Raw genomic sequence first — 144,179 nt, 5'->3', positions numbered from 1 at the left:
TGACAAGAGCTGTCAGTGGGGACCTTTTTGGCACCTGAATCATGACAAGAAGAATGGGGTACTTGGTTCCTGTTTTTGTCCTTGATCACTGCAGGATGACAGGCATGGGACCTGGGGACGTTTATCGCTCTATCTATTGATTTACTGGAGAGGTTGGGGGATTAAAGCCTGTTGGCCTTTTCCCTAACCCTTGTGTTTTCATTTTCAACCAATATGCCATTCACTGTTAACAACATAATATCATAGATTAGCAAACCAAAATATTAAGAAACTTTATATATACATATTTTAACACCATTTTGTGAATCAGTAAGCAAAAGACTCCAGACAAGTGATGCAGATACAATCAATTAACTGTCAAAATGATGCCGATTCTGACACAACAGCTGCAAATCTTGTAACCTTTGAACTTTCCCCTGTGACATTATCAGGATGGATCATGCATGGTCATGCAGACAAATCCCATGCCAAGACTTCCTGTCTGATCTCCCGTCCACAGAGAATCAATTTCTTTGTCCAGTGAAAAATGTACCTTATTTCAAATGTCAGTAGTTCGCTGTTGTATTGTGATTGTTCTTCAACTGTACACTAAGTAGCAACACCCTTTCATTCCCTGAAATCTAATCACCAGTACATTTCTGGATTGATGAACAAGAATCATACACGAACTGTTTCTTCAGAACTTTAAATCATGTGCAAGATGGGAGAATTCTGATCATGAAGTTAAATGTGAGAGGAAATCTTAAAGGTAAGTATCTTTTATATACTGACAATTCTGGTGAAGCAGAATAGCAATATCATTGTGCCAACAGACCAGGGCCTAGATTTTCGAAGCTCTCTTAGCGCTAAGATAGTCGTAAGTTAATGTTAATGTATGGCACTTACGACTATCTTAGAGCTAAGAGAGCTTCGAAAATCTAGGCCCAGGCGTCATAATCAAGAATAACCTGGGAATCACACCTATCAGGAATTAATCTGGAGACAAACAGACAGTTGGAACAGGCTGCTTAAACTGAGAAGCATGAATTTTCATGTATGGTCAGACCACGTGCTGTTGACCACATTGGAAACAATCGAATTGGAGTCACTTGAGTTTAGGTGGAGCTTGAGTTCAGGTTTTGCTTGGGTTAAGGTCTGGCTTGAGTTAGGTGACAGCTCGTCAAAGATTTGTTAGTTAGCTCATCCATGTAGATGTAGATTGACTGACAAAAACAATTTAATCATTCATCAAAATAGAAGTTCCACAGCTAGTTAGTGTAGAAAATAGACTTTAAGATGCAATAGAGTTAGATTGTTAGTGTAGATAACAGAATTTAAGGGTCTCACATTAAATTAGTTAATCCATTTGTATTTGTTAAAAGAAATTCATATTCAGTTCCCCATTTTGTTATTGTTTGAATTATTTCATCAGTTTAACAAAGAGAGTCACATTTAGTTCCCCAAATAGCACAATTTGATGCTCCAACTTTAGTTTTCGACTCCACTGCGCAACAGCACTAGACCCTTACACATCCAACAGCTGTAATCTGTACAACAGCACTAGACCCGTACACATCCAACAGCTGTAATCTGTACAACAGCACTAGAACCTTACACATCCAACAGCTGTAAATCTGTACAACAGCACTAGACCCTTACACATCCAACAGCTGTAATCTGTACAACAGCACTAGACCCGTACACATCCAACAGCTGTAATCTGTACAACAGCACTAGAACCTTACACATCCAACAGCTGTAAATCTGTACAACAGCACTAGACCCTTACACATCCAACAGCTGTAATCTGTACAACAGCACTAGACCCTTACACATCCAACAGCTGTAAATCTGTACAACAGCACTAGAACCTTACACATCCAACAGCTGTAAATCTGTACAACAGCACTAGAACCTTACACATCCAACAGCTGTAAATCTGTACAACAGCACTAGACCCTTACACATCCAACAGCTGTAAATCTGTACAACAGCACTAGACCCTTACACATCCAACAGCTGTAAATCTGTACAACAGCACTAGACCCTTACATCCAACAGCTGTAAATCTGTACAACAGCACTAGAACCTTACACATCCAACAGCTGTAAATCTGTACAACAGCACTAGAACCTTACACATCCAACAGCTGTAAATCTGTACAACAGCACTAGACCCTTACACATCCAACAGCTGTAAATCTGTACAACAGCACTAGAACCTTACACATCCAACAGCTGTAAATCTGTACAACAGCACTAGAACCTTACACATCCAACAGCTGTAAGTCTGTACAACAGCACTAGAACCTTACACATCCAACAGCTGTAAATCTGTACAACAGCACTAGACCCTTACACATCCAACAGCTGTAAATCTGTACAACAGCACTAGAACCTTACACATCCAACAGCTGTAAATCTGTACAACAGCACTAGACCCTTACACATCCAACAGCTGTAAATCTGTACAACAGCACTAGAACCTTACACATCCAACAGCTGTAAATCTGTACAACAGCACTAGAACCTTACACATCCAACAGCTGTAAATCTGTACAACAGCACTAGAACCTTACACATCCAACAGCTGTAAATCTGTACAACAGCACTAGAACCTTACACATCCAACAGCTGTAAATCTGTACAACAGCACTAGAACCTTACACATCCAACAGCTGTAATCTGTACAACAGCACTAGAACCTTACACATCCAACAGCTGTAAATCTGTACAACAGCACTAGAACCTTACACATCCAACAGCTGTAAGTCTGTACAACAGCACTAGAACCTTACACACCCAACAGCTGTAAATCTGTACACCAGTACTAGAACCTTACACATCCAACAGCTGTAAATCTGTACAACAAACTGCAGTTTATAGGCCGTTACCTTTGCCGGACAGATGAGAGCAAAGCTAATGAGCATTCGTGTGTTAAACTACACCGAGCTTTTCTCTGGGTCAGATGAGCTAACATTAAAGAGAGTTATCATCAAATCGTGACCATCAGTAAGTCATACAACACAATATGTCCTCTTCCATCCTGCATATACGTGAATACCACTACAAGATTTCATTACAATTTGTATCAAGATATTTCAGAATTAGATTTGTGTATCATGTTCTCCAATCTGTCAAATACAAAACAAATGCTGAAAGGTACTTGAAAGGTTTGAAGCATTGATGACAAAATGATGTCTGACTTGACTTGTACCATGTGTTCCTGTGTTTGTTTAGGTGAACATGTGATTTGCCTTTGCAAGTGTTTGTGATAGAACTCTAGCAACCCCTAGTGTACAGTACACACAAGAACACACGAATCCGTTGGTAAATGACCAGATGGTGGCCACAAGAACATGTACAAATTCCCAGTCCACCCTGCTATGAATGGGTACCTCGTAAGGATGAGAAAGCCACATTAACTTGGTGTGCCTAATGACTGCAACAGTTGTATCATCCCCAGGGAGTTGAGATTTAAAAATATGATGTCAAGTTGAGATTGACCTCCAATGATTGTGGGAAAACAAAGCGCCTGAGCAGCTGAGCTGGATATTGGTGCTATACAAATATTACTATGTATGTATACATGTAGCAACCCATGCTTGCCATAAGAGGCAACTAGATGGATACAGTGGTTTGGAAGATAGCATGTCATCATATCCAAGATGGGAGCATCAATTGCTACTCATGGTGTAATCACTGGATTGCCTTGTCCAGACTCAATTATTTACTAACTAAATCAACCCTGGATTATTTATGGAGCATGATGTTATACAACAATTAAACAAAGGGAAAACATGACATGAACTTGGAATTATATTGATCTTTAAAAATGACAGAACATGCTACAGAAACAATTTGTCAACATCATAAATGTCTCCGTTCTTTAATCGAATCGATGTAAACCATCACATACCAGTCATGTGTTTAAAATTGCAGAATTTATCAACTGTTCAATGAAGATTTAAATCAATGTGTTTATATTTAAACACATGATGTAAGGAAATCATAAAATTCACCTATATCTTTTCAAATGGCAGTTAACTGGATTCTTAAAATATTATTGACCACAATGGTAACTTTTTCAGAACAAAATTGCCATAAAAATGTGTACCAGATTTATTCCGACCAAGTAACCCAGTAGAGGCCCATCATTCTGAAGCACACACTTACAAGACAAAAATGACCCATGATGCATGTGTGCAATTTTCCAAAATGATGCAATGGGGGCATGAGGCACTCTCCTGCCTTGATAAGCCTTTCATGTATAGCACTTAAATGTACTCAATGGAATCTTCAGGAGTGTTTGCCCAATAATGGCCCAGATTCGATATCATAAGTAGACAACTTGGAATCTATTTAATACCAAGAGAGTGTGAGAAAATTGAATAATGGAAACACCATTAATAGAAAAATGTTGAAAAAAACAATGATGATGGCTACAAGTCATGTTTAGAAGTCATATGATCCTGTCCAAAATCCCCTGGTGTTGATTCTCCCTGACCATGTCTCTTTTAGACGCGTCCGAAATTGACAAATGTGTCCGCCTTGCTTTTTCAGCCTTATTAAGTTGATAGGATCTGTCTTTCCTATGATTTGATGTCGAATTATAGATGAATATCTCTGTCTGGCTTTGTTTCATGGTCTCGCTAGATTTGTATTATCTCAGGAAATGTGTGTGGGTCATGAGTGCATGAGGTGAGATACAAGTCTCCTATCTGTTAGGCTTCTGGAGTAAGCTCCTGATAATCCACCCACTCAACTCAGATGATTATGAGGTTCTTGTCCACAGTGTCCTGCTAAGATACATATCCTAATTACATTGTCTCCTGAAATTAGGGCAGTAGATCAAGACATCTTATCTGGGCTGTGTTGAAGTAAGATATTGGTCTAAGTTCAGTGGTTTAAGTTAATATTAGATTTTGACATTGATCATCATTAAACACAACTTTTTACATATTTGATATTTATACATGCATGTCTGCCTTTATGGTACACACTAATGATGTAGTGCACAAATTTTGATGATGTCATGCTCATATTCTGATGAAAATAGCTTCATTTCAGAATGGATGCTCAAAGCACTGAACATCTACATCCGATAGTAGTGATGGAAAAGGTGAATTTTGTGAAAAATATTTGAAAATGTCAATATATGGTGCATGTCTTAAGTGAATTTGTTTTCAGAACATTCTTCTAGGAAAACAGAGTTGACAGTGTGTTGGTGAATGAGAAAACAAGAGAGAAGTTTGAACTCAATACTTACTAAACATCAAATGTTGGAATAAATTAAAACAGCAATTGGAATTTTAATTCAAATCAGTATGATATTTTCAAATGATGTTTGTCCTCATACACTGATGAATCCTGATTTGTCACAACTTCATAAAATATCTGAATCAATCTTTTTGTACCATTTTGTAAAACAATACAAATCAATATGCAATTAATATCATCCTGGATCAACAGAAACACTGCAAGCACACATCCATCACACAGCAAGGACTTTCAGTGAGATTAAGTGTGGCAAGTCTTACTGACAACTGATTTCATTCTGTCAGTCATTAAAGGAGACAGTTGCTTGCACTGAATATAAAATCTTCAGGACTAATCTGACGAGAGATATCACCAAAAAATTAACTTTAAATCAGAAATTAGATGCATTGTTTTGAACAAAAATCCAACAATACAAGTTTCAGCACAAACTGTACATTAAAGGACAAACACTTCAGGATGAAGATCAAGTGGTGGACGCTGTGTGGTCCGGTGCGTAGAGCGCAGGTCACAAATCAGGTGAAGTTAAGCAACGCTGGGCACGGAGAGTCCTTGGATGGGTAACCGTGTGTGACAACTTGACTCCTGAGAGTTTCTAGGACTTCTGTCCTGCCCCACAACGAAGCACATGTGATACATGTGGTCTCACCTTAGGCAAGTGAGTTTGTTGAAAATTGCCTCTGTTCACCCAGCAGAAAATGAGTACCCGGTGGTATAAGTCATGTGACAATCAACCTTCTAGCCTCACAGGGTTATCCGGAGTAATAATGTTCGTCATGTTGTATGTGCTCAGAGCTTTTTCCTGTGGTGTGGAGTTCAGTGCTGTATAAGTGGCAAATTATTATTATCATTAATATGTTGCAGAATTTTCTTGAGAATGACCGCTGGATACTGACCACTTTGATGAAACTCATGACTGAGAGTCTGGGGTCACATTCACTAAACTTCTTAGAATATTAGGAAACTTAAGCATAAAAACTAAGAAAATTCTTAGAAGTTTAGTGAATCCAGCCCCTGATGCTGACTGATGAAGGGGTGGATCTGATACATCTGTGAGACTAGCACTAGGACTAGCTGGTAATTAAATATCAATCAATAGTTGATAAATATCAGAGAGTAACTTTAAGCGAAAAATAAAAAAAGGCTGAGAAAGACCAAAAGAAATCAACATATTTCGTCAAGAGTGATTACCCATTATGCATGGACAATGACAAGCAGGCAGTGTATTGAGCCTGTAGAATGTGCTCATCAGATTCCATACTGTCAGTACAAGCCTGTTTGGTAAGTCAAGCTCTTTTTCATCGCAATAGCTTATGTAAGATGTTATTGATGATATAATTTTCAATCAATAATCATTAATAACTCTTCCCAATTATGGTATTTCCAATCTTTAAGCCAGTACTTAATCAGCACAACCAAGGAACATTCTTCTGTACAATATGACATCACTGTTGACCATTAACACTGTTGACCATTGGCACCTGTTGACCACTGACCATGAGAGTGAGTGAGTGAGTTTGGTTGTACGCCTCTTTGATCAATATTCCAGCAATATCATGGTAGGGAACACCAGAAATGGGCTTAACATATTATACCAATGTGATGAATCGGACCTGGGACTTCGGCGTGACGAGCAAACACTTTAAGCACTAGGCTACCCAATGAGAGCCTGCCTGTGACTCCCCAACACTTTAACCACGAGGCTACCCAATGAGAGCCTGCCTGTGACTCCCCAAGAAGAACAGAGTGGAGAGCACATAAACCATGTAGACACAGGGAAGTAAACGTTGCATTCTACACATTCACATAACTTGGTATAGAAGAAATCTCTGTAATCTAGAAACATTCACATTAAAAATGTATTGATAAATGCAAGTTCAAAAGAATATCCAAATGTTTGAAACACTCATAAAATCAAGAAAGAGTTTGAAAATTCCAATGGCTTGAATCAATTAGGCGTGGGTGTCAAGAACAGCAGGACTCACATCCCGCAGGTTGGAAGTAATTCAGAATGGAATGGAAGAAATGATTCCGTGTTACACCAAGATCCCCCCATTACAAAAGAGCAATGTGAGATAGTTGAATTGAAAAGGAATTAGCAGCCACACATGGTCCTTCTCTCATTATTTCATCTGAAAGATGTTATAATTAGAATGTCAGAAGTATTTTTTAATCGTAGTTACTTTGGTTAGGATTCCTGGTTGACATGATTTATAAAAATAGATTTTAATTTCCTGTTTTATTTATAATTGAGATCAGTGTGTAGGCCTGCAATCAGCTGGATACACATGTAATTGGGGCACTGGTTTATATTTTATGTTTCTAACAGTCTGACCATTTTCTCTTTTTGTGGGTATTTGAATTTACACAGCCATACCCATAAAATTACAATTCGGCAGGTCAGACCTATATATAAGAGCCGAGTCACTTAAAAAAGATTTTGTCGTTTTCTTTCAGAGTCAGATACTGTTTTAAAATTGTTTGATCGGCATTCTAGAAGTTGGTGAGTCAACAAATGAAACATACAACTTTATGGATGACAACTCGTGGTTTATTTGCGTTGAGCGACGTTTCGATGTAGATTCTTACATCGTTATCAAGTTAAAAGCTACATCGAAACGTCGCTCAACGCAAATAAACCAGAAGTTGTCATCCATAAAGTTGTATGTTTCATTTGTTGACTGTTTTAAAAGTCAAAATCTCTTGCTCACATAAAGTGAGTGAGTGACTTCCAATCTAATATATTTCAGCCATATAGTGAAGAGGACAAGTTGTGCAATACAACATTATGTTGTCAATATGTGAGAGTTTTATATAAGAGCAGCCCCAGGGAAATGTTAAAGCTAACTGGCACAATAGGTGGTTTGCTGATTGTGACATGATTGGTGCTCATCAGGCACTAGTATGACAAAACAACATTAAAGCTTCCAATGTCATAAGTCTATGTTAAGGTATGAGGGTTACAATCACCAGCTAAGATCTTACTATGGCAGCTTAATCATGTACAGGTATGGGTTGTGGGAATATTGCACTGTGGCAGTCCATGGTGGTCCATGAACATGCTGATAGCAGATGTGAAAGGAAAGAAACATAATACATTAATGCAGAATAAGAAATTATTACATAAATATGCTAAATTACAGCCATATAACAAAATATCATAGCTGCCAAGAACGTCAATGAAACATTGTCTGTGTCAATATCTAATATCACTGTGGCCCTTCCTCCTTAATCATTGTTTGCTGTAGCTCTCAGACCTTGTTCAAACACAGTTCAAACCCACTCACTCATTCACTGAATACAAAATATTAATTCCAAAAGCAGGTTAAACCTGTCCCTTTATTTACCTGTCAAAAGACGGACGATCCAGAAGAAGGCTTTGGGTAGTCTCATCATGTTCGGTGATAAACTGTAGGCAGCAAGATAATGTCACAAATATCTGATCAAAGTTTCTCTGTGATGTACCAAAGTTTTAATATGTCCCCATTTTCATATAAAAATGGAATTATATGGATTTGGATTGTTACTAGCAAGTAACTTGCTGAGATTACGTGGACTGCTACTCATACTTTCAACCAGTTTTGTGTGCTCTGGGCCTGATTGTTGTGTGCTCTGGGCCTGACTGTTGTGTGCTCTGGGCCTGACCTGATTGTTGTGTGCTCTGGGCCTGATTGTTGTGTGCTCTGGGCCTGACCTGATTGTTGTGTGCTCTGGGCCTGATTGTTGTGTGCTCTGGGCCTGATTGTTGTGAGCTCTGGGCCTGACCTGATTGTTGTGTGCTCTGGGCCTGATTGTTGTGTGCTCTGGGCCTGATTGTTGTGTGCTCTGGGCCTGACCTGATTGTTGTGTGCTCTGGGCCTGATTGTTGTGTGCTCTGGGCCTGATTGTTGTGAGCTCTGGGCCTGACCTGATTGTTGTGTGCTCTGGGCCTGATTGTTGTGTGCTCTGGGCCTGATTGTTGTGAGCTCTGGGCCTGACCTGATTGTTGTGTGCTCTGGGCCTGATTGTTGTGTGCTCTGGGCCTGATTGTTGTGTGCTCTGGGCCTGATTGTTGTGTGCTCTGGGCCTGATTGTCCACACACTCCTGTGATATAGTTGTCATCTTAAGTCTGCAGTCAACATAAAGTTCCTCATGCAACATGCAGTGTGGTTGGCTCAGGAACGGGATAAGGCATACGAGCTTCTGGTCAGTAGTGGTCAAACAACAAACAAACAATATGGCAGCTGTTAATTTCCATTTTAAGATCAAGATTTATAATAATGTGTAGCATAAAACATCACTCACTTGCTGGTAACACAATTGGGGTTTACAAAATGGATATGGGGGTATCAATGTTGGAAACAAAAATCAGAGATCTTGTAAACCAAGTGAATTCTAAAACTAGCACTTCTGTCGGGTCCATCCGTCTAGGTGAGATAAGAAGGCATTCTGATGCAAGCTCCCATGGGTTATCTAACAGGCAAATCAACAGCCTGTGTCTACAGAGGTAAGACTAGACAGTATTCATTGTGACAGTTTAGACTGCTATAACCAGGACTTTTTCAAATACAAACTATTACCTCTACTTTAAAAGTTTTAAAAATGTCCACATCCCCTCCAATCAGTCTACCAACTCATTGTCACCAATGTCCCTGACAACCAGAAGGTAGGACAATGCCGAAATGGCCAAAGATGAAATTGTTTCTTTTATGACAATGAACAACAGTAACTAAACATGGCTGCTTTTTCATTCAGACTTTAAACATAGGTTATGAGCTGTTTCAGTGAGCTGCTTGTAAAATACCGTCCACCTTGATTCACAAGGGAATCTGATCACTAAAGTGAATAAGATGTTTAAAGACAGTTTATGTCTAGGTTAAAAATCTCATCTTTATTCTTTCAATCAAATTTGCGATTATCGTAAACCACATGGGGCAATATGAACGTCTCATTTTTACTTCCAATATAAGTTTAGATCAGTACATCTAGGTCCAATTTCAATGAAATAATAAAGAGAAGATGTTAACCTGAACATCTTCACACTGTTTATCATTTGTTAACATGTATCTTAGTGAGTGAGTTTAGTTTTACACCGCACTCAGCAATTTTCCAGCTATATGGCGGTCTGTAAAAATATTCAAGTCTGGACCAGATAATCCAGTGATCAACATGCATCTTACCATATGGGTGCAGACACATCAATAGAACAGCTTGTCAGTAAGTCCTAAATGAGCATTGTTAATACAGGTCACCCACAACATAGGTTTTTTAATTTATTTTTTTGCTTTAGATAAACTGTCAGTAAGTATTAAATTTGTCTCCTTAGAAAAGAAACACAGTTTGTTCTATACATGGATCCCGGAGGTAGAGAAAAATGTATTTCTTAAATATCTGAACTTAACATGTCTAAAAATATAGAAATACAGTCAACTCTCGTTAATCCGACACTTGTGGTTGCAGAGAAATATGTCGGATTAACGAAAATGTCGGATTAATGAAAATGTCGGATTAATGTAATGCAGCCAGTAAGGCACACGCTAATTACCACTCACGTGTGATTGTTTGTATACGGTCGGATCATCCGACCGGCTGTGTTGATTGTCGGATTAACGAATGTTTTTACAATGTATTTACAATAATCAGTTGCTAGATTGGTGTGTCGGAGTCGGAATGCGAGAATGTCGGATTAACAAGAATAATTATCACTGTTTTAAATGGTTCCCTAATTTTTTGTCGGATTAACGTGATTGTCGGATTAATGAGTGTCGGATTAACGAGAGCTGACTGTAAGTTGTTGACGCTGCGAAAACTTTTTCGTCTTACAGCAACTGGCCAATCAGATAGCTTGATTCTTCAGGAGAAATGAAGGAGTCATCTATGGGAACAATGTTGAAACTGAGGCATAGGTCAGTCAACATGACAGAGGCTGTTCCTAGGAGACCTAGTTGGTGCCAGTTTGCTTTTACACATTCTGAAACCAACTGCAAAACATGTCATCCGGTTTCAAGGTTTCAAGTTTTTGAAGATCTCAAAACACAAAATTGCATTACAGTAATTAAATGCAATGAATTCATTCCAAGTTCATCAGGTTAAAAAATAATTACATGGTCTCTTTAATCAGGGATAAGTTTCTATTTAATAAAATTCTTTGTAAAAAGGCCATTTTACATGTTTCAAAGGTTGCATTCAGACAGAGTGACAGTGGGTGCCATGATGTCGTGGGTTTGTAAGTACAATATTATCAGATCTATTTTTGAAGCATTCTTTTAAAAGTTAATTCCAACTCACGAAGGAAACAAAGCTTAACATGTCTGTATAGTAATATCTCAGGAACCGCAAGTCGCTACTGAAAAACTGGTTCTTGTTAAGAATGGAGTAATTGGACAAAAACTGAATGTGTTACATTTTTGGATCTCAAGCTAAATTACTGCTGATGCAGAGTTGAGAAATTGTTCAAAAAGTCTTTACAAAATAGGCCTATTGGTTTATAAAATGTTGAACTTATTCCTGTCAAGATTCACACTGGGCAAGTAATACAAACATTCTGACATGGTATACTTTGTACAACTTGGCAGTACAGGAGCAAAATATCCTTAAAAAATATCTCATGTAATTTCCTAAATTTCCTAAAGTAATTACTGTTTGATAGGCATATGTGATTGTCAATATTCAGGGCGTCCTGTCAGGTGCCACCTTTGTACTTGTATTTGTACATGTGAAGTTTGTTTTGTTTCCAAGTTTTTTTGGCAGTGATTAAAGTCAGCCCATTTGTAGTCTAGTTCTTTAAAAATGGTTTGGTTTGATTTGGTTGTTGTTTAATGCTGCACTTAGCAATATTACAAGACAGAAGAGAGAATTCAGTGATCAACAGCATGAGCATCGATCTATGCAACTGACATGTGTCAACCAAGTCAGCATATCCCATTAGCTGCCCCTTATGACAAGCATGGGCTGCTGAAGGGCATTACTTCACTAGTTTTCTTTAAACATATGCAAAGAAGAAGTGGCTGCACATCTTGAGTGAGGACGTTGTTGTTTCCAGGGCACGTGAGACCTGCTTGGGGTAAGAATCGCAGAATTCATTGTTGTCATCACAAGCCTTGTTTGGTCAGCACCATGTATAGCTGACAGGGTTTCATAAGGTGCAACATATTTATAACACTTGACACTTGTGGTTTTCCTGCAACAGCATGCTGACACTCAACGAATCTGACAATCTGTCACATCATATCTCACTCCAGAATGGCCAAACTTTCATTCTCATGCTTATGGATATCAGAACAGATTCTCGCATTATTTAGCAACTCAGAACAGTTAATACTTTTTTACACTTGAGACAATTTACAAACATTTTTCTTCAGGTGATTAAGCCTTCACAGCTCAAATCAAACATTAAATGCCAGTTTAACAAAATACATAATCATTTCAATGAGAGCCTAAGAGACGGTGCGTTAATGTGTCTGTGTGTTTTGGTTCATGCATGAAAGAATTTCCCATTGTGACATCACATCTTCCGTAACAGCCAGATTCAGTTTTCAAATCAAAATCACAGAGTTCAGCACAGCAAAGCCAACGACCCAAGCACTGCACAGAATAACTTAGGGTTTTTTTCATTTCTTTATCAAAGGCAAACTACAGAGAAACCATGTGTTTTTCTGATGGATGAGTTATAAAATACTAATTGTCAGCTTGATCAGATTAGAAACCAGAGTTTATAAAAACCTAATGACGATATAAACATGCATCAGTCCATGGATCTCCTACCCAGAGTTCCTTGTGGCCGGCTCAGTACCTCTGTGATATAGTCACATCTTACTCAGTCCATGTACACATGTTTCATCTGTTTCAGTTTGGAGGACTCTTTACACTTAGATAAACAAAACTGTTTTCATTGAGAAAATATCCTACAACCTGAAGAACTATTTGATTTGCATATTTATCCTCGATATACAGTCAACAAGCAAACAGAGAGCAATGCGGAGACAATACAGTCACTCTGATGTGTAAAGGTTGTTATAGGATATTCATATAGCGCACATATCCACGCAACTAGTACATGCTCAAGGTGCCGAAAGGGGCATGCACCTCACTCACTCTAGCATGATGATGATGATTTTACATGTGCCCTCCTACATAATGCATACTTAACACATGGGCCCACCATTTTGTGTTTGGTGGAAAGAGGGGTGACTATGACCGAAAGATAAGGCAACCTGAAGGGTTAGTGTTGCATATATATTTTTTGTATGAATTTGGAATTTGCCTGTCACAGTTGTAGTGGTATATCTATGTAATTATGCAAACAACATAGAAGGCAAACCTGAAGTCCATCTGTTCTGGTTGCAAGGTATGTGTGTTTGTTTACAAACAAGAGAAATGTCCAATCACGTGATAAGCCTACACCTGTGTGGCTACTGGAGCCACTGTCACTGAGTATGGCCCGGAAGCTCATGGGTGATCAGCTATTGTCAACAAACTGTCACTTGAACAGTGTTCAATACTTCATTGTTTAGGACACCACTCTTTAATATGGTCAATATTAGCTGTTATCTCCATGCCAGGATGGTGAGATCTGATAGGTTCGTGTGGTGTTCATGAAAATACAATACATGTATATATCCCACCTGGGATGGAAGTAAATAAATCCCTTATACTCCACTATTAAAAAAAACAGGCTCATGTGGATTTCTCAGCAGGAGAATAAAACAAAGCAAAAAGCCTCATTTATAACATAATTACAGTCAAGTAACAGAGCACAAGTTTACTTCAGCTAAATCAGAGAGGTGTTTTCTATCAATTTTTAATTTGTATCAATTCTTTTACAATGGAAGAATGAAAGATGTTGGTTAGATAAACAGGTTGTAACAGTATCACAAGGGTTGGATGTGATTTTTGCATCCATCTGTAGGTTTTATTCTTCTCACCTCTGACTCATGGTGTCAAACCAAATGCAAGACTTACAAAAAAACTAAACTGTTTCATATCATTGTCTCGTATCTCAAGCAGATAACTAGGAGAGATAATACATTAGCACACAGTGGTGCTCTGTTATGCTGAGGTATAGCAGGATCCAAAGCATGTCAGTTCCAATATTTGTCCTGATTATGATGCTAGGTCTTAGGACACAGCTGTGAGAGGGTTTTACCAAAGTGGTAAATGTTTAAGAAGTGCCTCTCTTCAAACTTACCAACAACATCAAGCTGACACAGTGATATAACTGAAATCATGTTCAAAGCAGCCTTAATCAAACCCACTCAAGCATTAAGAAATATAAAAGCCATAATCGATCAATCAAATATGTGAATTATCATCCAGAATTGCTTTCAAGATTTGCAGTTGGTTCCCAGTATTTGTATTAAGTGACTGAGTTTCTTCAAGCTAATACCTGCGACATGTTTTTAGTTTGGCACATGGTAATCAACACTGGACTCAAGGGAAATATTTCAATGAAAAGTCACGATTCAGTGTGTGGTACTGATGCTTAATATGTCATAAAATCGCCATTTGTTTGTCAAAATATTTAAAATTATTGATTAAATTCTTCAAATCTCATGTGATTGATTTTTTAATGAACTCCTGCCCCATGTGAAATATATTCAGCGACAGTCTTCTCCTCTCCCAATTCTGCCTAAGGACTAAAACAAGGGACCAAGTTAATCTGTCGTTCATGTCCGGAGATAATTTTGATGAATATATTTTCGACTAAGAACAGTGAGTTAGTAAGTGAGTGATCGGGTGAGTGAGTGATCCTGTGTGAGAGTACGCTTGCATGAACAAATGAGTGTGCGATGAAGGGACTAAGATTAAAATGGCAAAACCAAAACTAGGAAATAAGATCTGCTTTATAGATGAAATTATTCCCTGGATTTGACACATATGTACTGACGAATTAGACAACAATACATATATTTGTAACAGTGCCACTTCCGTGTAAACTGGTGTCTACTTGACTGCATAATCACCATGAGTAACCATTATCTGACTCCGCAGGATACCAGCCGTGCATGACAGAGGGTTCGAATCAGGAAATGGACAACCTCAGGCCAGGTCTACTCATGACGTTTGGACAGACATCTCCATGAATATACAGACCAACATGGAAACATACAGGAGATTGATGTCTTTAAAATATGATTGTCCAGTTTGAGAGTTCCTTTGCATACATGAAAATTTTAGCAGCAACAAAGGTAAAGGTTTGACCTGGAGCTACATCTACCTAACAATAGTTCTTCTGGATCATGAGCAGGGCCGTCATGGATCTTTTGTCATGACTGCATGATAACATGGTTAAGATGGTTATGACCATATGATAAGCATCCTTCAATGTAACAGATATATCGAGTCTTTGTCATGACAAATATATGTACCATTCACCATGACAAACATGACATCCTACAACATGACATCTATGTATCCTTCATCATGACAAATATGCAGCCTACATCATGATGGATATGCAGCCTACATCATGACATATATGTATCCTTTATCATGACAGATGTTTCCTTCATCATGACAGATATGTATCCTTCATCATGACAGATATGCAGCCTACATCATGACATAAATGTATCTTCTAATCATGACAGATATGTATCCTTCATCCTGACAGATATGCAGCCTACATCATGACATAAATGTATCTTTTAATCATGACAGATATGCAGCCTACATCATGACAGATATGTATCGTTCATCATGACATGTATGTCTTTCATCATGACAAATATGCAGCCTACATCATGACAGATATGCAGCCTACATCATGACAGATATGTATCCTTCATCATGACAGACGTGCATCCTTGACATTGCAAATATACCAGCATGCATTCTTTATAGGAAGAAAGTCAGAAGAAGAACGGACAGAGCGGAGGGTTTAATAACCATTTCAACATTCACAATTTCTATTTATTCACTGGTTCAGATATCACAGGCTCATTCCACTTGCAATAAAAAGCTCAACCCGACAAAATATTACCCGTGAAAAACTGTGTAATAACATGGGATCAAGCATGTGGAGTTTCCAACTCATGGCGCCCTGCAAGATCATACAGACATTAATTTCTCAGCTTCCACAATGACATACTTCCCATCACTAACAATTCCGACAAACATTCACAGACACTGATCCTGGCAATTCTAATGAAATATGTACATATCTAATCCCACATTTGAAACTAACTGGGATACAACTTATATTTGGGGTTGCTTCAGAACAATAAGTTAGTAATATCCTGGTGCAGTATCCCTGGCGACTAGTTCAATACAAATCTTGGCAATAGATATACCATTTCACCTTACTTGTTGACATATTCCCTACATTATTTACACATATATTCATTGAATGTTTCAGCTCCCATTGATCCACCCTGACTTACGGGTGGCTGTTTTCACTGGTTTTACATATGATGTATTTTGTGTAGACAAAGGCTAAGGTAATTAAACTCAACAAACATAGGGACTCATATCAAGTCACAAGAACACCCATGATGAACACACCATGCCAACTGTTGCTCCTCGGGAGAACTATTTTAGATGCACTCATAGTGTTCAAATAGAGTTGCAAGACTCTGTAGATAACAATATTCCTTTAGTGGAATATTTGCTACATCAGATTATGATGTCAACATAACTGACAGAGTAATAACTGCTTGAGTTGAGGTTCCAAAATCTACATTTTCAACATTATTGCTTAGTAGTCATTGCAAGGACATGGGTCAAAGTTTCAAAAAATTAAATATTCATGACAATTAGCAAATATCTTGTTGAGCACAGCACATATTCATCAAATTCAATATTATGATCACACTGTCGATATTGCGGCCACAGAAGCCATGCACAAACGAAATCAGAATTCTGAAAGCAATGTTTTCAGACAGTTGCAAGGGATCACTGATGATCTGAACAAAGTCCAGCTCCATAGACATAGGGTCTTTTATGCATAACTTGGGACACAAAAACTAGATAAGCATGGGTATGAGAAGCCCTACTGTTATGAAAAATTCAGAAAAGACAAAAGCATACCATAAGTTATTCTACATACTTCATGTATGTAAAACTTTATGATCCCTCATTGATGGTAGGATCCATTGATCAAGTATGATCCAGGTGCCCACTTATATAGTCTCTGGTTAGTTATGGTCAACACTTTCACAGTAATACCCCTGTTCATGGGTCTCACCAGTTGTACCCTTGTTCATGGGTCTCACCAGTTGTACCCTTGTTCATGGTTTCACCAGTTGTACCCTTGTTAACTGGTTTCACCAGTTGTACCCTTGTTCATGGGTTTCACCAGTTGTACCCTTGTTCATGGGTTTCACCAGTTGTGACCTTGTTCATGGGTTTCACCAGTTGTACCCTTGTTCATGGGTTTCATCAGTTGTACCCTTGTTCATGGGTTTCACCAGTTGTACCCTTGTTCATGGGTCTCACCAGTTGTACCCTTGTTCATGGGTTTCACCAGTTGTACCCTTGTCTATCGGTCTCACCAGTTGTACCCTTGTTCATGGGTCTCACCAGTTGTACCCTTGTTCATGGGTTTCACCAGTTGTACCCTTGTCCATCGGTCTCACCAGTTGTACCCTTGTTCATGGGTCTCACCAGTTGTACCCTTGTTCATGGGTTTCACCAGTTGTACCCTTGTCCATGGGTCTCACCAGTTGTACCCTTGTTCATGGGTCTCACCAGTTGTACCCTTGTTCATGGGTTTCACCAGTTGTACCCTTGTTCATGGGTTTCACCAGTTGTACCCTTGTTAATGGGTTTCACCAGTCGTACCCTTGTTCATGGGTCTCACCAGTTGTACCCTTGTTCATGGGTTTCACCAGTTGTACCCTTGTTCATGGGTTTCACCAGTTGTACCCTCATTCATGGGTTTCATCAGTTGTACCCTTGTTCATGGGTCTCACCAGTTGTACCCTTGTCCATGGGTCTCACCAGTTGTACCCTTGTCCATGGGTCTCACCAGTTGTACCCTTGTTCATGGGTTTCACCAGTTGTACCCTTGTCCATGGGTCTCACCAGTTGTACCCTTGTTCATGGTTTCATCAGTTGTACCCTTGTTCATGGGTTTCACCAGTTGTACCCTACAACTGGCCACTGGCTATGCTTCTATGAGGACCATCAAAACTTATCTCAGATACTAATGAGCATAGCATAACCTTTAAAGCAACGTACAAATATGAGTTTAAAAAATGGCCTCCATAAAATATTAAATTTGCTGAATAAAAAATGGTCTAAACACAAAGCTCATTTACATTATCCTTTTGATCATGCTGAAAGATAATTGTTAGGCTTTGTAAATTTATTAGCAATCTGAGAACCTTCTTTTTGACCTTGTGAAGAAGTTATAGTTCACTGTACGATCAGCACAGTATGGCTGCCAGTTTCTGATAGATGCTTTATGATATTGCTTCACTCTGAGACGTTATTGATCTCTAATCAGAACTACACCACCTTTGATCAATGTTGATTATCCTAAAGATTTGTGTTACCAAAGGCAAAACAGATACGCAATCAGAATTTCATGAATAAATCATTAAGATGAACTCCAACATTAATACTGTCGTTTGATGTACTTGATCAGCTATTATGATTTTCACAACATATCTTTTAATAGACTGTGACTTAAAGAAGAAACATTATTTTTGAACACCAATAAAAAACACTGTGCTATCATACTTCAAAGAAACATGTTTCTTTGAAACAACATCATGACATTTGCCACAGTTATTAAATTTATCACATATGTGATGATGTAGTCATGATCAAAACATTTTCTTTCATATTCATTAAATGTCTGATATGTACAGATAGTTTTGGTGATTGAACTTTTCACAATTCTAAAGCATGCACATTTCATGAATACACCTTAAATTACTAATTCAGAAATGGATGCCAGGAAAATGATTTGTTTATTTGTCAGTGTGACTGTTTAGCTGAGTGTAATGTGCAGGTCAATAATTGGAAGGGACGATTGATCCCATTGACTTCTGTAAATTCCAGACTTTATTTTGTTGTCATTTTTTAACAGGTGATGGTAAACTAGCTATCCTACCGCTTGAAATCTGCAGCAGTCTTGAAGCAAAAGACTGGGTTGTGGTGCAAATTTCTACTACCTCGTATGTGTTACATGACATCCTGCTAGTGATGGTTTGTCCTGACAGAAAGGAGATTGATCAATGTAAAGCTATGTAGGACATATCACTACCTGTAAGGTGTTTGCATTACATGCACTGTATGCAAAATCAGGAGCAGCCCAATCATCATCTCTTCCTGAATGTTAAACATGTTTCTTGAAACATTCTAACTAAGCTTCATGTGATTATACCTTTGATGTTGTCTGTGATGTTTTCTGTGATGCTGTCTGTGATGTTGTCTATGATGCTGTCTGTGATGTTGTCTGTGATGTTGTCTGTGATGCTGTCTGTGATGTTGTCTGTTATGTTGCCTGTGATGTTGTCTCTGTCTGTGATGTCTGTGATGTTGTCTGTGATGCTGTCTGTGATACTGTCTGTGATGTTGTCTGTGATGCTGTCTGTGATGTTGTCTGTGATGCTGTCTGTGATGTTGTTTGTGATGCTGTCTGTGATGTTGTCTGTTATGTTGTTTGTGATGTTGTCTCTGTCTGTGATGTTGTCTGTGATGCTGTCTGTGATGCTGTCTGTGATGTTGTCTGTGATGTTGTCTGTGGTGCTGTCTGTGATGTTGTCTGTTATGTTGTCTGTGATGTTGTCTCTGTCTGTGATGTCTGTGATGTTGTCTGTGATGCTGTCTGTGATGCTGTCTGTGATGTTGTCTGTGATGCTGTCTGTGATGTTGTCTGTGATGCTGTCTGTGATGTTGTCTGTGATGCTGTATGTGATGTTGTCTGTGATGTTGTCTGTGATGCTGTCTGTGAAGCTGTCTGTGATGTTGTCTGTGATGTTGTCTGTGATGTTGTTTAGTGTCGTACATCCCATGCCTCCAGCCTCCCTGTCAGCAAAGTTACATTCACTTCTGATCTAATGACTATGACCTTTAATCCAGACCATGATTGAGCTCCCAGAAAATTCCAAATTGAGACCATCTGTGATGTTACAAACGTACAGCTCCTGATGCACACTTTGAACTTACTGTTTGCAAGACTTTCATTAAGTGAATGACCTTGACTTTTGACATGACCTTGACACATGACAACGTCAAGTGTAGAAAATGTTAATGCATTACTAGTAATTGAAAACTGTTTTGTATAATGATGAACTAGATTCAAGAAGTCCAATTTTTTGTAAGGCTTCTATTCACCTTGGCCATCATCATGGGTCACTCCTTTCCAATTAAGACCTATTCCTGGGTCAGTTGTCAGTTATTCTATGTTTCATTGATTGTTCCAATCATAAATAATCAAGACACTTCGTACACATGTTGTTTGGAACATCCACTTCAAACTTATTGACCTTGACCTTCTATGTACACACGTGAGAGCAGTACCAGATGCACCTTTAGATGGTCCTACAGTTAAGTTTCCATACCTTAAACTGATAATACTTAAACAACATGTTTCTATAAACTATTTTCCAATTGAATTACCTTTAAATTAATCCTGAAACATGACACAATTATGACATATGACCAGAGTTGAATTTGTCTTTACTGAATTGATTCTTTTATTAATCAGGCTGACATTCCTGAAATGTTAATGCTGTAGTGACTTTGACTGTTGTAATCATGCACTCATGATATTAGTTACATGTCCATCAGACATGCCTTTCATGGTTCATCTCTATACTGGCTGCTGAACAGTTATCACCACGTAACAGTTATCGCCAATACATCAGTATCACGCGTGCGTTGTTCCAGTCAAATACAATTCCAGTATTTTTTACCATGGTATTTGACAACAATAAAGGACTGCAAAAGGAAAAAATTCACGGTAAGTAAAATAAGAGAAAAATTAAAGATAAAGTTATGAACCCTATCATTTTTTTTAACTTAGTCAGGGGGAAGTCACACAATCTATATAATAGCAAGTTCAAGTTCACAAGTCATTAATTGTTTCATTCCTTATAAATCTACTGTGAAAAAAACACTCAACTAGTCACACAATCAATTATTCGAGGTTACTTGATGACATATTATTTCACGAATGACATGAGAAATTCTGAAATGGCGATAACTGTTACAGTTATTTGTGAGAAAACTCCTATTTGTACTGCCAAGATCCCCTTCCACTGCGTTCTATAAAAACACAATCGGCATCAGTAAACAGGCTGGACACATTGATGAATAGCTAAGTAAGTATCATAATTAATTCTGTTTCATTAATTTAATGAAAGGTGAAGTAATTTTGTAAATACCACTAAAATATGGTGATAACTGTTCGGCAGCCAGTACAGGTCATGACAAATATTACGAACAGACATCCATGTAACTGGTAAAATTGTTTATATGGAAGATGAATAGGTCATCATTATTAGAAATTACGGTAAGATTACCTTACATAACGCACACAAGCAAGACAAAACTGTCCAATAAACAGAGAGCTGGATTACACAATAGGTAATTACACCACTTGTAAACCATTGGTCATCAGTCTGTCAGTGGGATGGAAGTGTTGGGGTATCTGTACACAGAGACCATTCTGCTACCAGATGGATGATCTACTTATGATAGACCCAAAATCCACCAGCTACTTGATAAAATGATATGCATCCATATTCTAAAGTAGTTGAACTTGGACTATACTTGGATTCATAACCTCCATGAGTTGCTGTGATAGGCTTCATTATTTCCATGTGATGGCTTTGAGCATTCAAAGGGAGTACACAGACACTAACTCTTGTACTGTAGTAATGTAGTAATGTCCGCATCATGGTGCCACATGTGAGTGAGTAAGTTGAGTTCAACACCACTTTATGTCAGTTCTTCCAGTCAATACCTCATTGGTATAGAGACCACTCATTTTGTGATCTATTCATTACACACAGGACGGGAAAACAGTGGGATCCATGATGACAAATCCAGCAAACACTGTTTGAATGGAGTTATAATGTTAATTTAAAATATCAAGGTGCATGGCAACAGAAAGTTTGGCATTATGACACCATTATTGTTGAATAACCTACTTTGGTTGCATAACACTCGTTGGATAACTTTCAACTGATTACACAACACCTGTTTCAAATAACCAAAATTATCTCATAAAGATATTCAGAACGTGTGTGGTATGAAATAGTATATTTTCTGGATTCCTGTTATCGGCATCTTAAATTAAAATGACAATGCTAACTCATACATGTCATCAGATTATGTTTACAATGTGTGCAGTGGCACACTGAAGTCACCAAACAGCTATAAGTTCCACCATCTATAGTGTATGTTTGACTGTCCAACTAAAGTCTAGAATGACTGTACAAGTCTAAATGGTCACTGCTGCGTTAACAATGATTTTATTTATTTCTGGCATGTTTCAGTATAAACCTTTAGAAATTAGATAACTTTATTTCAGGTACTGCATGCTCTCTGATGCAGACAGTAGTAGTGTTTGACAGTTAATGGCAGTTCATATTTTAATCAGAAATTCACACACCTGGGGACTATTACATTAGGTATTTTCATGGCATGGACAGTTTATTTATCTGTAAAGACTATGTGTCAATCCCAGTGTGCTTGAACAAACAGTTTGAAGTATGACATTGAAATTTGGGAAAATAACAAATTCCTGAAGCACCCCCAACTATGAGTGTTCAGAATATCTGTACAAGATTGTTCAGCTCAGCCAAGAAAGGCCAACAGTAAAATAGGTTACATCATAAAATATTGATTTTTTTTTGTTGGACATCAGAAACCTGTCTTTCATGTGAATATGATTCACACTCAAAGGTTTGTAATCAGCATGAACAATTCTTATGTGTAATGACATCACAGTGGAAATTATGTGGAATATAGAGCAAGCAGTACTATCTGCACTGCTCTGTCAGTTTCAATGCAAATTGTTGAAACAGTGTCTGATCTTTCTGTAGGCTTCCACAGTGAAGTGTGAATCTGACTGTAGTAATAAACTGTGCCTTGTGCAGCTGAATTCCCACTAGCACCTTCTTCAACAGAAACGTGGATTAAATGCCTCCAAAACACCTGAGTTAGAATAAGTTAAACACACTGCATACAGACTAGTGGGCATATTTCACCTCTCACTGCCTTGATGACAGAAACTAGGTGAAATTGATGGGGAGAGATTATAAAGAAATGTACATGTGTGAATGCACTGTTTATTCTAGCTATTATATACTGTCAGTTGGTCACTGACCTATTAAATCTGTCCTGTCTGATGATGTGCTGGTGTTTTCCATTCCAAGGCATCCCTTTGACTGTGGGAGTAGTGTAGGCGTACAACCATCACCGTAGGCAAGCACACTCCAACGCAGCCTACTGTAGCTCTCAGTCCAAGCTCGTGTTTGTTCACCTGTCTAAGCAGCATGGCTGTGTTCGATTGTGCTTCACTGACATTAGCCATTAAGTCATGTCTCCATGCATCCTCCTGGCATATGCAATACTTGACCTTAAAGCATCTCTCTCAGATGATAGCATGTGCATACTCAATGCACATTTAACCCTTCAAGCATTGCTGTATACATACAGTCAGAAGCATTACTAGACACTTTTTCCTACAATGAATGCAGCAGAGTTAATGACAGGATAGTTTTTAACTGAAACTTCCTTCTTTGGAGAAAAAGCTATTTACTGGCATCCAAGCCTTCAATACACAGTTTGCCCTGGTTGATCTCAGTAAATATTATTCTTACATTCCAACCAAAGCTACCAAGTTGTTGGTTACGTGAGAAACAATCCATACTTTAGGGGATACAAATGACCAAATACCAACAAGTCACATGTTGGAACCACTGATACTTGTTTCAAGTTTCTCTTCATCAACTCTACTTGATACTTAACACTACTAGTACACTAGGTACTTAAATATCACAGACTCCCAACAGACACACACACATTGGTACATCAAATTAACTGCATAGTATACAAGCATTGTGAAGACCTGCTGGGGAGACATACATGCATACTGGAGACACACAGGGAGACATGCATTCCTACTAGAGACCAATATCGAGATAAGCATACATACTGGAGACACACAGGGAGACATGCATTCCTACTAGAGACCAATATCGAGATAAGCATGCATACTGGAGACACACAGGGAGACATGCATTCCTACTAGAGACCAATATCGAGATAAGCATACATACTGGAGACACACAGGGAGACATGCATTCCTACTAGAGACCAATATCGAGATAAGCATGCATACTGGAGACACACAGGGAGACATGCATTCCTACTAGAGACCAATATCGAGATAAGCATGCATACTGGAGACACACAGGGAGACATGCATTCCTACTAGAGACCAATATCGAGATAAGCATGCATACTGGAGACACACAGGGAGACATGCATTCCTACTAGAGACCAATATCGAGATAAGCATGCATACTGGAGACACACAGGGAGACATGCATTCATACTAGAGACCAATATCGAGATAAGCATGCATACTGGAGACACACAGGGAGACATGCATTCATACTAGAGACCAATATCGAGATAAGCATGCATACTGGAGACACACAGGGAGACATGCATTCCTACTAGAGACCAATATCGAGATAAGCATGCATACTGGAGACACACAGGGAGACATGCATTCCTACTAGAGACCAATATCGAGATAAGCATGCATACTGGAGACACACAGGGAGACATGCATTCATACTAGAGACCAATATCGAGATAAGCATGCATACTGGAGACACACACAGGGGAGACATGCATTCATACTAGAGACCAATATCGAGATAAGCATGCATACTGGAGACACACAGGGAGACATGCATTCATACTAGAGACCAATATCGAGATAAGCATGCATACTGGAGACACACAGGGAGACATGCATTCATACTAGAGACCAATATCGAGATAAGCATGCATACTGGAGACACACAGGGAGACATGCATTCATACTAGAGACCAATATCGAGATAAGCATGCATACTGGAGACACACAGGGAGACATGCATTCATACTAGAGACCAATATCGAGATAAGCATGCATACTGGAGACACACAGGGAGACATGCATTCATACTAGAGACCAATATCGAGATAAGCATACATACTGGTGTTCCATGCATGCATGCATGCTGAAAAACTGAAGGATGAGAAGTATGCACACTTGGAACTTACTGGGAGGAAAGCATGCATGTTGGTAATTATTCTACAACAGAATACCCTCATGAAAACAAGCATGCATACAAGAGACCTGTGCTACCTTCTGTACCACTGAGGACTTGACTCAATCTGTCAGTCTAGAGTTAGCAGCTTTGACAAATTGTTAGAAGATGTGTTACATCAGAGAGTCCTCTATTTCTTGTTGATATTGACATATTTGACAATCACTCATGATATTGATTTCTGCCATGTGCTATAAATAATAACCAGTCCTAAACATGATTTACAGCTACATCAAGGGGAAAAACTCAATCCACACCTACACAATTTCATAAAGAAACTGCACTGTAATGACAAGATCATTCTTGTTTCTGGTAACCATGACAAAAATAATGACAGTGATAATGATATAAGACAGAATAACATGTATTTTCATACTCCAAACTGATGTCAGAGGCTCTTGAAGATGTATTTGCATCTATAGCCTTAGTCTAACACGTAGGGAAGCACAGGGATTAAGGATTTATGAATGAAGAGAAAACAACCTTTGGCTGTTTCAGCGAGGTTAATGAGGAAGTGCTTGCCATGAGGAAGTTGTTTCCATTCATAGACAGATATTCTCCCTCCGACCTGGGGCTATCACAACCATCTACAGACGCCAAGGTTACACAGGGCGAACAGTTCATCTGTAGACTTACGTGATATTTCCTCATTGGCCAGACAACTTGCAGTTATTTCTTCATAGATCTGTTTGTTCAAGAGCCAAATTAATGAGTATACATCACAATGTCGTCAAGCATTCTCCAGAAAAGATTCTTGAATCTTTAACAAGAGGACAAAGTCATCAATATCCCCCCGCAATGGCAAAATACTCTTCATGAATATGTCAATTAGTTATGACTATGTCAAATGTTTTGGCATGTATATAGCAGTGAGTGAGTTTAGTTTTATGCCACACTCAGCAATATTCCAGCTGTCTGTAATTTATACACTGAAGACAATCCAGTGATCAACAGCATATGCATCGATATACAAAATTGGGATACAATGATATGTGTCAACCAAGTCAGTGACTATATTGCAAAGTGGAAGGAGTGTATTGAAAGGTTTTAAAGTTCTGCTCCAGAAAAGCACACCAACACCAATTTCAGTCGAAGTCAAACTTGTTGCCATGGAAACACACAAAAATATTTTATTTAGAAATCCAAAGCTATCGAAAGGCACCAGTTTATCACCAGATCTATCTATGTGAGAAGTTTGGTAAAGAAATATTGAACAGTTTTAAAGTTCTGCTCCGGAAAAGAGTGCCAACACCTATTTCAGTCAAAGCCAAACTTGTTGCCATGGAAACACACAAAAATATTATAATCAGAAATCCAAAACTACCAAAAGGCATCAGTTCACCACCAGACCTATCTAGGTATGTGCCAGGTTTGGTGAAGAAATATTGAACGGTGTTAAAGTTCTGCTCCAGAAAAGACAAATGTGCACAGACAGACTGAGTGCATTTTAATACTCTTTATATTATCCTCCGCAACACGTAATATGAAGAATAGAGATGAAATAATTGAACTGTATTTGAGGTATTTAGGATAGTGTCTGCATAACAAAAATACAGTGATCATGAATAGTTTGTAATACAAGAAATCATCATAACTGACCAATAAGCTTCAAAAGATACAAGTTCACATTTACAACCAATCTTGTTCAGTTCACAACTAATTCTTTCCTAAAGTCCATAAACCTATTATCAAGAAAACATGACTTCTTTTAAAATCATCCACAAGCCATTTAAGGTGACTTACAAATCCTTCATCATGTAGAATTCAATCTTATTAAAAAACAAATGCTACCACTAAACAGATTTGGTGAGTCAGTGAGTTTAGTTTTACGCCGCTTTTAGCAATATTTCAGCAATATCACAGCAGGGGACACCAGAAATGGGCTTCACACATTCCCATGTGGGGAATCAAACCCGGGTCTTCCACATGGCGAACAAACGGTTTAACCACTAGGCTACCTCACCACTAAACAGAGGTCAGAGGACCTCCCAAAACAGGTCACAATGGAATGACCTTTCGTGAACGACTGACAAGAAGTTAGTATTAGCCAATCAGATAGCAGCTTTCTTGGGCTATTAAGTGCTAGTTTCACACTGGCAACTTTCTTTGCATACAACACTTTGAAAATTAGTTCTATAAATTCTAAAAATGACCAAAAAACATTAATAGAAAGTAGCACATTGCTAAGACATTGCTTCCCAAAGTTGCCTCCCAAAGTTTCTTTTGTTCCCATGTTTATTCAACTGAAGCAAGTTATAGATGCCTTTCACTGATTCAGCTGTCATTTTCCTCATCTGGCGAGGGATGCCTGATTAGTCTGATGCAAGGTCATTCTGATGTTCTGATAATGGGTAGTACTCAGATCTTTCTTTAGCGGTAGTGAGAACTGAAATCTGTTTTAATGAGATTGTGTAAAATTCAAAGCCTTTTTATATACAAGGATGGTTTGATAGTGGTATATAAACAGCTAAAGTTTGTGATCTGGTAATACCCTCCACAATACAACAAGGGGGGACAAGGACCTGAATTATTGATCATATCACACTACCTACTTATATTAGTGACAATCTAATCAGCCTGATCTGGTTAGACTGGTAATGACTAAGTCTGTCCTCCTGGCCCTGGAGATTACATGTAAAAAGGAGTCCAACTCAAGTCTGAAATGATTGGGATAGTCCTGATATTAAACATTGTACTGGGCCATTTGGATTTTATATTTGCCTATGTAGGTATATACTTTGAGATAAGTTAATTTCTGGTGTGCTTACAGTAAATTACTCTCTCAAGGCTGTAGGCCCCCCAAAATAGGAATGACTGTAGTGCCTGATACGAACGAGTGGGTGGTGCTTGACTGGGAGAAGCTGATTAATGTAAAGCCAGTGCCATTTAGAAAGTGGTCAAATGTAAAATATGCTTTTTTACTATAATACAGGTACTAGTACTGCTTTTGGTCGAACCCACACTCTAAGAGACAGACACCTAATCACCAGGTCACACACTCAGCATTCTACCCACTCCACCATCGTGGTTTGTACAAAACATGAAGTCTGGCAACTGGTAATGTACACTTGTTACAGGGGTACACTCAATGCACACATGTCAGAAGGGTTTCACAGAGTACATGGGGATGTGTCAAAGACATACATTATACAATTTACAACTTCTAATGCAACAAAAGATAATGACAATTACCTAACTGACTGGCTTCAAGGCAGTCTCTGAAGGAAGAACTTGGAAGAGGTGCCTCCAAAGGTGTTTCAATTATCACTGAGTCAACATGTAAGCCAATCCTAAATTTCACAAATGTGGAATAAAGTTCAAATTGCCAGAAGTCTTTTTGCACCACTGAGACCACAGCTAATTACAGTAGTTAGAAGAAGACAAACTCACACATTTGGGGAAAGAGAAGAAAGCCTTGTAGACATAATTAGAATAATTGTCATTCCCCAATTTTTTTCCTGTCACTTAACTTTCTCCTTATTTTGCCAAACCAACAAGACTGTTAAAAATATAGAACAACATTTTTCAGAAAGCTTTTAGGAACCACCAATTCAATAATATGTGAAAACAATTTGTACATGAAACTATATACAAGATGAGGCCAACCAATATAGATGTGAAAGTGAAATTTATACTCTGTAGTTTAATACGACCATTCTTTGTTGAAAGTATTACAACTATAGCAACATACAGAAGAATAATATTGTAATACACCAATGTCAAAGTTTTGAAAATTTTAATCTTGTTCATCATAACATATGGACCATGTGATATTCAAGTGGGATCAGGGATTTATTTAAAAACTGTTCCTGAAAATCCTGAAAAATAAGTTCTCGGTTTTTGTACACAATAGTCCTCTGGGCATTCTGCGTGTTCAGATTTTTAAAATTTTGATTAAAAAAGTATAGTCTGACTGAAAACATATCTCACAGTCTCAAATAAAAACATCCCAGCCTTCAGCCAAGAATATGATTAAATGTTCCCTAAGCACAATGATATGTGAACATGGCTGTTATCAGCAAGTCATACAATAAGACAAATTCTGGGTACATGTGCACTAGAAAGTTTGGAAAGTCATGTCAAGTCTTCCACAAACCTGCAAACAACTCATGGTGAAGCAAAAAATGTACAACTTCAAATCTCAAAAGAATGCCCTAAAACCTGTCCTGCATGTACCAATACTGAATGATGACCGCACTGCTGGAGTAACCAGTGTGAACTGAATCGGTAGTATAATACAGCAAGTGCTGAATTAATGAAACACCAAAACTCTCATATGATAACTGTCATACACCATGTCCATATCTAGCCATGGTTCACTACAACCAGTCTTACACTGTGTCCATATCTAGCCATGGTTCACTACAACCAGTCTTACACTGTGTCCATATCTAGCTATGGTTCACTACAACCAGTCTTACACTGTGTCCATATCTAGCCATGGTTCACTACACCCAGTCTTACATTGTGTCCATATCTAGTCATGGTTCACTACAACCAGTCTTACACTGTCCATATCTAGCCATGGTTCACTACAACCAGTCTTACATAGTGTCCATATCTAGCCATGGTTCAACTACAACCAGTCTTACACTGTGTCCATATCTAGCCATGCTTCACTACAACCAGTCTTACACTGTGTCCATATCTAGTCATGGTTCACTACAACCAGTCTTACATTGTGTCCATATCTAGCCATGCTTCACTACAACCAGCCTTACACTGTGTCCATATCTAGCCATGGTTCACTACACCCAGTCTTACACTGTGTCCATATCTAGCCATGGTTCACTACAACCAGTCTTACACTGTCCATATCTACCATGGTTCACTACAACCAGTCTTACATTGTGTCCATATCTAGCCATGCTTCACTACAACCAGTCTTACACTGTCCATATCTAGCCATGCTTCACTACAACCAGTCTTACACTGTGTCCATATCTAGCTATGGTTCAACTACAACCAGTCTTACACTGTGTCCATATCTAGCCATGGTTCACTACAACCAGTCTTACATTGTGTCCATATCTAGCCATGCTTCACTACATACAGTCTTACACTGTGTCCATATCTAGTCATGGTTCACTACAACCAGTCTTACACTGTCCATATCTAGCCATGCTTCACTACAACCAGTCTTACACTGTGTCCATATCTAGCCATGCTTCACTACAACCAGTCTTACACTGTGTCCATATCTAGCCATGGTTCACTACACCCAGTCTTACATTGTGTCCATATCTAGCCATGGTTCACTACAACCAGTCTTACACTGTCCATATCTACCATGGTTCACTACAACCAGTCTTACATTGTGTCCATATCTAGCCATGCTTCACTACAACCAGTCTTACACTGTCCATATCTAGCCATGCTTCACTACAACCAGTCTTACATAGTGTCCTAATCTAGGTTTGGTTCAACTACAACCAGTCTTACACTGTGTCCATATCTAGCCATGGTTCACTACAACCAGTCTTACACTGTGTCCATATCTAGCCATGCTTCACTACAACCAGTGTTACATGTTGGAACATATTGTCATTCATTTCATGTCCATATTTCATGCTCCACAGTATAAATCATGATGTCATCAATCACGTCCTGAACACAAATCACAGAATAACTCGAGCCCAGTCTGTAGGTCAGTTTGTAACAAATGAATGACCCTAGGAGATAATGGAGAATTTGAAGACTGCTAGATGTGCACAATTGTCAGCTCATGTGTGTTTGAAGTTGTACTATCCTTGTCCTGGCTGTCAGATTTCTGTCTGGACAGAAACAACTACAATGCCGTTGTTCTCAACTTTCTATGGCTGTGAATGGATGGCCTTGGTTGAACAATGAAAGTGATTAGGTTGATGTGATCTGATGGCAGCAGGCATGGCCAAGGTGTTATCTGTGGAGAACTACTTTTTATAACATCCTAACCAGTGCATAATAGTAAGGGTTATAACATCAACGTTATGGTTATAACACCCGCTAGGCATTGTTACATGCTTACCTAGGGAATATTACAGCACAGGTAGTTGTTATAACATGATTACCTGGCATTATATAATCTAAGATAGGGCTTATATCTCCTCTCCTCAGCAATATTCAAGTGACTATGGTGAATGAAATATTTAGCTTTTTTATGAATTTTTAAGGTTAAGTGAGTGAGCGAGTAAATTTAGTTTTACGCTGCACTCAGCAATATTCCAGCTTTATGGCGGCAATCTGTAAATAATGGAGTCTGGACAAGACAATCCAGTGATCAACAGCATGAGCATTGATCTACGCAATTGGGATACGTGTGAATGAATAAAGCATAATGCTGCATCAGCAGTTTTACAGCTATTCATGGCGAATTCGGATACGATGACATGTGTAAACCAAGTCAGCGAGCCTGACCACCTAATCCCGTTAGTTGCCGCTTATGACAAGCATGGGTTGCTGGAGATCAATTCTGACCTGGATCTTCACGGGTTTGTAGGGTTGAAAATAGAATTTTAAGTTTATAAGTTTAAAAGCATAAACCTGACTTGAAAAGACCAACAGGCTAAACTGAATCCCATTCAGCATTTCTGTTCTCCCTATATTGTAGTAAAGTGAATGAAACAAGTCTGACCACCAAATTCACCTCTTACGACTAATATAGTCGACTGTTATGACAAGCTAGGGTTTGTCGATTCTTACTGGGCCTTGAAGGATGTAAATGTACTTGGAGAGTAATAGGCCACCAACAGCAACTGTGGGGGTTGATTTACTTTTTGTCTAAACAAGGTGCACTTAGGGAATCACAGGACACCAACAGCAACTGTGGGGGTTGATTTACTTTCTGTCGAAACAAGGTGCACTTAGGGAATCACAGGACACCAACAGCAACTGCGGGGGTTGATTTACTTTCTGTCGAAACAAGGTGCACTTAGGGAATCACAGGACACCAACAGCAACTGTTGGGGTTGATTTACTTTCTGTCGAAACAAGGTGCACTTAGGGAATCATAGGACACCAACAGCAACTGTGGGGGTTGATTTACTTTCTGTCGAAACAAGGTGCACTTAGGGAATCACAGGACACCAACAGCAACTGTGGGGGTTGATTTACTTTCAGTCGAAACAAGGTGCACTTAGGGAATCACAGGACACCAACAGCAACTGTGGGGGTTGATTTACTTTCTGTCGAAACAAGGTGCACTTAGGGAATCATAGGACATCTAGAGCAAAAGTTGGGGGTTCATTTACTTTCCTAAACTAAGTGCGTTTGGGGAATTATAGGACATCAACAGCAACTTCAGGGGTGTATTTAATTTGGTCTAAGCTAAGTGCACTTAGGGAGACATAGGACATCAACAGCAACTAACATCAGTTTATCTAGGATATTAAACTTGATTTAAACAGTATTTTATTTCCTGAAAGACATGTAATATACATTAAACATTATTAAGTTACAAAAAAGAAAAAGGATCAGCAAACAGGCTGCCTCAGCCTATGTAAATGCTTCTCCTAAACATAATCTTGAAGAGACAAATTTTATAAGTACATTTGTGGAAAAAAGTACTTCAATAATTTCAAACTAAGTATAGCATATGGCACTACACTTTATGGAAAACGGTTGGTATCATTTAAGAAATTATAAACCGATTTTATTATCAATTCGTTTTCATACTGGGACAAAGATTCATCGCTGCTTAGAATAGCATGTAAACTTATATTATTTTGAAGGAAGTGTTTATTCAATCTAAACCTATCATATAGAGGACACTGAAGGAAATAATGGAAAGGATCCTCTCGAGTGTTTCCAAAGGAGCAGGTTCGGCTGTCTGACAAACATCTATCAAACAAGTGAGAATTAAGATCACTGCAGCCCTGGCGCAAACGACAGAGAAGAATTTGACCTCGCCTGGGACCATACGATATATAATTTTTAAATGTTGGGGATAATGTCATGTCAGAAGATATACATTTCTTAAATTTTGATAATGACTCTACATTTCTAATATTGATGTCTAGCGAATTCCATGCCTTAACAGTAGATGGGAGAAAAGAATTATTAAAGTAAGATTCACGCCCTGCTTTAGATTGGAGATTATCAGAGTTTCGCAAATTATAGTGGCTTTGATTAGAAACATTTGGCGGTACCCATATTGAGAGATATTGTGGGGTTAACCCATTTACCATTTTGTAGAACATACATAATTTATGATAGTGGCGTCTTTCGACTAAGGAACTATATCCTGTCTCAGCATAGAGTTTTTCGTGACTTGTGCCTCTCACTGCACCTGAAATAGTCCTAAGGGCATCTAGATGTAGCTTCTCTATCAGATGAGCCTGATCCTTGGTACAATTATCCCAGATGGTATCACAGTAGTCAAAGATAGGCAAAATAAATGATTTATACATAGTTTCAAGTGATATTCTGTTCAGCCTGTATTTCAAACTTCTTAGACAATTTATTAGTGGACTTGCTTTGGCTAGTATATAATCAATAAGATATTAAACTTAGTGCTCTTTGGGACAAGAAAGCTTATCTTGGAACTAAATTAAAGGTCACATGCAACGTAAAACACAACTTTGCAGATTCTGATACCTTTCGGTATGGACTTACCGAAACAAATCATCAAAAATGCAAATTCAACTTATAAAGTTGAAAAATAACGCGATGAAAAAAAACTGTGCGAAATCGGGAGTTCAAATGATTCACTAATTTTCCCCCAGCGATTGGGGGAAAAGTGGTTTCAACAGCTGGGCTGCGCTCATAGCACATGCGCAGTGAAATAGGTTCGCTCAGCTTGGAAGCGGGTTGTCCGGTGAATACTCGGTGAAGGCTTTGGTGTGAGCTATTTTTTTAATGTTTTGTTGATATTTCACAGGCGCGAGCTTTTTATATGTTATGACAGTAGATTACCGATTTAACTGTTTATATAATTTCATTTGTCTATTTCACCACACGTTCTTCTTACCAAGTCACTTTCTCAGTTCGATACTTAAAAGCAATGTCATTATTTAGTGTTGACAGAATTTCATTGTCACAGACAAAACTCAATGTTTGTTTTATTGACACCCATGTGTCTGCCCGCCTGTCTGCTAATAACAATATTCAATACACGACTTCGATCACTGACCACATGCAATTTGAACTTAACACATATCAGGCTATACACCATAAACAAAACACATTGATTTATGGCCCGAGTTCAGTCTCTGTCACATTATGTAATTACACAGACAGGCAGGTGTGATACTTGTACACATGACATGTTATGATTTCTGTTGATTGCAAAATGTTATACACAAAAAATGAGCATGTATTTACAAAACCCAACATCTCTATATATATACACACACAATGTGCCGTGAGGGCATCTGCAAATGAATCAGCCGTTACACTTGAGTGCACACCCATCCGCTCTGACTGGGTTCAGTATCCCGGCTGCTTCGTTTCTAGGGAAGTAAACCCAAGTACAAAATATTGCACTTTTGATTTGCGATTGTACGCTTATAATTTTGTTTATATGGGTTTTTTTAAATTTAGCAATGTATATTATATGTCATGAATAAGTGATGATTGTGTTTTAATTATGTTTGATTTTTTGGTTGCATGTGACCTTTAAGTATTCCTTATTTTTCTAGGCTTATAAACTAAACACCCTTTTCGATTCTTAAAACTACCTGCTCTTGTCAAGTATACTGCAAAGCAGAATATGTAGAACCATGAAACTGGAATTTAATTGCTAATTTTGGAATTGCAGACATGAGCAGATACTGATAAATCATTGATTGTGTTGTAACTAAACATTTAAAATAAATTTAGATAAAAACCTAGTACTTCCTCTGAACCATCTCTGCTGCTGTAACAACCATAAACAATAAAACAAATTCTATCCTCAGTCAAATAAACTTACATTGTGTCATTATCAGAGTCATATACATGTCAGACTCCTTAAAACATTTGGTATTCCTTCACCTGGGTAAAAACAGACCTGAAAATAATGAAAATATAGTAGTAGAGAAATGATCTTACTGAAAAACCAACAGCTCAAAACAAAAGATCAACCATGGAAGTGTGAACGTGATGTAATGCGCCAACCCCTTGAGGGCCTCTTTTTCCTGACACTTGACACAGTATTCTATCCTAAAGTAGTTTATGCCCTAGTTAAGTTTAATTCCATCTTTAATTGAAATTCTAGAAAAAAAGGTTCTGAAGAGGTCTCCTGAGGGCCTCTTTTAAGTCAAATTCCTCTAATTCAATTTGGAGCCTTATTAAGTAAGCAAACAATAGTGAGAAAAGAAACCATCTAGAAACTAGACTTGCTGCGTGATTGATGACTGTAGTGGGATGAAGGGACTGATGACAGACAAGGTATGATGAGTGTAGTGGGATGAAGGGACTGATGACAGACAAGGTATGATGACTAGTGGGATGAAGGGACTGATGACAGACAAGGTATGATGAGTGTAGTTGGATGAAGGGACTGATGACAGACAAGGTATGATGAGTGTAGTGGGATGAAGGGACTGATGACAGACAAGGTATGATGACTGTAGTGGGATGAAGGGACTGATGACAGACAAGGTATGATGAGTGTAGTGGGATGAAGGGACTGATGACAGACAAGGTATGATGACTGTAGTTGGATGAAGGGACTGATGACAGACAAGGTATGATGAGTGTAGTGGGATGAAGGGACTGATGACAGACAAGGTATGATGAGTGTAGTGGGATGAAGGGACTGATGACAGACAAGGTATGATGACTGTAGTGGGATGAAGGGACTGATGACAGACAAGGTATGATGACTGTAGTTGGATGAAGGGACTGATGACAGACAAGGTATGATGACTGTAGTGGGATGAAGGGACTGATGACAGACAAGGTATGATGACTGTAGTGGGATGAAGGGACTGATGACAGACAAGGTATGATGACTGTAGTGGGATGAAGGGACTGATGACAGACAAGGTATGATGAGTGATTGGAAATCTAAAGTACTCACGGAAATAGAAATAAAATGGTTTTGGGCGTTTATTTCATAGTTTTGAACACAACTAAATTTTGATTGTTAAATATTCTATGACTATCATTTTTCCCAACTTTTGTTTTTAACACTTTTGTAAAATCATCTGAAATAGATGAGTTTACAGGAGAGCAAATCGTGTCATTTTTACCCCTTGAAATTTCATCAGAATCAATTCTGATGCAAGCTATAGCATGCAAATGAGATGTAATCTCCAAAGGTTCGCATACATAATACATTTTATGAAAAACGCCACATACCATTCATCCTTTATTTCTTTTATCCTAATTGATAGACAAAATAATTGACTTAGGGATTTTCTCAGGTCATTTTTCATGCCTGTACTCTTGTTGAAAGTTTATTATTTTTACGAGTTCATTCCTAACTTTGACTGTCATTTGCATAATCGCTGCGGCAATTACATCGCACATGCAAATGCATCTTCCCATCTAAACAGTGCTGCACGTAGTTGTTATTATCCATTGTTGATTGTGACACAAGTTATAACATGTTTCTAAATTTGTTGATAATATGCAAATTTTTGTTATTTTTACCTGTAAAATGGTACTGTGGATGATGATTAGATGACCAAATTAAAATGCCTAGTTGGGTAAAACATAGTTATTTAATACTTGTTGAAAAACTAATGTTACAATGTTACATCTAACTCTTTAGTCATCAATATTACAGTAGCATCACTGTTTCAGTGGAATGTAATGATGGTGATGGTGATGAGGACTATTATTGTGGTGGTTGTGCTGCTGCTGATGACAAAATTATGAATAATAATAACACATCAATATTTTCAAAAAGCATACACGATCCACCAATTGATCATTGAGGCATTCATACAGTAGCTCCATGGGAAATATACTCCAGCTGCCGGACATGGCACCAACTCTCAGAGAACCCAGCATTTCTGAACTACAAACTCATTCCCAAGTATGGTTATCTGTTAATAGTAGAGGACACCCATTAATTCTGGAACTTTTCTGAGCAAAAGTTAAAAGGTATTACTCATTAGAAAATCCCTCCATTCCATGTATAAGCCTTATTTCCTTTAATCAATAAAACATTTAGATTTGATCGATAGGTTCATGTGAGGTTATTTTAGATCCTTCTTCATTTTTATCAAGCATTTTGACTGTTTTTACTTTACATTGATATTTTATACCATGTGTGCCAAACTCAATCAATGACTGCTTCCCTCCGGCAAGGAGATCTGGAATCGGCGACCCTAGCTGACAATTACCCTTCATTTGCATCTAATCAATTTCACACCCCATTGACCAACACCTTGGTGGGAGCGTAACTTTTTCAACTTGGAATTTAAATCCATTTTATCTTCACTTTCAAACTCATTGAGAGCCACTGCTGAGATCTCTTGCTAGCTACTTGATTAAGCATTTTCTTCCAGAATTGGAATTCACACAATTCACTTTTAACACCCAAATGCCATCTGAGTTCTTTTTGCTGTTATGCCACAGAGCGCGCTTTATCAACGACTCACAGCTGACGAGGTATATCTGCTCAAGCTTGTTACCAAAGGTCTGTAATGATGATTTGCAATGCTTCAAGTCTTATGTAGAATCTGTTATATCAAATGCCAGAAGCAAGGTTTGTTCTCGATCAATTAGTTACATGTCCCTTGTCAATATCATATTTATTGGAGGTCAGCCTAATAGGCAGAAAGATCCTCTTGGTTTATTTGTATAGACAATATGGTGGGTCATAGAGAAATAATTATGTATTCTGGCAAAATAGCAAACACTGCTCTTAGGCATAGAAGCATGTGTTTGTCAAATATCTGTCATAGGCGCCAAGGGTTCGGCAGACAGTTTTTGTCAATTTCCTCTGTAGCTGTCTATTTCAACATTAATCAAAAGCGTTGACAAGGGTTGTAAAACACAACAAGCACTGTAGCTAACCTTCATGTCCAAGAACTGAGATAAAATCAGAACTTTTGCTGTGATTCAATACCTCTCACAATGTAGATCTAACAGCCAACACACCACAGAGGTGGGATCTCGATGGAAACTTGATGAACCTTGATCACGCACTGACACTGTACGATGCTACAGTTAGATATCTGCTTTCTCAAATCATTTGATGTAACTGATAAAACTGGTGGCTTGTAAAGGTCTTCACAGACAGGTTTAATACATTTTACTATTTCTAACAAAAGGGCAAATGAAATCACAACTGAAAGAAATTGACACTTAATTTCTATTCAAATGATTTTTATTTCACCTTTGGGACTTTTTTGTTTACATTGATTCTTGCGATACAAAAGTCAGATATTATACTCTAAGTGCTTTGCTCACGAAGTGTTTAAAAGCCTGCACTGTGATTGGTTAATGGGAAAGTTCATCTGACATGACCTCCTATGGATGGTACATGAGATACTGACAGAAAGAGAATGGAACCTGACTTGGACTGCACAGGAGACGTATAAAGCTTCATATAAAGATAACTACTGTTACCTGCAATAGTAATGGTTCTTCTCCAAAAAACAAAAATAATTCTATTAACACACTTTAGGGGTGTTGGAGTGTTGGGGTGTTAGAGGGTAGTTGAGCGATATTCAGTTTTTTCTATTTAAATTTATGACTCCCATAATTCCAAATGATCAAAGAATGTGTCTACACATTTGTCTTGTCTGTCAATGAAACTGAGGACCTCTTCCTTTGACACTAAAGTCAAACTTTTCAGGAAAAAATTTAGCCCTTTCAAAACACACAAAATTGTATATTATACAGCTCACAGTATATTATAATTTTAGTGACTAGTGAAAAATAAGAAACTTATTTTGCAACTGTTTCAACCTTAACAGAACTTTTGACAAAAACATGGGGTGATGGGGTAGCCAAATAGTTAAAGTGTCCACTCATCACAATGAAGACCCAGGTTTGATTCCCCACATGTGAAGCCCATTTCTGGTGTCCCCCGGCGTGATGCTGCTGGAATATTGATAAAAGTGGCATAAACCCATACTCACTCACTTTGACAAAACTTTGAAATATTATTTATTTGCATTGTCCAATGCTATAAAATATAACTACAATTACCATTGTCTGTACACGCTAGCTAAACCATACAAGAAAGAGTTTATCAGTATTCTAGATAATCTGGTTATCTATAGTTTCTATAATTCTCCTAGAAGCTTCGCCACCAATGATGAAATAGCTGTCAACCATTGGAACGCCTGTCCATGACTTTTATATGAACACGTTGTTGTGATATAATTAGAATTATCAGAAAACAACATTTACTCACAGCTATCCTAAAGTTACCACTTTGTGGCTTTACCATCAATATATTGTAACGGGCACTGTAATCATGTCCATCTCCAACAACGGTATCTATCGAATCACTGGAATTCCTACACAACTGGGGCAAGTTAAATTCAACATTCATTTGTATTACTTACTTCCAAAGGTTATTTTCTAAATTTGGATGTCAGTATCAACAAGAATAAATTGAACTTTTAAGTAAAAACACATTTTCGAGCACAAATTGTTTTGCAATCACCTTTTTCATTATCCTATCAGTAATTGACTTGAAAATTCTTGTTTCAATTTCCTTAGTGTTTTAGTGAAAACAGAAATGATTTGAAGCCTTGAAGGTTTCGCCTGTTACTGTATCTTCATCAAAGTTTGTTTGAAGTCAAACTTTTTACACTTCAAGTATACAAATGTTCCAAGTCCTGTTGAAGAAGAATCTGCAGATGAAGTTCTTGCAAAATAAAACTCTTTTCTGCAAGATCACAAAAAGAACAGTAAAATATAATTATTACTTAAATTGACTCCATTTGCAGACCAAGCCCTAGGCTATCAATTACTCAGAAAAGTTCAAACATATTTCAAGCCATTTACCAGCACAATCATGGAACTGTGTGTGTGATCTGTGTTTTAATCTGACTGTACCAGACTGCAAGTCTACCTCCAACAAATGTCAATACTTCTTCCATAACAGTATGTTTAAAAGTAGAAAATGTTTTACTACAAAAGGTGCATGAATTCCAAATCCAAATCTAAAATGTCAATACTGATAGATGACACCCCTTATGCATGCAGTCCAGGAGTGCTTTCAAACATAGTCTGTAGAAGGTTTTATTTCTTCAAATCTAAATATTGCATTATTATGTTATTACAAAATATTTTTTAGAATACTGCAATAAAAAATAGCTGCATTTTATTCATAGATATTTGCTAAACAAACTAAGTGTCAAACATATCTGGCATGAAAAGTTGCCATGCAGTGTTAAAAAGGCCATATACTATGGCTATTCATATTTGCATTTTTGTCATAAGAAAAAGATAATGGAAACAGCAAGTTTCTATATAGATATTCTTCCTGTGAGTGCCATTGTATCAGTGTGACAGATTTTATTTTATAAAATTTGGTACTTGAAAAACTAAAGAACTTCATATAGGGACAACTGAAATTCAAACCTATGATGAATATGTTTTGACAGCCAAGGGACATAGCTCCTAACTTTGATTTCTCATCAACCACCGATGAACAACCTCCTCCCTCAAGATTAGTGGTCAGTGCAATACTTAGAATAAATGGAAGTTTGAGCCCTAAGCTAAGTATTTGGTCCATTGCATTTCTGTAAACTCTCCTACCTCAATCTTTTAAAGTTCAACCACCCCCTCATTTGCATTACTGGTGAGAAAGTGGGATGAGATGAGGGGGTGTTCAACATCTGTACCGTGGTGATAGGATAAATAGGATGAGTGTGTGTGAGCATTTGACAGATTACACACCTAACTAACCACTCTCCCATACAGTTTTCTAAATCATGCTGAAGCTCGGCTTTATTGAGGAAAATATATATCTTGACCAAGAAAGTTATTAGGCTTTGATTACTTAATGTGATTTATGCTAACAGATAAAGAAAACGGGTAATGAGTCGATAAACTAGTGTCTTGATATGATGTCTTTCCTCGACATTAACGCCAAAACGAATAGATGAGCATGATGTACTGATCTGGATATATGTTGACCTCCGACCCACCTCCTGCCCTTCATCATCGATCACTTTCACCAGTTCTGTCAAAGAAGCTGTTGTGTTGACCAATTATTTGTGATGTATATGTAGCCAACTTTGTCAGCAGTGTGGCTCATCTCTCTGTGCTTCTTTCTCGCATCAGCTGAAATTATTCAGCAGCTGAATATCATGAAATCGACATGTGGAGTTGATTTTCAAATTGGAATATTTTAAGAGAAATTACACATAGATTTATCACTTTTTGTGAAAACCATTGGTGCCTTAGTGTCTTATGGGGACAAGAATTTATGACATTTCTTCAAATCGATATATTCAAAGGCCATCTTGCCTTGAGTATAAAATCAAGTTTGACTTACCCGGTATCATATTTTAAACTGATCACTGTGATTTTACAAGCAATCTTGCTTTTAAGTGCTGTGACACTGGGGTTTTTTTTGTTTTGTTTGGGGAACAGAATACAAATCTAGAGTCTGGATGGTTCTCACACGTAAAAAAATGTCGTAAAGCACAGTGATATGCCGGAGTCAGTGGTACAAGTCACAGCTCATACAGCATGGTACAACCCTTACTATACTGTTAGTGTCTTCTCACTAATCAGGTTGAACACCCCACTAAACATGATCTAACACCCTACCCTACAAGAGATCTGACTGTATGATATCTCACTGTACATGATACAACACTGTACAAGATGCCTTTGTTTGTTTGTTGACACGGCCAACAATACCCCAACTACAGGATGGCAACCTGAGACTGCGACACAGACTGAGAATTACTTCTCGATCCATTTGGCCCATGACTAGTATATGACAACTAGTACTAACCTTGGCCAGTTTGCAATGAATTTACCAGAATTATTTTCAATCCTTATCATGATTTTAGACTGTGGCTACGATTGCCATCCACTTGCACAAAGCGATTTTAGGCTGTGGCTACAATTGCCATCCACTTGCACAAAGCAATTTTAGGCTGTGGCTACAATTGCCATGCACTTGCACAAAGCGATTTTAGGCTAAGATCATTGTAAGCTACAATCAAAACTTCATATTGTTCCTGACCAATCTGAAGTAGATAAGATCATTGTAGTCCATGAATATACTTGAAAAGATGGCTTTCAAAACAATGTTTAACACAAGTTGTCAACTTTATGTTCAAAGATTGCCTATCTGTATTGTTAAAGCTGTATAATTCACGTATACATTTCAACACTTCACATTAAAAACATCGTTATTTGCAGTAGTGAACTTCATAACTATTGAGTCAATACCTAAAAGTACTATTCTCATGTTGGAAGAAGTGAGAAACAACATGGATTCTACCTTTAGATAATCAAGGGAAGGATGAAACATCTGCAAGTGATTAGCAATGGCCCTGACCTTTTCGATAACACATTACACAAGGGCAACTAATCTTAGTTTGTATGCAAGATGAGAGTGGTTTCCCTTTGCATATTATGCTTATGCCCATTCAATCTGCCATGTCCAATTTCAGGTTGTAATATCACAGAGGTCCACCTATATTTCTTTTCGGTTACATTCATGTCAATATCAAAATAATATACAGTCATCCCTCTTCATAACGCGGGTCTTGGGGTCCATGGATGAACCCCCGCGTTATAGTAACTATTACATAACGTGGAACAAAGGCCAAGTAAAATCGTATTTTCCATGGACATAACAGAACTGCTATTTCGTGTATTGTGCCCAGTCAAAACCATATCGTATGGTTGGAGGTGAAAAAAATAACTTTGTAAATGAAAATAGATATATGCACAGGAAACTTCAAACATCACTAACATGATAATTCAATTGTTGTTTCTGTTATGCTACCTGTTATTCAACTAAGCCGGAAATAGCAATCAGCTGTGCACAGATGTTTTGGTCCCATGTACTGGTGATTCAGTTAAAAATGATCCGAAAATATAACATCAAAGAATTTCTATTCCATTATCAGAATAAACTTATATCTTAAGCAGTTATATTAACAGAGATATTATATATTGCTATCGTATTAGTATAATGCATGTTTTCTACGAACATTTTTACATAATAATTAACATAGGCTAAGCACTTTGGGTTACGTGGCTGTACACATTTTACGTAGGAGACAGTTAACATGCAAACATGTACAAGTTTCCTACACATTCTAAAATAAACAATTATGTCAGACAAAAGATGAGGCACCTTCATATATGTATTTTAAATATGATGCATGAATACACAAGATGTTTGGAATGTATGTAAAATAAATTTACCTTAGAATAAGGAAAAGAATTTCAGATTTAACAAAAATATTTATCAACATAATAGTGTTAAATGATTAATACACAGTGAATATGTATTATATAACTGCTCTATCAAAATAATATTTATTACTCATATTTCCCTGTAAAGCATTCTTCCAAACACTCCCGCAGTGATAGCACATTTTCTTACAGCAAAAACAACTTGTGGGATATATTTCTGATTTTACAAAAATCTCCCCTAAATTGATGCATATAAACAATGACTCACTAACAACCACTGGCACATCATACATTATTGTGCTATGCCATAATTGAATATTATTGAAGAAAATTTCTTTATATTCTAATTTTCATAATTAATATGTCACTAAAACCAAATAATTGTGTTCTTTCTCGACAACTGTGCAAGATGCGATGGAGGCACATATGTGTTGTCTGCCGTGAACGGTCCCAATTTTGGTATGCACTGCTGACAACTGTAGACAGTTGAGTATCAAAAATGTGTATATTGAATTCATAAGTTGAAAGTTGTCTTACATTTGCACTAAGATCAGTTTGTGCAAGTAGAGTAGGACAATTGTACGGTGATTGTAAAGTTGATTGTAAGGAGCTAAGAATGATTGTAACTAAGATTGTTACGTGCAAGTTCCCATAGGGTTAATAAACAAGACAGTGTATGATACCATTCTAAAACACATCATTTCATCACACCTCACTATGTTAGACCTCATTTAATCACAAATCACTATATTAGACCTCATTTCATCACACTTCACTATATTAGACCTCATTTCATTACACCTCACTAGGTTAGACCTCATTTCATCCCACATCACTAGGTTAGACATCATTTCATCACACATCACTATGTTAGACATCATTTCATCACATCTCACTATATTAGACCTCATTTCATCACACCTCACTATATTAGACCTCATTTCATCATACCTCACTATGTTAGACCTCATTTCATCACATCTCACTATGTTAGACCTCATTTCATCACATCTCACTATATTAGACCTCATTTCATCACACTTCACTATGTTAGACCACATTTCATCACACCTCACTATGTTAGACCTCATTTCATCACACTTCACTTTATTAGACCTCATTTCATCACACCTCACTATATTAGACATCATTTCATCACATTTCACTATATTAGACCTCATTTCATTACACCTCACTATATTAGACATCATTTCATCACACCTCACTATATTAGACCTCATTTCATCACACTTCACTATATTAGACCTCATTTCATTACACCTCACTATATTAGACCTCATTTCATCACACCTCACTATGTTAGACCTCATTTAATTACACCTCACTATATTAGACATCATTTCATTACACTTCACTATATAAGACCTCATTTCATTACACTTCACTATATTAGACCTCATTTCATCACACTTCACTATATTAGACCTCATTTCATCACACCTCACTATATTAGACATTATTTCAGCACACATCACTATATTAGACATCATTTCATCACACCTCACTATGTTAGACCTCATTTCATCACATCTCACTATATTAGACCTCATTTCATCACACCTCACTATATTAGACCTCATTTCATCACACATCACTATATTAGACCTCATTTCATCACACTTCACTATATTAGACCTCATTTCATCACACCTCACTATGTTAGACCTCATTTCATCACATCACACTACATTATTTCATCACACCTCACTATATTAGACATAATTTCATCACACCTCACTATGTTAGACCTCATTTCATCACACCTCACTATGTTAGACCTCATTTCATCACACCTCACTATATTAGACCTCATTTCATTACACTTCACTATATTAGACCTCATTTCATCACACTTCACTATATTAGACCTCATTTCATCACACCTCACTATATTAGACATTATTCCATCACTACTCACTATATTAGACATCATTTCATCACACCTCACTATATTAGACCTCATTTCATCATACCTCACTATATTAGACCTCATTTCATCACATCTCACTATATTAGACCTCATTTCATCACACCTCACTTTATTAGACCTCATTTCATCACACCTCACTATATTAGACCTCATCACACCTCACTATATTAGACCTCATTTCATCACACCTCACTATATTAGACCTCATTTCATCACACCTCACTATATTAGACCTCATCATACTTCACTATGTTAGACCTCATTTAATCACACCTCACTATATTAGACCTCATTTCATCACACTTCACTATGTTAGACCTCATTTCATCACACCTCACTCTATTAGACCTCATTTCATCACACCTCACTATATTAGACCTCATTTCATCACACCTCACTCTATTAGACCTCATTTCATGACACACTATATACAATATATTAGACCTCTCTATACTGGGTTTCAGTGTATGACACTTCTCTATACTGGATTTCAGTGTATGACACCTCTATACAATACCTCAGTGTATGACACCTCTCTATACAGGATATAAGTGTATGACACATCTCTATACAATACCTCAGTATATGACACCTCTCTATACAGGATCTAAGTTTATGACACCTCTATATACAGGATCTAAGTGTATGACACATCTCTATACAATACCTCAGTGTATGACACCTCTCTATACAGGATATAAGTGTATGACACATATACAATTCCTCAGTGTGACACCTCTCTATACAGGATCTAAGTGTATGACACCTCTCTATACAGGATCTAAGTGTATGACACCTCTCTATACAGGATTTAAGTGTATGACACCCTTCTATACAGGATCTAAGTGTATGACACCTCTCTATACAATAGCCCTTTTTATCGCACCTCCCTGTACAACATGTCAGTGTATGGAACCTTTCTATGTAAGACAATAGTTTAGAAAGTACCAATGCATTTTACTACTGCAGTAGTAGATCGCTGGAAGGCATCCAGTACATTTGAATCTATCACAGGACATAATTGCAATGAGGTCACAGCAAACTGAATTATACTGAGTGTCTGACATTAATCATTGTTAAAGGTGACCTTGAACAACCTCATTGTATCATGCAAGAGAAGAACAGTGACTTCCACCTCCCACTTTGAAACTCAATTTGAATCATTCATCCAGTAAATGTTTCTTTTTCTGTAGTTTAGGTTCTGTTTTACATCAGTAGTAACATTACCTTGTCCAATAACAATTATCTGTGGGAATTCTCAACATTAGGGACAATGCAAACTTTATTTTGTGTGTCAGACCTAACAGAAATCAGGAGCATGCACAGGAAGATGGTCAACTGAATCCTGCTCTTCAGACATTGTGTTCACAGGATCCGCTGTAGTCATCTTTACTGACAAGTGTAGGGTTGTGCATCAAGATAAATGCTTGTGATTATCACAATACATAGTTTTATTCAAAATAAAACATTGTATGTACTCTCTGAAGCCGAAACTTTGAGTTGCATGCCTGGAAGACTGAAGGTGCCAGAGAACATAGTGCATGGTGAGACATCAATGTGTAATCTTACAGCATATTATTTGTTTGGAGAAGAAAATCATGGAGCTTGGGATTGATGGGAAAAGAAAATGTACAGTTTGTGAAAAACACAGAATATCCCAACAGAATTATTGGAAGCACATATTAATTATGACAAGTTCTGACCTGCAGGGCATTAACAGATCATGATTCTATAAACAATTGTAAGATGTATGAAGCCAACATTCCCTCAAAACAATCTGTTTTATTAAACTGCAACATGCACATTTAAAAAAATATCACATTTGGTTCCTTTTTTAATTTCTTCAAACAAACTTTTGAAATACAGGAAGTTCAAAATATGACAACATTAGAAACCTTAACTGCCAGTGTTGTTTTATAAGCATTTGACTTTTGTACATCCTGCAAAAAAATACAATTTCATAAACTATAATAATAATAATCATCATCATAAATATTTTTCATCACAATATATCAGATATCATTACACAAAGTACACTCATTTAGTTACAAAATGTGCACAGGTAAAAACATCAAAGGTATACAGATCATGTTTGAAGTCAAATTTCTCATTGATGTTTTCAATTCTTCTGTTCATTATGTAAAAACTGACCTTTACAAAACAGTATCAAAAGTAAAATGAAATGAACTTATCGGATATCAAAGTGATACTAAGAGATAAAACTTGAACAAGAACTATCTTTGTGTACAGAAAGAAAGAAGAAACAGTTGTTGAAATCTACATCTGAGTGGACATAATGATAGCTAACACAAAAAACACCTTTAACAATACAGATTTACAAGTTCCCTCTAGAAAGTCAAACTGTCACACAATTAATGGTTTTCAACAACCCTCTTTCATGCTTAAAACATCCAAAGAAACTACAACTGACTGACTGACTGAGTTTGGTTTTACGCCGCTTTTAGCAATATTCCAGCAACATCACGGCAGGGGACACCAGAATGGGCTTCACATATTGTACCCATGTGGGGATTCGAACCCGGGTCTTCGTCGTGACGAGCCAACGCTAAGAAACTACAAACTGATTACAGGTATTGAATATTCATGTGTGTAGGGGTGGATAGGTTTTTGTTGTTGATAATTTTCACATATTGCTACTGATTACAGCTCAACTTTATTCCTTTATGCAGAGAAGCGAAACCATTCCAGCAACAAATTCCATCCACAAACATATTCTCACACAAAGCACGCCAAGTTCAACCTAATTTACTGAATATCTGACCACTATGTCAGACAATATAATGTAATATAGTAAAATATGATTGGTTGTCATTGACTTTGGGTTAACCAGAAAGAAGAAGCAATGTGTGTAAAGTTGGTAAAGACAATAAACTATTGACTTTTTACTTCACTTCAGATTTTCTGTTTAACTAAGGTTTTGGGCTTTCATGAAAGAATGAATAATTACCAATATAAGAAGTCTTGTGCACTGAGATATTATATCAAAGGCCTAATCTCTGTCACAATCTTGAAATATATTTCTACTTTCCTAAATGAATCACGGCTTTCTTTAAGGTAAAATTACCTATTTTTTATGAACATCTGAGCAGAAATTAGAAACCATTTCCTTTAGCTTCTCCCTTTAGATGTAAGAGTTTAGAAAAAAAGTGCATTTTATAATTTAGGTTATTGGTAGATCTTGAGAGAGATTGCATATCCAAACAAAGGTTAAAGATACAAACACTACTTGGCATTTGAAAAGAATCTTTTGCACATATTTTGCAAAGAATTTTCTGACTTAAATACATCATCAGTTATGTGTATTTGAAACATAATATGTTTGTTTTGACAATAGCACAAAGACAACTCATTTGAACATAAATTTGAAAACATTTGAAAATACATAAAAGAGCTAAGCATATGTTTTATGTGATATTCTACATAACACATTCGCTGAAAATTTGTCATAATCACAAATGTAGAAATGGCAAAGTAATTTGTCAAAATGACAAGGCGACCATGTTTCAAGGCAAATCTAAATGTTGTAGGTCATTTTGAAGAGACTGAGCTGATTCATCTAAAGATTCAGCTTCCTAGGCTATGTAGTTTCAGGGGAAGTGTCAAAATGTAAAAGACAACCAAGAAGACATGGAGACAGAGCAGACATCTACCACACTCCACAACCTAAGCTCACTTAATGATAGACCGCCTCTGTGGTGTAGTGGTCAGAGCGTCCGCCCGGAGAGCGGAAGGTCGCGGGTTCGATCCCCGACCGCGTCCTACCAAAAGACGTTAAAATATGGTACTTGTTGGTCCCTGCCTGGTGCTCGGCATTAATGGGTACAACAAGGACTGATCGTCTCGGAGTCAGTATAATGTGTCTGAGTGGGGTATTCATGCTTAACTGCGACATGGTATCTCAGTGAGCTAGCACTATAAAACCAGCTTCAGTCTGGGCTAGTACAAGCAGCCGCACATACACATACACACGCATGCACGTCGTCAATTGAGCGAAATATTCTCAAGCACGACGTTAAACCCAATTTCACCTCACCTCACCTCACTTAAAGGTCACATGCAACGTAAAACACGACTTTGCAGATTCTGATACCTTTCCGTATGGACTTACCGAAACAAATCATCAAAAATGCAAATTCAACTTATAAAGTTGAAAAATAATGTGATGAAAAAAAACACGCGAAATCGTAGTTCAAACGATTCACTAATTTTCCCCCAGCGTTTGTGGGGAATTCAAGTGGTTTCAACAGCTGGGCTGCGCTCATAGCACGTGCGCAGTGAAATAGGTTCACGCAACTTGGAAGCAGGTTGTCCGGTGAATACTCGGTGAAGGGTTTGGTGTGAGCTATTTTTCTAATGTTTTGTTGATATCTCACAGGCGCAAGCTTTTCATATGTTATGACAGTAAATTAACTGTTTATATAATTTCATTTGTCTATTTCACCACACATTCTTCTTACCGAGTCACTTTCTCAGTTCGATACTTAAAAGCAATGTCATTATTTAGCGTTGACAGAATTTCTAACTGTGATATAGATATGTCATTGTCACAGACAAAACTCAATGTCTTGTTTTATTGACACCTGTGTGTCTGCCTGCCTGTCTGCTAATGACAATATTCAATACACAATTGCGATCACTGACCACATGCAATTTGAACTTAACACCAATCAGGCTATACACCATAAACAAAATGCATTGATTTATGGCTCGAGTTCGGTCTCTGTCACATTATGTAATTATACAGACAGGCAGGTGTGATACTTGAACACATGACATGTTATGATGTCTGTTGATTGCAAAATGTTATACACAAAAAATGAGCATGTATTTACAAAACCCAACATTTCTATATATACACACACAATGAGCCGTGAGGGCATCTGCAAATGAACCAGCCGTTACACTTGAGTGCACACCCACCCGCTCTGACTGGGTTCGGTATCCCGGCTGCTTCGTTTCTTGGGAAGTAAACCCAAGTACACAATATTGCACTTTTGATTTGCGATTGTACGCTTATAATTTTGTTTATATGTTTTTTCATAACCAGCAATGTATATTATATGTCATGAATAAGTGATAATTGTGTTTTAATTATGTTTGACTTTTTGGTTGCATGTGACCTTTAATGATAAGTCCCATAAGCTAAAAACTGGGCTGGCTGAAAAGTGAAAATATTGTTGATGAGAAGAAGTATTAACGATCATTGATTTGAAAATTGTGTCATAAAAAATATCTTACATACACTATTGTGATGAAATAAAGTTTTAATCTTTTACACAATACACAAAGTTAGTTATGTCTTTATTCACGGCTGCTTCTAACTTATGTTCAGAAAGTTGTTTTTGTTTGTGCTCATGCATTAGTGTGTGCCCACTAAACAGTAATGTGAAACATGTTGACTTTCTTTCTTCATTTTTCCTCAAATATTTATAGCTGATCGATTGTTATTTAGTTAATGGTTATTGATTTTGATGATCTGTATCGATAACCAGCACTAATATACAAATCTATACCACATCATTCTAAACACAATCCACAGCACCATGTGATGGCCAGCTTATCATAATTTTGTCTTCCAATGCTGAATCTATATGTAACAGACAGTGTTCAGTTTCATGTGACACATTCATTTAGTGGACTTACCCTACTACTTCATGTCATATTTGCTGGTATTCTGTGCATGACCAGTGTGGCGAATCGGACAGGCATTTAGGAAGATACACTGCTTTAGTGACCATGTCACACAAATTATGACAAGTATGAGCTGTGTATTGATTCCAAATATTATCATGGATGCTTGTATTTCAAGGCTCACTTCACAACTATTCGAAGTCAGAAGAAACTGAGACATACTGGAATTGATACATTTTGAGCTGCTAGTTACTTGACTGCATTTAGTTTAGGACAGTCAATTGATGTTGGTACTGACACAGCTGTTACTAATAATTGAACCATTCATACACTGCAGTTCAACATTACAGCCAGGAAAAACATAATTTAATTCACCTGTTATAAGTAATTAACTATTTGCATGCAAAAAAAATTATGTTTGAAGATACATTTATAACCTCTATCAAACAATAATGGAAGCAAGAATACTTCATCTTCCAACAATATTCAAATTAATTTCAGAAACTCTGAACTTGATGAGAATTACATTTAAGTGATCACTGATTGGAAGACAGATGTAATAATAAGATGGCATCACAAGCACTCATTTGGTGAACTGATTCTGTAACATTACATATATATCATCATCATCATCATCATCATCATCATCATCATCATCATCATCATCATCATCATCATCATCATCATTATCTCATCATCTCATCATAAGATATTGCAATAATATCAAAATAGTTGTTTTGAATATTGCCATAGTTCAAATGGTGCCAATAGTCCCCTCTGGTTAGTATTTTGACATGCTTGTGTGGCATTTTGTGGACCAAATTCCTCTCATTAGGGATATATTTATGCCGGGGGATCCACATCCTATAACTTGTGTCACCAAAGCATGAGATGCACATGCCAAGGGCATAGGAAACATATTTCATCCGGGTCACTTAGAGGTGAGTCACACAGTCTTCTTACAGTCATAGAAATAATTATTAAATATCATCTTTAAAGTTGTTTAAACACAAGGCTGTAGGTTATTCCACTCTGACCATGGTTTCCAACGACTGATATGGTCAGTTAGAGTCATTGGTGCTTATGTGAAGGCAAGTTGACCAGAAGAAACATTGGAACAGAGGTAAGTAGTCAAAATAGGGAACTGCAACATGATATTATTGTAGCCAAATTTAGAAAAGTCTTCCACATGTCTGAAAAATACAATGTCAAAAGTTCTTGCTAAGTTAAGTCATGGTTCACTTTGGGGCAGACTTGTACCTCTAGCCTTGCTAAGTTAAGTAAGGTGGTGGTAGCCTGGTGGTTAAAGTGTTGGCTCGTCACACCGAAGACCCAGGTTTGATTCCCCACATGGGTACAATGTGTGAAGCCCATTTCTGGTGTCTCCCGCAGTGATATCGCTGGACTATTGCTAAAAGTGGCGTAAAATCATACTCACTCACTCACTGCTAAATTAAGTCATGGTTCACTTATGCAGACTTGTAAATCTAGCCAAAGATCTCAAACAACACTGAACAGATAATAATCTTTGGATGTCACTTCAGTCAAACTGAACCAAAAAGAAATCTTGTGGACATGTCAACAATAGGTTGCACTGAAAAAAGTACAAAAATGAAACCAAATAGAAGACGATGATATGACCAAACAAAAATCAATGCTGTCATGTAACGAGTTGGCTGTTTATTTCAGTAATTGATGAATGTTGCCATATAACTGCTTGGAATATTTTACAGTAATGTATGAATCTTCTAGACTTGTTACAGTTAACGCAGACTTGTGTCTTCTGACTGGAGGCCTAAGTCCTCACTTGTTACCTACAAACAGATAATGCTCAAGAAAATGCCAGATGTCATTCACTGATGAACATATCATTTGTGGCCGCCTCCGTGGTGTAGTGGTTAGAGCGTCCGCCCGGGAGAGCGGAAGGTCACGGGTTCGATCCCCGACCACGTCCTACCAAAAGACGTTAAAATATGGTACTTGTTGGTCCCTGCCTGGAGCTCGGCATTAATGGGTACAACAAGGACTGGTCGGCTCGGATTCAGTATACTGTGTCTGAGTGGGGTATTCATGCTTCACTGCGGCATGGTATCTCAGTGAGCTAGCACTATAAAACCAGCTTCAGTCTGGGCTAGTACAAGCAGCCGCACATACACATACACACGCATGAACGTCGTCATATGAGCGAAATATTCTCAAGTACGACGTTAAACCCAATTTCACCTCACCTCACATATCATTTGTTCAATATGCAGTCAAAAAACGAACATGCTGTAACAAACATATAGCTATTATTTTGCTTCTGACTTATCTGTAGTTTGTCTGTAGTGTTACATACATTAGGCTTCCTACAATGTCTTATCCTTCGAAACCCAACAGGAATCCCAAACATCTGCCAAACATCCTGTTTCTAGTCATGCCTCCGACCTGCCCAATGGTCAGTGGAAGTCTGTATGTATCATGGAAATCAATGACAATTACTTCATCTTAACATCGTATACTGGTTGTCAGCTCATTATGGCTGCTACGTACAAGATGAGACGAAGATAAGTAAATACTCCATAATGAAAGTGTTATGGAAAGCCAAGCTTGTCAATATGTCTGCATATTCCTCATTTATATGTCTTGCCAGTCAACTTAGTTTGGGCGACTACAAATACAAACTAATAGATCTGGGAGACTGACTAATATTAATGATTGGGGGAATTATAAAGGAAGCTTGTGGCCTTGTTAATCTCCATATACCTCTCACAAAGACAATATAACATTTGTATGATAAAGATTTATTTAGATCAAGCATTTAATAATTGAGTTTGTGTTCCAATATGAGCTGATGCAGCAGTCTTGTTAGAGGGGGAAACAGGCTTGGTATCAGCTAAATAATTTACACATGTTGAATCACACTCAACAACTCCTTCACAGACTTGGACATCGTATAGGCTGAGAAATTGTTGCTTAATTCAAAAGGGTAGCAAAATAAACGTTTGAAACATTAACTTCTCAAACTGACAACCATGGAGGTACAAGAGGAACCTTCTACAAGAGTGGGTGGGTACATTTTCACATTAATACCAATATATTTCTCTATACTTTGAGCTTTTCTGTTTTGGACCCATTTGTGGATTTGAACCTGTTTTTTTGGTGTGATCAGTGAATACTTGGACTAGTGGACTACCACACCATACATTTTTTAAGTAAGTAAAGGAAACAACTGATTTATGTAACTTCATCTCAGACTTTCATCAATTCAAGAACTGTTAGTTCCCCATGTCTTCTGTGGTCATGCAATCCCCTGTTTGGCATAACCTGTATTGAGTAAGTATGGTTTCATGGCATTTTTAGCAATAATTCATCAATATCATGGCAGGTGGCACCAGAATTCCACATCACACACTGTTCCCCATGCTGGAAAGCCAGCCTGGGCCTTTGGTGTGATGAGTGAATGCTTTAACCACTTGGGCTTAGTAACCCTTTAAGTAGAGTACATGGGGCTTCAGTCTAACTGTATGCTCTCTGATGGAAAATAGTGTTTCTTCGTACACTTTAGGCAGTCTCAGGATGTAGCTCATATATTCCTTTTAACAATCCAGGCTTTTATTTCTTTTGAACCATCAGTTTTAACATTCAAGAAAGCTATTTCCTCAGGACACAAAGTTTTCAAGGATTTATTTCAATACATGAAACCTATTCTTCATGTTTATAGCAACAATGCGGCAAAGATGTACGACCAAAACCCTACTCAATGTATCACGTTTATGTGCTCAATGTCACATAAAGGTCTATTTCGTTGTGGTTCCTCCTTGAAGCATATTTGTTTGGTATTCCAGTATCCCATCAGGCAAATGAATCTGCAAATATGTTCGGCACTTATACTGAAAAGGGGGATATTCTTGAGGAAAGATGTTTAGAATTGTTCCTGGAAAAGAGCGACCATTAATCACAATGTTCTTGTACTTTGCTATAGTTACCCAAATCTCACAGACATCTCACTTAAATTTAACATTAATGCATTTCGTTCACAGCACTTTGGATGATCTATTTTGATTACAATGAAATGTACACTGGTCAATATTAGGTCTTCAGTGACCAACCCAGCTAATGGTCAGTTTCAGAGATATTGCAAAGAACTAATTAATCAGTATTTAGATGTGAATTAACAGATCCTCTGGGAGATAGGAATTAAAAGATTCGTGGAGATAATTCTCAAGATGAAGGAATGAGAAATCGATGGTCAATTTGACAGACAGATGGGAGACTCACCCAATAATTTGGTCACCATGGGTCAAGATGCGATAAATGTCCAGTTTTGTTTCCTAATGAGATATGGCCACTCCTGCTAAGCCCTCAATTGAGGCTGATGATAGACCTAACTCCTTCTTTGAAACTGATCACAACACAAATATTCTGCCATTTTACTCATTTTGGATACTGGGAAAGAGGTCTTAAGAAAACATGTTTTTGCATGCATAATTTTCGTCAATGAAAGCAATCATCATTAGTTCCTTGTAGGTAACTATAGACAAAGAGGTTTATTCAGGCAAGGGGCTATCATCCTGCTGCAAATCAGAGTCTTGGTGATATACTGCATGCATTATAACAGAATGGACCAAGGTTAATAGCACAATTACTACATTAATTATCATGGAATAAATGTGAATGATAGCTGTCAATAAAGGGGCGAAGACTGTTGTTATCATACTAAGTGATGGTAGAGTCATCAAGTGCAGCAGTGAGTGCCCTTTGAAGAACTTAGGAACAAGAACTGGAAACAATCTGAAGGGGTGGCCATTTTATAACTGGGGTTTGGGTCTGGGTAAGAAGAGCTGATATGCTTGTAAATACAATTTTACACCCAAAAATAATTAATCGTAGGGTATCATGGTTGTCATAAAAGAAAATGTGTAGCTTGCAGATACCAAGTTTCACCTCTTCCTTTCAGACTGAACAATTGTACATACTGACAGTAAAAATATTTCGTCTCTCACAAAACAAATCAGTCCTGACCACCATCAGAACATTAATTAGTCAGTTCATTAAAAATTCTATTCCACTACTGTCACCGAAGAACATCCCAGAAGGACCACTAGCATACAATTTCACAGTAGTGAAATAGTTTTGTGGCACGTAGGAACGGTTTCAATAAAAAGGCCATCTGCATGTCTTGTTGACAATTGCAAAACATTCGGGACATGAGAGTGAAATAAAAAAATCATCAGAGGCTAAGAGACTAAGTCCCTCAGTGTGAAAGTGGCTCAACCTCTTACCTCAAGCCTGCAGCTTCACAACAAAATTTTCAGAAATATGGAATGACAGGTCATATTTTTGTGGCACAATAAGCCAGACAGATCGTCTCCATCATGGCCATGGGGGACGTGCCGTAACTATAATAACCCCCAAAAGAAACTGTGCATCGCAAAAAATACTCATAGATAAATGACATAACACATACATCCAAAGGCAATGGTATTGCATAACACAAAATGCATTTGTCTTCACACATGAATGATGTGAAATGTTTTTATTGTACCGTGGGACGTAAAGTGGTCCACAAGTTGAAAGGTATATGCCGCCGTTGGCCTGAACCACAGCTGTACAACGACCCCTCATGGATGAGATTAGTCGAGCGTGAAAGACCTGGATAATGTTATTCCATATGTGGAAAAGTGCTACTTGGAGATCATGAAGGTTACGGGGGGATTTGGCAGATGTCGAAGGCGGCGTTCAATTTCGTCCCAAACATGCTCAATTGGCGAAAGATCCGGTGATACTGCAGGCCAGGGCAACACATCAAGTTGTTGCTGTTGAAGAAATTGTTGCACAACACGGGCTGTATGTGGACGAGCGTTGTCTTGCTGAAATACGATCCCAGGACCATGACGTTGAATAAAGGGAATGACAACGGGTGCGACAATCTCATCACGGTACCGCACAGCATTCAAATTGCCGTTCACAATCACCAACTGTGTCCTGTTACGAGCAGTGATGCCCCCCATACCATAACAGATCCGCCACCACAGCGATTTCTCTCCATTACACATGCCTCTGCGTAGCGTTCATTTGCACGTCGACACACCCGTTGGCACCCATCTGATGAGGACAGGTGGAAACGAGACTCATCCGTAAACATCACACGTCTCCACCAAAACGGGATGTCTGAGGTGTCGTCTGCACCATTGTAACCATGCCCGGCGGTGATGTAACGTCATAAGGGGACGAATTGATGGTCTCCTTGCACGTAGGCCGTAACTTCGTAGGCAGTTGATGACGGTTTGAGGATGAATCCGTCTGCAGTTGGAGATGCTACAGGCTGTTGCTGTTGCTTGTTGACACCGATTACATAGATGAACCAGTCGAATTCATCAATCTTGCGCAGGGGTGGTAACTCTTGGTCTCCCTGAACATGGGCGATCTCTGACGTCATTTTGTTGACTATATCGACGGACTAATGCTGATATGGTGTTACGGTGACAATTAAAATGTTGAGCAACCTCCCGCTTGGTAGAACTAGACCGTAGCATACCCAGGGCCATGTGTTGTTCACCTGTTGTTAATCTTGGCATTACTTTGTGGCGGGCCGCTTTGCGATATTCAGTTGACAATGTGTACGTTTGGATTGGCCATGTGTGGGCTTTAAGTAGGCATATCATTTGCACTTTTGCATGCATTTCAAACTTCTTACAGGCAACAGCATGCCTTCTTCTTCACGTGCATCATGTGATCCAGTGTCTCATGCAGTTTCGTTAACACGTGTACCTCTCTGTTCCATAGCACTCAGGTATCTCTGGGTTTGAATTTCGTGCTCCTCTGATGTTTACTTTTTGAAATATAATAATATTTTCAATGCACACTTTCTTTTTTGGGCAAGTATACATCATCTGCATGCATACATAGATCTGTACTGGACCATGTTACCTGCATGTAGAATATTATATGGGTCTGTGCTGGTTTATATCACCTGCATGTAGACTTATACATAGATATGTACTGGTCTATATCACCTGCATGTAGACTTATACATAGATCTGTACAGGTCTGTATCACCTGCATGAAGACTTATATATAGATCTGTACTGGTCCATATCACCTGCATGTAGACTTATACATAGATCTGTACTGGTCTATATCACCTGCATGTAGACTTATACATAGATCTGTACTGTTTTGTATCACCTTCATATCATAGATCTGTACTGGTCTGTATCACCTGCATCTCATAGATCTGTAGTGGTCTATATCACCTGCATGTAGACTTATACATAGATCTCTACTGGTCTGTATCACCTGCATATCATAGATCTGTACTGGTCTGTATCATCTTCATATCATAGATCTGTAGTGGTCTATATCACCTGCATGTAGACTTATACATAGATCTGTACTGGTCTGTATCACCTGCATATCATAGATCTGTACTGGTCTGTATCACCTGCATATCATAGATCTGTACTGGTCTGTATCACCTGCATATCATTGATCTATACTGGTCTGTATCACCTGCATATCATAGATCTGTACTGGTCTGTATCACCTGCATATCATAGATCTGTACTGGTCTGTACTTGTCTGTATCGCCTGCATATCATAGATCTGTACTGGTCTGTATCGCCTGTATATCATAGATCTGTTCTGGTCTGTATCGCCTTATACATAGATCTGTACTGGTCTGTATCACCTGCATATCATAGATCTGTACTGGTCTGTATCACCTGCATCACTTATCATAGATCTGTACTGGTCTGTATCACCTTCCTTCATACATAGATCTGTACTGGTCTATATCACCTGCATGTAGACTTATACATAGATCTGTACTGGTCTGTATCACCTGCATATCATAGATCTGTACTGGTCTGTATCACCTTCATATCATAGATCTGTACTGGTCTATATCACCTGCATGTAGACTTATACATAGATCTGTACTGGTCTGTATCACCTGCATATCATAGATCTGTACTGGTCTGTATCACCTGCATATCATAGATCTGTACTGGTCTGTATCACCTGCATATCATTGATCTGTACTGGTCTGTATCACCTGCATATCATAGATCTGTACTGGTCTGTATCACCTGCATATCATAGATCTGTACTGGTCTGTATCACCTGCATATCATAGATCTGTACTGGTCTGTATCGCCTGCATATCATAGATCTGTTCTGGTCTGTATCTCCTGCATATCATAGATCTGTACTGGTCTGTATCACCTTCATATCATAGATCTGTACTGGTCTATATCACCTGCATGTAGACTTATACATAGATCTGTACTGGTCTGTATCACCTGCATATCATAGATCTGTACTGGTCTGTATCACCTGCATATCATAGATCTGTACTGGTCTGTATCACCTGCATATCATAGATCTGTACTGGTCTGTATCGCCTGCATATCATAGATCTGTACTGGTCTGTATCACCTGCATATCATAGATCTGTACTGGTCTGTATCACCTGCATATCATAGATCTGTACTGGTCTGTATCGCCTGCATATCATAGATCTGTTCTGGTCTGTATCGCCTGTATATCATAGATCTGTACTGGTCTATATCACCTGTATATCATAGATCTGTACTGGTCTGTATCGCCTGTATATCATAGATCTGTACTGGTATGTATCACCTTCATATCATAGATCTGTACTGGTCTGTATCACCTGCATATCATAGATCTGTACTGGTCTATATCACCTGCATGTAGACTTATACATAGATCTGTACTGGTCTGTATCACCTGCATATCATAGATCTGTACTGGTCTGTATCGCCTGTATATCATAGATCTGTACTGAAGACTCCATTGTGTGATGCTACAAAAGTTTTGAACCAGTTTTACAAATGACCTCAGTGATTTCTAAATGATTTCTAAAGCCAGTGATTCCCACGTTCAGCTGCAGTCTGAAATGTCTAAAACCATAGAAACTGGCATCCAAGTGGACCTAAACAATTCACACTGGAACTTTCATAACATGAAGCTGTCAGGTGTTGAGAAACAAATGTCTGACAGTTTATGAGTGCTTCCTTCAATACTTCTCACATTCATCTGAACAGGGTATTCATAGGGAACCACGTCTTCCGTATGTCATACAGATTGTGTACCTGAATAAAGTCATCTGACCCAAAGTAGAAATGATTCTCATTACCATGTAAAAGAGTTAGTAAGGTTCTTTAGGTAATCTTGTTGAGAGAATACAGAAGTGTCCAGGGGTTGGCAGGTTTACTGACATCTGTTGAATGAGCCTCTGTAGCGTACACTTGTTATGCAGCAGTATCACTACATGTGGTTTTATGTGTACCTCGTTAGGTTTTATAATTCTCACCAATCTTATGAACATTTTTCAGTCTGCCATTGTAAAAGAATTATAACATATTGAAATACATACTCGTTTATTCACAAAATATCCCAGCTTTTTTATTGAAATGAATTTAACTTATGGCGTCATGTGAAAAATGTGCAGTTTTTGCCTCTTTAGCTAAATAGTGGGGTGCAAGAGATTTACTGTTATACTGAAATATTTTTTCCTGTAAGGCAGCATATGTGGTATATAATCAAGATGATGTGAACCAATCAGAACTCCCCATTCAGACATACAGGTAAGACAATATTGCATATTGTTTGGGGAATAAAAGATTCTCCCAGGTTTGCATACAACATGCTAACATACAAGATATGATTTTTGTCTTCAATGACATTACAATGTTAACACACAACATTCTCGTCATCACAGTGTACAATACCTTCGTTAGCTACCTGAACTGTGTGTGTTATGTCTACTGCTATATTTGGCTAACAATTTGTTCTCACAACATTTTCTGTGTTCGTACATCGTTTTGTAAATACTGAGGTGAATGTTCATTGAAGATGAAGTTGTAAGATCAACTGGTTTTTACTTTCAACATTAAACATCATTAACTGCAGGGTAGCAGGTCCTACTGTACATCAGAGGCATCATGATCCACATGGTCCAGGGTAACAGGTCCTACTGTACATCAGAGGCAGCATGATCCACATGGTCCAGGGTAACAGGTCCTACTGTACATCAGAGGCAGCATGATCCACATGGTCCAGGGTAACAGGTCCTACTGTACATCAGAGGCAGCATGATCCACATGGTCCAGGGTAACAGGTCCTACTGTACATCAGAGGCATCATGATCCACATGGTCCAGGGTAACAGGTCCTACTGTACATCAGAGGCATCATGGCCTACATGGTCCAGGGTAACAGGTCCTACTGTACATCAGAGGCATCATGATCCACATGGTCCAGGGTAACAGGTCCTACTGTACATCAGAGGCATCATGACCCACATGGTCCAGGGTAACAGGTCCTACTGTACATCAGAGGCATCATGGCCTACATGGTGTAGGGTAGCAGGTCCTACTGTACATCAGAGACATCATGACCCACATGGTCCAGGGTAACAGGTCCTACTGTACATCAGAGGCATCATGATCCACATGGTCCAGGGAAACAGCTCCTACTGTACATCAGAGGCATCATGATCCTACTGTACATCAGAGGTCATGATCCACATGGTCCACATGGATCCACATGGTGTACGGTAACAGGTCCTACTGTACATCAGAGGCATCATGGCCTACATGGTCCAGGGTAACAGCTCCTACTGTACATCAGATGTATCATGGCCTACATGGTCCAGGGTAACAGGTCCTACTGTACATCAGAGGCATCATGATCCACATGGTCCAGGGTAACAGGTCCTACTGTACATCAGAGGCATCATGATCCACATGGTGTAGGGTAGCAGCTCCTACTGTACATCAGAGGCATCATGACCCACATGGTCCAGGGTAACAGGTCCTACTGTACATCAGAGGCATCATGGCCTACATGGTCCAGGGTAACAGGTCCTACTGTACATCAGAGGCATCGGGATCTACATGGTCCAGGGTAACAGGTCCTACTGTACATCAGAGGCATCATGGCTCACATGGTCCAGGGTAACAGGTCCTACTGTACATCAGAGGCATCATGGCCCACATGGTCCAGGGTAACAGGTCCTACTGTACATCAGAGGCATCGGGATCTACATGGTCCAGGGTAACAGGTCCTACTGTACATCAGAGGCATCATGATCCACATGGTCCAAGGTAACAGCTCCTACTGTACATAAGAGGCATCATAGCAGGGTACATCAGAGGCATCACATGGTCCAGGGTAGCAGGTCTTCAGAGGCATCGTGATACATGGTCAGGGTAGCAGGGCATCATGGCCCAAATGGTACCAGGGTCCAACAGGTCCTACTGTACTGTCCACATGGTCAGGGTAACAGGTCCTACTCTACATGGTCCAGGGTAGCAGGTCCTACTGTACATCGGAGACATCATGATCCACATGGTCCAGGGTAACAGGTCCTACTGTACATCAGAGACATCATGGCCCACATGGTCCAGGGTAACAGGTCCTACTGTACATCAGAGGCATCGTGATCTACATGGTCCAGGGTAGCAGGTCCTACTGTACATCGGAGACATCATGATCCACATGGTCCAGGGTAACAGGTCCTACTGTACATCAGAGGCATCATGGCCCACATGGTCCAGGGTAACAGGTCCTACTGTACATCAGAGGCATCGGGATCTACATGGTCCAGGGTAACAGGTTCTACTGTACATCATAGGCTTCATGGTGTCTATAAAAATGGGAACAAGCTAAACTGCTAGTGGTCTGTCTGTCACAAACATTCTTGAAACTTAATTCTGTTTTTGAGGTTATCTCAAGTGCTACAAGACAAATAACTTGCTAATGCATTAAACACCCATTGCCAATAATGACTCACTGAAAGTACTTCTTATTTATTAAATAAATTTAAAAATAGTACGTTAAATGATGGATGAACTTCCAACAAAGTCAAGTGTTAGTTTTTCAAAGTATAAAATATCACCCACTTAACAACATACTTAAATTTCTGCACAACCTGTAAAATCAGTCAGTTGTCTAAAACTTAAGTCTGACAAAACCTCTTCCTATTCCATTAAGCTCAGCCAAAAATAGTCTAAATCCACCAAAAACATTGCTAAGAGATGTTCAGTCAGCACACTGAGAGGTTTCTGGCAAAGATTGTGAGCTTGAAACATGAAGTTATCCTAAACTGACAGTCATAGACTGGAAACCATTGTTGTAAACCAAGTATCATGATCAGGTCTAACATCCACAACAACAACAATAACTATAACTATACGTCACTTATAAAGATGAATACTCACGTCAACAGATATTGCATTCCCAGCTCAATGGCAATATTCAACCATAGCTGCTCTCAAGGTGTACTAAAGTTTGTATTCCCACAACTGTGGCATTCACGGTCATGGCACATTTTGGACAAACCTCTTGCCTAAAAAGAGTGTTTCAATTTTTGTCAGTGAGTCTGACCACTCAATTCATAAGTCGCCTCTTAGGAAAAGCATGGGTTTGCAGAAGACAAATTTGAATGTTTGTAATAACTTCTTTTCTCCCTTTTGATATAAGAGCAATGGTGGGGAAGAAGTAGCCTAGCTAATCCAGAATCTCCCCCTTTTGATATAAGAGCAATGGTGGGGAAGAAGTAGCCTAGTTAATCCAGAATCTCCCCCTTTTGATATAAGAGCAATGGTGGGGAAGAAGTAGCCTAGTAGAATCTCCCCTTTTGATATAAGAACAAGGGTGGGGAAGAAGTAGCTAGCTAATCCAGAATCTTCCCTTTTGATATAAGAGCAATGGTGGGGAAGAAGTAGCCTAGTTAATCCAGAATCTCTCCCTTTTGATATAAGAACAAGGGTGGGGAAGAAGTAGCCTAGCTAATCCAGAATCTTCCCCTTTTGATATAAGAGCAATGGTGGGGAAGAAGTAGCCTAGCTAATCCAGAATCTCCCCCTTTTGATATAAGAACAAGGGTGGGGAAGATGTAGCCTAGCTAGGCCAGAATCTGCCCTTTTTGTAGAAAACAGAACCAAATGACCTCGTTTAAACAAAGGGGAAACTATGGCCTAGGTGGGAGGGGGAAAGAAGACTTTAGCCTAGCCCAAACTAAGAATATCCTAGGACAAAACTTCCCCAGGGAAAGTTTGGCTGGCCAGATTTTCCCCGGGGAAAGTTTAGACTGGGGAAGAAATGGCCTGCTACACCGGGTCTTCATGGGTCAGTGTTTCAGTGTGGGCCAAGATCTACGCCCAAGAAACTCTCAGTAACCAAGCTAACCTATTTTAGCTGCACTTAATCCTGCATCATCCGTATAGCTATGTACACAACAAATCATGTGAACTCATGTGTTTCCTGAGATAACTAAGGGACATCACTCTGCACAGTGAATCTGGGAATCCATAATCATGTTGGATTACTGAGAAAGCTTGCATGATTTGATAGCTCCAGCCTGTGTCTGGGGTGGTTGCTTTTTGTCGTAGAACTATACAATGCAATTGAAGACATGCATTATCAACTGACAACAGCTGATACACGATGCTTCACTTTCACCAATAAATCTACATACAGATATCCGCCTCACAGCTTATTTTCAAGTTCTGCATATAAATCCTGAGATATTTACTTTTCACTGGAGCAAGGCTTCACAGGGTTTTGTAAAATAACTGCTCTACTGCAAACATGATCTAACTGACAATGACAATGGTTTCCTGAAAAAATACTCAGCTAGATCAAGGCCCTTTGACACAAATGGAAGTCTGCATGTTGTATCAATTACAATGGGGATACACCCACGTTACCACCAAAAACCTCCAGAAAAAAGTTAAACATAGGGATCCAACTTGCTAAACACTTTCCATTTAAACTACTAGTGTTTTTCATAAAGGAAAGTTGGACTGAAAAACGGTAATTGAACACACTGGGGTGAATTCGGTCACTGTAGGTTATATTACTCAATAGAGTCTCCTCAAAATGCCTGCTACTCTTTTGAAATACAGTCTATAAAACACAGGGATTGGTTCAGTAAGGTCATGCATTTCTATTGGTTCCCAGTATCACTTGAACTTCGACGTTGCAGACAATTTTTCAGAGTCAACAAACTTAGCAACAACTTGTTCTATATTTCTCTCATGGACGTCATACTGAAGTTAATAAAATCAGTAAGAAAAGATTTATGCATATCAGTTTACGATCAATTTATGAATACAAAAAGACACACATTATTAAATACCAGGTATTCCAAGTAATATTTTCTAATAACTCAAAAGCACTTTTTTTCTATGCCTAAGGAATTTGAATTCAGGGTAGTGATGATAATGAAATGCATCGCTGTCCTACAGGTAAGGTAAAGCTGGATACCAGTATACTAGTAGAGGCCACTGACCAGGTCATACAGATAAGTTAAAGCCGGATACTAGTATACTAGTAGAGGCCACTGACCAGGTCATACAGGTAAGGTAAAGCTGGATACCAGTATACTAGTAGAGGCCACCGACCAGGTCCTACAGTTAAGCTAAAGCTGGATACCAGTATACTAGTAGAGGCCACTGACCAGGTCCAGTATACTAGTAGAGGCCACTGACCAGGTCCTACAGGTAAGGTAAAGCTGGATACCAGTATACTAGTAGAGGCCACTGACCAGGTCCTACAGATAAGCTAAAGCTGGATACCAGTATACTAGTAGAGGCCACTGACCAGGTCCTACAGGTAAGGTAAAGCTGGATACCAGTATACTAGTAGAGGCCACTGACCAGGTCGTACAGGTACAGGTAAAAGGTAAAGCTGGAGAGGCCAGTATACTAGTAGAGGCCAGCTGATACCAGGTCATACAGGTAAGGTGTAAAGCTGGATACCAGTATACTAGTAGAGGCCACTGACCAGGTCCTACAGGTAAGCTAAAGCTGGATACCAGTATACTAGTAGAGGCCACTGACCAGGTCCTACAGGTAAGGTAAAGCTGGATACCAGTATACTAGTAGAGGCCACTGACCAGGTCATACAGATAAGCTAAAGCTGGATACTAGTATACTAGTAGAGGCCACTGACCAGGTCCTACAGGTAAGGTAAAGCTGGATACCAGTATACTAGTACAGGCCACTGACCAGGTCCTACAGATAAGCTAAAGCTGGATACCAGTATACTAGTAGAGGCCACTGACCAGGTCCTACAGGTAAGGTAAAGCTGGATACCAGTATACTAGTAGAGGCCCTGACCAGGTCCTACAGATAAGCTAAAGCTGGATACCAGTATACTAGTAGAGGCCACTGACCAGGTCCTACAGATAAGGTAAAGCTGGATACCAGTATACTAGTAGAGGCCACTGACCAGGTCCTACAGATAAGCTAAAGCTGGATACCAGTATACTAGTAGAGGCCACTGACCAGGTCCTACAGGTAAGGTAAAGCTGGATACCAGTATACTAGTAGAGGCCACTGGCCAGGTCCTACAGGTAAGGTAAAGCTGGATACCAGTATACTAGTAGAGGCCACTGACCAGGTCATACAGGTAAGGTAAAGCTGGATACCAGTATACTAGTAGAGGCCACTGACCAGGTCCTACAGATAAGCTAAAGCTGGATACCAGTATACTAGTAGAGGCCACTGACCAGGTCCTACAGATAAGGTAAATCTGAATACCAGTATACTAGTAGAGGCCACTGACCAGGTCATACAGATAAGGTCAAGCTGAATACCAGTATACTAGTAGAGGCCACTGACCAGGTCATACAGATAAGCTAAAGCTGAACTTAGCTATATTCCATACCGGCCAGCTGTCCAGTCTGTACAGATAAACCAAAGAGTCACATATCAGCTATATTCCATCAGCGAAATGTCCATCAACCAAAGAGTCAAATTAGCGGAAATTCCATCAATCCAAATTAGCCTTTCTAATTAGCCCCACATGATCCTAATTTGATAATGGTCCAAATATATTACACATATTTACACAGTCCATATACCCCTAAATGTGATTACTCTGTAAGCATTTCCTATTTCTTGTCAACATCTTCCATGGTCAGTGGTGACAGAAAGGCATGACTTGACCATCATGGTGACCTGAGATCCCACATGGACGTAGGAGGAACCATAAAGGAGGGTTTATAATAGCCCCCAACCCCTGGGACTGCCTGTACATCAATGTCTATTTTTTCTGATGTGATAAGCTCTCTTATGCTGTCTGATCCTTGCATTACAGGATAATGGGCTTAAATATTCGTCATAAGACACAGGACCTTCACCTTTAAGATGCTGATAATGCTGAAATGTGCCCTTTCTGATTTGACAAGATTATATCCAGTAAGATGGGTGTTCATAAACACTGAAATTAGCAACTAAAACTAATCACTTCAAATGCATTTCCTGAAAGATGTGGTTTTGAAGCTAATAAATGTCAATGAAAATATAAACTGTACTTCTCACAGAAAATATTGTATTATCATTCAATACCTGGCACTGGCTCTACAAGAACTGTCAATTATTGAACACATTATATTGCCCTGGTTAAACAGGAATCAAACTGGCAAACTGTCTTAAAAGGGAAATCCTTTACCATGTTAGCATTTTCAACACTGTTCACCAAGTTCAATGTCTGCACTTTGACATCCTTCACCATGTTAGACCCTGAACACTTATTTCAGTGTCTGCCCTTTGACATCCTTCACCATGTTAGACCCTGAACACTCATTTTAATGTTTGCCCTTTAACATCCTTCACCATGTTAGACCCTGAACACTTATTTCAGTGTCTGCCCTTTGACATCCTTCACCATGTTAGACCCTAAACACTTATTTCAGTGTCTGCCCTTTGACATCATTCACCATGTTAGACCCTGAACACTTATTTCAGTGTCTGCCCTTTGACATCCTTCACCATGTTAGACCCTGAACACTTATTTCAGTGTCTGCCCTTTGACATCCTTCACCATGTTAGACCCTGAACACTTATTTCAGTGTCTGCCCTTTGACATCCTTCACCATGTTAGACCCTGAACACTCATTTCAGTGTCTGCCCTTTGACATCCTTCACCATGTTAGACCCTGAACACTCATTTCAATGTTTGCACTTTGACATCCTTCACCATGTTAGACCCTGAACACTCATTTCAGTGTCTGCCCTTTGACATCCTTCACCATGTTAGAACCTGAACACTCATTTCAATGTTTGCACTTTGACATCCTTCACTATGCTTAGATCCCGAACTCTCATTTTAATGTTTGCCCTTTGACATCCTTCACCATGTTAGACTTTTTCAACACTGTCCACCTGAAGTTCAATGTTTGCCTTTTGACATCCTTCAGCACGTTAGACCCTGAACACTCAATTTAATGTTTGCACTTTGATATCCTTCAGCACGTTAGACCCTGAACACTCATTTTAATGTTTGCCCTTTAACATCCTTCACCATGTTAGACTTTTTCAACACTGTCCACCTGAAGTTCAATGTTTGCCTTTTGACATCCTTCAGCACGTTAGACCCTGAACACTCAATTTAATGTTTGCACTTTGATATCCTTCACCATGTTAGACTCGAAACACTCATTTTAATGTTTGCCCTTTGACATCCTTCACCATGTTAGTCCTTGGGACACCATTTATTGTATTAGCTCTTGTACTTTTTATTGTGTTTTCACTTTCATGGAACCCCTAAACATGGTTGCTATTGGACAGCCTTTATTATGTTAAGCCTTAGACACCCTGGGGCAGTGGGGTAGCCTAGTGGTTAAAGCATTCGCTCTTCATGCCAAAGACCCAGGTTCAATTCCCCACATGGGCACAATGTGTGAAGCCCATTTCTGGTGTCCCCTACCGTGATATTGCTAAAATAATGCTAAAAGCGGCGTAAAACCATACCCACTCTTTGACCTTGGACACCCTAATATGTTTGCATTTCAACATTGTGTACTGTTACTCCTTGGATACCATTTACCACACTAGCCTATAAACACCTTTCTGCTATGTTTGCTCATGGACACCTGTCAGTATCTTAGTCCTTGGACACTCCTTGCTATCTTATTCTATCTTCTAACAGTTTAAAAATTTAGAATACAGCAGAAAAACCAATCAGCTGTGGATAAATTTATTCTCAAGAATTACCATTTGTTTCAACTGTTTTTTTCATGCAATGATTAGAAGATAACACATTTGAGTGAGAGAGTGAGTGAGTGAGTGACGTATGGTTTTACCATTAGTCCACCCCACTTTTCCATAACATATCTGAAGTATTACTAACCCAGAGATATATATGTGGTTTTACACACCTGGTGAATATACACAAGCACTATGACAGTGGGGAACACCAGAACAGGCCTTGTACCCACATGCTTTAACCCCAGGGCCTAACCACCGCTGATAAACAAGAAGTATTCTTTCCAATACTCCAAGTTTTAAGATACAAATCATACACAACAATAAAATATCTGAAACGAGTTAATACAGTCATCACTCACAATAAAACTGGCCTCAGGCTCCAGTGACAACCATTTATATTATTAGACTGCATCTTTCTAACAGGTTAATGTCCACCCCCATTCTTGGCTTTCAAGTTTCGTATTAAATTGCTATTCCATGTATTGTGAACTGTCAGGAGTGGCCTTGTTTTGCTTCTGGTGACCACTCAGGAGATATCAAACTTGGTCAATGACAACGTTAAATTTGAGATACTGGTGATTTACAATTTCATTTGTATTTATTGCAAGCCAGGTATTGTTTTATATGCAGAGATTAAGATTACTTTGTGTAACTGTCTCATAAAATAAGCTGGAGATAGCAATCAGCTGTACACACATTTTCTCCTGGTGATTCAGTTGAAATTTGCTCAATATTACATTGTTTCTGTTCAGTTATAAATTTACCAGATCACAAGATCAGCATTCAATATTGTTGTGACCCTATCAATGCCCAGCGATAACAGCCTCGTGGTGATTAGCACTGCATGTCATGATGCTCTTTAACTGCTGATTCTGGCAGGTTTAAACATTCCTTCCACAAACCATTCATTGTCCTGCAGCCTCACAATTCTGCAGAACAAAATATCAACCCTATGTCATTTCCCAACTTGCATTCTCTCTTATATGTCACAGTCAGTGGCTTTTATACATCAAGGCACTTTGGAACTCCTGTTCTTCTAAGTTTTAGCCTTGCCAGACATTGAACTCTCAGTTGATATTTTATCATCACTAATTGTGACTTTTCCACCAACATTTCGTGACTGCTCCTTTCCTTTTACCCATCAAAAGAATTTAAACAGATTCATACAACTTTCTGCCATCTACCGAGACTGATCGAGTGACACAGATATTTGACTTCGATGTAATTTCTTGATTAATATCATCTGTAGTACCGCATTTATTAAATCATTAACAGTATTTTTCAAAACCACCACACAAAACTGCCACAGAATACAAATTGGCCAAAACATGATACTCAAAACTCATGGGAATACACTGATAAATAGCAGGTTTGTGGAGGACAGTGGCATGAGAGAAGACTGACTGACTGAGTTTAGTTTTACGCCGCTTTTAGCAATATTCCAGCAATATCACGGCGGGGGACACCAGAAATGGGCTTAACACATTGTGCCCATGTGGGGAATCGAACCCGGGTCTTCGGCGTGAAGAGCCAACGCTTTAACCACTAGGCTACCCCACCGCCCCCATGAGAGAAGACTGTACAATTAACATACATAATTCAAATATACTACTCAGTTTGGAACAACACTGAAAGTATCCCTATGAAAACTTGATCAGTATTAGTTTCCATTGGCCTAACTGCAGATGTACTAAATTGTCTTTTAAACAATTTACACATGAAATCCTATATCTTCTTGTAAGAGACATTTTATGCTGACAGACTACACAAATAGTTCAGTTCCGAAAGGCTTTCGCTGGTATTCCGACTGGTCAGTCAGTTTGGTATGAAAATCATATGATTCTAAATGTTCCTCCATCAGTGTCCTCAAAATACAATCCAGCTTCATTAGGGTTCATTTCTGTTTCCTCAAGTTCAAAAAGGTTTTCCAAGGAAGCTTGAAATTCCCCTACAATGATTGTGTGTGAATAAACAATGCCATTTAGAAAGTGGTCAAATGTAACATATTTGGGATTACACTTTCTTAGTAAAGCACAGATTCTAGTACTCTTGTTGGGTTCGAATCCTGGATGGGACTCTACCCAACAAAAGTACTAGAATCTGTACCTTAATAAGAAAGTGTAATAACATAACATATGTTATAAATGATTGTGTGGACATAGATTCAGTTTAAAGACTTCCATCAGGACAGGATCTGCTTCCCTCCCATGGTAGGGTTGTTTGTTTGTTTGTTTGTTTGTTTGTTTGCAGTGGATACAAGAATGTCATGTGTATCTGCACAAGAACAAGAATGTTTGACATGTTTATAGATATAGAGGACAACTGACTGATTAACTTCTGATCCACAGTCAAGACATGTATGTTACCCTGGTCTCATGGGGCGTTAACTTGGTCAAACATATGATTCAGAAACTTAGTCATAGGAAAAGTAATAAATCTTCAGTTGTTATTTAGGATAGTTTTCATATCACGGCCAGTATGAATCCCACAAACCCATATCAGACCCTAATATGTAGAGATATATATATTCAATATTCAAATGAAAGAAAGGGTTTTAACAATTTTGTTAACCAAAAATCAGAGTGTCGGGCAATATGGCTCTATATGTATGTGTGAATTTGATATAAAAGTACTATTAAATGCTCAATTTATATACATGGACGGTTAAATTAGATAGGAAAGATTCTAAAAAAAAATGAGCAAAGAATTAATTATCTGCATAGGGAGAAAGCCTCTGCTCCTCTGAAACTAAAATCTGTTTTTACCAAAATAACCATAATGTATTGTTCCAGTATTAGCACCAACCTGCACCTGGCGGTATCCATAATCAATTTTCTTCATTCTGAGTAAAGAATTAATTATTATGCATATGGAGACATCCTCAGCTCCTTTGAATCTAAAATGACCATGATGTATTGTTTCAGTATAAGCACCAACCTGCACCTGCAAGCCTCCATCTTCATTGTCATGATTCTATTACAGAAAAAATATGAGACAATTTATCAAGTAGTTTTAGATGTGCTAGATGTGTAACCTTTTGGATCATATTTCCCCCCATAATGTCAACTGATTGCAGCACCAAATCCTCATACTCTCTTGACTAGACAGTGCATTAGGCTAAAAGCATTGTTAAAAAACATGGCACACCTAATTAATTTACCTGAATAACGTTGAATGCCATACATGTGGAAATGTAGCACACATTACCTATATACTTAAGTGTATAATAAGAAATAAGCAATGGCCAGAAACCAGGAAACAGGGATCAATCTTTCATCATGAAGGATGGTACGCATATCCTGCCCTTAATGCCAAAAAGCTTCTTTGGAGATTGCACAGTGAATCTTGGGACAAACATAACTAAGTGAGTAAGAGAGATGGTTTTAATCTTGCTTTAACTGCATTCCAGTATTTCTGAAACTGTGCGTGAATTTACTGAGGGATGAAAGCCAAAACTGAAGTAGGTCCTCTGGGATATGAACAAATGATCTACAGATCCTGTAATGGCAAAGGGAGGCAACCCCTTTCCACAATCAGCATAATCCGTCTCATCACTATTTAAGTCCACACTTTAAAAACCCCATTAAGTGTAGGTTTTGAATTGTGTAGCTATAAGCAATGCAATTGTTTTTGCACATGGTTGAAATAAAAGAAGTAGTTTTCATATTTATCATCTAAAAGGCAACGTTTCTTCCCAGTAACCTTGTGAGAGATTCTCCTTTCAAGTGAGACCTGTGTGGAGGTTTTACATTTGAGTTACAAGACCTGGGTTTTACAGATGAATAGTATAAAATTCTTTCAACATGCATCTTATGTTGACTTGAATTGTTAAAGACTTCATTTGTTTCAAAATAAAGTTTAATCACTTGCATTCTACTTGTGAACTCACAAAAATGTTGAGGATTATAACCTATTGTTCTGTAACTGAACCCCAACTGCAGGTGATGACAGGGTGTTCAGTCTCTCACGTCATCACTTCAGTTGTCTCCATGCTGCACATTCTCTCACTGCAGTCTCTCAACTTACCCATAACTCTTACCACTGTGATATTGCACAACAAAACATCCAAATGTTGTCTTATTCTTTCTGGTATTTCCTTAATTTAGACAGGTTTGAAAATTAGTGAAAAACTCCTCCTCTGGTTTGGTAAAAGAGTAAAACCTCCATTTCAGGAACAGTACATTTTCAATGTGAAACTTGGTTTCATGTGTAACTCTAATGTATAGTGTCCTATTGTATGACAAGGTCATGATCTATCAGCCACCTAGTGAGGGTCTTGAAACATGTCTTTATTTGGATCTGACCTTTAGGCGTCAGGGTCTTGATCCATCTAAGATATGCTACTGGAGGTATTAATTGATGATCTTATAAACCTCTTTAGGTGTCATGGTCTTGTTTCCACTTTAACCTGTCAGTATGTCCTTGCTCTGGACCTCAACTGGGACATTTCACTACAACAGCTATTACTGATGGATCCTTGGAGATAAATCTGTTGTTGAAATGACCAATTGGTATAGTATATAGTGCCATCACATGAGTGAGAGTTTGAGTGAGTTTAGGTTTTAGCAATATCCAGCGCTTATCACGGCGGGGGACACTAGAAATGAGTTTCACACACTGCACCCATGTGGGGATTCAACCCCAGGTTCTCGGCATGACGAGTGATCACTTAACCACTAGGCTACCCCACCACCCTGTCAATACATGAAGGACAGCCATGTTAGACTTTGTTATCATAACAAAATTTGGACACTGTGGTAGAAATGGACAAAGTTTTGACTGACTGACTGACTGAGTTTAGTTTTACGCCGCTTTTAGCAATATTCCAGCAATATCACGGCGGGGGACACCAGAAATGGGCTTAACACATTGTGCCCATGTGGGGAATCGAACCCGGGTCTTCGGCGTGACGAGCCAACGCTTTAACCACTAGGCACAAAGTTTTGAAGTTGCAGGATAACTCAACCCAACTGTATTGTAACATATGTTATATTTGGGATTATACTTTCTTAGTAAAGTACAGATTCTAGTACTTTTTGAGTTGAGTCCCATCCGGGATTTGAACCCACACCCTCAGAGTCAGGCACCTAATCGCCAGCACACAAAGTCAGCCGCCTAACCCGCTCAGCTACCGTGACTACCACAAAAATGGAAGTCGGACAACTGGTAGTCTAGACTGCGGACTTCGTGTAGTGTTAATTGGCACGGCTCCCACGGCCGAAAACTATGAAATACACAGCGCATTAGAAAGTGGTCAAATGTAACATACCATATATGACCGTCTATAAGACAACCCCATGGATAAGACGACCCCCAAACTTGACCCTTAAAATCAGTGTCAAAATGGTATGTTTAGTGCATAAGTCGATCCCCCACGATGGGGTCCTAATGGCGGCAAACACAGACCACAGACAACTGGCAGTTGTTATATTTGGGATTACACTTTCTTAGTAAAGTACAGATTCTAGTACTCTTTCTGTATTGCACAGAAACATTAACTATATTGCAGTTGTTTTTATTAATATTTTACCCAACATAGAATGAAGGTGATATTCATGTCACCATACCAAATACAACATTATTTAAGCATAAAGAATTTATAAAATATGAAGATTTGCTGTCCTTTGATGTCATTTTACTGTATTTCTCAATTACTGTATATTACAGTAGATAAGCCAACCTCATAGATAAGCCAACGCCCTAACATGAACCTTAAAATCAGTATCAAAATGGTATGTTTTGTACATAACCCAACCCCCAGCAATGGGTTCCTAATCGCTGCCAACTCAGACCACAGACAACTGGCAGTTACCAATAATTAGAACTTCAGTCCACATTATTCACAGAATTCACAATCATATTGCATCTACTCACGCCTCAAAATGAAGTGTAGCTGACAGAAAATGAATAATATATTTTGTTCTGCTAAATATCACATCTATTGAAGCTGGACGATCACCGTATGTCAACATACTCAAACTGGTGCACATTCCCATAAATTTTACAAGTTTTGGAAAAAGTGAGTCAGTGAGTAAGTGTGTTTCAGCAAAACATGTCGCATATTCAGCATCAGGGCAACAGAGAACCTGTTACTAGTGAGTTGCTGTTGTTCCAGCAACATCGTGGGAGACAGGTGGGATAAACAGAATTGAATGGTGTCATCAATAGTACCCATATGAGGACTGAAACCAGATCTTCAGTGGCACAGGTGAACAATTCATCCTCTAGACCACCTTGTGCATATTATTCCTCAGTCATCATCATTTGATTTGGGGAAAAGTATCAGTATCAGTTTCAGTATCTGAACCATGCTTGGACCAAGCAAATATACAACACCCATGGATTGTCTTGAGCCGACAAATCATTCATTCTCTACACATCACATCTGTATATGTTCTTTAAGGGCTGTTCACTCTTCCGAAGTATAGTTGAATAACAACAAAAAACACTTTCTTACAAGGAAAAGAGACCATGTTGCTTTTTATAATCACATTTCAAAACCCTGTGGCTACTAGAGCCAAAACGTGGACAAGATGCCTATCCATGTGCAAAGTGATAAATCCAGGCAAAAGATTATTTTAGTAGGAAGAGACATGAATAGCCTTTGTTCTTATCTCAGGAAGGATTTTCACAAAAGCCACCAGGCTTTTGTTTCTGATAATCATATATAGCTTAAATGCTGTTTATTCAGCAAAACACTTCAGTCTTGAGGGATTTCTATTCCCATTATTTCTGGCAAGGAAACTGATTCAGCAGATATATTAGTTATTGTCTGATGCATTTTCCACATATAATGGTGAAGAGATATATCTATATGGTAATATAGGTACACAAGGCCACCATGTATCATCGTTCAGACATCATGGGATGTATCATCAGGTGATTCACTGATCATTTTATCACAGGAGAATGGTTGCTAACAATCATTTATCAGGTAACTTGGCTTCATCTTAAAGTCTGTGTCAGTGAATTATTATTCAAGCAACAGCAGTATTCCAGCTCTACCCCGGAGACCAGTACATATAAGTGTGGGACAGGCAACCAGGTCTGTAACATATGCTTGGGTTAACTGAAGCCAGGTCAAACATTATCTAAACTTATACAGTGACCTCCAACCATAAACAAGAGTCATCAGAAGATGACATATCCCCCCCCAAAAAATTTTTTTTGAAATAACAAATCATCTGACAGTTACTTACAGTCCAGCTTGATCTTTTTTAGACTAAGTCCAAATCATTTCCATTGAAATCATGAGTAATATAAATGCCAAAAATCTGTAAATAACAAAGGCACCATTCAAAATTTGCCTAATATATCTGCCAAGTTCTGTGGAAAGATATTGAACGCTTTTCAAGTTGTGCTCCGGAAATGAAGCCCACCCCTCCCTTTTGGGAATAAGTCCGAATCGTTTCCATGGAAACCTGGAAAAATAAATCTGCCAAAAATCTGCCAAATAGCAAAAAGCACCACTTTGGCATCTGCCAAGTTTTGCTGAAAGATATTAAGAAGTTTTCGAGTTGTGCTCCGGAAATGAAACCCGACCCTCCCTTTTGGGACTAAGTCCGAATCATTTCCATGGAAACCAGGAAAAATAAAATCCCAAAAAATCTGCAAATAACAAAAGGCACCACTTAAGGCTATGTTTGATATATCTACCAAGTTTTGTAGAAACATATTCAACAGTTCTTGAGTTATGCTCCAGAAAGCGAAACAAAATGATTCGAATCGTTTCCATGGACCCGAAAAATAAAAATGACAGAATAACAAAAGGCACCACCTTAGGTTCTGTTTGATATATCTACCAATTTTTTGTTGACTATATCCCTCCGCAAAATGATTACAGACGGATATGCCGATAAAATGGAGTTGTGGAGGCCTTCTGTGTACAGAAATCTCCATTGAACTCAACATGGTTCTCTACTGGATAAAGGATACCTATATAGAAAAAGGTTTCTTTTGGATAAACCATCACCACAGGCTAAAGGTTCTCTGTAGGATAAAGGATATCTACATAGTAAACGTTCTCTATTGGATAACTATATACTAAAGGTACCTTATAAGATTCAGGATCACCCCAGAGTAAAGGTTCCATATAAGATAAAGGATCACCTCAGAGTAAAGGTTCCCTATAAGATAAAGGATCACCACAGAGTAAAGGTTCCCTTTAGGATAAAGGATAACAACATGGTAAAGGTTCCCTTTAGGATAAAGGATCACCTAATGGTAAATGTTCCACATAGGATAAAGGATCACCTAATGGTAAGGACTGGATAAAGGATCACCCAGAGTAAAGGTTCCCTTTATGATAAAGGATCACCTCATGGTAAAGGTTCCATTCAGGATAAAGGATCACCACATGGTAAAGGTTCCATATAGGATAAAGGATCACCACAGAGTAAAAGCTGGATAAAGGATCACTCAGTAAAGGTTCCATATAAGATAAAGGATCATCACAGGATAAAGGTTCCCTTTATGATAAAGGATCACCACAGGGTAAAGGTTCCCTATGGGATAAAGGATCTCCACAGGGTAAAGGTTCCCTATGGGATAAAGGATCTCCACAGAGTAAAGGTTACCTATAGGATAAAGCATCACCCCAGGGTAAAGGATAACTTAACACATTTTAGGCTAGGGGTCAATATTCACATTCATTTGATAATTTCATTACTTACACAACATGGCTATTCAGCCACACATCTACATTGCTAAATTGCAACATCATTGATTACATAATCCTGTTTTTTTCCACTGACACTCAACAGGTACCCAGACCCTAGAAATGAGTAAAATACCAACTCTCAGCAATTATCACACTGCCTTTAATCCTGGTCAACAGATTGCTTTCATAAGGAATTTCATTCACAAAGACGATCTTCTTCTAGCAATGGTATCACTTCAAATCTTGTGGAAACCATCAAAAACAAACACAACTTCATTCCCTATACTTTACCTGGATCAGGGAAAAGTACATGAGGAATGTAGGAGAATATTCCTATATTTTACACAAAACACTGCCTGTCGTCTTTGATGGCAAAAAAAGTTCTCAAAGGAAAACCCACAGCTGTGTGGCGTCAGAAAATTCTCCTTAAAAGCTACAATTATACCTTTCTTACTGGCATCGGTTTTTCTAAACAGTCTGTGCAGAGTATCATTACAAAAGTTTGCAGTTGATTGAGACTGGATGACGGAGGTTTTTAACTCGAGATTTAACCTGGTTATCCAGACCAACAGACAATAATGCAACTGGCTTTGAAAATGTAGAGTTGAATGGAGACACATTAAGCTAACAAAATAAAACCTGGATAAAATACTATCCTTGGGAAAGTAGATATCCTTAATTGTAGGATCACAGCTCAGTGAAAATATTTCCGCTTTTCTCAATTGAAAAATGTTGGATGAAAAGTGTCTTCATGAAGGACTCACCAAGTGTTTAGGCTTTAAATGCTGTTTCTGTAAAACTAGTTAGAAGTTCTGCTGTTTACTTAGGATCAGGAACATGCATTTGATTTAATAAGGCCAGACATACATAATATAGACAATATTCCATATTGGCAGGATATTATTTGGAAACCAAGTTGTAGGATTTTACATGGATTTAGAAAATGACTATTAAATTCAAAACATTCTATTAATTTCATGGAAACACATCTGTTTTGTGCAAATATTTGTAATGATTTGCACCTGAATACGGGTTGGGGAAAATTCAAAATTTTCTTTGAAACATATCAGGGTGTTGCTGTACATTTAAGTGATATGAACCAGGCTGAAAGTTGTTTTGATATTGTTTTAAACTCAATTAAACATTCTTGGACATGCAGAATCAGTAACCTGAGAAACGACTACATGCAACAGCCATGTTAGAAGTGGGAACAAGACAGAGCATAGTGGCATGAGCCCTTGTCATCTCACAGTCAGTTAGTAGCAGATTATAATAACAATATTGGCAGACAAATAATGCTGATGACAAACATCAATCTGGTTAACCAAGGACAACAACTGGCACACAAGACTGTTTCATAAAAACGACTGTTTTAATAAACCATGTTAAAAGTACCTCTCAAATTAGAGATGAGGTTAACAGAGGTACAGATGTTACCCTGAGTAGACAGATGATTCATAATCTGATGGATGATCACATTACTAAAGGACATCAATGGTGTTCAGAGAGTTTCTGTACACATCATGCTTCCAGGATATAGTTGGTAGGTGAGGTTAAGAAACGGCTTGATTTTGATCTGATGGTGTAAACAATCAATAGTGTTCCACAGGCAACCCAGTGGACAACCCAGAAAAACAGTGGGATCAGGAATCAATGCAGTGGAAATTGTGAGAATTCACTGTCCAAGTTCATATCAGATGTGACTGTTTGTTTGTTTGTTTCTTTAAAGCCAAACTCAGCAATATTTCAGCTATATGGCAGTGGTCTGTAAATAATCGAGAAATACAGACAATCCAGTGATCAGCATCAGTATCAATCTACACAATTGGGATACCATGACATGTGTCAACCAAGATAGCGAGTCTAACCAATTGATCCTGTTAGTCACCTCTTACGACAGCATGGGTTGCTGAAGACCATTTGTAACCCAGATCTTCATGGGTCCAGATACAACTGCATCACCATGTATTGTCCATACACCATTGGTCCTTAGACCATCTGACATCATTTATCCAAATACTATACCTCCTAACTGTATCACCCTGTGTTGTTGATACCAAGTACCATATGTACTATGGTCCACATGTCTTCAGTTCTGATGGCAATCAGGACCACATTTGCCTGTGGAATCCTCCTGACATCCATCAGTCTTGCTGCCCATGACAGGGGGAAGTGATCCAGCTGATTGCACCAACCCTGAACTTTCTCCCTGAACTCTCTTCCTGAACAGGGATCCTCAAGGTTATCTACCATAAACAACGGATATCACAGAAATAGCAGTTGAATCTGTATGTTCCCCAGGGAGCTGAGTGCAGAGGATATCAAAGTTGGCCGATCATGGCAAGTACACATGTGGATTGCCTACACACTGAGAAGAGCTGTACTCACACAGCAATACATCAATGGTGACAGATAGTGTTGATTGGATACTCAAGGTGGCATAGTTCATCACTGTGTGGATGCATTACAACACTTGTGCAGATTATACACTATTTCTTTTCTCATAGTAATAAAAAGCTATTACACATTAGAAAAACATAGGTCCTTTATGCAGCTTTTATTTGGCCCCACATATTGCATAAATCCTACCATTTAATCATATTCATCCTGTAGGATACAACATTGTCACTCTACAATCTGGTATAGTCAAACAATAGCAGTAATGTCTTGAAGGAAAAAGTATACAAATTTGGCACAGAAATATCAACATTATTGCAGAAACTGTAGATTTGGAAATGACATTCACACATAAAGAATAAAACAGTTATCATACAAAAATAATTGTTTCCAGGTTTATTTTGTAAAAACAGCAATATTTATCATGCAAAAATATATAAATTATGAAATTACATATGTCGCCGACAGCCTTCTATTTCCCTTTTATTTCAACAGAGGGCTGCTTCTCCACTGGCTATATGTAGAGAGTTGTACGTGCCACCCGTATTTGGCTAACCCGCCAAATCTCGTGCGTTTCATGCCTGTGACGTGTGACACTTTCATGTCACCATCCGACCATGTCGGACGCATACAACATCTTTCTCATGTTGTAATGTTCATATTTCACAGGTAAGCACCCTCTCTACATATATTCTTTCTACATCTATATCATTGCTAGTATATATATTATTGTCATCAACATAGTAATAACATATATCTTAAGTTAGTAATTAATGTAATCGCGCAGAATGTAAACTTTCTCTCGCGTGGATCACTTACTAACTTAAAGCACTAGCATTGCATGTAAGACAGTGTGTGAATGATCAATAATTATGATTTTATATCTACAGTATACTAAATCATCAGTTGTATATAATTTTGACTGATCGCTAATGCGTGGACGTCACATCAATTGTAAATATCCCGGACGAAATGCTTATGCGTGCGACGCGTCATATATATTTTATCAATTATACAATTATAGCATACCTATTATATACCAATCTTATATCTATAATTGTATTGTTTATTGCTGATGTATTCATATAAGATATATACGACTTTCATGTCACCATCCGACCATGTCGGACGCATACAACATCTTTCTCATGTTGTAATGTTCATATTTCACAGGCAATAAACTGGTGCATATCGTAAGCGACGTTCCCCGTCTCATCAATTATTGTCCTTGGGACATCTCAAGACCAGAACCCGCGACACAGGTAAAGGGTTTAACGAATTATTATGATAAACACATTCACTTAATAACGTCTTTATATTTTGCCATCCTAGATGCCGATGAGACTGCAAAATGTGTGCACATGTTAGTTCTATTTCAATATATGCAGAATGCAGAAAACAGAGTACACAGTCCAAACCATTTCAGAAAGAATCCAAACCAAATCATCACAATCTGGACCAATTCTAAAATTATTCAAAACACACCTGCCAAAACCAATGGAGAATTCAGTTGGAAAGGGTCTTCAAATGTTTTAAAATAAAAGATTTAATGGCAGAAATCAGGGTTTTTTAAAGTTAGTTATCCAATATGTAACACTGATAAATCAGATCATCTCGAACTGCCCTCTTATCTAGCTACATCTTGAGCCTTTAAGAAAATGTTACTTCGAAAAAAAATTGCAAATGATTGAGCTTGCTGTTTTGTTTAAAACAATCAGGGGCAGTAACTCTTATCACACTTCCTGTTAAAACTCAACATTTTACCAGTGCTTCAATCATTTGCTGCTACCAATAAACTTACAACAGCCTCCTGTAACCAGTATATGGTCTCTGCCGTAACATAAAGTCCATCAAACTGAAGTCCTTGGTTTTATTTCATACCTTGGTAGGTTGTGTGATTCTGTGAGAATGGAGGAGTTTTGTTTACGTTTCTATTTTGTTTTCAACTTTATCCTATTTTTCCAGGTTTTCTACCACCTAAGTGACAAATGTGTTCGGGTCACTGTGTCCATGACCTATTCATAATCATTACAAGGCATTACAAAATTATAAATTAATGTCATGCAAAACCTCATACCCTGTCAATCCTCAATAGTTGTTTGAATACTTCATCAGTGTTTTGGTTAACCATAGCAGACATACACAATTCACTTGATAAATAAAAACATATTGCTTTATTCTTCTATTTCCCTGGATACAACACAGTAATGTAAAAAAAATCTTTTCAAGAACCTTTCCTCCTTTTACAGTCTTTCATGCTATAATGTTTGGGTAACTCTTGAGTGTGTGTCCTTTCAGATTGTATCATGGGATTTAGTTGAAAAAAATGTCCTTAACAAAAATAAAGGTTACTTAACCTTAAAAAACCCTACATATTGCTCTTGTTAGAAATTTCAATACTGCTTTCTACAAAAATAACATTGCACGACAACACTTAACCTAATTCCTTCCTGAATGAAAAGTTCAAGACTTTTGCAGGATTGAAATTCATTCACACATTTACATTAAGTCTGCTTGACTTGATATTGAAGATCGTCTGACATATAATTGGATCACATCTCCTGACCTGCAGTCAAAGTCAAGGCATCATTTATCAAGTCAGATTACCTGCTGCGCTTTAACACCCAACACTTAACTCTTCAGGCACTACTCATTTCAGCATCGGCCTCGACTAATTCGGGCCTGGAGTCCTGGCATTCCATAATCCTACTTGCTGCCAACATCCCTGTTTGCTGATGATGTCACATCCCACTTGACAGCCTGGCCTTCTGATATATCCTTTACCCTACCCGTATCCTACTGATATATCCCTTTATATTACATATATTTCTTCATCCTATTTATATATCATTTATTCTACCGGTATATCTCCTGATCCTTTTCATCTTCCTGATATATCCCTTCATTCTCCTGATATATCCTTTCAGTCTACCGATGTATCACTCAATCTCACTTATATCCTACATATATACTTTTTGATAATGAGTAACTCTCTTCATTCTACTGACATAACCATTCATTCATGATTCTCGTGTATTACTTCACCATGCTGACACCAGACTGACATCACATCTTTCACACAGCTCATACATCCCTCCTTCCACTGACCTCATCCATTCCTTCATCTTGCAGGTAGCTTCTATACATTATCCTGTAATATTTGCACACATTGTCCCTTTTATTTCAAATACATTTTCAAGTCTAATTGGCCCACCTTCCGGCTTCACAGGTATGATATTGACAATGATAATGACCTGTGATCTTTTGCTGATCCCTAGGATAATCAGTATGAACAACAGCTCAAGGACCATCTGCCAATTTAACACTGAGTTTTACCACACAAAGAAAAAGTAAAATTACATCAGTGAGAACTACTTGCAGTGAGCAATGAATGATGACAGAAAGGATAGACAATGGCCTACAATGATAAAGGTTCATAGGCAGATCAAGAAATTTTCAAAAGGGTGTGTGTGAGTGTGTGTGTTTGTTGTTGTTTCGAACCCCTGAACTCCCCCTCCCCTCTGGATCCACCACTGAGGTTTTGGGAGGGATAATGTCCTACAACAATAAAGTGTAACGGGAAGGACAATGACCTACTATGATAAAGTGTTTAAGGAAAATACCTACAATGGCCTACAATGAATGGTGTCTGATGAGAGGACAAAATAGCAAGCATACATGATGTCTAAAGGGAAGAGTGAGTGAGTTTAGTTTTAAGCTGCACTCAGCAATATTCCAGCTATATGATGGCAGTCTGTACAAAATCAAGTCTGGACCAGACAATCCAGTGATCAACAGCATGAGCACTGATCCAAGCAATTGGGATATGATGACGTGTCAACCAAGTCAGTGAGTCTGACCACCAAATCCCATGGGTTACTGAAGATCAATTCTAACCTGGATCTTCTCAGGTGCTCAAGGGAAGAACAGGTGAATTTGGTAGGATCTGGGTTTTGTCAATATGGTGTAGTCAACAGTAGCATAATAGGTGAATTTGGTAGGGTCAGGGTTTGTCAACATGGTTCGGTCAATTGAAGTGAATTAAATATCTGGATGTGGGGACAGCTGTTATTTTGACAAGTGGCTGGATCTTATAACAAACAAAAGATCTTGATACAGACAGATTTATAAAGGAACAGCAATATTATTGATAAAAGAATCACGGAAATTATGAATCTGCATTCCAAGACTATCCTGACCTTCAGACCACTAATCCTGCACACGCTGCCATTAGTCATAGTCAATTACAACTGTCAAGGCAGTAACATCCAATCAGATTGTATCTCAATCGCTGTGTGATCGCCATGACAATAACCCATGGATAAGACACATCACAGATGTCTGATGGACTTGGATCATAACGAGGGCTTCACCCATTTCATAAAGTCCTGTCACTCAAAACAAGGCATGTCCTGCCAGGACGTCTGCAAGCTTAAGTAAAATGAATAAATGAGTAAAATGAGTACAGTATGTCTTTACTGTATGTACAGATTAAGCTTACAGATTGTTTTTCTCAAAACTTAAAGTTGCACTCTTAAAAAATTCAACATGCATGTATGTGTAAAATTTAGAAATTTCCATGTACCTGGAAGTTATTAAAATATGGTGTCATAGTGACTTTTATACCATTAATCAGAATATGTATGAAAACAGTTATGACATATTTTATTGCCAAATGGGTTTTCAGGCACTGTTGTAACAAACAAACCTCTCGAAAGAGATTTTTTCTTCACCTACTCTCCTATGTTTTACTTCTTTGATTGGCATTCTAGAAGTTGGGAAGATGAAGGATGAGGACTATTTTTTATGGATATACAACTTGATTATTCTGTATAGGCGACGTTTCGACATAGATTCTTGCTTGACGACGTTAGAATCCATGTCAAAATGTCGCCTATACAGAATAAAGAAGTTGTATATCCATAAAAAATAGTCCTCATCCTTCTCCTGTGTTTTGGTCATTGGAACTGCAAATCAATAATAATTGTAATTCTAAGATGCTTCGGTGAAAGATCAAAGGCACCAACAGTACTTTATCAGACGATAATGTGCACTTTTTGCAATATATTACGTCACAACGTATTGGTGTCACTGCACCATTCTAGTCTGCCCCCTCGTAATCGAACACTTTTTTGCATTACGTCACAATGTAAGCGACGTCACGATGCATGTCAGCTGACATCGCCTCATACAGCCTCCTACAGTAAACTACTCCGTTGCATCCTGTTTCTTGATTTGCAGTTGCTTCACGCAACTAACATCACTGGTGGAAACATTACGTTTATGTTTTCCAACAGTTAAAATGTCTCAATTCGACTCACAAGTTTTCACCGACATTAAACGTTCGCAATGTTTACATTCCCAGAATGCAATCGTGGAATGCCACTTGACTACTCAGCTTCATCTGGGTGTACTGATCTTAATTAATGTTGGTAGTAGAAATGTGACGTTCATATAGCCCCATATGGTTTACGTTAGTCACAGATGTAAGTAAAATAATTTAAAGAAGATATTAATCCGAACGTAAACCGTCATCGAACTGTTTAGCATTTGTTTTTTTCTGGTAACGTTCGTCTTAACATAGGGGGGCAGACACATCAATAGAACAGCGCACCAGTTAGCCCTGTGTGGTGATTCTTAATTCAGGTCACCAAAACCGTTGTTTGTTTTCTGCCTTAGATTAATCGTAATTATCCTTAGAAAGCATTAAATTTGGCATCTTAGAAAAGAAATACAGTTCGCTCTACCACCATGTATAGTGTAATAAAGCACACTTTCGCCCTGAACTATTATAACGTTCAAGCACTCAAGCGTCCTCGTGCTTTAACTATAATAGTTCAGGGCGAAAGTGTGCTTTATTACACTATACATGGTGGTAGAGCGAACTGTATTTCTTAAAAAGACGCGTTGATAGGAACATTATGATGCTGGGAGTGAGTCAGTGACATATTGAAAAATATATATCAAAGAAAGTGAAAACAATTAAATTTTGAATTCTAAATTGTTTCAATCACTACATCCATAAATGATGCATGACACTGAAAAGGCTTCAACCCCATCCATTATACTGTTCTTAGACAAATGTTGAAACTGTGTGACTTCGCAATATCATCCACAAAGGCCACAGACATTTGTCTTCAACAAAGATATATCTGTAATACTAATGGCCAGTATTATTTATTAAAATATATTCGACAGTGAAGAATTGGTTTTTAAAAGAGCAAGTACTGATTTAGAAATACATTGTCAAGTTAACAGTGAGCAGAAACTACATCACAATTACATTTTCAGAACTGTTTTGTTAATGCCACACCAAGTCCAATCAAATTAGCAAGGACAATAAATATAAAAAGGTCAATGGAGGTGTAAAACTTAGTTATTTAAATATATAAACTTTTTCCTTATTCCACAATACTGAAAATACTTTTAAGTGATCATTTAAGGAACTTACACCAAATTCTCTATTTTTAGTTTGACCATGGATCATGAGAAATATATTTATAAAATAAGTAATAATGATAAAAGGTGTCCAAAATGCCTCACAGACTAATAGAACTATACGTGAATATTAAATTCTGATGTCTTGGATGAACTGAACCCCTTCATTGTCAGGCAAATGCTTCAGACTACCGTGAAAACATGTCCTTAAAATTTAATTCATATCTTTTCAAAGAAACTTTCCACTGCTGTTTTGTTCATGGAGACTGGAGTTGAACTGGTTTAAACTGTACTTGCCTTTACTGTCAGTAAAAGAAAATAGAATATATCAAGGCCTAAGTTCCACAGTCACAGTAACTACCTGCCTGAAACTGTGGATGAGTTGCCAGTAGTATTGTTTTCTGTATGGCTGCTGTAATGATTGTGCAGGTTAGTTAGAACATCAAGTATATTCAATGCTTTACGAAGCATAAGAGATGTGCTTTCATCAACATGAATGTTAAAAGACATCATTTGGAATAAACTAGGAACAGCTGATATAACCACCTGTTGGTTATGTTCTGTGGATAAAGTTGCCATGGAACAGAAAATTCAATTGTCACCGTCTCATTCAGAAAAAGACTAAAAGAAATCATTATTAACCTTCCCTCATACATTAAATAAGTGCTGATAGGGTTCATTTGGAATTTTTTAAAGTAGTGTTCTAGAAATGAGGTATATTGAGGAGTGTTCTGGAAATGAAGTATTTTAAGTAGTGTTCTGGAAATGAAGTATTTAAGTAGTGTTCTGGAAATGAAGTATTTAAGTAGTGTTCTGGAAATGAAGTACTTAAGTAGTGTTCTGGAAATGAAGTATTTTATGTAGTGTTCTGGAAATGAAGTATTTAAGTAGTGTTCTGGAAATGAAGTATTTAAGTAGTGTTCTGGAAATGAACTATTTTAAGTAGTGTTCTGGAAATGAAGTATTTTAAGTAGTGTTTTGGAAATGAAGTTTGACACATGAACAGGCCGATGCCATCATCAAGATTGTAACTGGTGCCTCTTGTCATGCTTGTGCCTTTGAAAGTTTCTTATCTAGGACATGTTGGGCTGTGTACTTCAAGAATGATGAAATATGAAAAAAGGAAATTAAAATATCTGTGTTGTTTCCTTCAGCAGATACCAATGAAGATCAGGACAAAAAGTTAAAACCAAGTAAAAACATGTCACAATAAATACATTTTCCTTTACTACGAACAAACATACACGCACTCACGAACAAACATACACACACACACACACACACACACACACACACACACACACACACACACACACACTCTCTCTCTCTCTCTCTCTGAAATAATTACACAACACGGATCTTCTCTTTTTGAAGTGAAAGAATCCAGAAACGAAGACAAATTGCCTCCTTACCAAACGAACATGCCAACATTAAGGAAATGAACTCAGTTGGAAATATAAGCGTGGGTGAGGATACTTCAGTTTATCAATAAAGTTTACGCATGTGTGCATTGCATGTGTGACTTCCTGCATATGAGACTGTTACAACCTGAACATTATCGACCTAGAGTTTCAGTGCAAGCAGCTTCAGTCATTAATCCTCAAAGCATCTGCTGTGCAAGCAGAACAATCAACAAGAAACACTACAGAACATCAGACAAACATGTTCCAACCCCTCATAAAAATAAAGTAAATAAACAACACAATACTTAATTCCTATTAAGTTTTCTCTTTTCAACATTTTGATCAAAGGCTTTAGGATTGAATCTTGCAAGCAGTTTGCATGTCAAAAAGCCATTTCTAATCCGACAAATAAATGACTGATTAACATCCTCAGTGGAAAAATCCCCATGTGAATATGGAAGGTATTCTGCTAAAGTGAATGCACTCAAAGATACATTCTATCTATCAAGTAAACATAAATGTACAAAACCATCATACACTTGTGACACATTATCTGTGTAAAAACATGGAAATTCACTTAAAAACCAAAAAATAATGATAATTTCCGCATCAAGGGACAAAATGTTTAACATTGTATTATTACGAAATGGTGTTAACTTGATTTGAATCATAAACGTGATCATGTCAGTTCCTTCTGAAACAGCTGAGTGTAAATGTTTATTGACATTATGATGTTGAAACATCAAACATCACTTCCCACAATTGCCAGTGTGAGTGTTTCACTGTGAAAAAGTTGAACATGTCCAATACAGTTTCAATATTTCCTCCTTGCCGTGTTTCAAATCAAATCTGAAACCCAGTGAACCACAAGATCTTCAAAGTAAACAATGTTACCTGTATCTTGCCCATTGGACAGTAGTTCTTCCACGGTGCAAATAAAAATACTTGTAACAGTTGGAGTCCTATTACCACATAGTGAAACAGGAACCTGTAAAAGTTGCAGCATTTGTACACAGAGTAAAATAGTGAGGTGATGCTCCACAGGCAATGACTAAACCAATTCACTTGCCTGACAAGCATGGCTCTCTACAAGGACGTATGGAAGTTTTATGAAACCAAGATACAGTTTCCTATATCATCCAAACTGTGCAGCTGTATGTTTCTCAGGATGAATCTCTTGGAGAGCAAAACAAATGATAACAGGAGGCATAGAGATAAAAATTGTATGATGTGCTTTAAAAATTGGAAAATATATCAAATTTGATTATTATTCAGCTAGAATATCTCTTTTGACTAGTGTGTTATATAACACATGATTTCTTTTTTCATTTCTTATTTAACAATGGAGAAATCACCAATCTTTTTTCAGTTAATGTAGTTACAACCACTGACAACACTGGTGAAGTTTTATGTGAAATCTGATACACAAGGTTTATTTTCCTGCACAAGACTTCTGGCAGTACAAACTTGGAGTCAGCTTACAGACACTACACAAGAAACTCAACAAGAGACACAACATTTACCATCTGTTTCTGGTCCTACAAACATGATTCCATGTTTTTTGGTTCCAGCTGAAGACGTGTGGCGCTGAAAGCTCCTAAAGTCTACTTTGTTGCTTCTGGAAGAATTAACTTGGTCATGAAAAGCAACTTCCAATGAAAGTTGTGAAAGTGACAGCATGCATGTTTTAGTGAGTGACAGCAAGCATGTAATAGTGAGTGGCAGCATGCATGTAATAGTGAGTGACAGCATGCATGTAATAGTGAGTGGCAGCATGCATGTAATAGTGAGTGACAGCATGCATGTAATAGTGAGTGACAGCATGCATGTAATAGTGAGTGACAGTATGCATGTAATAGTGAGTGACAGCATGCATGTAATAGTGAGTGACAGCATGCATGTAATAGTGAGTGACAGCATGCATGTAATAGTGAGTGACAGCATGCATGTAATAGTGAGTGACAGCATGCATAATAGTGAGAGTGACAGCATGCATGTAATAGAGAGTGACAGCATGCATGTAATAGTGAGTGACAGCATGCATGTAATGACAGCATGCATGTAATAGTGAGTGACAGCATGCATGTAATAGTGAGTGACAGCATGCATGTAATAGTGAGTGACAGCATGCATGTAATAGTGAGTGACAGCATGCATGTAATAGTGAGTGACAGCATGCATGTAATAGTGAGTGACAGCATGCATGTAATAGTGAGTGACAGCATGCATGTAATAGTGAGTGACAGCATGCATGTAATAGTGAGTGACAGCAGCATGCATGTAATAGTGAGTGACAGCATGCATGTAATAGTGAGTGACAGCATGCATATAATAGTGAGTGACAGCATGCATGTAATAGTGAGTGACAGCATGCATGTAATAGTGAATGACAGCATGCATGTAATAGTGAATGACAGCATGCATGTAATAGTGAATGACAGTAGGCATGTAATAGTGAATGACAGTAGGCATGTAATAGTGAATGACAGTAGGCATGTAATAGTGAATGACAGCATGCATGTAATAGTGAGTGACAGCATGTAATGCAATAATGAGTGAATGACAGTATGCATGTAATAGTGAGTGACAGCATGCATGTAATAGTGAGTGACAGCATGCATGTAATAGTGAGTGACAGCATGCATGTAATAGTGAGTGACAGCATGCATGTAATAGTGAGTGACAGCATGCATGTAATAGTGAGTGACAACATGCATGTAATAGTGAATGACAGCATGCATGTAATAGTGAGTGACAGTAGGCATGTAATAGTGAGTGACAGCATGCATGTAATAGTGAGTGACAACATGCATGTAATAGTGAGTGACAGCATGCATGTAATAGTGAGTGACAGCATGCATGTAATAGTGAGTGACAGCATGCATGTAATAGTGAGTGACAGCATGCATGTAATAGTGAGTGACAGCATGCATGTAATAGTGAGTGACAGCATGCATGTAATAGTGAGTGACAGCATGCATGTAATAGTGAGTGACAGCATGCATGTAATAGTGAGTGACAGCATGCATGTAATAGTGAGTGACAGCATGCATGTAATAGTGAGTGACAGCATGCATGTAATAGTGAGTGACAGCATGCATGTAATAGTGAGTGACAGCATGCATGTAATAGTGAGTGACAGCATGCATGTAATAGTGAGTGACAGCATGCATGTAATAGTGAGTGACAGCATGCATATAATAGTGAGTGACAGCATGCATGTAATAGTGAGTGACAGCATGCATGTAATAGTGTACAGTGACAGCATGCATGTAATAGTGAGTGACAGCATGCATGTAATAGTAGTGACAGCATGCATGTAATAGTGAGTGACAGCATGCATGTAATAGTGAGTGACAGCATGCATGTAATAGTACACTCAGAGCATGCATGTAATAGTGAGTGACAGCATGCATGTAATAGTGAGTGACAACATGCATGTAATAGTGTAGTGACAGCATGCATGTAATAGTGAGTGACAGCATGCATGTAATAGTGAGTGACAGCATGCATGTAATAGTGAGTGACAGCATGCATGTAATAGTGAGTGACAGCATGCATGTAATAGTGAGTGACAGCATGCATGTAATAGTGAGTGACAGCATGCATGTAATAGTGAGTGACAGCATGCATGTAATAGTGAGTGACAGCATGCATATAATAGTACACTCACAGCATGCATGTAATAGTGAGTGACAGCATGCATGTAATAGTGAGTGACAGCTACCATATTGCAGAAATATTCCCAGTGCAGAATCAAACAACAAACACACACACTAAAAAAATAATCACCAAATCACAACCCTGAGAGTAATCCAGCTATTTTTATCCCATATATATCATCAACAGACACAACGACCGACATCAAACAAAAAAATATGTCTGCTATATTCTTTACAGCCTCCAATTTCCTATAAACCTCATGGGAATAAATGTTTCTCCATATTGCATCATGACAGCATGAAACAAGTGAGCCAGTGTGTCACTGAAGCTCCAGACACCAGGATGCTGATGTAGCAAGCAGGCAATTACTGTTAGTACAGTTTGGTGCATGTTTCAATGAGATATCATCGGTGATCTCGATATCACAGTCTCCGCATCAGACATTCAAGATTGAGTACCCACAATAACCTTGGGATGTGTATGACGCTGTGAAACTATCCAAATAACTTTGTTCCTCAACTTCAATATTTGATTCTGAACAGTGCGTATTGATTTGCAAGCCATACCATTCACATCCACACAATGGAATCGAATCAAGCATATTATTTACCATCTTCTTCTGCAGTATAAAAGCAAGCATAATATATCATAAACTGGTCATTTCCTGCGAACAGCTTTGTGTCACTTCTTGTTTCACACAACCGGTATCTATTTTCAATAGTTCATTTCCTAAATGGCAGGCAGCCCTAGCGATCTATAACATGGAAAAATATTCCCTTGTTTCCCCTGTCGACATTCTATTCACAATGTAGATGTGTGGCATGAGCTCTCCACCCACTCAAACACTGGAGAAACATCAGGCACATCCTCAATTAGGACATTTGAAAATTGACAATAGGACTTTATTCAGTTATCATCATCATAATAATTGCCCTGCTATAGAGGTACACATAGCCTCGATATCACTGGGGTTCAATGGAGTAATCCGAATAATACACTGCTTGTTTATACCTGCAGGATACAGACATGCTGCTGTAGCCTCTGTATATAATGATATCTTGTCCAGACTATTCAGAGATCGATATTGTGAGCACCAACTCAGGCTATGATGTCACACAATCAATCAAATCACAGTCTGAACAGTCTTGTGCCACACATGTACAGAATCTGTTCTTACCCTGAATTTCCATCAGACAATTGGGAAGCAAGCAAGTTGATAAAAGAATAAGTAAAAAATGTACAATTATCATGTTTATATCGAGATGAAACTCCTATTTAAAACTTTGAACTGCTAATATTAGCGTTACTAGTTCAGCATAAGGATGAACATCCTCACAAAGTGAATGCTTGATGTTTTTATTTTTACAGCACAATGGCAACTCTTTGTTTCAAGGCAGTTTTTGAGATGACCAATGACACACAACTACAAGTGAATCCATGATTCATGGATTCTTGTTTCAAGACATCCGAACACAAAAGTGAAAGTGTGTCCCTGAATACTCGATTAAAGCACTGTTTCCTTTTGATAAAAAACAAAAGCGTGTCTTTGAAAATTCTGATAGCCATTACTAAAATGCTGTAGCATGGTTGAAGAAAGAAATTATGTCATGCTTGAAAAATAAAATTATCTTTCATGTTCTTTGTACTTGAATTGCAGCAGTTTTTTTGACAGATGTGAAATCTTATGTAATTTCCATCATCAGTACACTTGGGTTCTCAAGGTGTGAATGTCAAGATTTGATTTAGGTGATTGCAATACACTGAGACAGTGAGCCATTGGTTGAATAGGTGGGTTAACACATGAGGTTTGGTGGGTAGGATATCAGTAAATTCCTGATGAGGTCAATGGCTAGTGTTGACTTCATCAGCATCTTTATTCTTCAAAAGTTTACTCATGTCCTCAATATTACACAGGATTTTCCCAACAGTTCCACCTAGAAGACGATGCATTATATCAACAACTAGATCAATCTTAACTTGTCGTAAGAGGCAATTAATGGGATCGGGTGGTCAGGCTCGCTGATTTGGTTGACACATGTCATCAGTTCCCAATTGCGCAGATCGCTCATGCTGTTGATCACTCGATTATTTACAGACTTCCGCCACATAGCCTGAATATTGCTGAGTGCGGCGTGAAACTTAACTCACTCACTAAACAATCGTCAATATCATATTGTGAAAAAGGCTGATTTTGCCAATTGACCCTGTAACTCACTAACCTGGCTAATGATTTGGTCCATATTTTATATGGAGATTATTTAAGTATTCCAGCTATATCATTCTTGGGGAAGCCAGCGATGGGCTTCCAAGTGAGAAAATGAATGCCTGTTTGGTACAACAAGTGAACACTTTAACCATCACGATATTCCACCATTGTCACTTCATGAGTTTTATCATTTAGTGATTACAGTTATGGTGAGCATTGTTTTACAGGTAAATATTCTGATTAATGCCTATATTTGTCTTGTGAACTAATTCAAAAATCTGCTGCACAAACATTTTCTTTCAGATCTAAAAAATGTATAAAAAAAATAACTTAACAGACTGAAGATGCAATGATAGGAATACATTATACCTGAAACTATCTTTGATACTAACTATGATACTAACTTTGAAATTAACTTTGAAATTTTGTTAACATATTCTTATATATGGTGTTAGTTTATTTACAGCGGTTACAACATTCAACAAGTTGCAGCATTTAGTGCTGAATGTATGATATATATATTTAACAGTATAACAAATCACTGTTGATGCTGGCCATTTCAGTAAGAGTGAGTGAGTGAAGGATTTTAGGTTTACATCGCTTTTAGCAATATTCCAGCAATATCATGGCAGGGGACACCAGAAATGGGCTTCACACATTGTACCCATGTGGGGAGTCAAACCCGAGTCTTCAGTAAGACAAATACTATGCTGACATATTACAGTCATGCTAACCAATATATGATTTTAACAAAACAAATGATGGTATATTTTACACATATATCAATTCTCTAAGGTTCCTTTCAAGGTATAAACAGTGTTTATCTGATCATTGTTTCTGAGTTGGTGAGATCTGGCAATCAGTTCGTACATGATTTCATCAAAAGTAAGGGAAGCAACAACAAATGAAATATTAAATGAAATTAATAAACATAAGACAGATATACAATGATAACTCTTTAGAACCACATAGTGTAATAACAAGACTATTGTGTTTACTTCTGTATAGATTGGTAGACATGCTGTTTCCAGTTCCACATGTTCTGGGTAAAGTAAGTGTCAGTTGAAAATAGAATCAAAACTCTTTATGTGTATGTCTCATAAAAAAAACCCAAAGAACCAAGGCACACTATGCAAGAGAAAATAAGAGTATATTAGATGTTGGCTAATTGGGGGTGGAAAGATATCAGTGATACAGGTCATTGTACCATTTGGTATGGTGTTGACAGAGAGCTGGAATGAACCTGGGGATCAAATCCTTGAACTGATCCTGGCCACACAAGGGACATAACTCTGATCAGTAAATTACATCTAACATGAAATGGGTCAAGCCAAGTGAGATACCAAAAGAACAGGACTCCTTACACTGAAACAGCTGCAACATCTTAGAAATATGTGAGATAAAATTAACCCAAGAAACATATTGATTACCCAATGTTGCCTGTTACATTGTACTTCCTTTTTCCTCAATAACAAAGCCACACAAATAAAGTGACCAAGCCAAAAGGTATTAACAGAAAGGACATGAAAGGAAGCAGCAGATCATAAAATGACATCAATGGAGGCAATCAAAGAACATTTAGATGCGCGAGCAAATATACTGCACACAAAATTGCTGTCCCAGTCAAATCTGTGCATGAGTGAGCAAATGTCTACTGTACCTTTATCAATGAGTTACAAACTAGGTGACAACTGTCCCACTCATGTACATCTGTTTACACATGGGGTGTTCACACTCACCAGTTTACATGTTGGGTGTTCACACTTACCAGGTTGCACATGGGGTGTTCATATCCACCAGTCTATGTGCAGGATGTTCACCTCCACCAGATTACACATGGGGTGTTCACATTCACCATTTTACATGAAGGGTGTTCACATCCACAAGTTTACACATGGGTGTTCACATTTACCAGTTTACATTAAGGGTGTTCACATTTACCAGTTTACATTGAAGGTGTTCACATCCACAAGTTTACATTTTGGGTGTTCATATTTACCAGTTTACATGAAGGTGTTCACATCCACAAGTTTACACATGGGGTGTTCACATTTCCAAGTTTACATGCAGGATGTTCACATTCACCTGTTTACACATGAGGTGTTCACATGCACTTGTTTACACCAAGGATGTTCAGATGCACTTGTTTACACATGGGGCTTCTAAAACGTTTGTTGCCACAGATTCACCTGGGCGAAAATGGCTCTCGTGGTTACAGAGGAATAGATATTTCCAATCATTTAACTTGGTTCCAGCATAAATGCTAAATATTTAAGGCCAATACACCTGACAAAAAATATACAATTCTGTCTCCTTCAACAGAAGTTAGAGAAATTCTATACAGAGAAATATATTTCCCAGTTTAAACACAAACTTTGCACATTCTGCATAAAAACCTAGCACAAACTCAGCAAATTTTATCTTAAATAAGTACATTTACAAATAAGTACATGTACACATTTGAGTAAAATTTTGTAACATCCAAAGTAATGTAGCATTGTTTCGTGGTGCTGTTTCATGAAAATCCTAAAGGAACCAAAGTTGTTGAATATGGAAACAATAACAAAGCATATCTTGTTGACACTATCGCCAACTTGATCTTTCTCTTTGGAACTGTAGTTTCACTCAGTGAAAACAAAATAACACATCTCAAACAAAAACCTTAGGCATGACATCTACAATAGAAGAAACATAAAAAGTACATTTGAAAGTTTCTATGGCTTGTAATTTGCTGCAGTGACTCGCTCAGGTGTAATCAAGGGCTATTCGGTTCATGAAGGGAATGTAGATGTTTGCCTCAATGGCTGTTTTGGAATTGGAAATTATTAAAGAGCTGCTAATGGATGTCTTGATCCAGAGCCCTTTACACATCACCGCGACCTTGACCTACAAGTACTTCAAAGAATATCCATAATTAGCAGGCGACAGTCTTCTGTCACAAAAATTGGCGATGCATCCATCTACGGATGTTGTAAAAGACCAACCACAGAGTCTTTATATGAAGCATTGTGACCATGAGATGTGTTTCAATTTACTACCATCAAATCATCAACATCTCCTATGCGAAGGACCTCCAAGAGAATTTCTAACACTGTCTAGACATGTACAAGGCTTTGGTGTAAAGTCTTAAAAGATTCCAAAATCTTAAGTAAATCATTGTCCAGTTTTAGACAGTGTTCTTTGAAAACATGGTTTCTGAAAATACACTCATCACCTCTCCTGTTTTATTTTAACTTGACTGGCCTAGTGTACAGAAAGTAGTTCAAACAACAATAGATCTGTTTGTACACATTTGGACAGATGTAGGTGACTAGTTCATAATAGTTACTTCTATTTCAACATCGTCATAGGTTTGTATCAATACATAGTGGATTAGTTCCAGCCTTGTGAAAAGTTTCTGATGACTGATAAACTATAAACGTTTGAAATGTGTGATGTGTGTTGTTTGAAGAATACATGAGTGAGTGAGTGAGTTTAGTTTTACTCCGCTTTTAGCAATATTCCAGCAATATCACAGCGGGGGGACACCAGAAATGTGAAGAATACATGAAACAGACTCATATCAGGTCTTTGAACCAGGAATTGGCTTCAGTGTAATGAATTACACAATAATAGCAAGAATTAACTTTATTGGAATATAAGTGACAATGGAAGCCCAACTGTTTATACAACAGTTGGCACTGCTGTCACTGATGCCGCATTCCATTTTGTCAGTTCTCCTACCCTTTACCAAACACACTGAAAACTTAGCTGGAAGAGGCCATTTTCATTTCAGCACTTCCTGTTCCTTGATCTCTTTACTTCATTTGGTTTCAGATATATTGAGATTATTATGATAGATATAAGGGTTATTCATTTAATCACATTTCCAGAATAATGTCAAGAGACCTTCCCATTGGTGACCTTGACCTACTTTGCTCTCTATCAACCTTGGCCTCTTGAGCATATGAAAATCTATAGCGTTATAAGATTGCATTCCATCAACATCATATGAAAGTTTGAGCCAGAAATGTCAGAGCTTCTCTGTGTGATTATTTTATTAATGATCCACTTTTAGTAACCTTGACCTAAGGGTAAACTAGGACATGTCTACACACGTAATTTAGTCCAAATCTATTGATTTTTCTTCAAGTAATCGTCCAAACATTCATGTAACTCTAGTCTGGCAACTGTTCATTTGACCTTTGATATCATAACATATAAATGGGAGATTTAGCTGCAGGACTATCAAGTTACAAAAAAACTGCATGCCACTCATTGAAAACTGGAAAGACAATTAATTTGATGTAGATCAATCCATAGGTGTCAAAATTATTGACCTGAATGATTTCATCTCATTCACACATTGCACTGGCTTTGTGACCAAGCTGTGACCTAGTTTATAACCCACTTGGCTGGCTCCCAACTTTATATATATGAATGTACTCTTTCACAAAATTGTCCACAAAACAAATAAAGAGATCCAAAACCAACTTCGACCAAAGTAGGACAGATTGTCAGCTGAGTACAAAATGCAGAACCTGTGATTGTGCATCTGGCTCCAGTGTTTTGCATCACTGCTCATGCTTTCAGCCAACGTGCAGTAGCTGAACAGTTTACTCAAGGAACTGAATTCAGCATCATCAGTGATCAAAAGACATTTGACCTTACACCCATGATACACAGGACTTCTGACAAATATCTGTTTGAAAACTTAATTTGGTCCAATATTCATTCCAGCTGACAGAATGCATCCAAACATAATGCAATAGTTGAGGGCACTTGCACCAAAATGATTTCTTTGACAAAACCAATAATATTACAGCAAAGACCTAGATAACTGTATTCCTTTCCAGCTGGGACATCAAACTTCTCAAACAATAATATGTAAAGAAGGACTGGATAACTATAGACACATCTAAACATTCATGTGACAGATTGCCATACTCACTTGTCCACAGATGATCAGCTTATCAACATACATCTCAATATCTCACCAACACTGTTTGCTGATTCCTATTAGCAATGTCAGCTTAAGAGTAAATATGTTGTTAATCCTGTTTATTTGCTTGTAAGATTATCCAGTACTAATCCTTTGTTCGTTTGTCAAAATCTGGATGTAAATATACGATGACTTTACAACATGTCCAAAAAGATCAGTTTGGCTTAAAAAGCTGCAGGTGATATGTGTTGAGTAAGGATTATTTCAGATGAGAATGATGTTATTGCTGTGTGAATTATATCGATTTATGACATGTTACATGGTAAATGTTGAAGGAGACACAGCAAAGATGTTTTCACAAACACCTGTCATCATCACTTTCCATACCCAGCTTAAACCGCCATTACATAATCAACTTACATTTATACTAAACTTTAAAGATGACAAAGCTGAAGGTTTTCACAATCAACTGATGTCATCACCTTCGATCCCAAGCTACAACATCCACTTCAAAAGGAGGAAATAATAATTTTGAACATTTAATCAATTAACTGATCTTTCCTATTTCACCTGCCTTTGGTTTAATGCCACATCAAGCTATATGACACCACAACTCCGTGATTGATATTATGAATAATGATCCAAGTCATCAGGACCAGACAACTCCGTGATTGATATTATGAATAATGATCCAAGTCATCAGGACCAGACAACTCCGTGATTGATATTATGAATAATGATCCAAGTCATCAGGACCAGACAACTCCGTGATCGATATTATGAATAATGATCCAAGTCATCAGGACCAGACAACTCCGTGATTGATATTATGAATGATCCAAGTCATCAGGACCAGACAACTCCGTGATTGATATTATGAATAATGATCCAAGTCATCAGGACCAGACAACTCCGTGATCGATATTATGAATAATGATCCAAGTCATCAGGACCAGACAACTCCGTGATTGATATTATGAATAATGATCCAAGTCATCAGGACCAGACAACTCCGTGATTGATATTATGAATAATGATCCAAGTCATCAGGACCAGACAACTCCGTGATCGATATTATGAACTTTTTTTTAACTACAATAACTTGTGATTAACTGCATGAAATGATTGACAACATCATGTATGTCTCCGACATTGTCTGTGATAGTTGACAGCATCGTGCATAGTCTAAGATATTTTCTGTGGCCTTGCTTCAGCTGTCATCAGTTCAAATGATGGAGGTGTGAACAACATATACACTGTATATTACCAGAACAACTTTTCATTCATTTATCCTTAAATACTCTTTTCTCTACTTGTCCCCTTTAACAAACAGACCATAGACTCGCCCTGCAGTTTTAGCTAAGAAAATATTAAAGCTATAAACAGATGAACAGAACATAACTGAGTACAGGCCAAGAAACAGTGGTCGATAGCATGAGCAACACTCTATGGTAACACACAATCATCCAGATCACACACATCCATATTTTAACCATCTATTACAATAGACACAGGGAAATGAGGACATATCCCAAAATCTCTCCACCAGGAGGAATCCCAGTACAGACACCTAAAGTGGTGTACAACCCAACTGACTCTATAAAGTCTGTACCTCAACATGAAATGACTCCACAGCATGTGCCCCCTTTATGTAGACATGCCACTGAAATGAGCATTGTGACAAATGGAAAATCTCGCTAACAGCAAAAGTGTATCAATATATTTAAAAGAATTCGTCTTGAAGAGATGGATACAAGTCACACCAGATACCGATTTTTGTGTGGCTATTTAGCGAGATTTGTTATTTCAAGATTTTAGGGAATACAATTGGGCCAAATAAGCCCCTATCTAAGTAGATTAATTTGAGGTTGTTTTCACACAGGGTTACACGATTCCAACGAAGTGGTTCAAAAGTCTCATTGATCTGAAGACACTGTACAGACAGTGTCAAAGGCAGAAATTAGCACACTGTCCCTCTAATTGATTCCTAAGGTTAAGGGTATATGGCAGTCTGTCTGAAATTGATGTCCTAATTGGAAGAGTAACGGGCTTTAGAAACATACATCAAACTGAAATAATCGCAGCACAGATGACACACCAGGTGTTTGTCTTCATTTGACAGTGCTTCATTCAGACATTTGTTAATTAGATTTCCTTCTCATTTGCAACACTAACTGCATCATATAATCTAGCATACCTAAAATATTGATGAGATTCTTATGAAAGTCATTAAAGGTGCAAAGACATTTTTATACTTCTATTTGTATATGTATTTTGGAAAGGAAATCAATACAAAAATAAACAGTAATTATCCTTTCTGCAGAGGAGCTGAGAAACCTGTTGGAAAATAAAAGGGAAATATCAACATGGCTTCCAAAAAAGATTCATCAGAACAGAGTGCAAGAAGAATCTATCTGTGGTATCAACACAGGCCAATTGACCTGTTAAAGTCGATTGAAAATGATCCACATTCTAATCCTAGCTGAACAGTTTAGTCAATTTACAAATTGATCGTTCAATTTATTAGAACTGCTGGTCCATCTGTCTGACTGTATTTTATTTGAATTCTAAACATTGATATATCATGCAATCTATTTGAGTTCACTTTAATGCCACTTATAAATAACAATATTTCCGATACCTAATGTATGCAGTCTTTACACTGTGCGTAAATCCACAGTCAAAGGCATGGTGGTGCTGGCTTCATGATCTACGGGACAAGTGCTGGTCGACTGTAATGAGAGCAGGAAAACTCAAAGGGTGGTACTGGGGAGAGATGGGATGGCATGCCAATATCCTTAATTTGACATGCTTACCATTACAAGTTTCCTAATTAAAATTCAAAAACATTCTACGGAACCATTAATTTTTTAAGGGCACTGGTAGAAAATGGGCAATGATAGACTGATATTTTTAGGATGAGGTTTTTGAGCAAGGAGTTTAACATGGTGAATACAGTGCCTGTGAGTGGCATGAATGTTATGCCTTGAAGAAATCATCCAGTTATGCAAAGAAAATTTGATTGCTTCTGAAATCTAAATGTCGTGCCATGGGCTGATCGTGAATGGAGTTGCTGTCGCATCGACCTGAGTCAGTTCAGATGGGAGAAAATATTGCAGTACCAGCTGGTCACTGCATAGGTTACTCCCAGAATATCTGGTACTGTCCAGCCATACAGGAACCATGTTACTCCCAGAATATCTGGTACTGTCCAGCCTTACAGGAACCATGTTACTCCCAGAATATCTGGTACTGTCCAGCCATACAGGAACCATGTTACTCCCAGAATATCTGTCACTGTCCAGCCTTACAGGAACCATGTTACTCCCAGAATATCTGGTACTGTCCAGCCTTACAGGAACCATGTTACTCCCAGAATATCTGGTACTGTCCAGCCTTACAGGAACCATGTTACTCCCAGAATATCTGTCACTGTCCAGCCTTACAGGAACCATGTTACTCCCAGAATATCTGGTACTGTCAGCCATACAGGAACCATGTTACTCCCAGAATATCTAGTACTGTCCCAGCCATACAGGAACCATGTTACTCCCAGAATATCTGTCACTGTCCAGCCATACAGGAACCATGTTACTCCCAGAATATCTGGCACTGTACAGAACCATATTACTCCCCAGCCTCCCAGAATATCTGGTACTGTTCAGCCATACAGGAACCATGTTACTCCCAGGAACCATGTTACTCCCAGAATATCTGGCACTGTCCAGCCATACAGGAACCATGTTACTCCCAGAATATCTGGCAATGTCCAGCCTTACAGGAACCATACTCCCAGAATATCTGGCACTGTCTCAGCCATACAGGAAACCAGTGTTACTCCCAGAATATCTTACATGTTACCCCCAGAATATCTGCACCCACTCCCAGAATAACCATATTACTCCCAGAATATCTGGCACTGTCCAGCCTTACAGGAACCATATTACTCCCAGAATGTCTGGCACTGTCCAGCCTTACAGGAACCATGTTACTCCCAGAATATCTGGCACTGTCCAGCCTTACAGGAACCATGTTACTCCCAGAATATCTGGCACTGTCCAGCCATACAGGAACCATGTTACTCCCAGAATATCTGGTACTGTCCAGCCTTACAGGAACCATATTACTCACAGAATGTCTGGCACTGTCCAGCCATACAGGAACCATGTTACTCCCAGAATATCTGGCACTGTCCAGCCTTACAGGAACCATGTTACTCACAGAATATCTGGCACTGTTCAGCCTTACAGGAACCATATTACTCACAGAATGTCTGGCACTGTCCAGCCTTACAGGAATCATATTACTCACAGAATATCTGGCACTGTCCAGGCTTACATGAACCATGAACTTCTCACACTGTCCAGCCATACAGGAACCATGTTACTCCCAGAATATCTGGGAACTTCTTGCACTCCCCAGGCATAAATGAACCATGAACTTCTCACACTGTCCAAGGTTTACATGGACCATAAACTTCCCACACTGTCCAAGGTTTACATGGACCATAAACTTCTCACACTGTCCAAAGCTTACATGAACCATGAACTTCTTGCACTGCCCAGGCTGACCGGGAATTCAATGGATGATACACACATACACAACTGTTTCGGGTATTTCAAAGACGGCCATTCTATAATAGTATTCAGACTCTTTTACACTGACCACATCTAAAGAATTTTTGCAAATACATCTCTCTGAAAGGTTGCTGACCATATTCTTGGATATGTTTTAAGGTAAAGAATATATGAAATATTAGAAAGTGAAAAATGAAAATACCACAAACCAAAAATGATTACATATCAGAAATTTAATTCCAATAAAAAAGAACTTCAGGGCTTGATTTTATGACAAATTTACTCATCAGTTTAGTACCTGAAGCCAAAGCAAACATAACATCAGTAAATAAGAACAAGAAGCCAGCATCAGACTATATGACCTGTGGCTCACCATTGTAACATCATGCACGCATAAACCTCCTCTCTTGTTTGTGTATATATAGCACATTGTGAGGGCAGTCATCACCTTCAGGACTCAAATAGCCCCTCTAACTAAGGCACTAACTAGATTTAAACCCTGTCTGTATGGTACATCAGTGTTGCAAGGATTCCTGATGTCTGTCTGTGTAGGATGGCTCGGTTGTGCCACACATGGACCCAAGGCAAAAGTAAGTGTCACTAAATAGGTTTACAACTATTATGATATTGACTGCTAAACTGACAGATGTATGAGAATGTCAAGGGAGAAGTGTTGGATTTTGATTATAAAAACACAGACACTTTATAAAGTCAATGCGGTCCATCTTTGTCAAAATATGCAACAACAGTGCATGATTAAATTTAACAAAAAGGAATTTTTAGTTATGTGTTTGTCTTTAGCATATGGTATATATATTATGACCTACCAATGCTGATGGACACTGGGACTCTGAGAAGGCAGAGCTAGGGGAATGTCCCAGTGATGTAAGTTGCTGTTCAGAGTTATTTCCCTTAGAATTGCCAGGATTTCATGGTTATGGGTTCATATTTCAGATCTTGTCATAGTTATGATCCTTAAGTTTGAGAATTGAATCACATATGACTTTCCCCAAACAATTTCACCATATCTTTCAAATTGGGGTTAAGTGAGAAGTTGATGGATCCTCGGGTATAGAGTATTTGTCAGCTTGTTATATTTGTTTGTTGTTTAACACAGCACTCCGAAAATTTCCAGATACATGATTGCAGTCTGTAAATAATCAAGTCTGGACCAGACAAACTAGTGACTGACATCATGAGCATGAGCACAAGGACACACTGACATACATGAACCAAGCCAGCAAGTTTGACCACCTGACTTAGTTAATCGCATGGGTTTCTGAAGACCAATTCTAAACTGAATCTTCAAGGGTGGTCAGTTTGTTACCGAGTTACAAAATCAAAACTACTTTCTACTGGTAGTAAAATCTGTATTTGATTGATGTCAAATAGGATTTTGCATGACATATATCTTATAACATAACAATTTCTCTCGTGGAAGCGAGGTGGGTGTCAATATAATACTACTTACAATATTATTGCCACTTCCACCACAACCTCGCTTCCGAGAAAGAAATCGTTATGCTTCAAGTTGTGTCATGGGAAATCTTTTTGGTCATCAATCATATATTTATTGTACTACAACTAGTAAGTAGTTTTGATTCTTTAACTTCCGCGAAGTTTATCTGAACACATTTAAGATATCGTTACAAGCTTCCACAACGCTCGCTTCGCACTCACAAACATAACCCATTTAGCACGAACTACAGGGTCCGGTTGAAATTAGTGCATGGTGACACCATCACTCGACCCCCCTAAGGAGGGCAACATAACGATTGATGGCAACGCTAACGATTCGTTTTGCCTCGAGTAAGTTTGTTGTTCAGACCATCCTTTAATGTTTGAATATGGGCGAAAAGTAAATATAAAACAACATGAGCGATTCTGCCCTCTGTGTATTGTACTTACCATTGAATCAGAGTACCAAGTCTTTATTGAATGTTCATTTTACTGTGATCTGAGAAACAGCCTGCTACAACAATACTACATAAATAATCCATGTGAAACTAAATTTATCAACTTATTATTGTCTTGCAATTCTACAACTGTTAACAATCTTGCTAAGTTTATATTTTTTGCATTGACAAAAAGAGCAAAGTTGTCGAATATAGAGTATAAGGTTAAATGAGACATTGTACATGTTAGCATACAGCTTAATATTATATATGGCTGGATTGTATTGTTATCTTCAAAATTGTATAACGGGTCGGTGGCCCTTGTAACGAAATTAACTCTCACTCACTAGATATAAGCTTACGATGACACATACCTAAACTAAACGTGACAAAATTCACTTTTCACCCAAAACATTGAACATTTAAAATGTGTTCACCACTGCAATTTCAACTAGTCAAGTCGATAATCCTTTCGTTAACCCCTTAAACAATCATTACTAAAACAACACCAAACATCAAAGACTACCGCCAGTCGCTTTAACGACCCCATGAAACACTCATGCCGCCCCATGCCACTATTGCAATTAGCCCATGCACAACAATAATTTACCATCACCCACCAGTTATCTCCCCTTGCGGATATTTCCAAGATTGGAAATTTTTGGAAACATCATCTTTCCAAAATTGGAAAGTCTTGGAAACATCATCTTTCCAAAATTGGAAATGTCTTGGAAACATCATCTTTCCAAGACATTTCCAAGCTTGGAAAGATGGATTTTTTTTCCAGTGGTAGTAATTACCCTAGTCGTATGTTCCAAAATATTTTGAAAAATCCTAGTGGAAATAGCTTTCAAAAAGAGGAAAATGAAAAAATCACTAATAATTAAAGTAAAGTTGAAACTAGTAAATAATGGAATTCCGTTTTCAAATAGATAACCAGGAAGTAGGAAGTGCATTTCATAAGATGTAAATGCTATAAATATGATTTCTAAATGATGTAGCAGCTGAAAAATGTCAAAATTAATAAGTTATTCAAAGCTGCATGAGATAAAAAAAGCCATATGACTCAATCAACAGAAAGAGTTTATTCAGCTTGAAGGAATGAAGCCTTATCTGACATAACTAAAATTTTAATACTTTTCTGAATCCAAGACACTGGAATGGGCAATACAATCCTGTATAGGTTCACAAACCAAACAATGAGGCATGTTTCTGTTCTTACTAATGGTGACATGTCCAGTTATAGGTGGGTGGCAATCAAACATTCAGTGTGATGAGCCATATGACAAGTTCCTATGAAAGCTATAATGTGGAAACTTGGAGATGTACCGCAGTCAAATAACGGCACGACAGCTCCTGTGAGGAAAACCTGCAATCATGCTGATCTTAAATGTTTGCCACCTTGCTGAAACCCACATGCATACATACTTACCTTGTTATCAGACCATTATCAGAAGGAATCAGGGATGAGAAATAGTGTCTCTCTTGGCTATGTGCTTACTGACAAGAGCCAGCTTATTTTTTTTTTTGCTTTCAAAACTTTGTTTCATCATTTTCTCAACTGACAAAAACATCATTAAAACCATTTGAACAAACATTTGAGTTGTGCTCAATTAGATATCCAGTGGTTTCAGGGGTGAAATTTGCCAGACACAAAATGATGATTGACTGAAACATGCATGGACTAAGTGAGCTAAAGTACAATCATAGTGAGATCTAATTGATAAAGTTCTTCTCTCAACTAACTACAAAATGCCATGGGCATAGATCAGCGACCACCATTTATAAGGGTCAATATGAAGAATCTCTTCAAGTACATACACATGTCATTTCTCACAAGAAGACTAATCTATCCTCCAACTGTCCACCATGAGTGAACAAACTGCAGAATGACCACTGTCTGACAGGTGCTCCCACATACGGAATAGGGGTATGACAAGTGTTCCCCATCACTACAGACAATATATGACAGGTGAGGTCCACACAGAGACTGGCATACCACTACAGACAATGTATGACAGGTGAGGCCCACACAAGACAGACATACCACTACAGACAATGTATGACAGGTGAGGTCCACACAGAGACTGGCATACCACTACAGACAATGTATGATGGGTGAGGCCCACACAGAGACTGGCATACCACTACAGACAATGTATGACAGGTGAGGCCCACACAGAGACTGGCATACCACTACAGACAATGTATGACAGGTGAGGTCCACACAGAGACTGGCATACCACTACAGACAATGTATGACAGGTGAGGCCCACACAAGGACTGGCATACCACTACACACAATATATGACAGGTGAGGCCCACACAAGGACAGACATACCACTACAGACAATGTATGACAGGTGAGGTCCACACAGAGACTGGCATACCACTACAGACAATGTATGACAGGTGAGGTCAACACAGAGACTGGCATACCACTACAGACAATGTATGACAGGTGAGGCCCACACAAGGACTGGCATACCACTACAGACAATATCTGACAGGTGAGGCCCACACAAGGACAGACATACCACTACAGACAATGTATGACAGGTGAACCCCACACAAGGACTGGCATACCACTATAGACAATATATGACAGGTGAGGCCCACACAAGGACAGACATACCACTACAGACAATGTATGACAGGTGAGGTCCACACAGAGACTGGCATACCACTACAGACAATGTATGACAGGTGAGGTCAACACAGAGACTGGCATACCACTACAGACAATATATGACAGGTGAGGCCCACACAAGGACAGACATACCACTACAGACAATGTATGATAGGTGAGGTCCACACACAGAGACTGGCATACCACTACAGACAATGTATGACAGGTGAGGTCAACACAGAGACTGGCATACCACTACAGACAATATATGACAGGTGAGGCCCACACAAGGACAGACATACCACTACAGACAATGTATGATAGGTGAGGTCCACACAGAGACTGACATACCACTATAGACAATGTATGACAGGTGAGGCCCACACAGAGACTTACCCAGCTGAAAAGGCACCATGGTTGACCATGGTCAACCACGGCTTACCACGGTAAACCATGGTATTACCATGGTTCACCATGCTAAACCGTGGTCACTAACATTTCTCCCCATGGTAGACCATGGTAGACCATGGTAGACCATGGTCACCATGGTATACCACAGCAGACCATGGTCACCAGAAACCATGGTAGACCATGGTCACCAACATTTCTCCCCATGGTAGACCATGGTGACCATGGTATACCACAGCAGTCCATGGTCATTATAGACCATGGTCACCAGAAACCAGGGTAGACCATGGTCATCTTAGACAAAACTATGATAGATCATGGTGTTGTTCTCATACAAAGTAATGGTTGACCATGGTCATCACATACAAATCTATGGTAGACCATGGTCATGACAGACCAATTTTACATTTCAAACTGTGATAAATAAAAAAATTAAAATTAAAATCCTGACTGTTTCATGACATTGTGTTTCATTTATGAATAACAAAATAACGGGAGCATTCAATGAAGTGTTACAAAAGCATTATACTAATAGCATTACAAAGGACGTGTGTAAAACATCTAAGTGACAGTTTGCCTTTAATGAATATTCATGACAGATATCTTACAGATCCTTGTTCTTACGTCTGTGTGCATTAAACAACTAAAATTGAACACTTCCGTCGGTGAGAGACATGTTAAAATGGCGCGTGTTTTAATGAAAAATACAAGAACACAATGTCATAAAAAACAATTATCAACGGGAACAGTTCACGCAATTTAACTTTCTCATTGTTGCTACAGAAACACACAAACATTTAAGGTACAAAGGACGTCTTATACACTTGAAAATCAAAACAAAATTAACCCTCCGTACATCTGAAAATAAAATAATTTTGCTCGTCCCCTTTGCTAAAGTTGTCCATCGAACTGTGTAAACCCGTCTCTCGTGGTCTTACTAGTTTTCAGCCTGGTTGCCTTTAGTTGTTGTTTTTTTCCAAAAAAACAGCAACAACAAAACAATGCATGCGACAGAAGGCGAAACAATATTCTGTGCCTAACACGATCCGTCTTAGAAACATAGACAGTTCTGCGTAAAACTTACCTTCTGTCAATAACAGCGTAACCAATTAGTGCTGTGGAAGATTTTTAATTCTCTTTCTTTTTCATCTTTACTCCATAAAATAAAATTTGGAAGTACAATGTCAAAATCGTCTTATTTCATTGAATTTCTCCCGTGAGTGATCACGATCGGCAAACATGCCCATACTTGTCATAAGTCGTCTTTCGCCAATGTTAATGGTGAAGCTCCCGATTTCAGAACACATTTCACTGTCACTTCCTGTTCAGCGTGCAATATGACCGGAAGAGATTACATCAAAGTAGATTAATGAAATTTAAATTATTGCGGGGATATGTGCAAAACTATTCTTCCGCGTTATGATCGACGAAGAAGGCGTATGCGCTGAATATATTTTTAGCGATTCCGTCGTTGACAATATTACTGTTTATGAATTCTAATTTTGATGTGATGCCTAGATATTGTAATTCTTGCCTTTATTTGTTAATAAGATGAGAAATTATCCACTGTTGACTGCGTAGTGTTGTTATGAAGTACTTCGATCGGCGTGATTGCAAAACCATTGCGCCCATCCGTGCTTACGTAATCTTATTGCGACTTCAAGAGCGGATAGCACTAATCACACAGCCTTTTACATACATAATTACAATACATCCCTAGTCGTACTAATTAATTTTTCTTTTCTAAAAAGTATGTTTCAACTTCCAACTCGCGCCATTCGGGACCAGCCGAATGTAAATGATGCGATCTGAGGACACCGCGACCGTTTCCCGAGGCGCGACCGATGCCATAGCTGCTACTTGTCCGTAGACATATGTGGTAGCGCCAAAACCAGTGATAGGCGAAACACAACTTTGTCAACACTGGCAATAGACTACAACGATCAAGCGAAGAATATCCTAATATATTAGCAATGGACGGATTTCGAGGATAATCCCGCGATGGATATGTCAAGAACTCATGATAAAGGAATAGACAAGATTTAGTGCCGATGGATACATCTCAAGTTGAATTCCAGTGGACATAAGCATGGCGGTAAGTAAATAACAGCAAGATTGAAACTGTTTTGAGTGAAGATATATTGAAATTGTTTTGATGTTCGGGAATCGCTTAATACGAACATAGGTGGCGTGGTAAGCAACAGTTTTAAGGAGAATGGCGGAAAGGCGATATAAGATATAGCAGTGTTCATTTTATATACAATGTACATCTCTCAAACGGAAAGTCAGTGTTAATTTGGGTTTTGTGCAATATGTTCTACATATCTATGTTAACACACGACCAATATCTAACGGTACTTTAAAAACAACAACGACCGTTATGACTTTTTTGTAGTTAAGTTATCAGTGATGGAATGGTGTCAAAGTTCACGGGGCTTGTAAAGGTCAGCCTGAAAGATTCAGTTTGTTTGCTTAGATTACACAGACAGCAAAATATATTCAAAGGGTCATAAAAAGGGAGATAATTGCTACAGGCACGTTTATGGATATTTCATTTTCTTTCTATCGTATTTGTATTCAGTTTTGGAATAACTACTGATTGTAAACCAAAAATGACTGTGCCAAAACGTTTAGCTATTCACCTAACGTGGAAATAGCTTCACTTACAGTAAGATACGTTTTTCTATGTTATGATATGTTGATTATTATAAGTAATGGGAAATGTAAACATTTCAGAATATTATATTTGGTTATGAATGGTTATTTAGAAGCCAATTTTGTGTTTTAATTTCTAATACATATTGTGTTACTTGGCATAGACACTTCATATTACAAAAATAATTTAAAGTAATCTGCCATCAGTGTAAAGAAATTATTTTGAATAATATAATTAGAGTCTGGTGAAAAAATATTTGCAATATGTTAAAAATATATAACATTTTGAGCAACTGTAAATATATATTTAAAAAACAACAACAACACTTTTTTGATATTTGCTTAAGACTGTTTGAAATAGAATGATTGTGATTAAATGTTGGTGTGTTTTTCAGATTTCCACTGGACGATTCTGAAGAAATGGTCCTAATGTTGAAACACTGAAGATAAAGTTCTGCAAGATGAGTTTATTCCTGAGCCAGAGCGTTTGCTCTTCACACTGAAGACTTGGGTTCGATTTCTCACATGGGTACAATGTGTGTAGCCCCTTTCTGGTGTCCCTCACCGTGATATTGCTGGAACATTGCTAAAAGTGGTGTAAATCTAAACTCACTCACTCAATATCCCTGAACCAATATAGACATCTTCGGTGATGTCACCACTGCTCTTCCTGAAGGTTCTTCAGACTTGTGTGCATCCTGTTTCTTCTGAGAGAAATTGTGATGCCCCTTGTACAACTTCCAGGTAGATTTTTTTAAGGCCCTGTTGTAATTTCTCTGTTGGTTGTGACTCTCATTTATTATGTCTACTTCTAAACCATATAGACTAAAGTGATTACTCTTTCTGAAATTGTATATTACTGCATGAAATGGTGTTCTGAATTGGTTAATTTTCCTGGATATAGACTGACATCCAAGCTGCCCTAAAGATGTTTTAGACTAAAATAACAGATAAGAATATCCTCTGAAAAATGATGAACATGTCCACATGCCATTTGTCCCTAGCAGCATTACTGGATATGTAATTCTAGTTTGCTTTAGACTTGTACTTGTTGCACAGCATATCCCTCAATCCCTGTGGGTTTCCCAACAACTGTCCTCAAGTTGTCTTTCATTTAAATCTGTCAGTGTCAGCAATAAAATGTGTCTTCATAATTTGAACAGTTTGTTTTCAGTGCGTGAATTTGTTTAATGTTAATTTTTCAATACCCAATATTCTAATTGATCTCTCTGCCATGGTGTATGTGACTACAATGTATATATTGTGGTATGGCGCGGTTGGTTTCTTACCATAGTCTAAATAATGGTATTCTAATGGTAAACTGTTGTGCCATCTACCGAACAGGTATACTGACCATGGTCTCAGTTTTTCAGTAGTAATCCATGGTACACCATGGTTTCTTTTTACCATGGTAGATCATGGCACACCATGGTCTCATTTTTCCATGGTAAACCGTGGTGCCATTTACCGTGTGGTTTATAAATCCATGATTCACCATGGTCTTTTTTTACCATGGTAATCCATGGTAGACCATGGTATACCATGGTCTCTTTTTACCATGGTTGACCATGGTAGACCATGGTCTTATCTTACCATGGTAAACTGTGGTGCCATTTACCGCACGTGGTTAAACCATGATAGACCATGGTCTTTTTTTACCATGGTAATCCATGGTAGACCATGGTATACCATGGTCTCTTTTGACCATGGTACACCATGGTCTTTTTTTCACCATAGTAGACCATGGTCTCTTTTGACCATGGTAAACTGTGGTGCCATTTACCGGACGTGGTAAGCCATGATACACCATGGTCAACCATGGTCTGTGAACCATGGTCTACCATGGTATACCATGGTATACCATGGTCTTTTGCCTGCTCATTTCAGCTGGGCGGCATACCACTACAGACAATGTATGATAGGTGAGGTCCACACAGAGACTGGCATACCACAATAGACAATGTATGACAGGTGAGGCCCACACAAGGACAGACATACCACTACAGACAATGTATGACAGGTGAGGTCCACACAGAGACTGGCATACCACTATAGACAATGTATGACAGGTGAGGCCCACACAGAGACTGGCATACCACTACACACAATGTATGACAGGTGAGGCCCACACAGAGACTGGCATACCACTACAGACAATATATGACAGGTGAGGCCCACACAAGGACAGACATACCACTACAGACAATGTATGACAGGTGAGGTCCACACAGAGACTGGCATACCACTACAGACAATATATGACAGGAGAGGCCCACAAGGACAGACATACTACTACAGACAATGTATGATAGGTGAGGCTCACACAAGGGCTGGCATACCACTACAGACAATATATGATAGGTGAGGCCCACACAAGGACAGACATACTACTACAGACAATGTATGACAGGTGAGGCCCACACAAGGACTGGCATACAACTACAGACAATATATGACAGGTGAGGCCCACACAAGGACAGACATACCACTACAGACAATGTATGACAGGTGAGGCCCACACAAGGACTGGCATACCACTACAGACAATATATGACAGGTGAGGCCCACACAAGGACAGACATACTACTACAGACAATGTATGACAGGTGAGGTCAACACAGAGACTGGCATACCACTACAGACAATGTATGACAGGTGAGGCCCACACATGGACAGACATACCACTATAGACAATATATGATAGGTGAGGCTCACACAAGGGCTGGCATACCACTACAGACAATGTATGACAGGTGAGGTCAACACAAGGGCTGGCATACTACTACAGACAATGTATGATAGGTGAGGCTCACACAAGGACTGGCATACCACTACAGACAATGTATGATAGGTGAGGCTCACACAAGGACTGGCATACCACTACAGACAGGCATACAACTATAGACAATGTATGATGGGTGAGGCCCACACAAGGGCTGGCATACTACTACAGACAATGTATGATAGGTGAGGCTCACACAAGGACTGGCATACCACTACAGACAATGTATGATAGGTGAGGCTCACACAAGGACTGGCATACCACTACAGACAGGCATACAACTATAGACAATGTATGATGGGTGAGGCCCACACAAGGACTGGCATACCACTACAGACAATGTATGACAGGTGAGGTCAACACAGAGGACTGGCATACTACTACAGACAATGTATGATAGGTGAGGCTCACACAAGGACTGGCATACCACTACAGACAATGTATGATAGGTGAGGCTCACACAAGGACTGGCAGGCTCACACAAGGACTGGCATACCACTACAGACAATGTATGACAGGTGAGGTCCACACAAGGGCTGGCATACTACTACAGACAATGTATGATAGGTGAGGCTCACACAAGGACTGGCATACCACTACAGACAATGTATGACAGGTGAGGCCCACACAAGGACTGGCATACCACTACAGACAATGTATGATAGGTGAGGCCCACACAAGGACTGGCATACCCTACAGACAATGTATGACAGGTGAGGCCCACACATGGACAGACATACCACTACAGACAATGTATGACAGGTGAGGCTCCGCATACCACAAGACAATACATGACATACCACTACAGACAATGTATGACAGGTGAGGCCCACACAAGGACAGACATACCACTACAGACAATGTATGACAGGTGAGGCTCACACAAGGGCTGGCATACCACTACAGACAATGTATGACAGGTGAGGCCCACACAAGGACAGACATACCACTACAGACAATGTATGACAGGTGAGGCTCACACAAGGACTGGCATACCCTACAGACAATGTATGACAGGTGAGGCCCACACAGAGACTGGCATACCACTACAGACAATGTATGACAGGTGAGGCCCACACAAGGACTGGCATACCCTACAGACAATGTATGACAGGTGAGGCCCACACAAGGACTGGCATACCACTACAGACAGGCATACAACTATAGACAATGTATGATGGGTGAGGCCCACACAAGGACTGGCATACCACTACAGACAATGTATGACAGGTGAGGCCCACACAAGGACTGGCATACCACTACAGACAGACATACCACTACAGACAATGTATGACAGGTGAACCCCACACAGGGGTTGGCATACCACTAATGACAATGTATGACAGGTGAACCCCACACAGAGACTGGCATACCACTACAGACAATGTATGACAGGTGAGGCCCACACAGAGACTGGCATACCACTACAGACAATGTATGACAGGTGAGGCCCACACAGAGACTGGCATAGCACTACAGACAATGTATGACAGGTGAGGTCAACACAAGGGCTGGCATTGTTTGTTAGCATTTTAAATAGTGATAGTGAAATCGAAGAATGATTTAGAATGTTATCATTACATGCAAGTTTGACCCATCTCACAGAATGTTTTGGACAGCAGTGATATTTATATGACCCAAAATGTTCAGATGGATTGGCATGTTGAAGTCATTATCCCTTACATTTATGGACTAGACCAAAATATAAAGAAACTACTTTTCAATAACTTTTAGAAATCATTCATATCATAAAACACTAGCCCCAGAATGCAAAAATATTCCAGTTAGGCATTTTTATTAGTTGTTATATGGATTGTAAGGATTTTTTAAACATAAACATAAATAAACAAAGCATTTTCAATGTGTTAGTTTTTTCTTTGCTGGAAACATTTGCTGCATTGGAACTGATAATAATATACATTTGGTACCAAACTGACAGGACAGAAACTGGAACTGTCATTTATTGGTGATGAATGCCATTGTGCTTCCCACTGGAAATGCCACACTTGCAGCACATGACATGATAGCATCATCATCCAGTAGGGGAGAAGAGCATCTCCTGTAGTCTCTATGTGTCTTAGAACCATATCAATATATGTGTTCACTTCCCATACTTGAAACAGAAAGTTGTTTTGTGTACAGTGTACACTATTTTCTCCCAAATTAACACTGTGTAGAGGGGAATGACATCAAACATGCCACCATTGAGTTATTTTTAACAATGCAGACATCAGTGTGAGCAGGTAACACTGGAAACAAGAAGACATGGTCATCAATATCCACCGCCACAGTGTTCTGTTCCTATTTTGACAACTATTAATTCTTCCTACACATAGCGATACATAAGCTGTTAAATGGGAAAATCTGGGAATCTTAAATGGGTTAAATGGGAACATGAACTAAGTCAAGAAATGCATAACAAGGGCCATAACTCTGTAACAAATTGTAACATGGTTTCAGATTTCGAACTCCATCAAGGCATTCATTGTCCTGAAAACACCTATCAAAGTTTGTTTCCCTATCTATAATGGTTTCTGAGAAAATCTGTCCCCATCATCTCAGATGGACGGACAGACAGATCTCAAACCTATATCCCCCTCCCATTTCATGGCGGGGGATAATAACATGTTAACAGCTCTGTACTGGAGTCATCTAGTTAAACCTGTTGTTACATTATCTGGCAATAAACAGTGCTCATTGTAACATTTTTAAAATTTCAATACTGTTCACATTGATTTCAGAGAAATCATATGTAAACTGATCTGGAGCTCACCATTGACAGTATTTTCAGCAACAATGATCATTGCCACTACAGATGCCTTGAGAAGAAACTTTGCTGATGTGAAGAATAGATGCATATATCACAAACTCCATACATTTTATCATAAAAGACAGTTGTAGCAGTTTGATTAGCATCTGTCAGCAAGCACTGTCTTTTCAATCCAACAAAGCAAAGCCTCTACTTCAGGTAAAACAATAGTTTCAGACCCCATTTCTTGACATAACTGCAGCAAGATCCTTTAGGTTACATCATTGTCAGGAGATCGGGGAGGAAATGTGTGGAGTGCTGATTTCTATTTCCAGCAAGGTTTATGAGAAATTACAAAAGGTAATCTTAATCTCTGCACATAAAACTATGCCTTGCAGAACAATTTCAATAGTAAATCATCTTGTCCAGATATTGTTCAGCATAAATTTCACATATATCCTCTTCATTGATGTAGTTTATTCCTGCACATGATACGCAAACCAATCTGTATTATTTTTAAATTGCATGTCCAGCTTGGCTTTTCATCACAGTGGAATTTGCTTGCATAAACTCCTCACAGCTGTACATTTTTGGAAATAACTCACACACTGCTAAGAGTCTAAATAGAAATGGTGTGCTGAATAAGACATGTTCTTTTGAAGATAGAAGGTGATGGGGAGTTTATCCTTTGTCATGAAAATACTTTGTGATGTAATTTAATGCTTAATGGGGTTCCAAGACTTAATGGCATTAAACATTTTTTTAACTGATGATAGTCTATTTTGCTTTATTGATTTTTATTTGTGAAAATCAGTAAATGCCTTACAAGCCATGATGTTTTATTCATTCCTACATATTATTCCTCCATGTTTGACTTTAGCTTGGATAAAGATATGAGTACTGAAACCATGGGGTTTTATTCCACAAAGGTTAACACAGGATTACAATATGGATCTATTGATGACACCATTCATGTAACTTTATTTCAAATTGTACACAATAATTCCATTACATGTCACAGTTTTAAATTGAATGTTGCTTTCAATAACTGCTCGTCATATCAGTTATCTGAGCATATGTGACACAACCTCCCTCTGCATCTACTGTTGTTGTTTTTCAGTGTGAGACAATAACTATACGAAGTTCCAGATGAGCTACACACAAAAACAGATCTGAATATCCTCATTGACCCAAAACATTTATTTTCAGCGGAATCATTTTTAATATTGGCTATTGTTAGTTAAAATACCCAATAAATCTGTGGGATGGGAGTAAGAATATGTTGAAAATGAATAGGATCAATAACATTATTAAACACTTAACAGCTAACAAATTCACTAGAGTCAATAATTTTGTTTTGTGTATAAAATCACTTTTTTTGTAGATTGTATGTAAAACAATCAGTTCAAGTAACAAGAATTTGGTTTTATTCATAAACATCTTCCTTGTTATGGCTGAAACCAGACAGCATTATATCCATCTCAATGGCTACGAACCCTGGATGACTAACGGCAATATTAGCTGAATATTTTCCTCTGTTTCCGCCATTATGGCCAATGAGAGTCGTCACTGCTGAAAAACATATAATATGTCAAAATACAGGAAATTAGAGGCCGCCAACAGCCAGAGTGTGACCTTCCTCTACAAAGGTGACCTTTAGTGCTCGCTCGTTGCTCGCAGACACACACTACTCATTAAGTGAAATGTACAATTGTCGATTTCGCAACCACATCCTACAGTCCTCAGAGGCATGGTAAATATGATAAGTAAAGACGCAATATGACCTTAATCATAGACAATCCTTTGAAATATACAATCAGAGCTGGATGTCATCTGACCAGTGCTATTGTGACAAGTATGTCATTTCCTATATCTGGTTGTTAAGTACTGTAGACAAACACCACTTGGGGAGCAGGAGATCGAACATATATTGACTAAACCATGACATTCCAGGGCAATTTGTGTTGACTAATTATGATGAAAAAGGAAATTTCAAGCTGCTGATCTCAAAAGAGAGAATAAATATGATGACCTGACCTGTGAAGGAACGTGGACAGGAAGATTCTTGTTTTCACCAAACTTATTTCATGGTAAGAATTAAGACTCCCACCATACATCTATGTCAAAGATTTGTACATCTATATATATCATGTATCATTGTCAGCCAAAAATATCACTGAAAGTCATTGCTAGATGGAACTTTTTTTCAACCTTCATGAAAAGAAATGTATTTACCTCACTAAAGAGGATTTGGGTTGAAAAGAAAACCATTTGTGTAATATATGTAGTTACTTAGAACGGACCATTGAGACAATGATTGCTTATGTATGATCCTAGTAATAACTAAATGTTGTTGGTGCTTTAAGGGCACATAACATAGTTTTTGCTCTTGTTGAAAAATTACACATTACTGCTTTATTCGTACCAGTGTTGTTTCTATAAAATTGATGCGAAAAACAAAACCTAAATATGATGTGAAAAACCTGTGAGAAGACAATGTGTGTTACCAAAGAGGATTGTCAACATGGGGGGCTGTGGGGTAGCTTAGTGGTTAAAGCGTTGGCTCATCGCGCCGAAGACCCGGGTTCGAATCCCCACTTGGGTACAATGTGTGAAGCCTATTTCTGGTGTCCCCCCGTGATGTTGCTGGAATATTGCTTAAAGCGGCATAAAAAACCAAACTCAGTGAGTCAGTCAACATGGACAGGTTCATTTAAATGAATTGAAGATGAATCAGTCTCTGTACATTCAAAACAGGTGGACATATGACTGATAGGGGTGTGGAGAAGAGTAGGAGAAATTCATTGGGGTAGAAGCAAAGTCATGGAGATGGGGGTAGACACAGTGTTTTGGGAGTAGGGAAATCATTGTGGAAATAAGGTAGAAACAGAATCTGAAGATGAGGGTGGAGGAGAATCAGATTTGTGGAGATGAGGGTGGAGGAGAATCTAGGTTGTGGAGATGTGGATGAAGGAGAATCAGGGTTGTGAGATGTGGGTGGAAGAGAATTGGGGTTGTGGAGATGAAGGTGGAAGAGAATCAGGGTTGTGGAGATGAGGGTGGAGGAAAATCAGGGTTTGGATATGAAGGTGGAGGGGAATCAGAGTTGTTGAGATGAGGGTGGAGGAGAATCAGATTTGTGGAGATGAGGGTGGAGGAGAATCTGGGTTGTGGAGATGAGAGTGGAGGAGAATCAGGGTTGTGGAGATGAGGGTGGAGGAGAATCTAGGTTGTGGAGATGTGGATGAAGGAGAATCAGGGTTGTGAGATGAGGGTGGAGGAGAATCAGGGTTGTGGATATGAAGGTGGAAGGGAATCAGAGTTGTTGAGATGAGGGTGGAGGAGAATCAGAGTTGTGGAGATGAGGGTGAAGGAGATTCAGAGTTGTGGAGATGAGGGTGGAGCAGAATCTGAGTTGTTGAGATGAGGGTGGAGGAGAATCAGGTTGTGGAGATGAGGGTGGATGAGAATCAGAGTTGTGGAAATGAGGGTGGAAGAGAATAGGGGTTGTGGAGATGAGGGTGGAAGAGAATCAGAGTAGTGGAGATGAGGGTGGAGGAGAATCAGGGTTGTGGAGATGAGGGTGGAGGAGAATCAGAGTTGTGGAGATGAGGGTGGAGGAGAATCTGGGTTGTAGAGATGAGAGTGGAGCAGAATCTGAGTTGTTGAGATGAGGGTGGAGGAGAATCTGGGTTGTGGAGATGAGGCTGGAGGAGAATCAGGGTTGTGAAAATGAGGGTGGAGGAGAATCAGAGTTGTGGAGATGAGGGTGAAGGAGAATCTGGGTTGTGGAGATGAGGGTGAAGGAGAATCAGAGTTGTGGAGATGAGGGTGGAGGAGAATTGGGGTTGTGGAGATGAGAGTGGAGGAGAATTGAGGTTGTGGAGATGAGGGTGGAGGAGAATCAGAGTTGTGGAGATGAGGCCGGAGGAGAATCGGGGTTGTGGAGATGAGGGTGGAGGAAAATCAGGGTTGTGGAGATGAGGGTGGAGGAGAATCAGAGTTGTGGAGATGAGGGTGAAGGAGAATCAGAGTTGTGGAGATGAGGGTGGAGGAGAATCTGGGTTGTAGAGATGAGGGTGGAGGAGAATCTAGGTTGTGGAGATGAGAGTGGAGGAGAATCAGGGTTGTGGAGCTGAGGGTGGAGGAGAATCAGGGTTGTGAAAATGAGGGTGGAGGAGAATCAGGGTTGTGAAAATGAGGGTGGAGGAGAATCAGAGTTGTGGAGATGAGGGTGGAGGAGAATTGGGGTTGTGGAGATGACGGTGGAGGAGAAATGGGGTTGTAGAGATGAGGGTGGAGGAGAATCAGGGTTGTGGAGATAAGGGTGGAGGAGAATCAGAGTTGTGGAGATGAGGGTGAAGGAGAATCAGGGTTGTGGAGATGAGGGTGAAGGAGAATCAGAGTAGTGGAGATGAGGGTGGAGGAGAATCTGGGTTGTGGAAATGAGGGTGGGGGAGAATCAGAGTAGTGGAGATGAGGGTGGAGGAGAATCTGGGTTGTGGAAATGAGGGTGGAGGAGAATCAGAGTTGTGGAGATGAGGGTGGAGGAGAATCAGAGTTGTGGAGATGAGGGTGGAAGAGAATAGGGGTTGTGGAGATGAGGGTGGAGGAGAATCAGAGTAGTGGAGATGAGGGTGGAGGAGAATCTGGGTTGTGGAAATGAGGGTGGAAGAGAATAGGGGTTGTGGAGATGAGGGTGGAGGAGAATCAGAGTAGTAGAGATGAGGGTGGAGGAGAATCTGGGTTGTGGAGATGAGGGTGGAGGAGAATCAGAGTTGTGGAGATGAGGGTGGAAGAGAATAGGGGTTGTTGAGATGAGGGTAGAGGAGAATCAGGGTTTTTGAGATGAAGGTGGAGGAGAATCAGAGTTGTGGAGATGAGGGTGGAGGAGAATCAGGGTTGTGGAGATGAGGGTAGAGGAGAATCAGGGTTGTGGAGAAGAGGGTGGAGGAGGAGATGAGGATAGGAATGTTTTTATCTTTAACACACTCACTGACATCAACAAGAAATGTTAATATTTCATCCCAAAACAAACAAATGGACCTTATTAGCTCATTAATAATATCAATGTCTGTTCAAAGTAAAGTTTCATATAAAAAAACTAACATTACTGCATTAGAAGCCTGATGTTACTGAAAAGCTATTTACCTAAGGAACGATTCAGTTCTTTTTTCAGCACTAATCTGTTAAACCTAGCCAGCAAAGACAAAGATGCTGTCAAAATGTTTTCTGTTAATTAGAATACCTCAGAGCAAACATAACCTTTAATGGAATTTATTTAACAAAACAAGAATTAATTAAACCCTCAACTATCAATCCTGCAATTTATTCCTTTAATCCAATGTCAAATAAGAGCATTAAAATCAAATTGTCGGAAATCCTGACAGATTGATCAAGAACAGGCACACAAGAAGACAGGTTCTCCTTCATTACTGCCAGCAATGGAAGCATAAAGCCACCAATATACACTCCCAACTTAGACATACAGTAAATATTATCACAGTCTAATTTTTCACTCCAGTCAAACAGCAAAGCTGATAACACCGACTGTTCAAATAAGCAAGAGTAACCTGGATTGCGTAAAGTACACTATAGATAATAATTACACTCTGTATGCTCTTGGGGGTCCTAGTCAAAAGGGCCGCATGACAAAAGGGCCACAAAACAAAGTCAAAAGAGCCGCAAGAAAGTCAAAAGGGCCACAAACCCCTAGTCAAAAGGGCCACATCAAAAAGTCAAAAGGGCCGCATCAAAAAGTCAAAAGGGCCTCAGACCCCTAGTCAAAAGGGCCCCATAAAAAAAATAATAATTATAACAATTTTTTTATACCCGGTAAGTATTATAGTAAAAGGTTATACATCTATACAATGTATATTTTATGCATACTAATCCTGTTTTTAATAGATATTTTTTTCAATATTAGAAAGAAAATAATGACAAACAATAGATGAATGTAATGGTTATTTATTTCATTTCAGTATAAAAACACTTGTCATTTATGATTATGACAAATACTTTGGCAGAGAAATGCATTTAACAAAAGTACCACATGCCAGTAAGAAACTACAAAATTACACAAAAACACTTATACACAATATATTCCTTTCATGCCATATTTGTGTTTTGACAATCATGTAAGCTGTCGCTAATCCCTTAGATGTCTTGTTTGCTCTGCTCTTCAGTGAATACTGTCAGAATATTTTAGAGTATTGTTTTCTTTGTTATTAAACCTTACAACTGACAGGTTTAACCTCACTGTGCTGACTCTGTGTCAATGTGTGACAATAAAATCATGGACAGACTTGTTTTTGATATCGCTTCCCTCTACTATGGCAGTAAAGTGTGTGAAGTGTTTGAAAACAGTGAGGAAGAACCAGCATGCCATCAAGTGTGATTGTTGCACGAGACGGTCCAACAGGACATGCGACACAGGAGTATCAAGAGACCAGTGCTAGTTTTCACAGCTTGTGGACAGTGGGGATCGTTTTCCTTTTAGCTGTCACATGTGTCAGACCACTCAAGATGCTGCTGTATCTGTCAGTATAGAAAGTCGGTCATTTCTCTCTAATGTTGGAGACTTCAGTGTGCATTTGTCTATTTGTCTATCTATTGTTTGTCATCATTTCTAATATTGAAAAAAATATCTATTAAAAACAGGACTAGTATGCATAAAATATACATTGTATAGATGTATAACCTTTTACTATAATACTTACCGGGTATAAAAAAAATGTTATAATTATTTTTTTTTTATATGGGGCCCTTTTGACTTGGGGTCTGAGGCCCTTTTGACTTTTTGACTTTTTGATGTGGCCCTTTTGACTAGGGGTTTGTGGCCCTTTTGACTTTCTTGCGGCCCTTTTGACCTGCTACCTGCTCTTGGCCCCAGTACTATACTTCAGCAAAATGGCATTCTGGCTTTTGAATAATTTCAAATTGACAGCTCCATGACAATAAATATGCTGTAGCACCAGAAATGTTGCCTAAATCTGATTTCCGGCTCTTTTCGGAGAATCAAACAGAACCAATTGGTAAATGACCAAGATTGGCGACTGAATCAATTTTCCTTTACATCTTAAACAAAGTTTCTGCTTGATGACTGTAGCGATTATTGAAAGTGGACGGAGGTGACTGTGAGTCCAGCAATGTTTGATGTGAAAGCTGCTTGGGTTAATATGCATATATGACTCTAAATTAAGCTTGAATAGGTTGCCATTTTACAAATATACCTTGTCATAGTGTGTGCATTTATTGACCAACTGACCATATGATGTGGTTAAGTGTCTGAATAAAACTAATTATACCTTCTTGGAATCATTGCACTGACGAATGGCTGACCATTTCAGCAACCAAGCTGTTCTTCTGAACACATTAAGGCCACACCAATTCTCTTAGATGTTTTACTGATTCTCAGGATCAGAACGCCAAGAGGTAACAGGCAAAATATAAATATACTTAAGATATAATTATATGTAAAACATAATCTCCAAAATAACCTTCCTCAAAAGAAAATGATTAAAAAAGCAATATATTATATTTTCAGCACATATTCTCTTTTCCCTTACTTTTGCCAAATTGAAAGCAGGCGTTTCTGTAAATCTCAAATAAGATTGGTCAGGCCCTGAATTGATCCACAATTATCAAAGTTAACAAAATAATCCCTAACAAATATAAGCACTTAAAAATATTGGACTGTTTGAACTTGATTTATGTCTTTGATTCCAGAGAGAAACATTAAGCAAAAATCTCTATACCTCAATCTGACCTGATTTCCGAGTTTACGTAGGGTTACAATACGGCCTAAAATACAAAAAGGATTTACACAATGAAGTCCGATAATATGCTGGCCGGGCCCCCTGCATTAGGAGCGCTTACATGAAATGTTACTCAACAGCAAGTGACTCGGGTCAATAGTGGTGCTTCTGTTATTTGGGCAGACAGTTTACAATCTGGACCGATAGGCTGGTGGTGTGTGAGGAGTGGTTAAAAAAGTCATACACCTCTTTATTCTTTTATGCATCAATAACTATTAAAATGATCTGCGCATATGAAATAGTGACATTGAAAAGTACATTTTCAAAAGTTATATTAAGTTGAATATGTGAGCATATAAGGATCTTACGGTCACTTTGAACAGTATTAAAGTTTCATAGTGCATAGCATTTTATCACCCAAAACTGTGTTCCACAGGAGATATTGCTTGTGTGAGATCGAATGATATCTGCTACGAGATATCGTTTTGACAGTAGATTTTGTACAATGCCCTGACAATGCTATGACATCATGAACTTGATGATGTCACAATGCTATGTGTTCTCTGCACTGCAAGTCTAATGGTAGTACCATGTTCAGAGATTTACATTTTTCATTGAAAAGTAATGAAGAGTGATTTGTAATGATAAATAGAATCTCACCCTCATGTCTACTGATATCAATTATATCAATGCTCGATAAAAGTAAAAATATCCTCGGCAAGCCTGGGATATTTGTAACTTTATCAACTTGTGTTGATATAATTGATATCAGTAGACACAAGAGTGAGATTTTCTATATAGCAGCTTGATGTGGGAACAAGACCTGCTGTGGTGAAACTTATGAGCATGTTTGGTGCTGAAAATATTCTGAGTGAGTCCTGGCTAAAATCCCATGATCAGTTTGAGGATTCACCTCTATATCTATATTGTGACTTGCAGGGATTTCACCACTAACACTGCGGAGAGTTTTGATTACTATGTGATGCCAACAAGTTTACATCGACAACTGTCTACGGCAGCATACCATCATTCTGTTGTGAAGAATAGTCAGGGCCCATTTACCAACATAGCTTCTGATTCAAATGACACAATGTTTAAAATAGACATCCCTTTAAGTTACACTGAATTTTTTCAAACTGAAACTTTCCAGCAGTTAATTTCCCTTTATGCTGATCTATATTCCAGAAACTACAGCCTATGGTGTCCATATTTCAAAGCTTTAAGGGCCAATCAAGCAGGCTCTTTTTTTCAAAAGAGTCATACAACGCTTGCTCAAATGTTATCTGATCAGGTAAGAATTTAAAGCCTTAGTATACTTTCAATTCTTTTATTGTAGACATGTGGAGTGCATTTCAAACGTTGATGCATCTGTGCCTAAACAAGATGTCCGATGCAATTCCCTATTTTTTCCTTATGTTGCTGTGTTTGTTCAGAAGAACATTTAACTTGCCATGCTTGTGTTTGTGATATATGGCACTGGTAAGATAGGATATTCTCACCTTTTTGCAAACACCTCATCTCTAAGCCTATTGCATATTGTCACAACAGTACAATGGATTCTGCTTGTAATAGATATTTCTCATGATTATGGAATGTTATTTTTGTTTTAATGTACAACTGAATGAAGCAGTGATATCGGGTTTTCTAGGATGAATGTATCCATGTCAACAAGGACATTTTACCACATAAGCATTCACTTCTCAGAAGGCCAATTCCTATAAGGCTTCCACCCACTCCCCAAGTCTTCTGATTTGATTAAAACATCAAGTAGACCATGATTTTAATTGCTGGTATATGCCAAACATGTATTTAAAGGAAGCATTAGATTGGTTTTATTTAATTTCAAGCTCAAGTGTGAGAGAAAGCATGAGCCAAGTTAGAAATGAACGTGTTAAAGTAACAAGAACGGAGGATTACTTTTTTTAGCATGATACAAGATGAGCCAACTTAACAAGATGTACCAGACAAGATGATAACGAAAAATGGTAAATGTACCACTCACTAACCTTATGTGTATTCGTAAGTAAACAGGGTTAACAGAATAAACAGAACAGGCACAATGCTAAAAATACTTTCCAATGAATTCTTCCTTTTTGGCTGTATGAGAAAGAGATCATGTATGTCAGCAGTTCTATAACCACAATGATTTTTACTTTGAAGAAACTGCATTGATCAAAAAGGTTTATATTTTCCTCCAATTGTTTTAAGTCATGAAGATCATTCAATCATGAAAAGCTTCTTGTAAACAAATTCAGCCGATCATCTAATGATGTCTTGTAAACCATGTTGGTCTGAAGGTGAATAATAACAGTATCAATGAATCAATCACTCATTGTGAAGATGATTATGAATCACAACATAAGACATCAAGCTGTTTGGCTCCCTCCAGTGGTATTCACAGACACAAACAGGCTCCCATTACAACCCTGCCCTGACTCTGGCTACATAAAGCTGCCTCTTTCATCTTGTAGCAGGCTAACGGTTCTTGTCAAACAGTTAGGCAACATTCTCTAGCTCCATGGTTTTCATTCATTCTCAAACAAGATGGGTGAAATAACAAAGTAGTGGAGCCAACTATTTCATATTCAAGTTGTATCTTATATACAACTTTTAAATTTCATCCAGGGAAAAAATCATTTAACACCTATATCATATGAGGATATTTACTATTTATAACAGTGAGTGAGTTTAGTTTTACGGGGCACTCAGCAGTATTCCACATATATGGTGGTGGCCTGTAAATAATCGAGTCTGACCAGACAATCCAGTGATCAACAGCATGAGCAAATGGGATATGATGACATGTGTCAAGCAAGTCAGCGAGCCTGACCACCCGATCACCTTAGTGGCCTCTTACGACAAGCATGGGTTACTGAAGATCAATTCAACCCAGATATTCACGGGTTCTATTTATAACAGGATTATAGTACGAAGCTTTCACTTCTGAGAAGAACAAGGCCTATAGTCTAGTGGCTTTCTGCTATGTGTCTGAGGTTACATCACTGGTCTGCACACTTAACATTTTTCTGTGAAACTGTGCAGGTTGAATAACATTCTGTGTCCATGCTGAAGAAAACAAAATTATGAGTTTTGACACAGGAGTTATTTGTTCTTTAAAATACACCCGAATTTCCCCTAGGATTTGTTCTTAAATCCTCAAATATCATAGCTGAATTAACATATTGAAATGATAAGAAATCTGCACCAAATCCCACTTGACCTTTCTGCTTCTGGATACAGGTTTTGGTATAAGGTCAAGGTCAAGGTCAGAGAGTCACATCTGTAAAATGCTTCATGATGGCCAACTCAAGTGGTCTGTGTTATTGGCATTCAGGGGATCTGACTACTGACCAAAAATCCCATTTGTTGAGAAACTACAGTAATAATGACTAACTAATGAATAAATTAGCAATTACTCTTCACCCCGGTAAATTAACATTCAAACAATCAGCATTATGTCCTTATCTAACAAAATGTCACATTTGTTTGGTCAGTTTGTTTGTAATGGTGCACAATCCTGATGTACTGACTGCACACTGATAAAAACACAAAGGATAATGTCTTGTTCACAGACCTGACAAAATATATGTAAAAAAGTCAACCAAATACAAGCTTACTTATTTTATCCCTTTTTACAAAATGACTTTTTATACAAACTATTGATATAGATTATATATACGCTGATATAGAAAATAAAGATTGTATGATTTCACAGCAATAGAAATTGGCACAAAAAATGTTCACAGCAGAAAGATTGTAATGTATCTACAGGAGGAGTCGAAGTTTCTGACATTTAGAAAGTTTTTTTTACATCCATCATCTGGAAAACTGACTTAAGAGTTGGATTCAACCACTGTTACAAATTATTGGTATAGCATAAATTATGTTCTGCAATAACAGTCCCAATGTTCTTAAGCTCTCGTCACAGTATATCAGTAAACTTGAAACACCAGCGATAACCCGAAAGGTTCCAAAGCATCCCTGGACGCATGGAAGCATTTGTAGGTCAGACAATAATTCAAGTTAATGCCTTGTTACCACAATTCCTGCAATTGGTTTAGGAGTCAACGTTCATCAATATGGTAAGCTGATGTCCTTTCAAGCAAATCTGGAGGAATCCTGGTCAAAGAGTGCCCAATATCCCTTGGTCAGCTGACATGATGAGACGCTTGGATGTTATGCAGACTTCAATGGGATCAAGAAATATCCATTAGTATGTGCGACAACATTTGTGTTTCAAACTGTTGGCTAGCTCATGTTGCAAGTCCAGGGGGACCCAAGATTACTTGGTCACAAGAAAAACCCATTGTCAAGACGAATGAGTAGTGGCGCTAACTTGTAACAAGGTTCAGGTTTTCCTTCTGAAATTAATGCAAATGGTTTTCATAACTCGAAAAACTGTTTATCAAGCTTGTACTAGAAAAATATGTCTGGCACATTGAAACCACTAAGGTGCAGTTATAATAGGATGGATTACATTCCCACGCAAGTTAATCAGTCCCCCTAAATAATGTATATATCATGTCATAGAGGTGAGTGAATTGTGGCTTTCTTGTATGAATGGCACAATTCTGAAATGCAAGACCATTAGTTCTATACTGCATTAGGGACCAGTCATTTGTTGCAAGGAAGAGGGCGGAGCAAAATGAGTCAGGATTAGGGGGTGGGCCATGAAAAAGTATGACAGCATATTAGAAGTGGAAAAAGAGGACTGAAAGAAACACAGAAAGCTATCATTGCATTTTTTTCAGGGGAATAATGACACAAAGATGTGGAGAGGGGTCATGCAGAAAATGAATGACTGCACATCAAACATTTCTGAACCCAAGCACCTAAACAGCATACAAAAACAAAAACCTTAACACGTGCTCGGTCCCTTAACTCTCTTTTAACTGTTTGTATGACACCACATTTGTTTCAATTAGAAAATGTTTTAAAGCCGGATCCATAATGTTCCATGTTACACAGTACCATAAACAAAATCCTGGCCAAGCAGATCCACAACCATGACACCGAAACCAGTCTTGAAAGAAAAGTGTTTCCTGACATTGGTCTTCAGCATTAGGCAATACCAGTTTATCTCTTGTTTTATATAACCTGCCAGACCTATTTTCCCTTGATTTTAAAAACATTTGAATAATAATGAACTTGTTTTTGTAACCAATTCACCAACACAAAAGTTTCAATCAATTTTTAAATGAAAGGGAAGTGACTCATTCGCAATAGTCATATGCCATCAGCAGGAGGGTAAGTAATTTCATTGGATGCCTGCTGTGTCTCTGCCAATCAAATCACTTCTTGCTGTATTTTCATTTTTGCGATGCAAAAATAGCACTAATCGAGACCGATTGTAGTTTGTGAATAAGGCTTTTTGGCCAAATACAGTTTTGCACAAAGTCAACAAACTGCTGTAGCCTGAAGGCCACACAACAGAAATGAGAAATTAACTTAGTGGCACTGTTGGTGATTAGTCATGTCACTGCCATATGCCAGGTCGGAGTTACGGCTTCAAGAAGTTCTGCTTGGTGCTGCAGACGTTGGTTTCTGAGTATCATATTTTCTTATGCATAATGCATGCTTGTGTTTGTTACGCATACGTCATTCTTGGGTATATATTTTGAGGAAATTGCTGTTCCATATAATGTGACAAGCAGTAAAAACATTGGTCAATGAAAATGTGAAATTTATGATTCCTCATCACTAGATCCAATGATTTACCAATTCAGTTGTATCTCCGGTTCTGCTTGGAACCGTGTAACAGAGATTAAGATTACAGTGTGTAGTTGTCTTGTAAATGCAGACATTACTTCCAAGATCTAACAGTTATTCAGTGAAATGATACCAAACAACATAACTCTCAATTTTGTGCAATGATCTGTTGAAATTGAATCTGAAATTATCATAGAAGTACCTTCAGCTCAGTTTCAGAACAATATATCTGAGGTCATAGCACCTTTAGCCCAGTTTCAGAAGAATATTTCTGAGGCCATAAGCACCTTCAGCTCAGTTTCAGGAGAGTATTTCTGAGGTCACAGCACCTTTTGCCCAGTTTCAGAAGAATATTTCTGAGGCCATAAACACCTTCAGCTCAGTCTCAGGAGAATATTTCTGAGGTGATGTCATATGTTGAGACTTTCTTTTTTAGTGAGAATCTATTGGATTCAAAGTTATGACTTTTGGATTGTAACAATTTACTCTCTGAGCCACATCCACACTGATAAAATATGTTAATATTTACCTTGCAATGCCTTAACAGGTATGGAACAGAAAGGTGAGAATTGGGACAGACAGTTATGAAAGTGTAGAATGAGTCTAGGTGTCCAACATTTTATTCAGGAGTACATAGGAATTAGTATTTGAATTATTCTTGAATGGCCATGTGACAGAACAGTGAGGGAGGGAACACTGTCATGATAATCTGGATATAAGTATGGAGCTAGGCATGCAAAGGCATGGCTACTGACATGACAAGGTCAGCTTTCAAATCATTACAAATATAACATGTGACAGTGGCTTTGGTGGAAGTGCCATGATGGTTGTCTGGGGACAAAGTATATTCCATACCACTTCATCGTGCTTTCTACATTTTTGTTTGAAGAATACATACAACTGAAAATTTGAAAATATCAAAATAGACAAGTATAAATGGCAATTAAGATGCTTCCATGCTTTAAAATGCATGAGAAGGTTGTGTAAACCAGGTATATCAAGCTGAAAATGAAAATGCATCCATCAAATAAAATGTGCTGCTGCTCACAATATTTTCAGTATAAAATATTGAAAATGCTCAAATTACTGGGGCATTCAATGACAGTGTGTGTGTGGATGGTACTAAGACTAGCTGTTGAACACTCAATGAAACTAAACACCTTATTGCTGTGCCTTCGTCACAGAATATTATGTACTGGTAGCTGATTTTCACTATCTTGTATCAAATTTTCACACATGACATCATAGGGTATGATGATGTGTTGTAAACTTTGCAGTGCCTAATTCTAAAGATAGACCAAAAATAATAAATATACTTGTAGCACTTTGGTAAACTGACAGATATATTTTACATGTAGAACAGTCTGATGAGTCACTGTTTGATGTTTTCAACAGACTTTCATCACCAAAAAATATGTTGATATATATAAGTCAAACTGCAAACAGCAGGACTTTTAACAAGTCAGAGTTTGTCATTCATGATATATAGATCCAGTCTCTGTCAAGTATCAGTAATGGTAATCTGATCATGGCTGATGTAGCAGGTTGCTTGTTGTTTTACGCCACACTCAGCAATATTCCATCAATATGGCGAAGGTCTGTACATAATCAAGTCTAGAACAGACAATCCAGAGATCAACAGCATGAGCATCGATATACGCAATTGGTATACGATGTCATGTGTGAACCAAGTTGGTGAGCCTGACCAACCGATCGCGTTAGTCACCTCTTATGACAAGTATGGGTTACTGAAGGCCACTTCTAGCCCAGCTCTCACGGGTTCATGGCTGATGTAAATAACAGTGAACTGGTGTAATGTATCATCTGCAAAGCTGTTCGAACATGAGTAATATGTACGCCACCCACTCTAGGCAGCTGTATTTTGTTTTACAGTTTGCACTATACACAAGAAAATAAGTTCCTTACACCAAAGAGTCAAGCAAAGCATACATTGTCCATTTAGCTCTATAAAACCATATCAACATTTTCTATATATCAGGTCTTTTCACCCTCTTTAGACCAGCCAATTTGGTTAACAGAATTTATAAAATATGAAAAAAAACATTTGTCTGCTCTAAAATGGATTTAATATGTATTCATTATCCATATTCAGGATATTATGAATGTTTGTTTCAGAAAACACTTTCAAGTATCCTTTATCACGACAACACAATGAGATTTCAATAGTTTTTATGAATGGTTTCAGGAGCTTAAAGCAGTTAACCCCTAGAATAATGGGTAGTGTTAAGTTAGTGCCAACCCTTAGAAACCTTTCAAGCCCCCTGGGTGATTGATGTGTCAAATATGGTAACTGTTCTGAAATAAAATATTGGTGGCAAAAGATCGACCAATCTTGGATTTTGTACGGGATGGTTTTGTAGGAAAACAGAATTCTGAGCATTTTAATGTGAACATTGGAACTTCATTATCTATACATCTATATATCAACAAGAAACAGCACTACTAATTGGGTCCAAAACACAATCAATATGAAGTAGACACAACATGTTTATATTACTCCTGTAAGGCAACAGACAGTCAACAGGAAGTAGACACAACATCTTTATATTACTCCTGTAAGGCAACAGACAGTCAACAGGAAGTAGACACAACATCTTTATATTACTCCTGTAAGGCAACAGACAGTCAATAAGAAGTAGACACAACATCTTTATATTACTCCTGTGAGGCAACAGACAGTCAACAGGAAGTAGACACAACATGTTTATATTACTCATGTAAGGCAACAGACAGTCAACAGGAAGTAGACACAACATCTTTATATTACTTCTGTAAGGCAACAGACAGTCAACAGGAAGTAGACACAACACTCTGTGAGCAACAGACAGCAAGTAGACACAACATCTTTACATTACTCTGTAGGTGAGGGAACATCTTGCAACAGGAAGACAACAACATGTTTTACTCCTGTGTAAGGCAACAGACAGTCAACAGGAAGTAGACACAACATCTTTATATTACTCCTGTGAGGCAACAGACAGTCAACAGGAAGTAGACACAACATCTTTATATTACTCCTGTAAGGCAATAGACAGTTAATAGAAGTAGACACAACATCTTTATATTACTCCTGTAAGGCAACAGACAGTCAATAGGAAGTAGACACAACATGTTTATATTACTCCTGTAAGGCAACAGACAGTCAATAGGAGGTAGACACAACATGTTTATATTACTCCTGTGCTGTATTTCACTTTTTCACTTGCACCGTTTGTCACGGGTACTTTCTTTGTGGAAGCACCTTTCTCGTGCCTCTTGTTTTCGAACTTTCAATATGGAAAGCTGCTTGGCCAGGACTCTCTCCCTATTTTGGGCTACAAATCCACAAATCTTACCCTATATCTTCCATATCTACAAATGAAGATTACCAATAAATGATAAACTGGATCCTTGAATCTTGACTGTCGTTTTTGGAAGTGGGTGAATGCTAGGACAGCATAACTCCAGTGAGCAAAAAAAACCCCAGTCCATAGGAAGTAGCCATAACATGTACCGGGGTATAAAACACTCATGTGAGCAAAACACCAATCACTAGGTTGTAGCATTACACTGACAACAGAGAGCCAATTCTATCACATCCATTAAGTGATTCTACTGGAGGTCTGCATTATGTGCTTAACAGACAATTCCAACTGACTGACCTTCAGGCAACTGCAGGTGCTTTAAGGGATATTTATCTGTCAAATTACAGTTGTAGTCGTTGAGAAATTACTTGATTCGATACTACAGGTCAAGCTAGAGTGACCAGTAGTCTTGCCAAGATGGACAGAAGGTGATTTGGTGTAATGGTAACATATTAGTCTGGTTAGACATTGTCTTAAGCCAAATTATTTCTAGTTCTTCAAAATTGTTCTATAAAAGGAGATATTTTATTTTATCACACTCTTGAAGGCTTAAATTGCCCTTGTTATCATTTTGGTGTCATTTGGATTGCTGCAAAGACTGTCATAATGTTGCAACCAATTCCTCACAAGCACCATGATGTGATAACCAACCATGTGTGCCATTACACAGAAAAATACCACAAGAAATGATGGTCTCTAGAATCAGAAGTCTCTAGAACTTCTTTAAACATTTACATTCTTAGAGGACATAAAAAAGTGACAAACCCAACAAGCACAAAACATCTATGCCAAGAGCTCAGTTTATCTGACTATATCATAAGCATGTGTTTATGAATCACTACCAAATAGTGATAATACAAAGTGTTTGAAAAATGGTGAGCATATCCTGTCCCACCAATGATACCCATCATAAACATATCCAACGGCTAGTCAATTTTTCAGTAGAAACCATTACTGAATGTATATTACAAATCAATGTAAGGGAGTTGCATCAAACATGATTTTTGCCTTTTAATGCATCAGATTCTGAAATGTAACCCAGATGAAAATAACTGTATGTTCTCTGACAGAGAACATGGCCATGTTGGAATGTTCATCAGTTACTCCAAGTCTGGGATAGACAGTGCTACCCTTGCATCAAACTGATTAAGAGCTAAATTTACAAACACTAATAACCTAACACTAGGACAAAATTGAAAAGCAAATAGACTGTCCATTGAACACAATGGGTGACTCGGTGTGTGATGTCTGGCCATCAAGGGTTTGACCTCAAGGCCTGTGTTCAGTGAGATGGGCACTATCGGTCAGGGAGGTAAAAGGTCACATCCATCGCTATCAGTCCTGATTTGACCACTCTGGGACATTCCTGATGGAGATTATGGTGACAGGTTCTTGGTTTATGATAAATTCTTGTGTAATTACTCAAATAGACAATAAATCTTTGATGAAATCTTAACATGCAAAACAAAAAGAACATTAGTAGCCGCTAACCATGAAATGTGTGTACCATATTTGACATGACACTCTCTCTAGTATGCAATCCCATGGTTCATGAACAACCATGCTTTAAAACCAGCAAAAGTAGATCATAGGAATGAAATTTTGAAAGATTATGCTTTTTATCAATGGCAGTTGTTTGACAATTAAATTCAACATTTATTTCAGAAAATTTATCTCAATGCAACTATTTTTTTCTCATTTTCATTTTACATCCTTTGTCATCGTGACTGCAAAAATCAGTCAAACATGAAGTTAAACTGACCGTGACCTCACTTCAATGTAATAATGAAGCAGAATAGGTTATCTTTCATCTTTAAAGTTGGTACATAAATATCAAATATTATAGGAGATATGTATTGATTGTTAATGTATTAATCAATTCAGACAAACTAGATCAAAATGGTAAAATGTAAAGAAAAGAGATGTTAACTATGATATGGCTCTACATATGGCAAAAATACATCACGGAATATTGTACACAACTTTCAATGATATTGAAGTAATATCTTGTAAGAGACAGCAAGACTTGGCATTAAACACCATAGCCTTGTGGGGTATCAGATTAATACAGGTTTCTTCCCAGTGAGGAACTATACTTGATTCACTTGGTAACCCCAGTCACTTATCCAAGCAGGTTCAATCTATCTTCTGTCTAATATTGCCGCCGCATCCCGAGAGAAAGACTCTTAATTGATGCCGACTAATGGATAGGGATGTATGATTGGAGATTAACAACATACATGTTCAGATTTGTGGTGTTGCGGAGTATTCCATAACTGGAAATGTCATGAAGAATTGATGGAGGCATATTATTTAATTTCAGCTCACTTCTTTACAAATTTAATGGGTAGATTTGATTCAAAATAATTTGTTGATATGACATATAATGTTTAACAATGATTGGCGTTATTTTTCGTTATTGTAACATTTATATATCATTCACATTGTACATTTATCATGACATGTTTACTCTTCCATTGTATGCCGGAGTGGTATTCACATAAGTTTGTTCTTGTTTACCAATCCGGTTCCTTTCACTGGAAATCATTATGTTTAAAAAAATCATGATGGAGGTTTCAAATGTTAAAGGTCACATGCAACGTAAAACACAACTTTGCAGATTCTGATACCTTTCGGTATGGACTTAACGAAACAAATCATCAAAAATGCAAATTCAACTTATAAAGTTGAAAAATAACGCGATGAAAAAAAACGCGCGAAATCAGAGTTCAAACGTTTCACTAATTTTCCCCCGACTTTTCGCGGGAAAACTGGTTTCGACAGCTGGGCTGCGCTCATAGCACGTGCGCAGTGAAATAGGTTCGCGCTGCTTGGAAGCGGGTTGTCCGGTGAATACTCGGTGAAGGCTTTGGTGTGAGCTATTTTACTAATGTTTTGTTGATATCTCACAGGCGCGAGCTTTTTATATATTATGACAGTAAATTAACTGTTTCTATAATTTCATTTGTCTATTTCACCACACGTTCTTCTTACCGAGTCACTTTCTCAGTTTGATACTTAAAAGCAATGTCATTATTTAGCATTGACAGAATTTCTAACTGTGATATAGATATGTCATTGTCACAGACAAAACTCAATGTCTTGTTTTATTGGCACCTGTGTGTCAGCCTGCCTGTCTGCTAATGACAATATTCATTACACAGCTGCTATCACTGACCACATGCAATTTGAACTTAACACCAATCAGGCTATACACCATAAACAAAATGCATTGATTTATGGCCCGAGTTCGGTCTCTGTCACATTATGTAATTACACAGACAGGCAGGTGTGATACTTGAACACATGACATGTTATGATGTCTGTTGATTGCAAAATGTTATACACAAAAAATGAGCATGTATTTACAAAACCCAACATCTCTATATATACACACACAATGAGCCGTGAGGGCATCTGCAAATGAACCAGCCGTTACACTTGAGTGCACACCCACCCGCTCTGACTGGGTTTGGTATCCCGGCTGCTTCGTTTCTGGGAAGTAAACCGAAGTACACAATATTGCACTTTTGATTTGCGATTGTACGCTTATAATTTTGTTTATATGTTTTTTCATAACCAGCAATGTATATTATATGTCATGAATAAGTGATAATTGTGTTTTAATTATGTTTGATTTTTTGTTTGCCTGTGACCTTTAATATTTCTCCAAGCATCCATAAAGGAAAACATTGATTGACTGGTCACTAAACAAAACACAAAATTATTTAACATGTTTCCAGAGGATTCTATTTTTGAGGGGTATTAAAACAGCCGTGAGAAATCATGAAATCAGCCTGAATGCTATGAGTGAGTATTGTTTTGTGCAGTTTCTTTCCATGTATAAAGTATATATTATACTTAACAACATTCCAGAAACATCAAGGTATGGGATACAAAAGATCTGTTCACACTCTGCACACTTGAGGATCTAACCCAGGTTTTGGTGTAAAAAGCATAGAAGGCTACCAAGCTGCCCTGGGGGAACTTTGACGTGCAGACAGAATGGAGGTGATGATATAAGCTTCCATACAGCAACCATACACCTGGTTAGCTGAATACAAAGAAATATCAACTGAAGAGAAGTAAATCCAGTGGCTTGAACATTTGCATAGAGAACAGAAGGTCAGCTGTTCAATGGCCATGCCAGAACCATAAAGTGTTAATACATTGTAGTTGTGGTTACTCTCTCTTGCACTTGCCAGAGCATAAAACAAGTACTGGTTGGTTCGGTGTCAGAACACCAGCTGAGTCTGAGTGGGGCATCAGTGTAAACTGTAGTATGTCATCAAGTATATTATAAAACATTAGTCCAGACAAGTAGCCTCACCTAATTTCATCTCACCTCACCTAAATTCATCTCACTTTATCTCATCACACCTCACCTTGCTTCATCTTGGCTTACCTCACCTAATTTCACCTCATCTCATCATACTTCACCTTGTGTCATGTTGGCTTATCTCACCTTACCTAGAGTTATCTCACCTCACCTAATTTCATCTCACCTCATCTGACCTCACCTTGACTTGGATCAGCTCATCTCACTGGCCAAACAAAGCATGAAACCTTATCTTGCCTTGAAAACAGAGTTGAATAATGAGATGTAGATCTGAGCTGAGATGGCAATGCAGTATTAATCTAACTAAACACATCAGCCTCTGGTTACACAATTCTGAAGCAGACGGCAAAATACTTGTGTAGAAGATCCTATATCCGGAGGAGCATCAATCAGGCAAACAAAGACAAACATTTCATGAACATGATGGACATCTTCATCTTCAATCCCAAGATCTCATCATGCTGCTGCATAGATGTGCTGCCACTTTTGTTTGTCATGTGTCATAAACTATGTGAAACACAAGGGTAAAGGAACATGTGAGCACCCAAATACATTACACTTAAGGAGGACAAAGCCTTGCATGATTGCTGTGCTTGTCGGCTTGACATGCATCCCAAGTGTGATCAAATAATGGCTGACCGTATCTTGGGGGGCTCATCACATGCTTGACATGAGGACTGTCTCCTGTGATGGGACTCCACTCCCAGCCCTCTTAGCTCTTCCTTTGTTCCTGGTAATTCACTTGGGTTTGTTCATGGAATCAAATTTGGCTGCTGATACCGACGCACAGGTTTCAACATACTTTTGCAATTCCTAGAATTGTAGCCAGATATGGAAATTATTGGAATCAAGCTGAGGTGATGGTTGAAAACCATGGGTTTGGTGATGATGTTTATTTAAAATATTGGTAATGGATGCAGTGAATGAAGAGAACATCTTTCTGCCAGAGTTGATGTAGTACATGTCACTATTGGTAAAAAGGAAAGGGTTGAAGTTGGGCTTTCATTGAAGGAGATCAAGGGGGACATATATATCAGATGACAGGCTATCTTGACTTATATCAGTGCAAATCAAACATGAAGGAAATCAACTTAGTGAGTGACTTTGGTTTAATGATGTTTGGAACTCTATTTTAGTTAAATCATATGATGTTAGCTTGATGTGGGAGGAAAGTTCTAACAGATGCACGCCTTTGACATTACCCAGTGAAAGCTGTGGGCCAGCCAGGCATGGGAGTGAAATGTAGAAGTGTTATCTGACCTGGGATTTGAATCATCTGTAAAAATGAACTGTGGCACCATATTTAACTTGGTCATCAGATAAATCAAAATGTACAATATTTCAATAAAGGAATGTTTTATACCAGTAGCATGTAAGTAATCAAGAATGGACTCAGCAATCCAGTGACTGAGAGCATGAGCATCTCATCATCCACAAGACAGCTTGGAAATCTGTTCTGATCCTGAATTCCAAAATGGTTCTGGTCTATGATTCTGGGTCAGACAAACAAGTGGTTGATAAGAAGAGCAATCATCAAAGTCATCTGATTTGATGACACATATTGTGACCACCCAATCCTCAAATTAGCCGTTGTCCTGCACACATGAGGTTGTGAGGGCCCTAGAATCCCACAGGGTCCACAGCTAGACAGGTGGTCCATGAGGGATGAGAGAAACCGAGTTCATAGTGAGTGAGTATGGTTTTACGCTGCTTTCAGCAATATAACGGAGACACCAGAAATGGGCCTCACATTGTACCAATGTGAGGAATCGAACCTGAGTCTTTGGCATGACAGGCGGACACTTTAACCACTAGGCTACCCAACCGCCCCCATGAGTTCATATGATCATTGTGTCTCCTATTATTTTTATATTTCCCATGTCACAAATCAATTTTGATCGATTGAGGACAAATGTACCTAAAGGTCTAAGTTTCCAGACCACCTCCCGGGTCATGTGACTAAGATGAAACTTGTTGTTACCTTGCCTGGTGTGTGGCATTAAGGGCATAAAACGAGCACTGGTCATCTCAACCCACCTCACCTTACTACTAAGCTTCCAAAGGACTACATATATATATGCCTTCAGAGCACCTGATCACAACATGGGTCTTCCCAACTCCCCTATATATTCCAGATACACACATGACTAAAACATTTGTCTGCAAGTCTTGGGTATACGAGGACATAAAATTAGCATAAAAGCCTCATTAAACTTTTAAATTAAGCAATCGTGTGGTCATTAATACCCCTTGATTAGTTTATCTGCCCTTACATGTCGGTACACTGGGCTTTGTCTTTGAGGTGATCCCAACGAACTCAATGTCCAGTTCAATAAATGTCAATATCCTTTAACTTGCGCATCCCCCTGTCAGCATGTCCGAGGAGCAATCAGTCACCCTAATGTCATTATGGTAATCAACAAATACAACCCAACTGTTTACTGATCACAAGAGGTTAAGTAAAAACATTACAATGCTTTAATCATCATCATCAAGCATTCTAAATCAAATTATCAGTGAAGAACCAAGACGAAGAATTGGACTGGACAGTCCGTTTAGTTTCAGCATCTTGAGCACCTCCTTGAGTGTGTGCATGTGATATATTGACTAAAACATCCACTGCCTGTTTGGCCTAGCAGGTGATCCAGGCATATCAATGAGAAAGTGAGAATAGTTTTACACCACTTTTAGCAATATTCTAGACTAACGCTTAGTCTCTGAATATATATAATTTTGATAGTAACAAACAAGCCCATTTAAATTGAAAAGGAGCCCCAGGGAGACCAGAGATTCAGAACCTGAGGAAATCTAGACTTGCTTTATTTAGGGCTTGGCAGTAGGGAAAATAATGTGGTTCAGGGAATGTGAGACAGACTAGCAATATTCCAGCAATATCATGATGAGGGACACCTGAAATGGTGTTCACACATTGTACCCATGGGGTGAATCGACCCTGGGTGATCGGTGTGACAAGCAAACGCTTTAACCACTAGGCTACCCCACCATCCCCAAGGCATATCGAGTTGTTTGAGGAACCCAGCAACTTATTTCATGGGATTAAATGGACAATAGAATCTGTTCACTTTTCTGACATGATTCTATTCTATTGTTTCCCCTTTTTGAGAGAGATATGTTAATTTTATTCAATAAACAAAAGTTAAATATCCTTTTATTTTCCACATATTTTTACTTGTCACTGATTCAAGCCAGGATAAAAACCTCAAAAGGACAACATGAAAATGGTGATTAGTCTGTCACACAGACCAGGAAACAAATACATTCATACATACAGCCAATACTAGTCCTTCAAGTTTGTAAGTTACAATACTGCAGCCTCAGAACATGAAGAGATTCTCTGGGATTCTTCTTATTGAATTATACTATCAGTTATCCCTGAAAATGTTTTTTCATTTAATTTAGATGTTAGTCTAAATGGACAGTGAAATAAATGATTACATGTGAATACTATTTGTATTCTTCTTATGAAACAGATCATGGTGTTTGACAGCGACTTCCAAGTAGACTGCAAAGACATAAGACATATCGATTTCCTCCACTGTATTTTTATACATATTTTTCTCCCCAATTTGCCCCTTTGGTCATGTGATCATCATTCACTGTTGAATTTGAAGGGACAGAAAGTAGCCTTGCAAGATCATGCATAAAAAATACAGTTGACATCCATGTATATTGTGTCTCTATGATCTTGAGTCTGAGGTTATACAAAAATAATAAAACAGCATTTGCAAAATATAATACCAATGAATAAATAACCTGAAAAAATTGATATTTTTCATATGTACAAGTGTGTTCTTGATTGTAAAATATCACATATCCCCAAAACTGCAAAATTGCATGCAGCTTATCCAATGAATGAATTATCAGTTGGTTGAACAACTACCATATTATCTGAAAAGTAAAACATTCTTCAATATAATTTCCAATCAATTACATGTATACATTGACTTTATGAATATATTCTCCATAAGAAACTCATTGTTATGTGCATTTCAGAAATAACAGCCTACTTTCAGAAAAAACAACATATTCATCAAACGTAATATGATCACCCACGAATGGTATTTGCTTGGTTACAGAGGAGTGCTGCATAAAACTGCTCTCAATCCTCGCTTTGAAAAAGCAGTCATAAATCTGTCTGAAAACTCAATACTAAGTATAGCTACCTCTACAATATCATAAATCGTGAGTGATTTTATACACTTCCTGATAGTCGTCACTTGAAAGCCCAGCCATGGGTGATGGAGTGTGAATCAATCAGTCTTTCTAATTGTGCATTTGAGGCACTAAACTTGTCAATTTATGCTGAAAATCAAACATGCGCAGTCACTTTATTGTGACCGGCAATTAGAACAAATGTGCACGAGGTTGGTCCTCATTGATTTCAGGTGACCAAATAATCTCTATACGATCCTCAAAGTCCATCTGAAATCTGGCTTTTATGTCCTATTATTATCGGAGCAGGGGTCAATTATTCAGCTGGGATGTACTGGGGAGGACATCAAAGAGCTATGCCATTTCTGTTTTGCTTTCCAGGAGAATTGCTGTATATACTATAAGTTCCCTCCATCACACAACTAGACCAGCATAATGGATTCCTGATCTGTGTTTTTTAAGTAATAAAAACTCTCAGATCAAACATTCTTGAAATAACATACACAGTGACATAGAAATCCTCGTACTGCTGAATGAATACCAGGAATTGCTTCATGGCTTCACAATTTGTATGAACCTAATCTTGGAGTCACAGAGTCAAATCATGTATCTAACAATGACCAGAGTGAGTTTTATTAATCTTGGGTGTAACGAGACACTGTGAATGGAATTAAATCAATGTTCTCATTTGATATCAATGGGCTAATGACATGAGATGTAGATCTACATAGTGGAACTATCTGTAGTCATATATCTAATCACCGTTATCTTTGAATTTCCCAATCAAATATCTCATGACCGTTTGCTGCATTAGGATGGGTTTTTTCATAATGGAACTAAAACTACTTGAATTAAAACAAAAAGAAACTACATTGACTCTTGCTTTCTCAAAATATATTTTAGCTATTGGTTCTGTTAATTGTAAGTATTATCATGGGCTTTTTACATCTAGAGGCTCACTCTGTCTTGACCATTTTCATTCCGTGCCCTATGAGTGAGTGAGGGATAAATAGGTTGATGTTTCACAGCAATTTTCCAGATATACGACAGCAATCTGTAAATAAGTGAGTCTGGGCCAGACAATCCATCGATCTAAGCATTTGGGATATGATGGCATCCATGAACCAAGTTGGCGGTCGGATCACCCGATCCTGGTCCTCTTATGACAAGTATGGGTGGTTGCAGTCAGCAATATATCATGGTGAACTGAAAATTATATAATGAGCCTCCTGTTTACAAAACATTCATACAACTTCTACAAGTCTATGTCTACTGATGGGAGTTATGATCACCAGACCAGGCCAGGTGCACCAGTGAGTTACATCCATGCCAGTTCAATGTCTGGCAATCAGGCAAGCCAAAAGCATGATGTGTACCCTACTGAAACATAAGATACTCTGGACCAAGTAGGTATCAGAATCCTCACAATGATGTATTCTTCTCTAATCAAACTGGACAAATCTAAAGTCTGGAACAAACCCAAATCTCAAGCATACCCGTGAACAAATTCTACAAATAACACTATTCCACTAAAAGTTTAATGCACCAAAAATGTCCAATTTATGATGAATTCCTGGCAATGTGTGTAACAGTAATGGTTGCCATGGTGTGTCCACCCAGACAAACATAAAACATCCATGGAGATTTAATATCAAAACTTACTGCATCCCAAACTACAGAAACAGATCATTATCTTGAATTATCACTCCCACAGTAACACGGAACATCCATCAATGTCCATTGCTGTCTACTGACATTTTCAACATGGCATTGTTTTCCAACATGTTGTTGCTGTCCTAGAGGAAGAACAAAGTAACGTCAGATGGACATCAACCTTCGTCTTCTGTCTGTCTACATTATATACAAGGGCAATTTGGTTCCTTCTCCAGTAATGACAAGTCTTGTTGATGTGGCCATTGCATTTTACATCCCGAATACAGGCACTATGAACATGTCCACATCTTATTATCTATAAATCACAGGCTTTAAGTCAGCAATGACAAACATTACAGTTCCTTAAAATAGCAGATAAGGCCAGACTAAGTAAATATATT

This window comes from Haliotis rubra, unplaced genomic scaffold (assembly GCF_003918875.1).
Source record: "Haliotis rubra isolate DU_JTF1 unplaced genomic scaffold, ASM391887v1 Scf78, whole genome shotgun sequence".
In the NCBI taxonomy this organism is placed as follows: Eukaryota; Metazoa; Mollusca; class Gastropoda; order Lepetellida; family Haliotidae; genus Haliotis; species Haliotis rubra.
The sequence above is the reverse complement of the archived record's forward strand: the minus strand, read 5'-3'. Positions refer to the sequence as shown.